Source organism: Peromyscus eremicus, chromosome 2, assembly GCF_949786415.1.
Source record: "Peromyscus eremicus chromosome 2, PerEre_H2_v1, whole genome shotgun sequence".
Classification (NCBI taxonomy): domain Eukaryota; kingdom Metazoa; phylum Chordata; class Mammalia; order Rodentia; family Cricetidae; genus Peromyscus; species Peromyscus eremicus.
The window spans coordinates 159,499,513-159,641,663 of record NC_081417.1 but is presented as its reverse complement, the minus strand read 5'-3'; the positions used below and the strand labels follow the sequence as shown (position 1 = coordinate 159,641,663).

At 47.8% G+C, this 142,151-nt stretch overlaps 4 protein-coding genes and 1 long non-coding RNA gene across 8 annotated transcripts in view; 2 read left to right on the top strand and 3 right to left on the bottom strand.

Annotated features, from left to right (window-relative positions):
• The window catches only part of Uts2 (urotensin 2), a 6,163-nt gene extending 2,638 nt beyond the window's left edge, over positions 1 to 3,525 (bottom strand). Inside the window, exons 1-2 of the mRNA XM_059256291.1 lie at positions 3,423 to 3,525; positions 1,226 to 1,336 (exon numbers count right to left, since the gene is read on the bottom strand). Of these exons, the coding sequence (XP_059112274.1) occupies positions 1,226 to 1,336; positions 3,423 to 3,525 (214 nt within the window). The remainder of the gene's footprint in view (positions 1 to 1,225; positions 1,337 to 3,422) is intronic.
• Positions 3,526 to 42,238: 38,713 nt separating this feature from the next.
• On the bottom strand, positions 42,239 to 57,885 carry Tnfrsf9 (TNF receptor superfamily member 9). 3 transcript variants are annotated; one of them, XM_059256289.1, is made up of 7 exons: positions 57,774 to 57,885; positions 57,112 to 57,216; positions 54,212 to 54,349; positions 53,530 to 53,599; positions 51,624 to 51,742; positions 50,629 to 50,763; positions 42,239 to 42,438 (listed from the first exon to the last, which is right to left on the bottom strand). In XM_059256289.1, the coding sequence occupies exons 1-7, from the start codon at positions 57,883 to 57,885 to the stop codon at positions 42,347 to 42,349; spliced, it is 771 nt and encodes a 256-aa protein (XP_059112272.1). In that variant the 3' UTR covers positions 42,239 to 42,346. The 3 variants fall into 3 exon arrangements, 2 of the variants coding, with proteins under 2 accessions (XP_059112272.1, XP_059112273.1); XM_059256290.1 differs by lacking the exon at positions 50,629 to 50,763 and adding an exon at positions 43,615 to 43,636 and having other exon boundaries at positions 51,640 to 51,742; XR_009377878.1 differs by lacking the exons at positions 42,239 to 42,438; positions 53,530 to 53,599; positions 54,212 to 54,349; positions 57,112 to 57,216; positions 57,774 to 57,885 and adding an exon at positions 53,253 to 53,361 and having other exon boundaries at positions 50,654 to 50,763; positions 51,654 to 51,742.
• A 22,467-nt stretch (positions 57,886 to 80,352) lies between these two features.
• Positions 80,353 to 98,275, top strand: Park7 (Parkinsonism associated deglycase). Its single transcript, XM_059255443.1, has 7 exons — positions 80,353 to 80,464; positions 81,392 to 81,497; positions 83,167 to 83,268; positions 87,127 to 87,186; positions 87,886 to 87,955; positions 93,891 to 93,977; positions 97,949 to 98,275. Exons 2-7 carry the CDS (start codon positions 81,408 to 81,410, stop codon positions 98,107 to 98,109), a joined length of 570 nt encoding a protein of 189 aa, XP_059111426.1. The 5' UTR covers positions 80,353 to 80,464; positions 81,392 to 81,407; the 3' UTR covers positions 98,110 to 98,275.
• Positions 98,276 to 123,935: 25,660 nt separating this feature from the next.
• On the bottom strand, positions 123,936 to 136,473 carry Errfi1 (ERBB receptor feedback inhibitor 1). Of its 2 annotated transcripts, XM_059255441.1 has the most exons (4): positions 136,280 to 136,473; positions 126,657 to 126,851; positions 126,468 to 126,544; positions 123,936 to 125,607 (listed from the first exon to the last, which is right to left on the bottom strand). In XM_059255441.1, exons 2-4 carry the CDS (start codon positions 126,776 to 126,778, stop codon positions 124,424 to 124,426), a joined length of 1,383 nt encoding a protein of 460 aa, XP_059111424.1. In that variant the 5' UTR covers positions 126,779 to 126,851; positions 136,280 to 136,473; the 3' UTR covers positions 123,936 to 124,423. The 2 variants fall into 2 exon arrangements, with proteins under 2 accessions (XP_059111424.1, XP_059111425.1); XM_059255442.1 differs by lacking the exon at positions 136,280 to 136,473 and having other exon boundaries at positions 126,657 to 127,855.
• A 136-nt stretch (positions 136,474 to 136,609) lies between these two features.
• On the top strand, positions 136,610 to 138,680 carry LOC131905316 (uncharacterized). The gene is made up of 3 exons (XR_009377877.1): positions 136,610 to 136,817; positions 137,863 to 137,968; positions 138,577 to 138,680. It is a non-coding gene; the product is annotated as an uncharacterized LOC131905316 (long non-coding RNA).
• The last annotated feature ends 3,471 nt before the right edge of the window (positions 138,681 to 142,151 follow it).

The window sequence follows — 142,151 nt, the reverse complement described above, 5'->3', positions numbered from 1 at the left end:
ATCTAAGGTTCCAAGGCTGGAAAGACAGCTCATAGCTGCACAGGACCCAGATCCCCAGGACCATATAAAAGCAGAGTGAGCATGGAGGCCGCCTTCATCCCTTAACACTCACTCAGAAGGTAGAGAAGGATCCCTGGAACAAACTGGCTTCTAAAAGAGCTGGATTAAGGTGGTCCAGGCTCAGGTAGAGACCTGCCTCAGTAAATAAAGTGAGGAGAGCTGGGGAAAACACCTGCTGTCAACTTTGCCCCCCACACGATCCCATGCCCCCCCACATGCACACCACACGTGCAAAGAAGGAAAAAAATAGAACATCCCTACATGATGTCTAGTTTCCAGTCCCTTCCACGCTGAGGCACTGTGTGCCTGAATGCAGACAGAGATGCCTCACCACTTCTAATTTTCTCATTAACCATTCATAGTTTGTCAAAAATACAGTTGGACTGTCAGCAATGTCTTCTGAAAGACTCTCCATCCTGTACCCAGATGTTCTGAGCACTGTATCAGTGTGTGGAGAAAACAGTCAAATCTGTAATCGTCTCCATCAGTTTGTTGTTTGTTGAGATGGGGTCTCAGGCTGTCCTCAGACTTACAGGCTTACAAGTGGGAGTCACCACGTCCGGTGCTACTCATCTGACCTGCTAAGCATTCTACTTGCTTTTTGGTTTTGTTGTTTTGTTTTGTTTTTGTTTTTGCTGTTGTTGGTTTGGGGGAGAGAGAGAGAGAGAGAGAGAGAGAGAGAGAGAGAGAGAGAGAGAGAGAGAGAGAGAGAGAGAGAGAGAGAATGAGAATTTGTAGCCTAGACTTGCCTCAGACTCACAATCCTGCCTCAAGCCTCTAAGTGCTGAGATTGCATGATGCCTGGCACAGACTGTCCTTACCATTCCTGTGCACTGATTAAGAAACTGAGACACAGAGAGATTAAAAACATTGTAAAGATGTAGTAAGTGGGACACAAAGATTTACGTTTGGCCTCAGTGGCGCTGGGTACCCAGCATTGCCTGCCTTAAACAGTCTGTATAAAAAGAGTTCCGTCTGTCCTGGGGCGCCTGGGCTTGCAGCACTTGCTGAAGCCGGAGGGGTGGACAGAGGGTGGTGTAGGCTAAGAGGGTCTTGGGAGATGTTGTTTCATATAGTTCAGCTTCTAGAGCTTTCTCTGATAGCTAGCATAGAAGGCAACTTTAGTAGCCATGGAAGCCACCCATAAGCCCGAGAATACCTTCACCTGCTTCCCCAAGGCCTTCGCCTGCCTCTGTGCCCATTGCCTGTCGCAGTGTCTGCAGGAGGGCCATCCTTTCCAGCTCCTCCAGAGCCAGGTGAGCATCTTCTTCAAGCACTGTGGGGTAGAGACAGACAAGTAGCCCACCCTGGCCTTCACCTGGCCGCCTCTGGTCCCTGTCTTTGGTGAGTACCAGGACAGGGAGGTGGATCTGGAACTCCAAATGAGGACTTGGTGATCTGTCACAGTGGCATTTAGCAGAAATAAAGGTGCTACACAAGCCAGCAGGAGTCTAAAAGTGGGGAACCCATGGACCACCCCTCCTGCTATTGCAGCCACCTGCCTTGGGCAGGAGAGGGAGGCAGTGCCACGAGACCCCAAATGCCAGTTTGGCTCAGAGAGTCTGATTTGTCTCCCCTTATCCATTGCTACCTGTTGGCCCTTCCTTTTGAGGTGTGTGAGTGGGAGACTGAAGAAAGCATGGTGGCACCCCTACTGTACCTCACAGTGGGGATTCACCTGACCTTCAAATGCCACATTGTGACTTCTGTGTGAAATGTGACTGACACCCAAGGTGTATGGGGTCTGTATGGTAAGTGAGGGAAATGTGGTGCATGCATGTAAGGTATGCATGATAGGTATACTTGGGGTGTGTGCTATGTGCAAGCCATGTATGGTAAGTGTGTGGTGTGAGGTGTAAGTACATGCAGCATGTGTGGCAAATGTGTGTAAAGAGTGATAACAGGTATGAGTTGTGTTCTGCATGCAACGGGTGTATACACTGAGGGCATGCAGGGTGTGTGGTAAATGTACTGGGTGTGTATGCTAAGTGCATGCAAAATGTGTGTGAGCAGTGGAGGCTGACAGTGGGACATGTGTCTTGGGTAGGCACCAGCCTGTTGAGATGCTCTGGGAGTCGGGCTGGAAAGCCACACATGACCCTGGATGCTGCAGGCTGACAAATATTCATCTGTAACCTTAATGGGAAGACAATAGCAAAGTGTTATAAAGGCATCTGAGTGCATTCACAGTATTCCTTGGGAATACTAATGAAAACCTTCCCCTTTGGTAATGCTGAAGGGATTTGTGAGGAGCCAACCTGAGGAACTTCCCTGTGTGGGGTCTGAGTAAGAGGCCATCCTCATTTCAGCTTCTATTGTGGATGTTTAAAGTGGCGTCAGGACCAGAGCATTCCTGGTTTCTTTTTGCAGTGTGTACTGGCCCTTTTAAAAGAACAGAATTGGTTCCTGCCTGGTTTTGACCAACAGGCTAAGTGCCAGTGTGACTCCAGTGACGCCAGCAGCTGATTGGCAGAATGTGAGTGATGCTCAGAAACGAGGAGGATGCTGGCAGGAGACTAGAAAGTGTAACAGCAACGGTGTGGAGGAGAGCCTGCCGGAGAAAATGTCTGAAAGCACCCAGAAACGGGCCGGGAAGCTGGCTCCATAGGGAAGACCCTTGCCACCAAGTCTGCCCACGTGCTAGAGAACCAGCCCCTTCAAGTCTTCCTCTGACCACCACACTGTGTGCATGCACACAGGATAAACATAAAGGAAATTTTGTTTTAAGTAGCCAAGCTAAATATTAAATCCAGTTACATTTTTATGGAATCTAACACACAACCTAAATGCCAAATTAAGGGATTGTGATAAAATTTCTAGTTTTTTTTTTAATTTAATTTGAACTTGAGCATTAAGACAAAAGGAAAACATAAACATACTTGGTGTCTATGAGGCACCCAGCTTCAGCTGCCACTGTGCTTAATTAAGCCTTTTGTTTCATACAACACAGATGACTGCTTTCTAACTCACATGACAAAGTAAGTACCCGACTAGTCTGGAGCTGAAGAAACCACCCCTATACTCAACCAGTCCACTCAAAACTGAAGGTAATGTTCTAATAAGTACCCGACTAGTCTGCAGCTGGAGAAACCACCCCTATACTCAACCAGTCCACTCAAAACTGAAGGTAATGTTCTAAACTCAGTCCAATTTCTATAAACAAAACTGACCACTATGAAAGCTTGAGCTACATTTGCGACATGAAATAAGCAATGCTGCTTGTCTGTGTTTAGAGAAGACACACAGGAAGGGTCCCCTGATCCTCTCCTCAAAGCATGGTTACACCTACAGAAGACCCCCTTTAGCCAGAATCCCTTTCCTACTCCTGAGTGGCACCTAGAACTGATAAAAAGTCACCTCACCTGGAAGCCGAAGAGTCTTTGCACCAGTGTCAGTGACGGGAAGGGACGGGAGTGGGTTCAGGAGTCCGAGGAAGAGCAGGCAGCAGAAGGCCAGCCTATCCATGATGATGGAGAGAAATCCTGCTGGGCTTCTGCTCCGGAGAACTTCCGACTCTCTCCTCATTGAGGGATTGCCCGTTTTATCTATCATCCTGTGACCTCAGATGTCCCCTCCAAAAAAATAAAATGAATTTATTGGCTAGGGAGGCTAAAAGGTAATCACTTTGCATTGATGTAATTTTTCAAAGTAACAATTCATAGACAATAAATCTACTGGCTTGTGGACTGGTGTACAAAGTGAGTATTCTGCAAAGCACTGCAGAGTTTATAAATCTGGCAAAATAAGGAACTCGGCCATAAATCACAAATGAAAGACAGGGTTAGACATGATATGGCCAAGGCAGAAGGACAAAGATTGATGAGTTGAAGAAGAAGTGATGCAGGGTATGACGTGAAATATGTCAGCTTTTTAGAAAATCTTTGAGTTGTGACTAGATGAATTGTCATGTTGTATTAAACCAGTTTGAAATAGTAAAGACAGAGCAAGCATTGCTCAAAACCCAAGTCCAGTGTATGCATGTGGTTTCCTGTAAAATCACAAGCACTCAAGTCTTCAGAGCAAAATATCCTCAGAGCGGGATGACACCCGTCACGGAAGACTGGAGTGGTCTCCACATTGCCCCACCATACCACGCCTGGGCAGTGGCTTCCTGAGACTCACTGCAGCCCAGCAAAGCGCTGCTGTTAGCAGCTAATTCACATCACCTGAGTTCTGTGCTCAGACCTTTTCGAGTACGCGTGTGAGTGTGTGCATGCGTTTATATGTGTGCATGCGCACGTGTGTGTGTGTGTGTGTGTGTGTGTGTGTGTGTGTCTGTGTCTGTGTCTGTGTCTGTGTCTGTGTCAGTGTATCTGTGTGACAACTGTGGTCCAACATACCACAGGCTGAAGCAAGAGGGCCCCGAATTTAAGGCCAGTCTGGGCTACATCCATGAGCCTTCATTCAACCTACAGGTACCAGATTTGAAGCCTAAGACCCCAGTGAGTGTGTAAGTTGGTAGATGATAGAGAGTAACTACAGGAAATGGCAATAGAAGCCAGTCGGCTCAAGACGCGCCGTGTGGGATTGGTGTGGACAAAGCTGAAAGTGGTTGTCTTGGGATAGACTGTCTTTCCTAAGATGCTGTGCCGTAGGCAGGGGATGCAGCTCAGTCGGCGTGCTTGCGTGAAGTCCTGAGTTCAATCTTCAGCATAAACCAGATGTGGTGATACGGTAATGCCAACGCTTGGGTGATGGAAGTTCAAGGTCTGTACATCTTTTTAAAAGTCTATGCTGGGGTCAGGCATGGCAGCCCATGCACTTCATCCCAGTACACAGGAGGCAGAGGCAGGCAGATCTCTGAGTTTGAGACCAGCCTGGCCTACAGAGTGAGTTCCAGGACAGCCAGGGCTACACAGAGAAACCCTGTCTTAAACAAAACAAAACCAGAAGTCTATGATAGATGTGTTTGCATGTATGCAGTGTGTGCACATACACATGTACATCAATCATGTTCTGCCTTTGCCACCAGGTGGGGAATAGGCCAACCAGTCCAGGGGTCTTTGGTGACCCTTGAGGACAGTTGTGGGAGGAAGCAGTGAAGTCACCCTTTTCCCTCCACCAGAGGCTGGTTGCTTGCCAAGCTTTGTCATTCCCTGGTGACTCAGGGGTCCTCCTGACGGTTAGTGACAGTTTTACTGCATGGCCTAATTAAGTTACTATGGAAGGCCTAGACCTCAATGAAAATCAGCATCTTCTTCAACAGGCTGTCAATGACAATGTCACCTTGTCCCAGAAATGCTCTGAGCCTTCAGCCCCCACAGTTGGTGTGTGAAGGTGTATAAAGCACTACTGTAGATGCCACCCTCTGAGCATAGCAGCCATCTTCATCAGAGACCCTGATCCCTCAAGATTAGGCCGCACAGAAAGGGGGTGGGGTGCGAACGGTCCTCAGACCTCACCTGAGATCACAACCACTCCTCCTGTGCTCCCCCCACACCTACCCACAGCTTACTGATTCTGTGCAGCTGTACACGGTCTCAGAAGACACTTATTACCTAGAGCGCAGACAGATAACTGGAGGGAGGACTCCATCTATAGGGAGTGAGTCTTCACTGATGTAGCTGCTTGGGGAGGTCCACGCTCCTGTTTGCCACCCCTCCCTCATCCTCTGTAAGCCCACCAAACTCACCAGTTTGTCAGGTTTAAGGTGTGTGGAAGCACAGCTCCAGTCTGTGGTTGGTGGGAGCAGGTGCTGGCTCAGATGTCCCCAGGGAGAGTTGGAACTCCACTCCAAGAGCTGTGGCTTCACATCTGGGCTGGGACATCTGCGAACAGTGACCACCTCAATGGAATGCCATGTCTTTAGCTGGCTGCAAAGCTCTTGTTAAAACAGAGAGATCCAGGTGTGGTCGTGCGTACCTGTAGTCCCAGCATTTGGGAGATAGAGGCAGGGGGATCTGCCAGCCTGGACTACAAAGCAAGACCTTGTCATAAAACAAAACAAAATCATAGGCTACTGGCACATGAAGAGACTTTTAATATATAACAACTAAGTAAGTCATTGTAGGTTTGTATGTCGGGTAACTGGTTACTGGTTATTCCCTCTACCCAAAATGCTGTTGCCCCAGACAGCTATATAGCTAACTCAGTCCCCCCTACTTTAATGGGCAAACTTTATTTAAACTTGCAAACTGTATTTTCCATCCTTATGTGTGTGTGTGTGTGTGTGTGTGTGTGTGTGTGTGTTGCATGTGCATGCCTGTATATTCACATGTGAAGGGAGCTGTGCACATGTCCCTGAATGAACACAGAGAGGTCAGGGATCAACGTCAGGTGCATATATTCCTCTACAGCTCTTCGGCTTATTTCTGAGGAGCTCAGCAATCAGCTAGACTAACCGACCAGCAAGCTACAGGGATCCTCCTGCTTCCATCACCCCCTAATGGTGATGTGCCCACCGTTAGTTACAGGTGTGGCACCTGCACCCGGGTTTTTTTCATGGGATATGAACCCAGGACCTCACACTTGTCTTGTAAGCACTTTACCCACAGAGCCACCTCTCCAGCCCCAAATCTATATCCTTAATGGGCAAACTTACTTAAATTTGCAGGTTGGCATCTCCCACCCCTGTATTCTCAGCCTCTTTCCTTACATTTTAAGTATGTCATATTCACAGTCCATGTCATGTTTTGTTGATATGTTGTGCTTACTGGGGTTATGATCTACACAGATGAGCTACCCCAGGTGCCTGCCCACTCCTCTCACACAGCAAGTGCCCAAGCACCATTAATGCCTGATCCTTTAGCCTTGAGCACAGTGCTTGGGTTCTGTGTGTGTCCTTTCAAATGAAGCTTGTTGCCTGGTTATCTATCAACCCCTGTGGTGGTTTGGGTGAGAATGGCCCTGTGGGCTCATCATATACTTGAATGTTTAGTCCCCAGCTAGTGGAACTGTTTAGGAAGGATTAGGAGATGTAGCCTTGTTGAAGGAGGTGTGTCACTGGGGCTGGGCTGGGGAGGGCTTGCTTTCAGGTTTCCAAAGTCCATGTCAGGCCCAGACACACACACACACACACACACACACACACACACACACACACACACACACACCTGCAACTTAAGAGACCATATGTGAGCTCTCAGCTACTGCTCTAGCACCATGTCTGCCTGTCTGCCCCCGTGCTCCCCACCATGATGATCATGGACTCACCCTCTGAATCTGAGCAAGCTCCAATTAAATGCTTCCTTTTATAAGCTGCCCTGGTCATGGTGTCTCCTCACAGTGATGGGACAGTGACTAAGATACGCCCTCCCCCAAAGTGTGACTTCAGATAATAGCCTTCATAACTCTGTGGGTTCATAATTCTGGCATTAACCATGGACTGTTGAAAGCCTGTTGCTGGCCTCACTGAGGAAATGACCTCACTGCCCACCTGGAGGCTAGCCCAGGCTAGCCACTGGGCCTGCCTCCCCTTATATCTTATCTCCAGCAGTTTAATCTGGAGAATTCACAAGGCATCTTGAGAAAGACTAAGGACCAAATCAGAAGTTTTGAGGCCAAAGCTCAGAAGCTGCCCAAGTCCCATGCATTCTCTTGGTCCAAGCAAGCCCTCAGGCCAGCCTCAATTCCAGGACTGGTGAACTGGTCTGTCGGGCTGCTCTACCAAAGTCCCACTGATGGGGCCTCAGAGATGGAGGAGGTCAACATATGGTAGCATCTGCTTCCTGGTGTATGCAATGGCTGTCCTCTCTGCTTGTCTCTGTTCTGTTCTGTTCTCTTACATGCATCTGTGTGTGCACATGTGGAGACCAGTGGTCAACCTCTGGTGTCATTCCTTAGGAGCTACCCATGTTATTTTTTGAGACAGTCTCTCGCTGGCCTGGGGCTCACCAATTTGACTAGGTTAGATGGCCAGTGAGCCCTAGAGGTCTGCCTTTGTCCACCTCCCCAGGGCCAAGATAGAAGCACATGCCACTGCATTTGGCTTTTCTACATGCATTCTGGGTAATCAAACTCACTCTCATGCTGTGTTGCAAGCACTTTCCTGGGTCATCTTTCCCCCCTCCCTGGTCTCTTTCTAGACACCCATCAGACTAGAGTAGAGCTCACCCACCATAATGACCTTGGTTTTTACCCAATCACCTCTGTCTCCTTAATCCAGTCACATTCTGGTGTGCTGGGGGTAGGACTTGAGCATGTGAATTTGTGGGGGTCGAAGTCAGTCTCCAACAGGATCTCATCTCTTAAAGGGAAGAACATGAAGCACCACAGGGAAAAGGAGCCTGAGGACCCGGGTACCATCACATCAGTCCCTCCTCTAGACCTCCTCTCCTATCCAACAGACTCCCTTCCCAGGACTTTTCACAGCCCAGAGTCAGGCACCACTATGGAAGTGACAAGCTAACACTTTGGCCTTGGCCTTCCAGACTCTAGAACTGTGAGAAGTCACCTCTGTTGCTTCAACTACCCAGTCCACATAGCTTTGTGACAGCAGGCAGGGCCAGCTCATGAGGGGTGCTGGGTGACTGTCTTATTGCCAGCTTGATAGCAATCAGAGTCATCTAGACCCCCTGAGTGTGTCTGGGTGCCAGACTAACTGAACATGGGACACACATGGCTAGCCTTCCAGTCTCTGAACCGAACTGCTCTGCTCTGCCTCCCTCTGGGATGTGCTGACCCCTCTGAGAACATAAGCAAAATAAGCCCTTCCTCCCTCAGGCTCCTCTGTCAGATGTCTGCTCACAGCAACCCGGAAGTACTTGACACAGATGTATTAAATTATACTAAAAAAAAAAAAAAAAAAAACATTTACAAGATGGTAGCACAAAAGAACCCAACTATACAAAATTTGTCCTTCTTTTCTACATAGCAGTTTCCACAGATAGAAAGGAATTCACAGGTCTCCCAGGGGAGTCCCAGAAGAAATGTGTCCTGCTGCTCTGTGTTCTGGTCTTTTTAGGGAACGACCTCCAGGTTAGCATGCTCCAGAAGTGTGTTCACATCCACTTTCAAATGGGTCAGCAGGGTGCTGTCCACCGTGGTTGCACATGGGGAGGAAGCACATTCAGGAGCATAACTGAGGAAGCTGTGCATCCTGGCTTTGGGCAGGGGGAATGACTGTAAATGCATGTGTGCACACAGGTGTCTATTCTTGTTTTGTGTGTATGTGTGTGCCTGTTTGTCTGTGTGTTGTGTGCCTGTAGAGGCCAGAAGAGGCCATCAGATCCCCTAGGACTGGATTTACAAATGGTTATGAGCTGCCATACGGGTTCTGAGAGCTGAACCCAGGTCCTCTGCAAGAGCAGCAAGTGTTCTTAACCACTGGGCCATCTCTCTAGCCCTACACATCTCCTTATAAAAAAATTTTTTTTAATGAATCTTTTAGGTTTGTAAACAAAATAATGTGTTTCATTATGGCCTCTTCATACATATGTATTGTTGTACTCTGTTCTCATTCCTCTCTCCAATACCCTCCTTTCCATCCCTACCCCTTCCCACAGCATCTTACTGAGCTAGCTAACACTCAGGGACTCAGTTCTGGATGCCAGGCAAGCATAGACATGAGAGAACAAGTTGACAAGGGCATCCTCACAGGACACCCAACTCAAGTCAACCCTTGAGCCCCAGGCTGTCTTCCCAATCCAGTCAGAATGTCCATGTCCCCACCACCCTGTGTGAGTGAAGCAGATGACCTAGGCCACACTCAGGCTTTCTCTCAAAGCTAAGCAGTTTTGGCATCACATACAGGAGGCCCAAGGCTCTGAGCACAGCCTGCATGTCTGTTGAAACTCTAATCCCAGGATGATGGAGGTCACGGGAGAAACAGTGTGAGCTCAGATCAGGAGGGCAGGGTCTTCAGAGTGTGATTGCTGCCCTCTTAAAAAAGAGAGACTTGAGGATTCTGTTCATGTAAAAATATAGTGAGAGAAGTCCACTGTCCACAGAGCAGGACCTGCACCCTCATCAGGACTGAACCACTAGCACTGTGGACATGGTTATGCAGCCTCCAAGACAGGGAAGGCTTGTCTTGTGCAAGTCCCCTCAGGCTATAGTGTCCTTTTCTGGAATATGGAACAGACTACAGCAGTCAACACATGCCTCCAGAGCCTAGGAGTGGGTGCAGAGTGTGATGACATTCCCACTTCTCAAGTGACAGATGCTGGCTCAGGCCGGGCAGGACTATTGGTGGTTTTGCTGTCTTGGGCATGACCTTGACCATATTGGAAGGTGGAAGGTGTGTACTAATCCCTTTTCAAGGGTAGGCCCTGGGCTCAGGGGCCCCTCCACTGCAGGGTATCCAGAAAGAATAACTTCATGCTACTAGACCGTGTAGCTCTGTCCATCACATCAAGAACAGATGAGCACACAGGGAACAGATGGCCACAGCCAGAGCTCTATTCCACAGAGCCTAGTTCACATGCTGAGGTTGCTGTAAACACTCTAGTGCAAACCTCTAGCACACCGTGCCACCATGGGATGCTTCAGGCAGTGTGTGCAGACTGATGCTTCGATTTGGGATGTTGTTTCTTCAGGAGAGGTAGCTACAGCTGTCCTTGTGACCCAGAAGGTCACCTCCCAAGGATCAATGGGCTGCCGAAGGGATGGTGCTGTGTCTGGGTATAATCCAGCATCGATGTGTCACACACCCGCGTGACGGGGACAGGAAGGGTGACGTACAGTAAACATCCGCTCTAGTTATTGATTTGATTCATCCCATTACCCAATGACTCACATGTCACCTCACCAGTGTCGGGACAGCTTCGCCAGTGCATTGTCCTATTATCGATATTAAAGGAGACTGAGAGCCAGCTGTGGAGCGCAACGGAAGTGAAAAAAAATCAAAACACAGCCGTGCCACAAATGACACTGTGAGGAGTGCTGAGGAGCAGCCACCTGCATGATTTTCCTTCATGACTAGTGGGTGGTGTGTGTATAATATGTGTACACACTCAGGTGGGTGTGTGCCCATGTGTTCGCACGCGTTTGGAGGACAGAGGCCAAGGTTAGGCATATTCTGAAGTTGCTTTCACCCCATATTTGCAACGGTCTCTCACTGAACCTGGAGCTCATTGATTTGGCTAGACGATCTGACCCCTGTACTCCAGCTTGTCTCCTCCCCTCCTGCCCCCAGCACTGGGTTCCAGGTGTGTGCCACCCACCATGCCTGGCTTTTTCATGGGTGCTGGAGATCCACACTCAGATCCCATGTTTGCATGACACCCACTTCACCCACTCAGCTTCTCTCTAGCCCCGTTTCATGATATTTACTATTTCCTGTCTGGACTCAATGGGATGGAAGGGGTGGGCTGAGATCTATCCCCTAAAATCCATGTTAAAACCCTAAAGCCCAAACTCTCTGAATAAGACTGTATTTGGAGACAAAGTCTCTGAAGCAGTGATTGAGCTGACGGTGGACTCTGAACTAAGATGGCTAGTGTCCTTGCAGGGAGAGGTCAAGAGGCAGCCAAAGGGACAGCTGTGGAGCACCTGGGGAAGACCCCATCTACAAGCCAAGGAGGCCTTAGAAGGACCCACCCACAGCACCTCACACTTCAGCCTCCAGAAGCTTCTCTCAGTTCCTATGAGAAGACAAATTTGTTGGTAAAGAGGCCCAGCCACTGGAGTAGACTACTTCAGTAGTCTAATGCTAGTTCTACCAGGGGAAGGGGTGATGTGGGAGGGGGCGGGTAGGAGCAGGGCAGGAAGTCCAGAGGACAACTTTGGATATTGTTTCTCAGGTGCTGTCTGACCTGTTTTCTTTGTCTTTCTTTCTCTCTTGGTTTTTCAAGATAGAGTTTCTTTGTGTAACAGCCCTGGCTGTCCTAGAACTTACTCTGTAGATCAGACTGACCTCGAACTCACTGAGATCCACCTGCCTCTGCCTCCCAAGTGCTGAGACTAAAGGCATATGCCACCATACCTGGCTGCAACCTGTCTTCTTGGATTAGGGTCTGTCACTGAATCTGGAACTCAGTGACTAGGCTAGCGTTAAGATTTGAGTATGAAATGTTCCTCATAGGTTCATGTGTTTGAACACTGTCTCCCACCAGGTGGTGCTGTCTGTTTATGAAACTGTTAGGGGGAGCGCTTTGCTGGAGGAAGTATGCCACTGGGGTGGGCCTCAAGGTTGGGGTACCCTGGCCCCACTAAGTGTTCCCTCACTCTGCTCCATGTGTGTGGATAAAATGTGATTTCTGCTTCCTGACTGTGAGGCTGTCTCTGTCCTGAGGCCACCCCATCCTCTAGTATGATGGACTATCCCTCTGAACTGTGATGCTGGAACAATCTTTCTTCCCAGTGATACTGTTGATCATCGTGTTCTCTCAGAGCAACAGAATGCACTGGAACAGCTGGGCTAGCCAGCCAGCATGTCCAGGAGCACTAGGACAGCTGTGTTAGCCAGCCAGCATGCCTGGGAGCCCTGGGACAGCTGGGCTAGCCGGCCAGCATGCCCAGGAGCACTGGGACAGCTGTGCTAGCCGGCCAGCATGCCCAGGAGCACTGGGACAGCTGTGCTAGCCGGCCAGCATGCCCAGGAGCACTGGGACAGCTGTGCTAGCCGGCCAGCATGCCCAGGAGCACTGGGACAGCTGGGCTAGCCGGCCAGCATGCCCGGGAGCTGCTTGTTTCAGCCTCCCAGCACTGGAAGTACAAGTATGTACACCTGCCTGGATGTTTACATGGCCTCTGGGGACCAAACTCAGGTCCCCACATTTACATGGTAAGCACTTAGAACCCAGCTATTTCCCCCACCTGACAATTCTGTTGTATTTCAAATCTCATCCTGATCAGAAAAACGAATCCTGTCCAGCCCACCAGAGCAGCTGACTCATAGTACCCCTCGACTGTCCATAGACTGTTTGGGTGTCTGTTGCTGCGATGAAACACTATGACCAAAGGCAACTTGGGGAGGGAAGAGTTGATTTCACTCACACTTCCATATAACAGTTCATCAAAAGCAGTGAGGGCAGGATCTCAAACAGGGCAGGAACCTGGAGGCAGGCGCTGATGCAGAGGCCATAGAGGGGTGCTGCTTACTGGCTTGCCTACCATGGCTTGCTCAGCCTGCTTTCTTATAGAACCCAGGACCATTAGCCTAGGTGTGGCCCCACCCACAATGGGCTGCCCCTCCCCATCAATCACTAATTAAGAAAATGCCACTACTCCAGCTTCGTGTAGTGGCGCATGCCTTTAGCTCCAGCACATGGAAGGCAGAGGCAGGTAGATCTCTCTGAGTTCAAGGCCAGCCTGGTCTATATGGTGAGTTTCAGGACAGCCAGAGCTATATATAAGACCCTGTCTCAGAAAATTAAAAATAAAAATAAAAGCCACATAGGCCTGCCCACAGCCAATGAGTTGGCTGCGTGGAGGTCAGAGGACAACTTTGTAGGGTCAGTTCTCTCCCGCCACTTTTACACGGGTTCTGAGGATTGAACTCAGTTCCTTGGGCTTGTGTCCTTGGGAGGCAGGCAAGTGCCTCCATCTACTGAGCCGTCTTTTTTTTGTTTGTTTGTTTGTTTTGGTTTTTTTGAGACAGGGTTTCTCTGTGTAGCTTTGGCGCCTTTCCTGGAACTTGTTCTGTAGACCAGGCTGGCCTCAAACTCACAGAGATCCGCCTGCCTCTGCCTCCTGAGTGCTGGGACTAAAGGCATGCGCCACCGCCGCCCGGCTTCCTGAGTCATCTTGCTGGCCACAGTCTTGTTTCCCGCTATCATTCCACACTGCTAGAGCTGCTGAGTTCGACACAGAGAGCTGGCCTGTCTTTCTGTGTCCCACCAAGCGGCTCTAAATCTCGGGGGTTGTCTTTCACAGTGTGGGAAGTGTCCTAGCTAATTTTATGTCAAGTTGGCACAAGCTAGAGTCATCTGAAAGGAAGGAACCTCAATTGAGAAAATGCCTCTGTGGTGCTTTGAAAGAAAATGGCCCCCAAAGGGAGTGGCACTAATGTGTCACCTTGGGGATGGGCTTTGAGGTCTCCTATGCTCCAGCTAAACCCAGTAAGGGAGACCACTACCTGTTGCCTGCAAGCCAAAATGTAGGACACTCGGCTACTTCGCCAGCATCCTGTCTGCCTGAATGCCACCGTGTCTCACCTTGATGATAATGGACTAAACCTGTGAAAATGTAAGCCACCCCAATTAAATGTTTTCCTTTGTAAGAGTTACTGTGGTCATGGTGTCTCTTCACAGCAATGGAAACCCTGACTAAGCCTCTGGAAGATCCACCTGTGGGGCATTTTCTTAATTAGTGATTGATGGGGGAGGCCCAGCCCATTGTGGGTAGTGCTATCCCTGGGCCAGTGGTCCTGGCTTTTATAAACAGGCTGAGAGGGGCCAGGGGAAGCAGGTTGGTAAGCAGCACCCTTCCATGGCCTCTGCATCAGCTCCTGTCTCCAGGTTCCTGCCCTGTTGGAGTTCCTGCCCTGTGGTAATATATTGTATACCCTAATAAACTTGCCTGAGGATCAGAGGACAGAGCCAGCCACTAGATTAGACATAGAGGTCAGATAGTGGTGGCACACACCTTTAATCCTATCACTCAGGAGGCAGAGATCCGTTTGGATCTCTGTGAGTTAAAGTCTGCACTGGGCTACAAGAGATTGATCTAGTATAGGAGAGAAACAGAGCCAGGCAGTGGTGGCACACACCTTTAATCCCAGCACTTGAGATCTCTTACCTTTGTTTGGGGAGCACACACACCTTTAATCCCAGGAAGTGATGTCTGGGCAGAGAAAGGTATATAAGTTGTGAGGAAACAGGAACCCACTCTCTTTAGACTGAGGATGTCGTAGAGGTAAGAACTAGGGGCTGGCTGCTCTGCTTCTCTGACCTTTCACTTTCACCCTGATATCAGGCTCTGGGTTTTTATTAAAAGACCGTCTAAGATTCAGACAACACTGGCCTGACTTCCCTCAGTGATGGACTGTTATCTGGAAGTATAAGCTGAAATAAACCCTTTTCTCCCCAAGTTGCTTTGGTCTTGGTGATTCATCAGAGCAACAGTAACCCTAAGCAGGACAGGAAGCAATCCATCATTATGTCTTCATGTATTTTTCTACACTGTTATAGAATGACTATGACTTCCCAGTGAGAAATCACTCTAGCACTTAGAGATTAATACTGAAAGGCTCTTTAATAATAGTCTGGTTCTGGCTAATGCACAAAAGGGAACCAGCCCTGAACAGAAACCCATCAACTTATACAGTGTCATGGCCCCAACTTACACTTTAACAGAGACAGAAATTCCAAGCTTGGCTATTTGGACAAATGGAGAGATTTATAGTGTAAAATAATGTCACAGCTCTCTCTGGACAGACCAGGACTGCTGTCCCCAGGCAGCCACTAACCAAGACTGTCCTGCCTGGCTGGCAGAACTGTGCTCTTCCTAAGAGGACAACTGGGGCGGGGGGACTTCTTTATCCAAATTCTACTTTGTGTAGCTTAGTGTTTCCTAAGCAAGTCCAGAAGATCCGTTGTAACATCCATTTATTACTCTCCATTTGTCCAGATGAATACTGGTGCCTTTCTCCTTATTTCTGAAACTCTAGTACCAGGTGTTTCATAGTTTGATAGTTTTGGTAATTTCTGATCTGCTTTTCAAGTGAAAACTTTAATTTCGATTCCACTGAGTTGTTGTTGTTTTTTTTTTTTTCCTGTCTTGTCATCATTTCTATCAGGATGTTTCAGATATTGAATTTTCTAGTTATAACATTTCCATTCCTCTTCATTATTTCCATTTTCCGTTAAAAGCCTGGACCTTTCTGTTTGTGGAGCATCTTCTCCTCGCCCTAGAGAGCCACGCTGAGGCCTTTGTCCACATCTAGAGCAGCTGGAGTTGGTATCCATCCATTTTTTCCCTTGAGAATGGCTCACATTTTCCCAGTTCTCCGTGTGTCAAATAACTTTTGATGCTTTGATGTTGTGACTCTGTGGTCTGTAGAGCTCTCTGGCCATCTCTGAGCAGATCCATACAAGTCCCATCTTGTCGTTTCTACCAAGAGTTCCTGTGTCACTTAAGCTGTTACAATTTGTTACAATCTGTCCTCTGCTCCTTTGGATGTAGCCCATGCATGTATCATTTAGAGGTTAGCCTGGGACCCAGTCAGAAGTTTCTGTTAAAACATCAGTTCCTTCAGCCTTCACTGTGCTGCTCTGGATTCGAGCACACACAGCTAAAGGACTGTTAGTGACTCTTTCCACTGCGGTGACAAAAGGCCCAACCACAGCAGTGTTAAGAGAGGAAAAAGGAGCTGGGCGGTAGTGGCACACGCCTTTAATCCCAGCCCTCGGAGGGGGACGGAGGGGGACGGAGGGGGACGGAGGGGGACGGAGGGGGACGGAGGGGGACGGAGGGGGACGGAGGGGGATGGAGGGGGACGGAGGGGGATGGAGGGGAGAGAGGAAAAAGTTTTATAGCTGATGCAGAAGGGCTCAGTCCATCGTGAGGGGAAGTTGTGGTGGCTCACACTGCACCCACAGTCAGGAAGCAGAGGGAGGTGGACAAGGTTTCTCTGCATAGCCCTGGTTATCTTGGAACTCACTCTGTAGACCAGGCTGGCCTAGAACTCACAGGGATCTGCCTGGCTCTGCCTCCCCAGTGCTGGCTCCATGAGCATTATAAATGGTCACCTGTACTTGTAACTGTTGAGGCTGTCTGTTACACAGCCTGGGAACTGGGCTGTGGGTCAGCGATCAGACCAGGACAGTACTACTGTCCTCCAAGGCAGCCCAGGGCTGCTTCCTGTCTACTCTCCACCTTGACACCCTCCTTCACTTTGTTTTATCCCTTTAGCTAGTCATTAAAAACAATGATCAGCCAGGTGTGTAGTCCAAAATTTCAAGGCCAGCTTGGGCGACATAGGAAAATTCTATCTTGAGATAAAGGGTCTAAAGAGATGTCTCAGTGGTTAAGAATATTGACTGCCCTTGAGAACCTGAGTTCAGTTCCCAGCATCCCTGGATGACTCACCCCTTCCTGTAACTCCAGAGGGATCTGATGCCCTCTTCCCGACTCTGTGAGCACTCACACACATGCTTGGCACGATGCCCAAGTTAAGACTGTAACAGGCTCCGGGGGCCTGGATATGGTTCAGTGGTTAGAAGCTCTGCAGTTCTTACAGGGGACCTGGGTTTGGTTCCTAGCGCCCACAGGGCAGCTCACAGCCATCTGTAACTCCAGTTCCAGGGCATCTGACGCCCTCTTCTGCCCTCCACTGGCAGGCATGCATGTGGTGCATAGACATACATGTAGGCAAACACACATATACATAAAATAAATATAAGTAAATAAAATATAAACAAATAAATTGTCCTTAAAGAATATAACAGGCTGTAGGTGGGTGTTGCCCGAGGACTTACGTCATACTGGTTTGGGAAGTAGTTCGAGTGGTTAACCAGGATGGCTTTACACTCTTTCTCCAATTACCAAAAGCCACACCACATCCCAGAGTCTCAGCTTGAAAGACAGTTGGCAGCGAGTGGAGTGGAGGTCTCCAGATGCTCCATCCATGAGGTCCTGGGTTCCATTCCCACAACTGCAGAACTCACCAGAAAGCGCCATCTCTCCTGCTCTCCCGTCTCTCACTCACCCACTCTTCGGCTAGTCCGCGGTCAGCACACCCTGACATGCCTCAGAAACCATCATGTTGCTTTGGGGTTTTATTTGCGGGGGAGAGTCAGAAAGTAATTTGCAAGACAAGAAGCCTCAGGTCCGGCTGTCCTTGTGGGGAGCCTGTTTTCCTTTCTGTCTGCACATTGCCCATTCCTCACTGCCAAGTGGCATGGGGTGGAATTTTGTGGATGTGACAGAGCCGGTATAAAAATTGTCGGGCCGTTTCATTCTAGTCACAAGAGGTTCCAAGGTGGAATTAAGTCACTGGAGGGACCTTTTCCCATCTGGGGTGCCTGGAGGCAGCCTTCCAGACAAGGAACACCTTACAGTGTGGCATCTGTAGGAGCCCTGATGTGACACGTGGAGCCAGTACTTGTGACCTGGGTGCTGAGCAGAACTTTGAGAAGAAGGCGTGGCTCTTCTGCTGGATGGTGAAGCTAACCACTGCGGATCTGTAGCAACAAACACACTGTAAAAAGCACTCTGGGCCTTGGGGCACGGGCTCTGTCGGTGAAGTGCTTGCCTATCATGCATGAGGTCCTGGGTTCCATTCCCACAACTGCAGAGACTGGGTATGGTGGTGCACACCTAAATCCCAGCACTGGGGAGGTGACAGCAGGAAGATCAGAAGTTAAAGGTCATCTCATTGGTCTCTCCTCCCATCCCTGTATGTGCATATGTGTGAGTGAGTGTATGTGAGTGAATGTGTGTGAGTGTGTGAGTGAGTATATGTGAGAGTGAATGTGTGTGAGTGTGTGAGTGAGTGTGTGAGAGAGTGTGAGTGAGTGAGTATGTGTGAGTGTGTGTGTGAGTGAGTGTGTGAGTGTGCGTGCGTGCATGCATGCACCTGAGACTGGAGATGTATCTCAGTAGTAGAGTGCTTGCCTAACATACATAAGGCCCAGCTACACACACACACACACACACACACACACACACACACACACACACACAAGTGCACACATACACCCCTAGAATTTAAAGCAGATTAAAAATGAACTTGGTGCCAGTGATTATTCTTTAAAAACGAAGCCACTTCAGGGCTACAGTGTAAATCTGTCAGGGAACTTGCCTAGCCAAGGAGACTGAGTTCAGTTTCCAGACCCAAAATTGAAGAAAACACATGCTATTAGACGGAGCCATTGTAGAACTGAGCTCCAGGCTCCAAGGGAAGTGTGGTCTCCCTACAGGAGAGCCGGGCCTCTTCCCAAGCCCGGCGTGTGTCTCTGGAGGTATTACCCTGGGCTGCCATAATGCCCTGAGCTCTTCAGGACCAGCAGGAAGTGCTGTGTGGGAGGGTCTCAGAGGCTAAGCGCCAGTCAGCTTTGCATCTGGGCAGAGAGCAGAGTGACCCCAGTCCAGGCAGGGACCCTTCACATCCAGCTGGGTCACCTGACCTGCAAGCCTGACTTCTCCTTCTCCTCTCCCCTCCCCCACCCAAGCTGTTTCCGGCCACACACGATTTTCACCCAGGCACTTCTAAATGCAGCAGCTACAAGGTGGCCTGCTGCCCTGCTGCCCCACCTACCCCAACTCCCCACCTACCCCAACTCCCCACCTACCCCAACTCCCCACCTACCCCAACTCCCCACCTACCCCACCCACCCCAACTCCCCACCTACCCCACCCACCCCAACCCCCCACCTACCCCACCTACCCCACCCACCCCAACCCCCCACCTACCCCACCTACCCCACCCACCCCAACCCCCCACCTACCCCACCTACCCCAACTCCCCACCTACCCCAACTCCCCACCTACCCCACCCACCCCAACTCCCCACCTACCCCAACTCCCCACCCACCCCAACTCCCCACCTACCCCAACTCCCCACCTACCCCAACTCCCCACCCACCCCAACTCCCCACCTACCCCACCCACCCCAACCCCCCACCTACCCCACCTACCCCAACTCCCCACCTACCCCAACTCCCCACCTACCCCACCCACCCCAACTCCCCACCTACCCCAACTCCCCACCTACCCCAACTCCCCACCCACCCCAACTCCCCACCTACCCCACCCACCCCAACTCCCCACCTACCCCACCCACCCCAACTCCCCACCTACCCCACCCACCCCAACCCCCCACCTACCCCACCTACCCCAACTCCCCACCTACCCCAACTCCCCACCTACCCCACCCACCCCAACCCCCCACCTACCCCACCTACCCCAACTCCCCACCTACCCCAACTCCCCACCTACCCCACCCACGCCAACTCCCCACCTACCCCAACTCCCCACCTACCCCACCCACCCCAACCCCCCACCTACCCCACCTACCCCAACTCCCCACCTACCCCAACTCCCCACCTACCCCACCCACCCCAACTCCCCACCTACCCCACCCACCCCAACTCCCCACCTACCCCAACTCCCCACCTACCCCACCCACCCCAACCCCCCACCTACCCCACCCACCCCAACTCTCCACCTACCCCAACTCCCCACCTACCCCACCCACGCCAACTCCCCACCTACCCCAACTCCCCACCTACCCCACCCACCCCAACCCCCCACCTACCCCACCTACCCCAACTCCCCACCTACCCCAACTCCCCACCTACCCCACCCACCCCAACTCCCCACCTACCCCACCTACGCCAACTCCCCACCTACCCCACCCACCCCAACTCCCCACCTACCTCCCCAACCCCCCAATGCCAACTGTGCTGCACCCAGGTTTGGACTCTGCTGCGTCACCAGTGAGTCATGTTCTTGTTCATCCTGTAGCAAGGTTGGCATCCTGGCTTGTACCAGAAGATGCCTGTAGCCTCTCTTCCTTCTTGCTCCTTCTGGGCATCATCCCCATGCCACGATCTCCACCATCGTCAGGAGCCAGCCTGAGGACCTTGTCTCAAACAAACAAAGGAATCTTGATATGATGTAGATGGTACACTAACCGTTCTTCAGATAGTAACAGGCTGGTGAGATGGCTCAGTGGTTAAGGATGCTTGCTGCTCTTGCAGAGGACCCAGGCTCATTGTCCACACCTACACAGCACCTCACACCTCCTGAACTACAGCTCCGTGGGATCCCCTGCCCTCTTCTGGACCCCACAGGCTTTTGTACACATTGTGCACATAAACTCATGCAGGCACACACATATACACAACACACACACACTAAATTTTAAAAATCTTAATAATTGCAGGTCCTGATTTGGATTTGATGATGGCCTCTGAGATTTTATGCTTCTAACTAGTTCTCAAAGTAGAACCCATTTAAATATTAAACAGAATGTATCTTTTTTATTAAAAGATTTGTTTTTATTTACGTGCATGTGTATATGTCTCTGTGTGTATGTCATGCATGTACAGGTGCCCACAGAGACCAGAAAAGGGGTTGAGTCCCCGGGAGCTGGGAATACAGGAAGTTGTGAGCTGCTTGCTATAGGTGGGTTCTCTGCAAGAGCAACCAATGTTCTTAATTTCTGAGCCATCTCTGCAGCCCTGCCTCCTGCTTTAAAAAAGAAAAAAAAAAAAGAGGAGGAGGGTATTGCTATGTAGCCCAGGTTGGCCCCAAACTCACACCCTTCCTGACTTAGCCTCCTGAACGCTGGGATTGCAAGTGAGCACACCATGCTTGGACAGGATGTGTACTCTTGCAGACCCAGATCTTTCCGTGAGTCATCCATGAGGAAAAGCAGGTTGAAAAGAAAGAAACAGGAGCCAAGTCTACAGCCACAGAGACCACAGGAAGAACGCGCTGGTCCCGGAGAGATGGAGGATGAGGAAACATCCCGGGAGTCTGGAAACACTTGAAGGCTTTTCCTGTTTCTCACTTTGGCCTCTTCTCCTTTTTATAAGATATAAAAAGATGATGTCCAACTCATGTTACCTTTGCTAGTATTGCATGAGAGAAATTTGTTCAAATCAGACCAACAGTGACAATAATCTTATTTGTTTTAGGACAAGATTTTCTTTCTTCCTTTGAGACAGGGTTTCTCTGTGTGTAGCCTGATTGTCCTGGAACTCACTCTGTAGATCAGGCTGGCCTTGAACTCACAGAGATCCACCTGTCTCTGCCTCCCAAGTGCTGGGATTAAAGGCGTGCGCCACCACTGCCTTGCTTAAGACAAGATTTTTAAAAATTATATTTCTTTTGTATCTCTGTGTGTGAGCATGTGTAGCTAGAGTTTTCCTGCCTGGCCCACCTCAGGACAAATCTCTCTCACCTGCCAGACCCACAGCCGCTCAGACCCAACCAAGTAAACACAGAGACTTATATCCGTTACAAACTGTATGGCCGTGGCAGGCTTCTTGCTAACTGTTCTTACAGCTTAAATTAATCCATTTCTATAAATCTATACCTTGCCACATGGCTCGTGGCTTACCAGCATCTTCACATGTGGCTTGTCATGGTGGCGGCTGGCAGTGTCTCCCTCACCCAGCTTCCTGTTCTCTCAATTCTCCTCTCTGTTAGTCCCGCCTATACTTCCTGCCTGGCCACTGGCCAATCAGTGATTTATTTATTGACCAATCAGCAACACATTTGACATACAGACCATCCCACAGCAAGCATGTGTGTGAGCATGTGTGTGAACATGTGTGTGAGCATGTGCACACACATGCCATGGTACAAATATAGAGGCCAAAGGACAACTTGCAGGAGTCAGTTCTCTCCTCCTATCATGTGGTTCCTGGGGATCAAATTCAGGTCATCAGTGGCCCGGGCTGGCCTCCAGCTCACTGTGTAGTAGAGGGTGATTCTGAACTGTCCTCTGCCTCTATCTTCTACTGGGCGCTAGGATTACAGGGCTCCTGAGTCTAATGTAGTACCGTGCATGCCAGGCCAGCCCTCAAGCAACTCAGCTGCCTGTCTTCCCCAGGCCTGGACTGAAAATGTGGGGAAGACGTTTCCCTCCCTGAATCCCATCCCCTTGAAGGCATAGGGAAGAGAATGAGTCAGAATTAACCATGGGACAGGAAGCTCAGGGCACACTGTGTCAGAAAATGGAAGGTCCCAGGGGTGCAAGACCTGTTAGAATCAATAACTGGTCAATCATTAATTTGAAGATAACCACCATCTGAGATGATTAAAAATGGGAAAAAGCTCTTGTGATAAGAGACAAGGGGTTGTATTGTCCAATCTGTTTCATTTACAAGAATCACTAGTTTGTTCAGAACTGAAGGACTGGACAGATGGTTCAGCAGCTAAAAGCACTGGCTACTCTTGTAGAAGACCAGGGTTTGGTTCCCAGCACCCACATGACAACTCACAACCACTTGTAACTCTAGCTGCAGGGGATCTGCTGCCCTCTTCTGGCCTCCTCAGACACTGCACACAAGTGCACATGCACAATTATCTATCGTGGCAGTAAATGGGATACTCCCTGCACTTTCCAGGCCTGTGTCTATATCCCATGGAAGTTTGAACACATTGGAATAATCTGTTCTGTGACTGTGAAGGACTATCTGGGTCTCTGAAGTAACTTGACAAGGATTTTTAATTCTACCCAACACCAGTTTTATTTACAATGTCCTATCTTCTTAAGTCTGTTTTGGTGAATTATGCTTTTTCTAAAACATTGGTCATTTTGTCATGGCAGGAATCTCTTCCTTGAAATCGTGTGTGTGTGTGTGTGTGTGTGTGTGTGTGTGTGTGTGTGTGTGTGTGTGTTTACACAGGTATGTGCACACACAGATGCCTGTGGAGGCCAGAGGACAGCCTCAGGTATCATACTTCAGGAGCTATCTGCTTTGATTCTTTGAGGTGAGACCTCTCTTTGGCCTGGTGTACTCACTGAATAGGCTAGGCTGGCTGGGCAGCAAGCACCATGGATCCCCTTGTCTCTGCCCCCACCCTGTGCTGGAATTACACCTGTGCATGCCACATCCAGAGCACCCCTAGTAAAAAACTGCCTGGTTCCAGCTGTCTGATGGCGGGCGAGTTAGTCTTTGAGGATAACAGACCGTGGTCAACAGTGTGATCTCAGTAAGTCACTGACTGTCTGTCATTTCCCCCTTTTGTCCCCAGGACAGGCATGAGTTAGATGATCCAGTTCATCCTGGAGTCTCCTCCTTCCCAGCTAGCCACCCACTCACTGCTGGCGTCTACCGCCCTCTTGTGGTGGAGGGGTTTTTTGTTCTTTCCAGTTTCTCATCTGACAAAAATTCCCAACAGCCAGTGTGGCAGCGTGTGGGTGTCAAATATTTTTATTTGAGCGTCACACTTAGTGACATCAGGGCGAAATGGGGGAGGGGAGGAGGGAGAGAGGAATCCAGAGCCCTCTGGAAACTGAATACATTTGAACAAGATCCAGGAATCGCCAATCAACCTGCCTGTTTCTGCTTGTTGACGATCCCAGGTTCCAAACTGCAAAGAACTGTGTCATCCCCCATGTGAGATGCTCTATGCACGAGGACAAAACAAAACAAATATGGTGCTTGTGACTGTACATTGGGCTTTTCTGGTTTCGTGATTTTTAAAACTTTTGAATCCTAGAATGAATGTCTTCTGATATTTATATTGGAATTTATTTTTCGTCACTTCTGCTACTGTTCAAATGTTACGGCTCTAGTTTTCTTTTAATGTTTTTCTTTTCTTTTCTGGTTTTATTTACATATGTGTGTGCACACAAAAGCACGCCAAATGCATGCAGGTGACTGCAGAAGCCAGAAGGGTGTCAGATCCCCTGGAGCTGGAGTCACAGGCTGAAAAGAACCACCAGACAAGGGTGCTGGGAACTGAACTTGGCTCCTCTGCAAGAGCAGTATACACTCTCAACCAAGAGCCAGCTCTCCAGCCCCTTAAATTTGTTGATTCTAGTGTAAATATTTTAAAATATAGTTATTATTATTATTATTATTATTATTATTATTATTATTTGTAAGATGTTTCAACTGCACATGTGTGTATGCACCAAATTCATGCAGTGCCCAGGGAGACCAGAAGATGGCATCAGATCCCCTGAAACTAGACTTAAGAGACAGTTATGAGCCATGTAGATGCTGGGAATTGGGTCCTCAGCAAGAGCAGCAAGAGCTCTCAATCACTGAATAGTCTCTCCAATCTCTACTGCAAACTGTTATTATGCTAGGTTTTTAAAAATCTTTTTTAGGAGAGTGTGAATGCAACTGCTCACTACCGCAAATTATGCAGCTAAGTTTCCCACATTTGGGGAAATTGCAGGGGTCAGCACATCGGAGGGCAACAGATGAGCTTCACCTGGGAAACCACCTTGCGATCATGGTGTCCTTCCCCCTGTAACCCCCCCCCGTGTCATCCTGTCCCATCTCTCCCCCATTCCCCTTCCCCCCTTCCCCCAGTGCCCCCCCCCCCGTCCCCCATTCCCCATCCCCCTGTCCCCCGTCCCCTGCCAGGAGAGTGTGGTCGTGCTGGTTTTTAACAACTGTGTCTAACATACACAGTAAAGATACATGTGGGTGATTTGTTTTTAACCCTTTGCATTACAGAATAATTCTGATTACTTTTATTTCCTGCTGATTCCTAAATGTGTGTGCCATGCAGTGTTTGTTATTAAAGCATAGAAAAAGTGTAAAGAAGAATCTGCTGGGCTGAGCACAGCTCAACAGCTGAGCACGTCAGCCTAGTGCAGCTCAAACTCCGCTCTAGATGTTGCATGGAGGCATTTTCCAACATGTGGAATGGGGAACTCACCGGGCCCCACTTCCCCCTGAGGACTTACATGCAGTTAATGGTCACTGGGGGCAGGAGAGACCTTTTCCTTGATGGTATAGCTACTGAGAAGACGCACATTCTCCTATAAACATGACTAATGGAGCCCACTGAGTCATGTGCTGCACACACACACAATGACAGAAAAGAATGTAGAGGGACTGGTTGGGACAAGGAGGGGGACTCAAGGGACGGGGATTAGAGTAACGGGTTATGTGAATGTGACAGAAATCTATTAATACACATATAAAGTGGTATAATGAACCCATTATTAGGGATAATTAGTATATCCTAATAAAAACATTACAATAAAATCGTAGGGTGAGGGTCTTATCCAGTCATTCAAAGGTCTCAAGACAGATTCTGCTGAGGGGACTTCTATCAGCTGACCTGTAGACCAGAGGCTGGGACACCAGCTCTTCCCAGGGACACCCGTCTTTTGAGGACAAGGAACACATAGATTGCGGGTTGCAGTTCTGCTAGTCCCCTCCAGGAGGCGGCAATCATCTTTGAACTGAGCTTCACTTCCGGAGTTTCATGATGTGGTGGGTGGGGTCGCACAGGGTGGCCAGTCAACAGCTTCAAGTCAGGGCAGAGTTCTTATCAGGAGAGCCAGAAGCTCGCCCAGTTAGATTTCCAGCTGAGTTGTGATAAGGCCTCTGTTTACCCAGGGGGAGCTTCCCGAGCTCCTGTGGAATTCAGAGAAGCAAATCTGAAACCTGAGTCTTCACTCTGCGGGGGCACTTTCTGTTTTCATAAATTTCGAGGAAGCGTATCGCTGTCAGTTGAATTAGCCACACACAGAACAGGAGGTGGCCACATCAGCTTTTTGAATAGTCCCTGAGTATCTGCCCCTTCCTCAGACCCTTAGGCTTGGTGGCAAGTGTCTTTATCTGCTGACATTTCACCATCCATAGAATTTCCTCGACTTTTTACTACTCCCACAAAGAAGGCACGTGAACATAGAAACTCTTCAAATGTCCCCACCTTAAGCACAGCTTGGACAAAAATACTAAAATAATATCAACATCAGGAACCAAATGCAACACCAATATCAACCCAGCACCAAAACCCTGAATCCAACGCTCATGCCAACCCACACCAACACCCTAAGCCCAATGCCAACCAATACCAACCCACTACCAGCGTAGTGACCCCAGGTTAATATCACTGCCAGTACCAAACAGGGCCAACTGCCTAAGATGCACGGTAGGCATGCACCCAGGTTCCATCCTCAGCACTGCAGAGTAGCACACACCCGGAATCCCAGCACTTTTGAGGTAGAGGGGAAAGGATCAGTAAGTAGTTCAAGGCCATCGTCAGTTATAGCCAGCTGGAGAAATGGCTCAGTGGTTAAAAGCACTGGCTGCTCTTCCAGAGGACCCAGGTTCAACTCCCAGCACCCACATGACAGCTTACACCTGTCTGTAACTCCAGTTCCAGGGGATCCAACACCCTCACTCAAACATACATGCAGTCAAAATACCAAAGAACATACAATAAAAATATAAAAAAAAAAAACACATTATAGCCGAGATACTTTCCAATTCCAGAAGTTAACCTCTTTTTTTTTGTTTTTGTTTTTTGTTTTTTGTTTTTTGTTTTTTCGAGACAGGGTTTCTCTGTGTAGCTTTGCGCCTTTCCTGGAACTCACTCTGTAGCCCAGGCTGGCCTCAAACTCGCAGAGATCCACCTGGCTCTGCCTCCCGAGTGCTGGGATTAAAGGCATGCGCCACCACCGCCCAGCTAGAAGTTAACCTCTTAACTGTCTCCCAACCTGAAATGCTCTGTGTGGATCTTGTGGGGCACCTCAAGTCTCATGCTAACTTGGTCTTTTTCTTCATCCATAACTTGGTTGGAGGGTTACCCAGAATGCTTCAGGAGGAGAAAAACCCATCTGTCTAACCCTTAATCAAATGCCTCACTGGGTCAATAGAGTTCAAATACCCCTGGGTCCTCACAGCCGTGTGCCTGTCTTTGTTCAGACACTCTAGAATAGACATACTATGAGATGGCTGCTGGCAGTCTTCCAAAGTAACTCAAAGCTTAATTCAGGAGCTGCACCTCCTTCCCCTGAAGCGTGTCTGACGTGGCCTTGAGGCTTACCGGTGATATGCACGAATAATCCCAGCACACGGAGCGTCTGTCTCAATGACATAAACAAGAGCAGCAGCAGTGCTCAGCTGGAAGGAAGCTGGTGTGCAATTCCTAATCCCCTTCAGGAATGAGGTTTGTGGGAAAAAGGTCTCAGAGTAGATGGAGTCTCAAGCTGGGAAAGAGCGTCAGACAGAAGCAACATGGTGTCTGAAGAATCAGCAAGGTGGTCTAGAGAGGAGAGGGGTCTCCTTCAGACCTGGAGGGGCTTCATTTAAAGTGGGGAGAGAAGACTGGGGAGATGGTCAGCAGTTCAGAACACTTGTTGCTTCTACAGAGGACCCGGGTTCAGTTCCCAGCACCCATGATTGCTCACAACCATCCATAACTCTAGTTTCGGGGGAACTTATACCCTCCTGTGCAGGCACTAGGCACACACATGGTGGACATACATAAATGCATGCGGGCAAACACTCACACACACGGGGGGAGTGTTGGGTGTTCTGTGCTGTGTGGGAGACTCACTCCAGAATGTAATTGTAGGTTCTCTGTGACCTGAACCTCAATCTCCATTCAGAAGCATATTTATTGATTGATACACAAAGGTTGTGTTTGGGGTACAACAAATTCCTCGTACCAAAGCCCCTTTGACCTATCCTATATGTTCTCTGAAGGAAAACATCACACCCCCGAAATGCTCCAAAGTGGTCTTGTGACCACAGGTATACAGCAAGAAGGCTGCCTGATTCAGGCTGTGGGATCTGACCTGTGTTCTAAAGAGTCTCCAGTTCAAGGCCAGCCTAAGCTACATCTCAAGACCCCATCTAAAAAGAGAAAAAAGGAAAACAAAAAGAATGTCTCTTCTATCTAGCAGCAGCCATAAAATTTTTGAGATGTCAGCAATCTTGGGCACGTATGAAGTGTCCACTGTATACCAAGGATGAGGAAGCCCCATTTCTCACACAAAGGGCTTTAAGGTAATATGAAGGAGGTGGATAAAGAGACCCATGAAGACCAGGAGAGATACCCAAGAGGTCCCTGGGAGGGAAAGATGGGTCCCCTACCCAGGGCAGAGTCACAGGGAGCCACCTTGCACGTGCTGGAAAAGAGCACGGTTTTGGTAAGCTCCAGGGGCTTTGCCTTAGTCTGTTTGGACTGTTTGAAAAAACACTGCAGTGCGGGTTAGGTTCTTGCCAACTTGACGTAGGCTCTGGTCATCTGGGAAGAAGACCCCCACTGAGAAAATGTCTCCATCAGGTTAGCCTGTGGGTGGGTCTGTGGGGCATTTTATTGACTGATGACTGATGTGGGAGGTTCTTCCCTGGGCAGGTGGTCCTGGGTCGTGTAAGAAAGCAGGCTGAGTGAGGCATGGGGAGCGAGCCAGTCAGCAGCTCTCCTGTATTGTTCCTGCCTCTGCTCCTGCTGGAGTTCCTCCTGCCTCGGGTTGATGGTGGCCATACCCTGTAAGTCAAACCCTTCCTTCCCTCAGTTGTTTTTGGTCAGTGTGTTACCACAGCAACAGGAACCAAACTAAGACAGAAATTCATACCAGGTCACAGGGTATCATGGGGACAGACCTGGCCATGTTGTTTTGGGAGAATTTTGGAAGTATATAGAGCTTTGGGTTGAAAAGCCATTGAGTGTTCCACACTGTTTTGTGGGAGCATGGAAGAGAATTTTCAGAGGAAATGCAGGTGATGGAGGCCTGGCTTGTGACGTTTCAGAGGTGAGCAAAGGCTCTACCAGGGCCATTTGTGTGCTCGATTTGAAGTAAGAAGCTGTGGTTTCTGGTCAGCTGGAGCTGAGGGATCAGCTGGGATTAATAAGAAGCCAGCATCATTGAGGTGAACTCTTCGGGAAGTGTTCCCTGAGGGTCAGCACACAGAAGCTGTGCTTCATAGAGGGCCAAGGTTGCATCTCAAGCTGGAAGCGAACTTGGTAATGTGCAAGAGTCTCCTGTGTGGTTTATGATTTGGCGGCATGAAGGGGTCAAGGAGAGTAGCTGAGGCTCAACACCATGTGAGGCCAGGAGCGGTAATTGGTGCTGGTGGTGACTCCGGGTCTGAAGGGGTCAAGGAGAGAAGCTGAGGCACCAGGTGGGTAGTCAGTCCCCAAAGATGTCAGGAGAGGCCACTGGTGAAGTGTTATTCCAGCCTATTGGAGATTCTGAGACTGTGGGACAATCACCAAGGACAGTGGAGGACAGTGGCAGGTGTGGCATGAGCCAGCATGAGCCTATAAGAACAACTATGTATGTTGTGGATGGCAGAGCCAGCAGATCTGGGGGATGGTAGGAGCTCATTTTGAGTTCATAGATGGACACTTGTAGCCATGTCCAAACAAGGTCTTCCATTCGATCCTTTGCAATGGTCCTAATTCCACGCTTGAAAGTTTCGCCCTCAAGATCTATTGGCCTTCTAATGCTACCACTTTGGGATTAGACTGCAGCCTTTGACTTTGGGTAGCGCATAGCAAACCGCCCACAGAGGTGTTTTCAACGGAGCGGGAGCCTACGAGGACATGAGATATTTGCGTTCCTGGATGTTGGCTTTCTGCTTTGGTCTGATATAACTGTGCCCTGCCTCCTCCTTTTTGAAATAATGAAATACATAACTTATTTTTTATTTTACAAGAGCCCACAGTAGCGAGACTTTGGACTTTTTTAAAGAGATGTTGGGTATTTTAAAGAGACTGAATGTTAAAACTGAGTTTATTAAAGACCATGGGACTTTTAAAAATTATACTGAGTTTTATATTGTGTTAGTAACAAGATATTATGGATAAAACAGCCTAGCCTCAAACTTAAAGAGATCTGCCTACCTCTGCCTCCTGAGCTGGGATTAAAGGTGTGTGCCATCGCTTCTGTGGAACATTCTCTCTCTCTCTCCTCTCTCTCTCTCTCTCTCTCTCTCTCTCTCTCTCTCTCCCTCTCCCTCTCCCTCTCCCTCTCCCTCTCCCTCTCCCTCTCTCTCTCTCTCTCTCTCTCTCTCTCTCTCTGTTTTTTTTTTTTTGTGCGTGTGTTTGGTTTTTTTTTTTTTTGGGGGGGGGGAGGGAGTTTTGACACAGGGTTTCTCTGTGTAGCTTTGGAGCCTGTCCTGGAACTCCCGTTGTAGACCAGGCTGGCCTTGAACTCAAAGAGATCCACCTGCCTTAAAGGCTTGTGCCACCACCGCCCAGCTGTGGGACATTCTCTTGATAAATGATTGATGCGGGAGAGCCCAGCCCACTGTGGGTGGTGCCATCCCTGGGCAGGTGGCCCTGGGCTGTGTAAGAAAGTAGACTGAGCAAGCCATGGGGAGTAACTGGTAAAGTGATGGCCAGTTTGACTCTTACACCAGAGACCCCTTCTGCAGGTGTCAGCTGAATGAAGGACAAACCTCACTGTCACTGGGCCACTTGTCCCTTGGTTGTCCTTCCTGCACTCGACCCTAACCACTCTCAGGGGTGTCCGTGACCCACACTGCTCTACTCCCAGCTTATCTCTAGGGCTCCCAATGTCTACCCTCCCAGCCGCCCCAGCCAAGGGGGCATTCTGATTCCCAAAGTCCTGCCCAGCTCCCTCGTCCATCCTCACACTGGGCTCTTGCACTGTCCCCTGGCATCAGAGTCTTGTTTTGACTCTCCTGAATCCATTTTCTTACAGTCAAGGTCATTCTAAACTGTGAATCCGGTCAGATCCCTCCCGGGGCTTCCCAGAGCCACAGGTTAAACCCCAGCTGCTTTAGCGTAGATAATGTGAACACTTGGTCCCTGCTCACATGCTCTCACCTCAGTCTCACCCTCCTTGCCTGGCCCTGTGGTGCTCTGTGACCTCTGACCCCAGCACACCTCCTGACTTTTGCATCCCCAGTAGCCCCTCTGAGCTCCCTCTACTCTTAAGCTGCAGGGACAGGCACAAAGCTACCTGCCAGCATCAGGCTGCCCTAGGCTGGCTCATTGTCTAGTCCCAGTACACAGTAGGGAATCAGGAATACTGTGTGCCAGGAAGGGTCCTCCTAGAGAACTTGTGCCCTGGTGTGGCTCTGGTTCACCTTTTCAGTTCCCCTGACTCAGAGTTCTCAGTCGGGAAAACATTTGTCTCAGTGGCTTTGAGTCTTACGGCAGTGCAGTGTGGGAAGGAGCTGCCTCTGTAGCCCTGACCCAGTGGGGGAATCGTCCAGGTTCATGTCAGCTCTTTCTGTGAACTTGGCAGAATCAGCATTCTTTTATGTTGCTACTAAGTAAGTTATTGGTGGCAAAAGAGTCTAAAAGATGAAGTCATTTTCTGAGGGAAGGTGTGTGCCACCAGTCCTGACGTGACTTTTTTTTTTTTTAACTTTGAATTGGCTGTTTTGATTGGCTTTTCAAGGACAGGTGGCCAAACTTGGCTTTCTGGGTACAGAGTATGACCTCAAGTTTGGGAATGCTGTTGCAATTGTTGCAATGATAATACGAGTTTTTAAACATATGTTGTCTTGGGCTGGAGATACAGCTTAGTCAACTAAAGTGTTTGTGGTACAAGCACGAGAATCTGAGTTTGATTCCCCCTGCCCCGCAGAAAAATCTGGGTACAGCTGCATACCAGAAATCCAGTCCTAGGAAGGTAGAGACAGGGGTTCCTAAAGCTTGCTAGCCACCCAGACTAGCTAGTCACTGAGCTCCAAGTTCAATGAGAGACCCTGTCTCAGAAACAAGGTGGAGAGCCATCCAAGAATACACCCGACATTGAACTGGCCTCCGCATGTACATATATGCACACGGGCTCCCCCATACACAAAAACGTTATCTTTCTAAGCCTCTTATTTTTCTCTAAAGACAATCTCGGCTTTCACGATAGTCTTTTTGTAAAAGCAGCGATAACAATCACTGTTCTGATCTCAGCCCATACAGAACACACGGGGCCACGCTGGCCATGGTCTGTGGTACATCTTACCCACAGTGGAAACATCTGCTCAGCATAAGTGAAGACGCCCACTGGAGTGGCCAGGCACCCCTGAGATCTAAAATTTCCATCAGAGTGACATCTTCCACTAAGAACAAAATCAAAATCTGTTTCAGAAATAATGTGGGCTTCTTTTTAAGAATCTGAAAGCTTAAATAATTTCATTTATTTGGGTCATTGAAGTGTGTATTCGTTCTATTAAAACAAATTATTGGATTTCTGAAACTGCCTTCCAAACAGAACCGTTTTTTCCTTCGTTGATATCTCCTGAGGAAACAGTGACTCATATCCCAAGTTCCTGTGTTTTTCACTTACTCGTAGGTGATGCCAAAATACACTATGACAAAGTGTCATACACTCCAGAAAGTAAACACACTCCGCTATGGTTTGAATCTGGAATGTTCCATACAGGTACATGTTCTGAGCATGTGGCCACAGCTGGCAGTACTGTTTCCATAGATTATGGAACTTTGGGATCTGGAACATAGCTAGGGGGTGTAGCCCATTCAGGACGGGCCTTCGAAGGTTACACAAGCCTCTGGTGCTGTTCTAGCCCCCTCCACACCTAAATGTGAGGAACCATATAACATACTCGTCCCATTGCCAAGAGTGGATCACTCATGCTGCCATGTCATCCCTACCACGACAGCCTGGATTCCTCCGAGACACTGAAATAAAGCAAACCTCCCGTCCACTTAGCTTTCCTGAGGTGCTCTGTCACAGGGATGAGAAAGGTAGCTAACGCAGCCTCCATCCCATAAGCACATGCTGTGTGTTTTCTGTGTTCCTAGTTAGGAGCAAATGAGAGTCTCAGTTACCCCAGACGCACCACACCAGACAGGTCAGAGGGCCCCATTGCATGTGGAGGGTAGCACACACAGACCAAGACACCAAGTGCCCAAAGGCAAGAGATGTCACTTTAGAACTGACAGGGTTTCTGGGTAGGTGATTTATCTGTTGTCCCCACTACTCAGAAAGCCAAGGCAAGAGGATCCTTGATCCCAGCGGTTCCAGCCTGGTAACAAACTGACACTTTGTGTCACAAACAAATTTGTCAAGGAAAATAAGAACTGCCAGGTGGTGGTGCACGCCTTTAAACCCAGCACTCAGGAGGCAGAGGCAGGTGGATCTCTGTGAGTTTGAGGCCAGCCTGGTCTACAGAGCTAGTTCCAAGACAGCCAGGGCTATGGATATGCAGCCTATCTAAAAAAAAAAATATGTTATATATTGTTAGAATTAAGATTTATTTTATTATTTTACTATGTGTAAAATGTATATATATGAGCCAGAAATGGTAGCACACACATGTAATCCCAGCACTTGGGAAGCTGAGGCAGGAGGATCAGGAATTCAACATCATACTTTACTACTTACCAAATTTAAGGCTAGCCTGTGCTATGTGGCCTCCTATTTCCTAAATACCCACCCCTCAAAAAGAAAAAGAATACAAAGATGAAGAAGAAAAATTCTCTGCACAAACCAAGAACAGGAGGGAACTTTCTTAGTCTGATTAGGGAATTTTACATTTTCTCTGTAAAAGAAGAAAAGACTATCATGTTGAATTAAGTCCTATCACTTAAGTCAGGGGTGAGAAATAATGGACTAGAAAGGGAAGAAACTACTGTCATTGTAAACAAATTGATTGCCAATGAGGGAAACAATGTATCCACATATGGTTAGAAATGACAGGAAGGGCTGTCCAAGAGGCAGCTGAGGAGGCCAACCACATCCCTACCTTCAACAACAAAGCAAACCATTCAGAAGTAACAACAAAGCGAAAGTTTTAGAAATTTTCCTAAATTTCCAACATTCTAAAAGGGCTGGAGCAGTCTCAGTGGTTAAGAGTTCTTACTGATCCTGCAGAGGGTCTGGGTTTGGGTGGCTCACAAGCCCCTGCAACTCCACCCCAGGGGTCTGATGTCACCCACAGGCCTCTAAGAGCACCTGAACCCACATGCACATACCTGCACACAGACACAGATATATGCACAGTTTACACATAGAAAAATAATAAAAAAAAATCTTAGTTCTAACAAAAATGTGAGACAAGCAAATCTTCCTAAGGACATTTGACAGCGTGGTATGCACTTTCGAGAATGTTGATTTTTATGTATAAAGTCCTTTTCTTCCTTGAAATAACTTGAACTGCTTGAAACGAACCACTCAGCCATTTGAGCTGGGGGTGCCAGCTCCTTTCTCTTGCCTGGCTGCCTCTGATGGGAAACCACCAGCCGAGAAAACATTTGGCAGACAGCCCAGATGTGTTCAATCTTCCCCTCCACTCTGGGGAACCCTTCACCCCAGCTGTGAGGATCCCTACAGCCGAGCTCAGACTCAGGCTCCAGGCATGGCTGCCCCACAGGCCCTGCATTGGCCTCGGAAGACACACTCCAAGATCAGCTTCTATAAACAGTGGCCCAGCTCTCCTCCCATCAGCCATTTTCACTCACACAGACCTGAGGGAGCACTGGGGGCTCTGCAGAGAGCTAGTGATTGGTACAACAGGAGACCTGTGATTGGCCTTTATGTAAAGCCTCTGATTGGTGGAGCTGTGCAGTGATTGGTGTAAATTACAATGCTTCATTTGCATGCCACACTGGTGCCAAGTCCTTTTTCTAGCTTTTATAACTGGGCTGATGGGTTCATCTTATTTTTCAAATTTATTGCACTTGTTTATTTGCTTCTGTGTGTATGCACATTCAGGCACATGTTTGAACTGTGGGACATATATGGTTATCAGTTCTCTCTTTCGTGTTATTGGGATTGGTGGTGAGAACCTTTATCTGCTGAGCCATCTGACCAGCACTGTTAGAGTGTTTTATTGAAGCAACAGGAAAGGAACTAAGATAATGGCCAATGATTTTGGATTTATTTTTTATTTTTCAAGACTGGGTTTGTCTGTATTGTAGATGCAACCAACCTTCTTATTAAATAAGAAACACAGAACCAATGCAAAGAAGAAAGCCAAGAGGTCAGAGCTAAGAGCTAAAACCTTACCCTTCCTCCTGCAGTGGTCCTACCTCTCAGAACTCACTACCCCTGTGTTAATGTCTTTATATAGTGTTCCTGTTCTGCCTTCTCATTGGTTGTAAACCCAACCACATGACCGCCTCGTCATGGCCTGTCTGTATAGGCCTCCAGGTTTTCCTTGCTTGGTATTGAGATTAAAGGCATGTGTGTCCAATAATGGCTGTATCCCTGAACACACAGAGACTTACCCAGCTCTGCATACCAAGTGCTGGGATTACAAGTATACACCACCACTGCCCTGCTTTCCTATGGCTTGCTAATAGCTCTGACCCCCGGGCAACTTTATTTATTAACATACAAATAACATTTTAATACAAATAAAATATCACCATATTTCCCCTTTTCTATTTTAATAAAAAGGAAAAAAGAAAAAGCTTATAACTAACATAAGAAAAACTATATACAAAAGTACAATAACTATATACAATATATACAAGTAATAAATACCTAAACAATGTCTAGTCCATTTGTATTTGACAAATTCAGAGAAAATAATTCCATTATCTATTCTATTGTATCTAATTCACTTTCTATCCTAATTAATCGTCAACTATAACTAACTAATCTTCAACTCCCTCAGAGACCCAAGAAGGAAATAGTATTAGCTAACAAAAAAAAATAAAAACAGGAAGTATATGCAAGCAACTTCCAAAAACTTGTGAGTTGACAGAAACAGCCAGCTGCCTGGACAATCATCTGAGGTTTCTCCACAGTGTTGGGGCATCATCTTCAGCCTATAGGCTTAGCGTATCTGACAGACTCATTTGTGAAGTAGAATGTACACAAGGTCAACAGTTCAACCTCACATTGGGTGAGAGCAGTCTATATACCAGAAATACCTGAATTCCACTAGTTTCATGTCATGATTCAGGATTTTAAATTCTGGAAATTGTTGATGTTTTTTTAATTCAGCTGTCCATTCTTCTTGGCTATGTGTGTATGTGGCTTCATTTCAGCATCCCGTTCTTCTCCACATCCCTCTATTAAATGCCATTCTTCTGTTGAGAGGTGTGAGCTTAATTACTCTTCAAGAATAACTGTTTCAGCTACCTCCCCATTGCACATCAGAAGCCATCGGCCCACTGCCTGTTCAGCTGCCTTCGAAGAAAAGGGCACTGTACCTTTCCCGGATTACGAAGGCCACTTCAGGGATGGTGCCATATTGTCCTGGCCTCAGAAGATGCCTTTTGATAAAGCCATAACCACACTTGTTTTGACAAGAATCAGTAGTCCTTTGTTTCGTGTCTTGTCTGTCCTGTTCGTCAGCAGTTGATTCGAGGATACTTTGTTGTCCAGTGGCTAACTTTTGCTACAATGAAAGTTAACTCCAATTACAGTTTTTTCAATGCCCATATTTTCTCTGAAGTAGATTGGTACTGTCAGGAGCCGACATGTCTCATAGTCATAACAAAAAAGAAAAATTTTCTAAGTTATTAAAACATTTTAAATGCCATATTCTGTAGATCTCTGAAGGGTTTGAAGATAACCTGTCTATCTAAAATATATCTACTCAATCTTGAAAACATACCTAATATAACTACAAGTTCTATTATAATGTCTAACTACTAACTTTCATTTCTTTATATCCTAATAGTTGGTAATAACAACATTCAAGGATTAGAAAATTGCATTACATTGTTAAATGAACGGTACAATTAGAAATATACATATAGCATTTTCTAATAATATCAATTTCAATATATATAATTTGTATACAATATAAAACAATCCAATCCAATGTAAAGTATTTACATTTTTTTCTTTCTTTCTTTCTCTCTTTTTTTTTTAATAAGAACCTTAAATCTAATCTCCTTTGCTTAGCCCTTTTCCTCACCCTTTACAACAACTTGTAACCAACCCCCCTAATCAATGAAAATTATCCCAGACCCAAAACCCATTAAAAGACCTAAAAGACCAAAAAAACCAACCACCCCACACCACCTCTTTAGGAATGTGGGCGTCGTATTCTTGAAACATCCAGAATGGTTTGAAGGCATCTGGCTCAGACGATACAGCCTCATGGACTATTCCATAATTCTAAAATTTTCTTTGTTTCCCCATAAGATACAGCACCCCCCTCCAGCAGGAAGTAGTAAGAGAAGCTACGCCCAAATTCCCAAATGATATGTAATTTTACTTTGTTAAGGTTAAAAACCTTCCTTTTTGAAAAAAAAAAAGGGGGGGGGGAAGTGCTGTGTGATGTATGGCAAATGTGTTACTGATTAATCAATAAAACACTGATTGGCCGTTGGCTAGGCAGGAAGTGTAGGCGGGGCAAGGAGGAGAATAAAGCTGGGAAGTGGAAGGCTGAGTCAGAGAGACACTGCCAGCCGCCATGATGACAAACAGCATGAGAAGATACCGGTAAGCCACGAGCCATGTGGCAAGGTATAGATTAATGGAAATGGATTAATTTAAGCTATAAGAACAGTTAGCAAGAAGCCTGCCACGGCCATACAGTTTGAAAGCAACATAAGTCTCTGTGTTTACTTGGTCGGGTCTGAGTGGCTGGGGGACTGGCAGGTGAAAGAGATTTGTCCTGACTGTGGGCCAGGCAGGAAAACTCTAGCTACACTGTATAGTGGTAGCTGTCCTGGCACTCACTATGTAGACTAGGCTGGCCTCAAACTCACAGAGATCTGCCTGCCTCAGCCTCCTAGTTCTGGAGTTAAAGGCATGTGCCTCACCATCCAACTTTGGCTTCAGCCAATGTTTGTTGTCTAAAATACGTAAGGGATTTTTATGAGTTGATAAAAAAAAGGCAAGTTATTTTTAATGGGGAAAAATAAAACGAGCAAATGTTTCATTTAAGAAGAATCACAAAGGCAGAGAGATGATTCACTGTTAAAAACACTGACTGCTCTTGCAGAGGACAGGGGTTCTGTTCCCAGCATCCACGTGGGGCAGCTCACAACCACCTATAACTCTAGTTCTGAGGAGATACAGTGCCCTCTTCTGGCCTTTATGGGCATTGACATCCATAGGATGCACATAAACACACAGGCACATACATAAAAATATTTTATTTTATTTTATTTATGTGGCGCAAATTCTAATTGGTCTTAATAATAAAAACCCACAGCCAGATATTGGTTAACTAGTGGCTAGCTCCACACTCTGATCTCCAGGCAAGCTTCATTTGTTAGAGCACAAACAGAATATCACCACATATTTATTTTTAATTTTATTTATTTGACTTTTTTTTTTTGAGACAGGATCTTTCTGTGTGGCCTTAGCTATCCTGGAACTCACTCTGTAGACCAGGCTGGCCTCAAACTCACAGAGATCCACTTGCCTCTGCCGCTGCCTCCCAAGTGCCGGGATTAAAAGCTTGCCTAGCTAAATCTTTCTTTTTTTTAAAATTTATTTTTTTAAGTTTTATTTATTTATTATGTATACAGCATGGATGACTACAGGCCAGAAGAGGGCACCAGATCTCATTACAGATGGTTGTGAGCCACCTTGTGGTTGCTGGGAATTGAACTCAGGACCTCTGGAAGAGCAGTTAGTGCTCTTAACCTCTGAGCCATCTCTCTAGCCCTAAATCTTTCTTTTATAAAAGGATCAAATAGGATATGACTATGTGACAGGTCACTCATCTGTCAAGAAAGAAATACAAAATAAGACCACAGGAAATGCCATTTGAACCACCACACTGACAAGATAAGGGAGTCTGCTGATAGCCAGGGCAGGGAGGTTGTCAAGCAGTCGGATGAAGCAAGAAGGCAGCAGCATGACAGACCAACGCTCAGAAAAGCGTGTGCCGCCACGCCCACCTAGTTACTGTATTTATTGCCTGGCTCAGCTATGTGCCTGGCTGCAAAGGTTAGCATCTAACCAATCATCTATGTCTGAAGTGGCAAACCCCTCTTTGCTGTAGATGCTCAACATTCCAAGTAGAAGCTGCTCCCTCCCCCCAGGTCCTAGAGACAGCTTACAAAGGATGCAGACGTTGTTTGTGGTGTTGTGGAGGCAGAACACGCGCAGACGTTGTTTACGCTGTTGCTAAGACGGACCACCTGAACAGCGAAGTCTGGGGCAGGAAGGGTTTATTTGGCTCCTGGTTTCGGGGGGATTTTGGTCCATTGCAGCAGAGAAGGCATGGTACCAGGGGTATATGGTGGCATTCACAGCAGCAGGAGCAGCCGTGGAAGGCTCCTTCACGCTGAGTGGTTCAGGGAGCCGAGAAAGCAAGCTGGGACCGGGGACACGTAGAACCGTCAAGGGACTGCCCTAAACCTCCTGCCAGCCAGGCTCACCTCCTAAAGCCTCAGCAGCCACCAGCTTGGATCCAAGCTTTCAAAGCTTGTAACAGACAGAGCCACAGCTAGAAGGGGCCTGTGATCACAGTAAGAGATGAGTTTGGCGGATGAAGGAGATGCTCGCCCGGTTAAGCGCTTGCTTAACCCGAGTTCAGTCCTCAGAACCCACATGAAAAAGCCAAGTGTGGTAACGCACACTTGTAATCCCAGCCCTGGGGAAGTAGAGCCTGGGAGAACTCTGGGGCTCCTGGGCCAGCCAGCCGAGCCCTAGATTAGTAAGAGATCTGAAGAACAGCACTCGAGGTGGACGTCCGGTCCCCCCCCCACACACACACACACTCAAAAAGAAATGTCCCTCCATTTCACTGGACTCCACTGGGATGCGGGTGTCACTTATTATTTCTGCATAACGGGGCCCATCCTAACTGATGAAGGCATCTGCCCTGAGGCCCAGCAATTATTCTACTTTCAGTCTGTCTCCCTGGTGACTCTCCCGCCCAGACAACAGTAAGAACTTGGGTAAAACAGTAAAAGAACACAGTGACTGAAGATCCCAAACATAGCTCTGGAGAGGACAGACTGGTCTCTGCAGAAGGGACACCCCTTGGTGCTATGCACAGCACCAGGAGTTATAAATACAGTTCTGATGACTAAAGCAAGCTGCTTCCACACAGCATGATATTAGAATGCTCAAAAACACTCACCACAGTTAGGGGGTACCTAACTACACGATAAGGACTTTTGGAATCGAGAAAAACAGAAAAGAAAAACAAAACAAAACAAAAAAACAAAAACCAGGGCTGGAGAGATGGCTCAGAGGTTAAGAGCAGTGGCTGTTCTTCCAGAAGTCCTGAGTTCAATTCCCAGCAACCACATGATGGCTCACAACCATCTGTAATGAGATCTGGTGCTCTCTTCTGGTATGCAGGCAGAACACTGTATACATAATAAATAAATCTTTAAAAAAAAAAACAAAAACAAAGAAAAAAAAACAGGGAGAGAAAAACAGGCTCAAATTTCACAAGAGCCCAATTTTTATAATTTTGGGTGGCTTTTAAAAATTGAAAGGATAAGCCGGGCGGTGGTGGCGCACGCCTTTAATCCCAGCACTCGGGAGGCAGAGGCAGGTGGATCTCTGTGAGTTCGAGGCCAACCTGGGCTACCAAGTGAGTCCCAGGAAAGGCGCAAAGCTACACAGAGAAACCCTGTCTCGAAAAACCAAAAAAAAAAAAAAAAAATTGAAAGGATAGCTGGGCATGGTGGTGCACAGTTTGAATTCCAGTACTCTGGAGGCAGAGGCAGGTGGATCTCTGTGAGCTCAAGGCCAGTCTGATCTACAGAGTAAGTTCTAGGCCAACCAGGGCTACCCAGTGAGATCTTGTCTCAAATAAATAAATAAATAAATAAATAAATAAATAAATAAATAAGATTTAAAACCATTTTTAGCTCTTAAGCTGTACAGGAGCCACATAAAGGGAAGCAGCAGCCATGTTTGACCATGGCGGGGTTGGGGGGTGAGGGCGGGGGGAGGGGGGTAGGCCTTGCTCCAGTGAGGTCACAGGTGTTCCCTCTTCTCAGTGTTTTGTGCCTTTCCTGGTTGGTATGTTTACTGATGAGCCTGACACAGAGCAGCAGAAGTGTGGGGAGGGAGAGGACACAGGAGAGACACACATGTGAACTCCTCTGTAGCTCCCTCTCAAACTCTGACAGGCCTTTTCCAGACGGGGACACGGGGCCTCCCACCCTCCAGACAGTGGAGGGAGGTGATGTAGTAAGTGAGAAACCTGGGGAAATTTGGGTGGGGAAACATGCTGCTTATTACATAGAGCCATACATGCATTCTATTTACACCTACACCACACACACACACACACACACACACACACACACACACACACACACACACCTACATTGATTTTACAAGGACTTTAACTGGACCACTGGTCCATGTAATCCAACTGAAACTGCCATTTTCTTTAGATTAGGTTGTATATCTTGGAGTTTTTTGTGTGGGGGGATTGGTATTTAGTTGTTTTTTGTTTTGTTTTTTTGAGACAGGGTTTCTCTGTGTAGTTTTGGAGCCTGTCCTGGAACTTGCTCTGTAGACCAGGCTGACCTCCAATTCTGCCTCCAGAGTGCTGAGATTAAAGGCGTGTGCCACCACCACCTGGCTAGTTGTTTGTTTTTTGACACATGGTTTCTCTGTACAGCCCTGGCTGGCCTGGAACTCACAGAGATTCGCCTTCCCCTGACTCCCTAGTGCTGGGATTAAAGGTGTGCACCTTCACACCCAGCATTATATATATCTTATTAAGGAGAATCCAAAAATTGGTCTTTCACCTCCTACTCTTCCCACACTCCTATTAAAAATGTCCAGGGCAGTGCTGGAGAGATGGTTCAGTGGTTAAGACCATTGGCTGCCCTTGCGAAGGACACAGGTTTGGTTCCCAGTACACAACTATCCATAACTTCAATTTCTGTGGATTCAACACCCTCTCTTCTGGCTTCAGCTGGCATCAGGAACTCACATGGTGTGTGTGCATGAGCACACACACACACACACACACACACACACACACACACACACACAGGCAAAACACTCATACACAAAGTTTAAAAATAAAAAATTTAAAAATGGTAAAGACAAATCCATTAGCATTAGAAGAGGCTTGGATGGGGTGAGCACTTGCACATTGTCTAGGATGGTGTTAGGAAAGGACAGTGGGGTTCTTGTGCTGCTCCTCAATTTCCTGAGGACCCCCACATCTCCTGGGATGGCACATCACATCTCATAGCTTCCTCCTTCTTCTTCCTCTGGAAATCGGCAGCTACACGCATCTTCCTCTTGAGCCGTTCGAACGACCATCTTAAATGCTAGGAAACATGGACACAATGTAAGACACTTCCAGTCTCCTGCCTCAGACACAGTTCTGTTCCACAAGTCACACCCACAAACCTCCTCAATCCTAATTTGAGCAAACTTACCTACCAACCAGGTAACAGCATGTATGAGCTTTCTGGAGACGGCTTATTTTATCTTACTGTGTTTTGTTTTACTGTGTTGTGTCTTGTTTGCAGACAGGGTCTCACTCTATTGTCTGGGCTGACTTATAACTCTCTCTGTAGGCCAAGCCGGCCTTGGACATGTAGTAATCTCCTTAGGTCAGCCCCCCAGGTGCTGGCATTATAGGCATGCCTCAACATGTCGGGATTTCCTTCCTTCCTTCCTTCCTTCCTTCCTTCCTTCTTTTCTTTCTTCCTTCTTTTCTTTCTTCCTTCTTTTCTTCCTTCCTTCCTTTCATCCTTCCTTCATCTTTAAAAATCATTTTCTATATTTTATACAGTGGCTTAAAAACAACAATAAACCAAAGTTTGAGCCCAGCTCACAGCACCATAAAGCATGGCTTACATTGCAGGCACAGTTGTGTATTTAATGCAGCAGCGTCCCCGCCCCACCCCACTCACTCTGTAGCCCAGGCTGGCCTCACTCACAGAGATCTGCCTGCCTCTGCCTCGAGTGCTGGGATTAAAGGCGTGCGCCACCACCGCCAGCTGTCCGCAGCCTCTATTTCATTCTTTCAAGTACTTCAGATTGGCTCCTTTTCCATGTGACCCTGTGGCCCAGTTGTGTCCCACAAAGTCTGTCTATGAAAGCAAAGAACTGATCTGCACAGCAGAGGAGGATCTGTTACACGTGGCTGTGACCTCTCCGCCCTTCAGCTGAACAGCCTTCCATCTCTAGTTTCTTTAAACTTAACAAAGCAAAAGGCCCCGTTCCAAGGCCATGTCTTCTATGTCCTAGATCCTATTTTAAAAGGGAGGAGGGGGAGGGGAGGTAAGTTAAGTCAAGACTGAGAAATCCTGATGGGATATCTTTTGAAATTATATCCAAAATTAATCAAAATAGTAGCAATTTGCTTCAGGGAGGAGATGCCATACTTCCCAATATTTGCGGCTCTGTACTGTCTAAAACTCCAGATATAACCTAGGGAACAAGCACAAGATGGTGGGAAGGTAGAGAGGTATAGCTGAAGTTTTTCTGTGTCCCACCTGGCCCGTGGTCAGGACAAATCTCTCTCACCCGCCAGTCCTGCAGCCACTTGGACCCAAGTAAACACACAGAGGCTAATATTAATTAAAACTGTATGGCCTAGTGGCTCAGGCTTCTTGCTAGCTAGATCTTACATCTTAAATTAACCCATTTCTATTAATCTGTACCTTGCCACATGGCTCGTGGCTTACCAGTATCTTTACATCTTGCTTCTCATGGTGGCAGCAGTAGTGGCAGTGGTGGCTGGCAGCATCTCCTGACTCAGCCTTCCACTTCCCAGAATTCTCCTCTCTGCTTATCCTGCCTATACTATACTTCCTTCCTGGCTACTGGCCAATCAGCACTTTATTTATTAACCAAATCAGAGCAATACATTCACAGCATACAGAATGATATCCACAGCAGAGAGGAGAGGGCAGGATGGCCAAGACTCTCAGGGCCTAAGACGCAGCATGGCATTAAGTGGTCTGGGTTTTCCTTCTGCCTCCTGTTCCCAGAGGGGAGCTGGAAGAGCGGGGAGCCTGGGGAATGCCCGCACAGGGGTCAGAAAGTCCTGCCCACTCCAGCTACGAGACCCGGAACAGAACAGCCTAGCAAGATGGGAGGCTTCTAGACAATCAGGGATGGTCACAGCAAAGGCCAGGGCCAGTTCTAGGCCCCCTAGGGAATGGGGCCTGTCACTCTAGCTAGACTGTGTCCAGGTTCACCAGCTCTTCCTCAGAGGAAGCCAGTGGAGAGTCACACTATACTGCCACCCCTGGTGCCACCCTTGAGATCTCAATCCAAGGCCACCTGGACAGCAGTAAGCAAGTGTGATTTGTCATCTAAGCCAGGGTGATGTCAGCTGGGGCCTGGAAGGGTCTGCAGAGAAGGATGACAGCAAGCCCTTCTAGGAAGTTTAGGGCAGAACTTCCTGGGAGTGGCCTCAGGGGAAGTCTGAGAAAACAAAGTTTAAATCAGGCTCTAAGTCTCTTAACAGGATGGGTTTCAATGCAAAATCACTCATGCAACCTGGGAGATCTCGATGTGAGACAACTGAGTCACAGATGCTAGACTATGGATAAGACAGACGTTAGAATAAGAATTCCATAGTTGCCATCATCAACATGTCCAACAAGCAAGTAGGAAGACATCAGAAGCAAATGTGGACTAAAGGCTGGGGAGCCACCTACAGTGAGTGTGCCCAGAGTCTGAGGTAGGAGCATTGCTTGAGGCCAGGAGCTGAAGACTGAAGAATGCCCTGGGGAACACAGTGAGACCAGAGAGAGGACCCAAAGCAACCCAGTAGCTATTTTAAAACTGAAAAATAGTCCGGGTGGCAGTGGCATTTAATACCAGCAGATCTCTGAGTTCAAGGCCAACCTGGTCTACAGAGTGAGTTCCAGGACAGACAAGGCTACACAGAGAAAACCCTGTCTTGAAGAACAAAAACAAAACAAAACACACACAAAAAAAAAAGGAAAGGAAGGAAGAAAGATAGATAGAAAGGAAGAGAGAGAGAGAGAGAGAGAGAGAGAGAGAGAGAGAGAGAGAGAGGAGAGAGGAGAGGGAGAGAGAGAGAGAGAGAGAGAGAGAGAGAGAGAGAGAGAGAGAGAGAGAGAGAGAGAGAGAGAGAACGACTGGAGCTGGAGAGATGGCTCAGGGGTTAAGAGAGCTTGCTGCTCTTACAGAGGACCCAAGTTCAGTTCCCGGCGTCTGTGTCAGGGAGCTCACAACCACTTGTAACTCCAGCTCCAGGGGGTCTGTCTCCCTTTGAGATACACAGTGCACATACACATGGCACTTCCATGGGCATATATACATTAAAAAATAAAAATACAGTTTAAGAAAAGTTTTTTGTTTTGTTTTTAGAGACATGGTCTTTCTATGTAGCCCTAGCTGTCCTGGAACTTGCTCTGTAGACCAGGCTGGCCTCAAACTCATGGAGATCCACCTGCCTCTGCCTCCCGAGTGCTGGGATTAAAGGTGTCCCACCACCACCTGGCCAGGAAAGTATTTTTTTTAAAGGCTGAGGAGGTGGCTCGGTAATTAAAGCATTGGCCACCCACTCATAAAGGCTGGAGTTTGGCTCCCTAGAACCCCACAAACGGGCTAGGTGAGTATAGCAGCCTGGCTGTAATTCCAGCCTTGGGAGGTAGGGAGATGAGACCAGGTCCCCACAGCCAGCTGGCTAGCCAGGCTAGCCATATTGGTGAGCTCCGCGTTTGATTGACAGACCCTGCCTCAATGAATAAGGTGAAAAACCAATCAAAGATGATTCCTAATGTCAACACAGGGCCTCCACATGCAGTCACCCACACAGGTATGCCCACATATGTGCAAAAATTTACAAGCACAGGCACCATAGACACACACACATGAAAATGGTAGGCGGGGCATAAATATTCAGGCCTAAATCTAAAAAAAAAAAAAAGCATATGGGACTCACACTGTAAATTACAAAATAGGTAAGGTAAGAAAAAGCATAAATGGAAAGACACACTACGTTCATGGATTGGGATGGCTAAAGGAGATTTCCTCCCAAGCTGGTCCACAAACTTCCTGCAATCCCTGTCAGGATCCCGGCTGACTTTCTGTGGACACAGATGAGAGTCTCATAAAATTTACATGGAAATAGAAAAGAAACAGAATAAAGAGCTAAAACAAATCTGAAAAAGAAAGATGACGTGGGAGAGTGTGTCCTCCACTCTCTATGCCACTTTGAGACTGGTTTTATAAGACTCCGTGGTGCTGGAATAGACGCAGAGCTGGAACACAAGCACAGCCAACGATTTAGGAGCAGACAGAGCAGGGAAGACAATGTTTCCTCTGATTAACACCAGAGCAACTGGAGACACAGCTCCCACCCCGAGAGAAAAATCTTGACCTTAGTTTCTCACACTTTATCTCTAACTAACACAGCTTTAAATGTCAAGTTCAAACGTGCAAACGGTGAGACCCTAACACTGGGGGGAAGTCTTAACCTTTCGGACCGAGGCTGCAGTGAGGGGGCCTGAGATGGGAGGGGTCTGAGATGGGGGGGTCTGAGATGGGGGCCGGTGAGGAGGCTCGGCAAACAGAGACATGTGCTGCGTGTGATTGACAGCTTGAGTTCCATCCCTGGGACCCACGCGGTAGGAGGAGAGTACCTACTGCCACAGGGACTCCTCTGACCTAAACACACGCGTGCACACACACACACACACACACACACACACACACACACACAGAGAGGCAGATGGAGGGAAGGAAAGACAGAAATGTAAAAAACTATGTTTAAGCCAAATACAGATAATGTGGCACTCCTGTGGCAAGATGGACGGGAGACGGAGACAGGGATGGAGAAGCTGGAGGGTCAGCCAGTCAACCCAGCTTAGCAGAGACAAGAGAGACTGCCTCTGCCAAGTGGAAGGAGAGAATCTACTTCTGCGGGCTGTTTCTGACCTCAACATGCTCACAGTGGCATGGGCACACACACAAAATAAGCAAAAACGAACTTAAAATTTAAAAATTAAAACGCAATACAATTGTGTTTAAGAGACACAAAAAACTCATGTTCACATGAAACCTACACACAAGTATCCATAGATTTTTTTTTTTAACATGGTTAGCGTGAAAAACAAGGGCTGATGAGATGGCTCAGTAGTTAAGAGCACTTGTCGCTCTTGAAAAGGACCCTAGTTCAGTTCCCAGCACCCACAGGCAGCACTCGGAACTGCCTCTAAGTCCAGCTTCGGGGAGCTGGCCTCCATGTGCTCCTGCATGCATGTGAAATACATAAAACTCATGCAAGCAGACATATGTAACATAAATAAATAATAAGTACATTAAAACAAACAGCAACCAGAGGTCGAAAATCAGAAATAGATGAGTGGCTGCCTGAGAAAAGAAAGGACTGAGAAGGGCGAGCGAGCTGACTGAGAAGGGCGAGCGGGGCTGGATCTTGGCTGTGGATAGTTTGGGGTTCTTTTGTTTGCTTGTTGGTTGTTCAGTCATATAACCTATGGCCTTGAACTTGGGAGCCTCCTGCTTCAGTCTCCCACATGCTGGGGCTCCAGGCAAGCACCCCCAACACCCCGCTTTATAAGTTCAGTCTTTCAGTTGCGTTGCTCGGTACTTGGGTCTACAGATCTGACAACGTGGCATACAGCCATGTGTGTTCTGTGCATCGTAGTCCTGGCCTCATTGTGATGTTAGAGTCTTGTGAATGGCACGTGATACTATTCTGCTCCTTGTTTGTAACTCTATGACTGTGTAATTACAAAAAAATGAAAAGGTTTTTTTTTTTTTTTTTTTTTTTTTAATGACTACAAGTCCCTCATTACTGATTAATACCTTTGAAAACATGTTCACAGAAACCCTGTTGCCACTCTGGGTGGGAATATGATGATGGTTCAAGGCAGTACAGAGGTCTCCTCCAGAAATAGAGGCCCAGGATGGAGAGGGAAAGACCACAGAAAACAAACAGACGTCTGCATCTGGGGACAGAGTCCTTTCATTGATTAGGAAAGGACAGGCGGCCCTGTGGGAAGACTTCTCAGAGTAAGAAATCCAAACAGCCAATCAAAGTGAAAGGCATCTAACCTCAGAGATCATCAAGGAAATGCAGATCAAAACCACAGTGAGCCACTGTTCCCCACCCACCAGACAGATAAAAATAGCATTCACACGGAAGTGGAGCAAATGGAGCACTCACACCCCACTGAAGAGGCGTTCGATGTGGTCCCCATTATTTTTGGAAAAGTTTGACCCACCTACTTGGACAGGACCCAAGTTACTCATTCCCACATCTTTTCCCCTAGGTTAAAAAACAAGACCAAAGCTTGGGAAATGGTTCGGAAACTAGTGCTAGCCCTGAGAACATGAGGAGCGGAGTTCAGATCCCCAGCGCCACACACAAGGTCCTGGAGGGTGGTGACCACTGTGACCCTGGAAGACAGACAGGGTCCCTGGGGCAAGCTGGCTAGCTAGATGAGTCTATGATAAGGTTCTGCTGAGAGAGCAAGTGGGGGCACTCTAGGAAGGTGCTGACACCAGCCTTGGTGTCTACACATACACATATGCACACCTACACACAGGCACACATGCACACGTATGCACATGCACACCACACACACAAATACCCAGTTTAAAAAACCTGCAGAACAGAACCTGTACTGCCATTTGAGAAAGAATGTAGAAGACTGGAATGTGGCCACAAGGGACGGAACCCAACCTGTGGGTGAGTCCTTTTTCTCGTCCTTCCTTCCTTCCTTCCTTCCTTCCTTCCTTCCTTCCTTCCTTTCTCTCTCTTTCTTTCCTTCTTTCTTTTCTTCTTTTCCTCCTCCTTCTTTTCTTTCTTTCATATTTTAAGACAGAGTCTCACTATGTAGCCCTGGCTGTCCTAGAAGTCACTCTGTAGACCAAGCTGGCCTCGAACTCACAGAGATCCACTCGCCTCTGCCTCCTGAGTGCTGAGATTAAAGGCATGCGCCACCACTGCCCAACCTCCTCATAGAATCATATTTAGCTTATTAATGGATGAAATCTGCCTTTGAAAATTTTCATTCTCTGTTATAGGCCACCTTACACCCACTTTAACACCATCCGGTTCTCTCCACTTCCTCAAATACAGACCAGAGCTAAGGCCAAGGGTGTTTACTAACACAAGAAGTAACACTGGATCGGGTGATGCTCTGTATGGGGATGTGTGTGTGTGTTCACATGTAAGCAAGTGCACACGTGTGTATAGAGGTCAGAGGTCCACCTTTGTTTGCATGCTTTTTTTATGAGACAGGTGTAGCATGAATCTTACAGAGTCTTATTAATAAAATCAAACCTGAGGCCAGTTATTGGGTGAATGCTGGAAGATCAGAGAAGCAGAACAAGCCACAGCTACCTCAACTTGCCAGTTCCTCAGCTGATCCTGTTTCCTCAGACTGGAAGCTTCTGAGTCCTCATATCAGAATGGCTCTCAGCTGAACTGCTGCTCAAAAGCCTGAATGCTTAACCAGCCAAATGCTTCTAGTTTCTGGTCTTCATGCCTTATATATCTTTCTGTCTTCTACCATCACTCCCTGGGATTAAAGGCTAGCTTTCTGGGATTAAAGGCATGGGTCACCATGCCTGGCTGTTTCCAATGTGGCCTTGAACTCACAGAGATCCAGATGGATCTCTGCCTCTGGAATGCTAGGATTAAAGGCGTGTGCTACCACTGCCTATCCTCTATGTTTAATATTGTGGCTGTTCTGTCTCTGACTCCAGATAAGTTTATTAGGGTGCGCAATATTTTGGGGAACACAATACCACCACAGACAGGGTCTTTCACTGGCCTAGAATTTACCAACTAGGCAAGGCTGAGTGGGTAGCAAGTCCCTGGGGTCTGCCTGTCACTGCCTGTCACCGGCTGTCACCGGCTGTCCTGCATTGGGATCACAAGCACACGCCATTGCATCTTTACATGGACCTGGGTTACCAGCACACACCTTACCTGCTGAGCTACCTCCCAGACTCCTGAGGCAATGTTCTTTTCTGTTCCTCTGTGCCGTGGGCACCGGCTGATGGGGTACCCACACTTACACGTGCACAGTTATCTGGAACCGCCACATATTTGTCCCTTGTCTTCCCCACACTCTGGGTCTTGTTCTGTCTCCATCCCTTCCCTGGTGACATGCAGAGCACAATTCTTGTGGCTAGGGGGCCACCTTGTGCATTGTGGGGGTGGAGAGCCTCCCACCCCCTACTCCAACTATTCCTCCCAACCCCAAGTCACAAGTACCCCCAACTGCCTCCAGACATTTGCCAATACCCTTGTGGGAACAAGCTTGTCCTGTTTTTGCAACCATTGTGTTAGCCAATCTTATGTTCATAACTTAAAAAAAAAAATCTAAGCCTACAAGAGGCTAGGTGAGTAAAGGCACTTGCTGTGCAAGCCTGAGTTCGGTCCCTGAAGCAGGAGAAAACCCACTCTGCAAAGTTGTCCTGACTCCAGACTTGTGTCCTGGCCCCCCATCCTGTTGTGTTGGCCCTGCCCCATCCTGTGTTGTCGGCCTTACGTTGCTTGAATATGTAGGGGAATTTCTTGCCGCTCCATCTGGCCACCAAGAGCCAGAGAATGATGAAGAGCAGGAACAGCACTATGGCGGAGGTCAGCGCCAGGAACACGGTAAGGACCTGCAAGGGGAGCCCTCCTAGAGCAAGGAGAGAAATGCCAAAGTGTTTAGTGAGGACAAGCTGGATTTGAACTCGCCCCCCAAATACATGGGCTCCAGGGAGGCAGCACCCTGAGCACCCCTAACCCATAACTTAACAAGCTTAGATGACTTTACTGTCTTTTGTTTGCTCTGTTTTGTTATTGAGATAAGGTCTCCTGTACCCCAGGCTAGCCTCAAGCTCCATATGTACGTGAGGATGACCTGGAACTCCTGATCCTCCTGCCTCCACCACCAGAGTGGGGATTACATGTATGCACCACCATGCCCAAATTCATACAGTTCTGGGTTCGGAATCCAGGGCCTTTCCGGCATGGAAGACAGGGGCTTTACCCACTGAGTCACATCCCAAGTCCTAAACCTAAGTGACTTTTAAAAATGAACCCAAATTTAATGATTTTTCCCAGAAGCCTACAGAAACTAAGTAGCCTGGACTACTGAGCATAGAGGAAACATGAGGCCCTTCAGCTCCCTGGACTTGGCCCCTGGAATCGCATGTTATCTGTTTGGGATGAGGGTCACCATTAGCGATTACTGATTGAGTAACAACACTCAGGGAAATAAGGCAGGGGCCGAGAGGGTGGTACCTCAGAGCTGCCTGCTGTGGGCAGAGCTGGGAGACCCAGCCGTGCTGAGGACATCCCCTTAGAGGCTAACAGACATGATGCATTTGTTTGGATGAACTTTTTCACGGAGTCTTACTATGTAGCTCAGGCTAGCCTGGAGCTTGCCAACCTCCTGCCTCAGCCTCTATAGAGGAGTGATTCCAGGTGTGTGCCACCATACCCAACCATTCACTTTTATTTAATAGCAATAGAACAACCACCTGGTTTTCTCACCGGGGGCCGGCACGGCGGTGGGGGAGGTACCTGGAGAGAGGCTGGCCAAATCGGGCCCACAGACCACGTCCTTCTCCTTGGTCCCGTTCTCAAGCACAGACTTTCCACCTAGAGAGCAGCTTAGACAGGTCAAGAAAAAGAGTTCAGACGATTAATTTGGGTGCAGAGGAGCACAGAGAAGCACCTGGTATGTGTCACCCCGTGAAGTGACCACGTCATGCTGTAGGTGGGCTCGGGCTCACAAGCAACGGGTAGATCATGTGAGAAAGTTCCACGTGACCCTCTGGCCTCCACCAGTTTCCCTCAGCTTTCAAGGTACCATAGCTTCACCCCACTCCACCCACCCAGCAGGCTCGCCTCTCTCCCCAGGTTGAGGACCCACATGCACTCTGTTTTATTCCATGACAGTGTAGTTCAGTCAACATGTTTTGCCTCATTTGTTGAGAGGCCCTTTCCCCCAAGTTCTTGCTCCTTTGACTGACGTGGGCACAAGTGGAGCATAAATAGAGCCTCCAGCTGCATCACCAGACAGAGCAGGGATGACCCCTGGATCTACCACTTTACAGAGTGACCTTCAGCAAGCTTGTAAAGCTTGGGTAAGCCTTGGTTTGCTCAGAGCTAAAAAGAGGGGCAGCCTGTGCTCCCAAGATTGGGGTTAAAGCAAATGAATGAGTCACAGGGACACAATCTCACATGCTGGACACATTTAATGAATAGCAACTGTTGTTGCCATCACCACCATCATCACCGTCATCACCATCACCATCACCACCATCACCACCATCATCACCATCATCATCATCACCATCACCACCATCACCACCATCACCACCATCATCACCATCATCACCATCACCATCACTATCATCACCATCACCACCATCACCATCACTATCATCACCATCACCATCATCACCATCACCACCATCATCACCATCATCACCATCACCACCATCACCACCATCATCACCATCACCATCATCACCACCATCACCATCACCATCACCATCATCATCACCACCATCACCACCATCATCACCGTCATCACCATCACCATCATCACCATCACCATCGGTATAATCATCATCACTATCATCACTAACATCACCATCACCACCATCACCACCAGCACATAGGCTTTTTCTTTTTCTTTAGAGCCCTGTTCATGTCCCATTTTACACAAACTCACTTGAATATTTTAAATCAATTTAGGTTGAAAGACCTTTTTAAAAAACATTCTAGTCTGTTACTCACCAGGACATTTGTAAAACATTATAAATATGTAACCAAAGTAACAAGAAAACTCGGTTTCTACTAAGGAAATCAAACAGGAAAAGATCACGGGCATTTAAAATGTGATTTTCATCATCAGAGTCAGCTGCCCACAACTGCCAATTTACCTTCACAATCTCTGAGACAGCATGTTCCATGCCCAGACCACTGCTGTCCTGGAACCATCAAACCTCACCTGGACCAGTGCCAACCCTGGAGGCGTGAGCACATTTGGACCCTTGCTACTGGCTGTGTCCCTCCAGTGGCCAGCACACCACATAGGTGTGAATGACATACTGTAGAGACAGATGGCTGTACCCTGCCCTGTCACGCTCGGTGATGACCCTGAGCACTTACTATGGGCCAATCAGTCAGGGAAGGTGACAACCAAGGGATTAGAAACAGAGAGCTGAAGACCCATCAAGGCAGAGGGTGGCAGCTCCACCAGACCGCTCACTGCACACCAACATGTTTTCTGAGGAATGCCCACATTCAGACAAGACTGTGACCTCACAGAGTTCCCCTGTCACCTAGGGGTGTGTCGCTGCGGATCTACACTCCAGTGACAGTGTCCTTCATTTTCAGTTTGTCTCAGGTTCTTTATGTTGTGAGAAAAATGAGAACATATACGTACTTTGTCCAGGGTCGACAGCTGCCACCACCGTTCTGATTATTAAACGTCCCGAAGCCACAGATTTTACAACCTTGAAGAAAAGTTGGGAATCAATAGGAGGCATTTTACCATTTTACAACTTTCCTTGTGATGAACAAGTGGCTTGGTGTCTTTAGGTTAACCTGTGCAAACTGCTTCGTGATTATTTTAATCTTTTATTCACATGTATGTGTGCATGTATCTGTGTGTGCATATGTGCCTGTGAGTGCAGTACCCACAGAATCCAGAAGAGGGCATCAGATCACCTGGAGCTGGAGTTACAGGCCATTGTGAGCAGCCTGCTGTGGGTGCTGGGAACTGAACTTGAGTCTCTGCACAAACAGCAGTCACTCTTGACTGAGCCATCTTTCCAGCCCCTGCTTAATGATTCTTGAATTGAAACCCTGAGATTTCTCATTTTCAATCTAATCATAGAAGGAATATTGTGTATATCTAAAATGTGCAAAAATACATGGCTCTGATGATGAACACAATTTCCTGGTTTCTGGTTATTTCCGTTTATGGAAACACAGTAGAATACATAATGGAATACAATTCAAACACAGTATTAGCACCGCATACTGCATCTCTGTCAAGGTTCTCAAACCATAAGAAACATGTCTCCATCGCAAACTTGAGCCGGGTGGAGACAGAGCACACCTACCCTGCTCTGTCAACTCTTGGCCTGGCTTGCAGTCCTTCTCACACCTGGCACACTTTGGCCCCAAGCAGTGGAGTCCCTCGGTGCATTCACACTCTGCGTCACTGGTCGGGGAGCAAGGCTTCTTGAACCTGAAGTAACCTGCAAAGACCCAGCTCTGTGTTACCCTTGACCTCCAAATCGGGAAACAAATTTTTCTTCTTCAGTTTAAATATATATGTGTATGTGTATGTGTATGTATATATATATATATGTGTGTGTGTGTGTGTGTGTGTGTATGTATGTGTATATATGTGTGTATAGATATGTATATGTGTATATGTGTATAAATATATATATTCATTTCTCTGCTTATAATGTTGGTGCCATTATAACTTTAGAATGTTGTGTTTGCCTAATTATTGTCTTTTTGTGAAATAGGGCCTCATTGTGTAGCCTAGCCTAGGCTTAAACTAAAAATTCTCCTGCCTCAGTCTCCTAGTGCTGGGATTATGTGCCACAATACCTGGCTTATATTGTTCTATTTTCAACCCGCATTAAGATATTTTTACACTTTGCTCACTTTTAAAGCTTTTCTTGGGCTGGGGAGGCAGCTCAGTGGTGGCATGCTTGCCTAGCATGCCAAAGCCCTGGGTCCCATCCCCAGGACCTCATAAACTGTGTGGTGGTGCATGGCCGTAACCTCAGCATTGGGGCAGGAAGAAGAGAAGTTTGAGGCCAGCCTACGCTATGTGAGACCCTATTTCTTAAAAAAAGCCAGGCGTGGTAGTGCACACCTTTAATCTCAGCACTCCAGATGTAGAGGCAGGTAGATCTGAGTTCCAGGCCAGCTTGGCCTATATAGTAAGTTCCAGGTCAGCCAGGGCTACATAATGAGATCCAGTCTCAAAACAAAACACAAACAACAACAAAAACCTTCTCGCCAAAGGAGTATTTCCTCTTTTATTTAAAAAATTTAGCAAAAAGTGATAGCGTGCCAGTGGCCAAGTCAGAGGAGCAGCAGGTGGCAAGTGACTTCAGGGGATCAGTCCACCAGCATGCAAGGCACTGGGAGTGAATCTCAGATAGGCACGGCCCCAAGAGCCTCGGCCCCAGAAAGTCTCTGTTACTGCTGTGTCCTTTACATGTTTGCCACTGCCATTTTTCTCTGGTATCTGGCATGGTGTGAATGGGCGTGGGGGGAAAACCACTGCCCTTAATGTGGTGTGATCATCTCATGGAAATATCCTGTTCTAGTGGGCATTTTTACCTGTGGATTATTATGAAGATGATTTCCTCCTACGCTGTACTGTTTAACTGAAGCAATGATTTTATACAATAATAGTGTTAGTTTAAATAGGATGTTGATGGTTGAGGGTCTTTAATAAATATAGTAAGGGATTATGATAGAGGTTAGCTTACTGGAAAAACTAATATAGGTAAAAGCAAGATATGGTGTTCCCCCCACCCCTGATAAAATGGGGGCTACAGAGGACAGAAAATAAGAACAAGGAAATGTCACACAGCTAGTTTCTCCTGGGGAGCCATAGACTGTGGCTTAGGTTAATGGTTAAGAAAAACAACTGAGTCCCAGAGGCTAGGTTAGCTCAAGTTCTTTTAATCTTAATGTTGAGAGATGTGTTCACAGGTTTCAGTGCGCATCATAGCTGAAACAAAGCTTTAACTATGTCTTAAGGTTAGATTAAGCTGTTTTTGTTAATGGCTTTGAGGTTAAAAAAAATCTTGGAAAACAATTTAAAGGCATACTTCAAATAGCTGAGTGAGGGACCTGTTGAGGTCAGGGAACAAGGACAATGATAGCCTGGCTATTGCTGGCTGACGTACCTTTCTTGCTAGGATGGGCTGGTGATCAAGGGTGATGATTAATTCCTTGTACCCATTTCTGCCCTCGGCTTCCTGATATAAAAACCTGTTGATGAATGGGTATGCAGCCTGAGGATTGAAAGTAGAGCTGACTGATTGTTTTTCATATAGAAAACCTTAGATTTGGGATTCTTCTAAGATTTCCTATAAGATTACTTGTTGAGATAAATAATAAAATGATTGGTTCTTTCTTTGTAACTGAAAAAATGCAGCCTGCCAGTAAAAGAACTGGCTGAGAAAAATACCTTGCCTACACTCTGTTAATTTATAACAAGTTGCTTGGACATCGATGTACGTGGTTTCTTAGGACAACTTGTTTTTCACCTGTAATATGTTAAATGTTTAATCATGTAAGGGAGATGAAAAACATGCTGTTTTTTATGTGTATACATTGTAATCATTCACTTAAAAATAGTGTGTAACCTCACTATAATTTTTATATTGCTTTCAAGATTTTGCTGGGGTACATAAGCTGTAAGGGAAAAAATAAAGTTAGAAGGAAAACATCAAGAGAGACCGAAGACATCTGGATAGAGGTAAGAAAAGAAACAGAGAACAGAGAGAGAAGATGATGGAGAAACCCTAAAGGGGTGTGTGTGTGTGTGTGTGTGTGTGTGTGTGTGTGTGTGTGTGTGTTGTGTGTGTCTGTGTATGTGTGTTTCCTTTTTCACCAGCCCCAGAGAGTTAAGTTTACTCCCTCAGATAGAAAAGTCAAGTTGAATGATTAGTTTGCTGACTTCACTAGATCCCCCAACCCCTGAGCTGCTAGAGGCTGGTCCTCAAGGCAGTGGTAAGAGCTATTCCATGAAATAATTTGCCTACACCTGCTGTGGACGGAGGCATCAGCACCTCTGTGAAGCTTGAGATTTTAAATAGAGACCAATTAGTAAAGAGAGACCAAAGCTGGTCTCTCCTCCTGCAATCCTAAAGACGGAGACACCTCAGTTTAAAGCAGACCTCCAGACTTGGGAGGCTGAAGATCACAAGCATGATCTTGGGCAACAGCAAGATCCTGTCTCTAAACAGACAAGCAGACCTACCTCCACACACTTTGCAGATGTTGCAGTACGGCTGTCCACCCCTGATGGAGTAAGTGCTTGGAGGACAACTGGTACAAACTGGATTGTCTTTCTTGCAGAAGGTACCTGAAAGGCATCATAGGTTTCTGTGTCTGACAATACTCGACCATCACTCAAAGCATTATGAGGAAATCAAAATAAATGCTCCGTCTGTCCTCTAGGAGTCATGGTAATAGACATGTTTATGGATTGGCATTTTAAGACTGTACATTTGCTGAGTGACCCTTAGCATAATCCAGCAACTAGGATTAATAACAACGTATGAATGCTGTAAAAAAGAAATCAAGAGAAGAAAACCCTGAATCTGTTGAGCCTGGGGACAGGAGCCAGGAGAAGAGTACCGCTGCCACCTGCTTGCGCCTTGCTGCAGAGTGCACCCCGTACACAAGGCTAACCTTTACTGGGTGCTGTTCTGAGCCTTTCCCGGGACCTTCCATGCACCCCTGAGACAGCTTCTCTGATTGTACTCAAATGGCAAAGTTGGGGTGCCGAGGTTCAGTGAGCGAGCTGGGTCCCCACAGCCACTCTGTTGTGTCCAGCAAGCCTTTGCTGAGCCTTTGCTAACCAAGCTACCCAAATGGAGTTTTCCAGTCAGAAAAAGCAGCTGTCAGTTTGGTACTCACCAGCCTCACACTTGTCACAGGAATCCCGCAGGGCTCTCGTCCTTTCGGTGCCCACCACCAGCAGCAGCAGCAGCAGCAGCACAGTTACCACCATGTGGCAGCCGTTTCCCATGACAAAGTCTCGCATACATATGACACTAACAAAGAAGATTCCAAAAGAATTTCAGTCAAACGAGCTGCCCTCTCGCTGGCAGTGTGGCTCAATTGGTAGGGTGCTTGCTTAACATGCACTGCTACTTCAGAAACCATAGTGGTGGCCCCTACCTGTAACCCCAGCATTCAAGAGGTGGAGGCAGAAGGATCAAGAGTTCAAGGTCATCCTCAACTGCAAAGTGAGTTCAAGGCCAGCCTGGACTACATGAGACCCTGTCTTTAACAGAGGGGGTAATCTCACAAATGCCATTCTGCAAAATACAAGCAGGGTGGGTTTTTCTTCCAGAACTATCTACATTGCCACCAATACTTAAACAGTTCTGTGGGGCTTTAAGGAGAATTAAGATGGGAATATTGGGGCTGGAGAAATCATGCAGGGGTTGAGAGCACACACACTGCTCTTGTAGAAGACCCAGGTTTGGTTCCCAACACACATGTTGGGTGGCTCACAACTGTCTATAACTACAGCTCCAGGGGACCCTATGCCTCTGGCCGTCTGCACTCAAGTGTGCATACCCACATACACACACAATTTAAAATTTAAAAGTCTATTTTTTAAAAGGCCTGGAATATTAAGGAAACATAGCAAATTCATAGATCGTTCTACAACAGCCATGGATGGACTTGGTACATGTCCACCAAAGCCCGGGTGGAATCTCATGTTCTTCACAAATCCAGGGACAGTGAGAGCAGGAACATTAGGTACTTTCAGGTCCTTGGCATGGACATCCGTATCACAGCCATGCTGCCCTTGAAGCAAAGTCCTGATGATGAATGCCATCTAATGGGTCCCTTCAGTGAGAGGGGAGCCCATGGTTATTGCTCTGTCCTCTTTGACTGGATATTTAATTGTTCCAACTTTGAAAGACCTCTGTTAAATTTCACTGTCAGGGAGTTTCTTAAGCACAGACCTGAACTTGCCAATTTTGAGATTTGAAGCTTGCAAAAAAACAAAAAACAAAAAAAAACAACCAAACAAACAAATAAAAATGGCAGTTAAAAAATTCTGGGGCTAGAGATGAAGCTCCTCAGTTGGGGGAGTGCTTGTCTAGATGCATGCAGCCCTGGGTTCCTCCCCTAGCACTCTGTCAGGCACAGTGGTTCACACCTGTAATCCCAGCACCCAGGAGATGGAAGAAGGAGAATCAGAAATTCAGGGTCATCTTTGGCTATACAGAGAGTTTGAGACTAGACTGGGCTACATGAGAGCCTGTCTTTAAAAAAAAAAAAAAAAAAAAAAGAAAGAAAGAAAAGAAAAGATGGGGGAGGCAACTTCATTTTTCTTGGTCTTTATATAGTTGACTATGAGATAAAAGTCATAAATTACAAGAGAAGAAAAGTCTAGAAACCTGCAGTGAGAACACAGTCCATCCTTACTTCTCTAGCTCCCCAGTCCCATGCAGACAAACCTTGTGATCTCAGGGCAGTGAAGAACCTTCTGCTCCGTCAGAAGCTCAGCGAAGTTCTGCCGCCCCAGAAGACCACAGGTCAAACACAGGACTTGGTGACTCAACTGAGCGCGAGGGGCCTCCTGGGAAATCCCCAACACAGTTCTGGGAGGCCGTTCATCTCCTCGCCACCCTCAAAATCCCCATACCCAGTACCCAGTACTTGATATTGTCACTTTGAAAGGGTTTTGGAATCAGATGTCGACCCTTAGGACATTTCCTAAAGAACTTTAGGGAAAAGATTTGGTCACTTAATGTAGTCCTTTTTCTATGCCAAAGCTTTTGATGTGTCCTTAAAATATTGGAGACTTAGGGGTGGGGCGAAACTAAAGTACACCTGATCTTAGCCAAAAGGCCGAGAAGCGATGGGAAACTAAAGTAAACAGTGCCTTTGCCACAAACCATCTCCTAAACTATCAAAACAGAGGACATGCCTCTTAAGCCCAGGACGGAGCTGTGTGGGGAGAGTGCTTCCCAACCCTCTAAGGGATCCAGGATCAGTCTCATTACTGTTGTTATTAGGATGCCCGTGTGCAAATGAGAAGGCTGTAGATGTGGGGGATCCTCGGGCGGAGGGTGAGCAGGATGTGCTGTGTCAGTGTGCGTAAGACTGGGGAGGAAGGAAAAATGCAGGCAGGGTGGAGAGAGGGAAGCGGGGCGTTCACAGGCACTAGGTGACGTTACTGGGCAAAGTGGGACCCCATGAGGATTTTTAGAGAAACGTTAAATTGAGTGGGGGATAAAAGTAAAGAGGAGGAGGAGGAAGAGAATGGGAGGGAGAAGGGAAGGAGGAGGAAGAGGAATGGAGGAAGTGGTTGCTATGGAAACTGAGATGAACTTGTTCATCAAGTGACTGAAGATGCTCAGGAGAACGTAGCCTGGGGGGGTGGAGAACATGGGGGGGGGGGAGCGGGGATCATAGTGAGAGAGGCTGGACGTAGAGGCACACAGCTATAATTCCAGCACTCGCAAGGCTGAAGCAAGATGATGAGTTCTGAGTTGCAAGTTTGCCTGGGTTACGCAGCAAGACCTTGTCTTTAAAAAGGGCAGTTGTATCTAAAATAGTTGGACTTCCCACCGGAATTCAGATGGCAAGGAAATATTTTTTTCCACAAGAGAAATGGAGACATGTTCTTGGGCTGAGCGTTGAGGGAACAGAGGGAGCTGACATTTAGTAATACACTTATATGCTAAACATGTTCCAGGACTAAACGAGGCCAACCATGTCACTGCCCTCCTTAGAAACTTCCAGTGGAAGAGCTGGGGAGGTGGCTCCGTGGTTACAATTGTGTAGTGTTCTTTCAGAGGATCTGAGTTTAGTTCCCAGCATCCACACTCGGCAGCTGACAATGACCTGGAACTCTAACTCCAGGGGAAATCCAGCGCCCTCTTCTGGAGTCCTTGGGTACTTGCATCCATGCACACATCCACCACATATACGTGATTTAAAAATAAAAGGGGCTGGAGAGGTGTCTCAGTGGTTGAGTACATACTGCTCTTGCAGAGGGCCAAGTTCAACTCTCAGCACCCATAGCAAATGGCTGATAACTGCCGTAGCTCCAGCTCCAGGGGAGTCCAATGCTTTGGGTCTCTGCAGGCACTGGTGCACACATGCACATACCCACACACATGTACATAATTTAAAAAGAGGTAAATAAATCTTGAAAAATAAACTTCCAATGGCTTCTTGTGCCCACATACAAAAGCTGGGACCTATAGTTCACCCTAATAAGGCCCCATGTCCTGTAATGTAAATCCCAACCTTCAAGGTATACAAAGTTCAGAAGATTTTAGTATATTCACTGTGCTATGAAACTATCACCTTTAGTTAATTACATAACATCCCCATCAAAAAGAAATCCCAGGGCTAGAGAGTTGGTTTGGTGGTTAAGAGCACAGGCTGTTCTTGTAGAGAACCTAGGTTTGATTCCCAGCATCCCACATGGCAGCTCACAACTGCCTATAACTCTAGTTTCAGGAAATTTGATGCCCCTTCTGACCTTCTCGGTCACTGCATGCATATGGTGCACATATACTCACACATACACACACACACACACACACACACACACACACACACACACACACACATACACACACATAAGTTTTCCTAGTTTTTCGAGACTCTGTCTCTCTCAGTATGTAGCCTTGGCTGGAACTCACTCTGTAGACCAGGCTGGCCTAGAAACCACAGAGATCCACTTGTACCTGTCTTTACCTTCTGAGTGCTGGGAACTCCCAGAGATCCACATGTGCCACCATGCCCAGCTTTTAAGAAATATTTAAAAACAGGAATCCCTAAAGCTGGTGTGGTGGCGCACACCTGTGATGCCAGCACTCAGGAGGCAGAGACCAGCCTGGTCTACAGAGTGAGTTCTAGGACAGCCAGGGATACACAGAGAAACTCTGTCTCAGGAAACAAACAAGAAAACCAAATTCCCACATATATTGTATCTCCCAGAAGCTTTAATCTTGTCCCTGAGAGAGACTAATCTTGTCTCTGTGTACTGTCTCTTCTAGAAATACATAAAATATAATTAGCCAATCCATGGTTTTCTGACTTGCTTCTTTCACTTTGCATATTTTTAAGGTCCGTTAATGTTGTAGAATGTATTGATACTTCATTCCTTTTCTTGGTGTAGTAATATTCCTTAGAAGGATATATCACATTCTGTTTATCTGTCCAGCAGCTGATGTACATTTGAGTTGCTTCCACTCATGACCTTTATGCTGCCATTCAGGCATGCCATATGCATACCTGAATCATTCTCTTTGGGCTACACTTAAAGGTGGAACTCCTGTGCCAAGTAGTAGTTGAGTTTCGCTCTGGGGTTGTCCACAGCAGCTGCGTCAATTCGCAGCCCTATCGGTAGCCAACAGAGCTTTCAAGTTCTCCACACACTGACAGTGGTGATTTTTTTCCATTAAAGAAAAGTGGTAGGCATCCTGGAGGTGTTGAGGTGGTAACTCACTGAGGATTGATTTTCTGACCTAGGATTCTGACTGCTTGAATTCCGCAAGGGAAGGAGTGGGGGCATGGAGTGATGGTTACAAGCCCACATTTGGCCATCAGTCTGACCAGGATGAATCCAGATGCTGACATTTATGGTCATGTGACCTTAGACAGATGACTTTTTTTTTGTGCCCATAAGTCTCCATTTACCCAATTGGACTTTATAGTATAGCAGTTCTGGTCCATCCTGTGTATTGAGGACCAAAGGAAACAAGCCAATGCTAGTTACATAACTCAGTACCTGGCATGCATGTCCTAAGAAAACAGAACTCTCACAAGATGTGGTTTTGAAATATTTCCACCTCCAGCCTCCCACCACAATCATCAATAAAGCAGCTACAAGCCGGGTGGTGGTGGCCCACGCCTTTACTTCCAGCACTCAGGATGGGCAGAGGCAGGCAGATCCCTGAGTTCGAGACCAGGCTGGTCTACAGGGAGCATTCCAGGACAGGCAGGGCTACACAGAGAAACCCTGTCTCAAAAACCAAACCAAGGGCTGGAGAGATGGCTCAGAGGTTAAGAGCACTGACTGACTGCTCTACCAGAGGTCCTGAGTTCAATTCCCAGCACCCACAAGGTGGCTCACAACCATCTGTAATGGGATCTGGTGCCCTCTTCCAGCCTGCAGGCATACATGCATACCAAAAAAAAAAAAATCTTAAAAAAACAAAACAAAAAACGCAGCTCCAGGAGGGAAACAGAGGGAAGTGACCTTCTAGGAATGTACCCTGTGAGCTTTGCAGAGTCGTCCTGCTCTGACTTTGGTGACAGGAAGTCAGTCTGTCACACCATAAAAAGACACACAACCACACTGCCAATCAGATCACCTCAAGTTTTCAATGTGATGGGCTGACCCAGTGGCCATATCATGTACCACATGCATGTGCTCTGTGCCCCTGCTGCACTGTGACATTTAGCTGAGTGCTGCCCACTCCTGCCATCTGGGTGTTTGTGGGAAGAGCTGTCACCTCCCCTGAAGTGACGTCACTCCTTTTCCAGCACAGTGACATTCACTTGGGCCCCTCCACCTGTGACACATGTCTCCACTGAGCTAAGAGATTCTTGAGATTAGTTTTATCAGCCTGCAGCTGAACCCGACCAACCGATTCAGGAGTGCTTTCATCACGTCCCTGCAGCTGTGCGTGATAAAATCACCATGGCAACAGAGGGTGGATGATAGCAAAGAGCTTAGATGGTCATTTGCTTTATCCATTTTGTCTTTCTGATCTTTCAAATGCAATTTTAAAAAATCACAAAACTACAAAATCTTCCCAGGTTCAGACAGTGAGCATCAGCCCTTGACCGTATCAATAAAACTGCTCCCACTACATTTATGGTCATGTGACCTTAGACAGATGAGCCGGGGCCAGCTCTGTATGGTTTAATTGCCTGTGTGTCTCTGAACAAGTGAGTGTGACTCTGGGGCTGGGCAGCATGAAGTCCCATCTGTCTAAGGAGATAAAGGAGAGGTTTACAAGAAAGACGAAGATGTCGAGCACAGTAGCGCACACCAGCAAACCCAGTACTTGGAGGAGGATCAGGAGCTCAGGGTCATCCTCGCCTACATAGTTTGTTCAGGACCATCCTGGGCTATTTGAGATTCTATAAAAGAGAGAGGCAGGGAGGGAAAGACAGGGAGATGGGGGGAGGCAGTCAGAAGAGAAAAGAAAACTAAAAAAGAAAACAGCCCCTTCCTCTGAAAAATGCTTCTGTCCCCTTGGGAACATTTTAGAGACGTCTAATCCAAGGACTATTACCTGTCCTTGTGACTTTACCCCATACCCTGGACAGTTGTCCAGTAGGTAATCATCAGATAAGACATTCATTCACTTGGAATACCAACAGGAGCTGACCTGGAGGAGAGAAATCAAACAGAACTTGGACAAAGGAAAGTGGACAGAAACCACGGAAAAGAGCCTTCCTGAGGAAGGAGGCAGCATGTGAGGTGAGATGCTGACACCAGCCTGCTGGGCTTCCTCCAGCTTCCGTGCTCTCCCTGGGGGGGGGGGTGTCCACTGCACATTGGTGGCTCATAAATATTTACACCTTACCTCAGACCAACCACACTGCCCCAGCCCTGCACAGTGCACAGAACAGAGTACCTGTGGAAACCCACACATAGTATCCAGATATTTAGAAGAAATCTGTCAGGTAAGACCTGTTAAATAAGAGCTCTCCATCCCAGGCCCACAGACACATAGTTAGCGAGCATCTGTGCCTATGACTGGAACCTGGCAGGTGCCGTCCACCCATCACCATGCTGGGAGGGCTGGTGGCGGGGCTGTCCCTGCCTCCTGGACACAGAGGGTGCAACACACTCCTGTACAACCAACTTCTGTGTAGGAATGTTCAGGAAATCATGATTCCCTCATGTCCTAAGTGTCCATTTTCCTCATCCTACAATGTTCCAACTTGTAGCTCTAGGAGAAAAGCCTTGCGACTCGTAGACTTCGTAACCACTGCAGCAATACTCTGTGACTTTTCACATCCTCAAATATGACATATGGACAACACAACACAAAAATTCCATCTTCGCTGGATCATCCAGAGTGAAAGCGAACTCCAGATTATAGATAAATTGAGTCTTATACAGCCAAAGGTGGTAGCATACCTCTGTAATTCCAGTACTTGGGAGGCAGATCCAGGTGGATCTCTGTGAGTTCAAGGCCACCCTGGTTTGTATAGCAAGTTCCAGGCTACCCAAGCCTGCACGATGAAACTGATTCTTAAAAGAAAAAAAAAGTAGCCAACACAACTTAAGAAAATTTTGAAACATTTAAAAAAAAACTATTTGCTGGGCGGCGGTGGCATACGCTTTTAACCCCAGCACTCGGAAGGCAAAGGCAGGCAGATCTCTGAATTAGAGGCCAGCCTGGGCTATGGAGCTCGTTCCAGGACAGCCAGGGCTACACAGAGAAACCCTGTCTCAATAAATAAAAACAAACAAAAATCCTATATTTAATATTTTAATATATATATTTGTTGTTGTTTTTCAAGACAGTGTTTCTCTTTGTAGCTTTGGAGCCTGTCCTGGAACTCACTGTGTAGACCAGGCTGGGCTCGAACTCAGAGATCCACCTGCTTCTGCCTCCTGAGTGCTGGGACTAAAGGCGTGCACCACCACCACCCAGCTTAAAAATAAATATTTTATTAAATTTTAGTATTTAATAGACGATATCTACTATTCATTATAGTTTATATTTTAATTTTAAAGATAATTTTGCAGACTTTAGAAAAAATATATTTTAAAGTCAAACATGAAATTTAAAATGAATTATTTTAATTGTGTGTCTGTCTGTCTGTCTGTCCATCTGTGTTGAGTATGTATACATAATCCCCAGGAACTGGAGTTAAAGGCAGTTGTGAACTGCCTCTTCTAGATGCTGGCAAATGCTTTTACCAGCTGAGCCATCTCTTTAGTCCCTACCAAGAATTTTAAATACCAATGTGGGATTTATACTGTATGAATTTCTTCATTAACATGTGCCTACCATAATTTAAAATTAATCACAAAAGCAAAGCTGGGGCTGGAGGCACATTGTGGGGATCCCTGCGAATGCTGTGGCCAGCAGAGAAACAGAGAGGGAAGGAGACGACACAGGTCAGCACAGCTTAGTTAGCCAGGTTCAAAGTCAGGCTGGGCCTGGAGTCTGACTCCAAGAACTTTATTGTAAACCTATTAACACAGTACAGTTTGGGGAAAAAAGTTCCTGATGATCCCCAGTGCACAAGGATAAATAATTACATCAAAACTCACTCAAAGTACATGTCATTTCTTCCAAAAAGATGGGTTCTAGTTCACAGATGGCGACCTGTCTTTGCTTAAGGGCCTTTCGAGAAAGTGTCGTGGTCTTAGTCATACAGACAGCATTGAGGTCATTTGGGCTGTTAGCCTTCTCCTGTCCTGCTTGTGGGAGCTTGTGGGAGCCCCTTGATAATACAGATAACGTAAGGGTCATCTAGACTCTTAAGTATCTCTGGCCCTGGTTGTGGGAGCTTGGCCCTTCAGATTACCCAGATCACCAGACTATTAATCGCCTCCAATTCCCAGCCTTCTAAATGGAAGAACAGGTTATACATATTTTCCTTTGAGAAGACAACCCTGCGTGCTTAACATTCCTGGTTCCCCTATTGAACTATGGGAACAAGGACCTCTGTGCTCCCACAGCATGGATATGCATTCTTAGCATTTGGAAGCAAAGGCAAGCTTGAAGACCTGTGTGCAGCATGAACATCTGTCTCACACTGTAGCTCAGGCAGGCATTGGACATGCAGCCATCCTCCTGCCTCAGTGTGATGTGTAAATAAGAACGACCCCCATAGACTCATATATTTGAATGCTTAGTCACCAGGGAGTGGCACTATTTGAAAGGGTTGGAAGGATTATCAGGTCTGGCCTTGTTGGAGGAAGTGTGTCACTGGGGGTAGGCTTTGAGGTTACAAAAGCTTATGCCAAGCCAAGTCTCTCTCTCTCTCTCTCTCTCTCTCTCTCTCTCTCTCTCTCTCTCTCCCTCCCTCCCTCCCTCCCTCCCTCCCTCCCTTCTTGTGGATCAGGATGTTCTCAGCTACTTCTCAAGCACCACACCTGTCTACCACCATGATGATAATGGACAAGGCCTTTGAAACTGTAAAAATCCACCAATTCAATGATTTCTTCTATAAGAGTTGCCTCGGTCATGGTGTCTCTTCGCAGCAACAGAACAGTGACTAAGACGCTCAGCTTCCTGAATGCTGGGATTACAGTCATGAGCTTTTAATTAAGCTCATATCCACTCGGAACTGTGGTTACCATTCTAATGTGGGAGGAAGGGAAGCCTGGTTTATTGCAGGCCAATGCTCCAATCTCTGCTGCCACCTCTTCATCCCCATGACAAGATTCCGAAGTATACAGATGCCACTACAGTGTTTTATGGGCAGGGAGCCTGAGGCATGAGGGGTTAGCAATTTGTTCAGCAATACTCAGACAGCAAGGGACCAGGCTTAGGCCTATCCAGGCTGCCACCAGAGGGAGCAGGGTTTCCAACTACAACCATTCTGCCGGAGTTGAGGAAGAAAGATGCCAGGGATGGAACTCAGGACTTCTCATTCAGAAGTCACCTAAACCTGGGGCAAGAGCGGTGACTAACTCCAGAGCTGCTCGGCAGGTTTTACTGTGAATGAAAAAAAACTGTGTTGACTCAGCAGCCAAGAGTGATACTGTGGACGCAGTGGTTGAGAGCTAAGACAGAAACCACAGCTACGTGAATGACTACCCAGAAACTGACAGTCCACGCCATGCTGGAGACACGACAAAGAGCAGCATCAGGGGTTACATGGGAGCCATGCTTCTAGAAATTGTGATTGGGAGAGAAGGCTGTGTGGTTAAGAGTACTTGCTGATCCTCCAGAGGATCCAATCCCAGTACCCATGTCAGGCAGCTCACAACGGCCTGTAAATCCAGCCAGAGAGGATCTGTGTATTGTGTAGTTGGCATTTTCTTTGGGCCATCAACCAGCTCCCAAATAAAGACACGGAGACTTATTAATTATGAATGCTCAACCCTAGCTTAGGCTTGTCCCACTAGCTCTTTCAACATAATTTAATCTGTTTCTATTCATTTACATTTTGCTTCAGGGGTTTTGACCTTTCTTTTTTTTTTTTTAAATTCAGTTTTTTGGGGTTTTTTTTTTTGGTTTTTCGAGACAGGGTTTCTCTGTGTAGCTTTGCGCCTTTCCTGGGACTCACTTGGTAGCCCAGGCTGGCCTCGAACTCACAGAGATCCGCCTGGCTCTGCCTCCTGAGTGCTGGGATTAAAGGCGTGCGCCACCACCACCCGGCTCTTTTCTTTCATTTTTTATGTCCTACTTTCCTGCTTCCTCTGTGTCTGTCTGTCCCCTGGAGTCTCTCTGTCATCTCTTTTTCTTTCTTCTTCCCCTGAGCCTAAATTCCTCCTCCTACTTTCTCTCCATGCCTGCAAGTCCCACCTATACCTCCTCCCTCGCTGTTGGCCATTCAGCTTTTTATTAGACCAATCAGGTGCCTTAGGCAGGCAAGGTAAAACAGCAACACATCTTCACCTAGTTAAACAAATGCAACACATCTTTGCATAATTAAACAAATATCCCTCAACGGATCTGAAGCCCTCTTTTGGCTTTTGTGGGTACCTGCACACATGTGGTACACATGCGCGCGCGTACACACACACACTGCTTTTTTGCTCAATGGTGGTCCTAGTTCCATTTCTGTTGCTGTAATCAAATATCCTGACAAAAAGCAACTTAGAGGAGAACAGTTTTATCTTGTCTCAGGACTCCAGATTATAGTCCATCCAAGTAGGGCGCTCACAGCAGCATGAGCTGTGACAGCTGGTCACGTCACATCCGCAGTCAAGAGCAGAGAGAAATGAATGCATTCAGGCTTGCTTGCTTGTGCTCAGCTGTTTTTACTCTCATACCGTTTAGGACCCCTGCCTAGGGAATGGTGCTGCCCACAGTGAGCTGGGTCGTCCTCCATCAGTTAACAGATAATCCCCCACAGGCCAGCCTGATCAAGATTGACCCTTATTACAACTCTCTTCCCAGTGATTCTAGGTTGGGTTGACAATTAAAGCTAATACCACAGTGGTGCAGTCTGTACTTACATGTACAAGGAGGCCCAGGGTTCAACTCCCAGAAACAAAATGAAAACATCAAGAGCACATAACCAAAAAGCTATTAAGCAAATAAACATGCTGTGTTTATTTTAGACAGTAGTCTAATGTCACTCAGGAGAAATATATTCTTTGGACTTCGGTGACAATTGCGATCACGGCAGAATCATTCCCAAGCAACATCCAGAGTTGTGTGACTTGGTGTTTCCAGCAAATTCTACCTGTGAAGTGCAGGCTCCCGCTCCCTAATGCTCACCAAAGCACAAGATGCGTGTGAAGGTGTGAGAGAGACAATCCAAAACAATCCCCAAATTCACCTAATTACTTCATACGTTCAGCTTCTGTCCACTAACATTCAATCCTTGCTGCTGTCCAAATGAAGAGCAAGACAATCAGAAGGCCGATTCATCCCAAGTCTCTCTGTTATGATCAATCCACATTAGTCTATTATTTATTAAGATATAAATTGAGGAAATACACTCACAAATATAGAACCAAGTAAACAGATGAAGTCGTCCTCTGTTCTGATCGGGAGCAAATCTACCTGGCAGGCAGCAGGGAGAAGGAACTCATGACCCTTCTCTCTCTCCTCTTAAGAGGTCATGTACAATGGCAGGAAGCACCGCCTCCTTCAGGTCCTATAGCCCAAGGTCATGGGCAGAGCAAATACCACTACATTTCTCCTTTTTGTCTAAACAGGAAAGTTCTAAACTTAATGCAAACTATATACAATAAGAATGATTATCAAGTATTGTCCAGGAAAAACAAAGGATAATAACATAAACAAAAATGGAACTACAACCAATAAGAACAATATCAAACAAGAAAGACATGATGAGTCCAGAAATGTCCAGAACATAGGTAAATGGCAAATTACTGAGATTATTCCAATAGCTGTCCTATCCTAAAGATCCTAATTCTAGTACTTAATATGTTCTAGCTAAGATACAAGAAGACTGGATTCCTTAATACACAAACTGGGAAAATATACTCATGAATACAGAACTGAGGAAACAGCTGAAGTCGTCCTCTGTTCTGACTGGGAGTGAATCCACCTGGCAGGAAGCAGGGAGAAGGGACTCGGTGACCCTTCTCCCTTTCCTTTTAAGAGGTCATGTACAACGGCAGGAAGCACCATCTCCTTCAGGCCATAAAGCCCAAGGTCATGGGTGGAGCAAACACCACTACATCTCTCACTGAATCTGGACTTACCATTGGCGAGACTGGCTGGCCAGAGAGCCCAGAGGATCCTCTCTCCACCATCCCAGTGCTGGGATTAGACACATGCCGCATGCTTGGCTTATTTATTTACTTTGAGTTCTGGGATAAAAATCAGGTCCTTGTGCTTCTGCACAAGCACTGAGCCCCATCCCCAGCCACCCTGAGCCTCTAATAGTGATAGACAACCCAAATAATTCCAGATTATTCTAGTTCTCCCTGTGTGTCCATCTCCTGTTTTCTTGAATTTCTTTTATGATGAAGGATCCATGCATAAACCGTTGGGGTTTTTTTCTTCAGTTAAATGTCACCACACTAAATCAAAGTTCTAAAGTACCTGTGTGCAACTTGTCTACATACATACACACACGCACACACATCTGTTACGTTCAACCTCAAGCAATCTCCAAGACTCATATTACAGTCATTAAGTGCTCTCAGTGTCACTTGGTAGCAAAGTGTGTGCTTAGCATGCATTTGACCAAGTACAAAAATAGACACAGCAAGTGTTTTTCTCAAGTCAGCAATTTCAGTTCACCCAGCATCTGTGGACTGAGTGTCTGCACCTGGTGCTGGCTGTCCACGTCTGCTTAGCACGCCACCATCACTGTTCACCACCTTTCTTGCTTGTCAGCACACCAAGCATACTTCTGTGGCAGGCTGGCCTGTTGGTTGCCGCTCTCTAGTTTGACATGCTCTTCCAGAGCTGTGCTGTTCATACCCCAATCTTATTCACGCTTTCTCCTTGGAGGAAATAAGAGTGTCCCTCGATGTGTTACACATGTACATGCACACGCGCACGCGCACACACACACACACACCCCTGTTCATCCTCTCCTGTCCTTCACAATGTAATACACACTAGAGCCTGACACACACACAGTGATATGCTGCATATAGTAACAGCAGACCACACACACCAGTGTGGTCCCAGATGCTCACTTAAGGACGTTGAAGCTGAGTGTGCATAAGTACATCTGTGATGTCTACACAAAACCAACAATGCAATTCTTAGAACACATCTCCGTCATCAGGTGACACGTGACAGGATTCATCTCTGCTGGTGTTCACTGTCTTCCCCCACCCAACAGAATCTGCTATAGAGCGAGGGAAGTATGGGAGGCCAGCGCCCACCTTTTAAAGGGTTCCTGTGAGGAAGAGAGAGGGATAGGAAACTTTTCGATAGAAAGATAACGAAGAGGAGAAAGACAGAAACACAGAATAGCTTCGGGAGGACCTGGGTCAAAACCCAATGACCTCTTCTGCCTCTTCAAAAGGGCTTTTTATAACAATGCCAAGGGGCGGGGCAAAAGACCTCCCCCTTTAAAGATCAAAGCACACTGCACAGCCAAGTGCAGACCCTTCCAAACTCCTGGTAACCACTCCCGTGGTCAAATCATCCCCTTATGCAGCCCTGCTGGTAAAGCAAGCTCAGGTTCTCGGACCCTGAGTAAGTTCTCACTAGGAAACTTCTGTGGGTCTCTACAGGGAAGGACATCATTTGTCCACCGTTACATCCCTGGCGCAATGAGCATAATAAAAAATCATCATGAACGTCTTCCTGGTTTGTGAGGCATGTACAGACAGACAGCACTGTTCAACTGCTTCACAGCCAGGAGAGGATGAGGCAGCATACATGACACACACTGCCTTATAATGTTGTTGGGACAAAGGACCATGAGACTACAGATTTTTGAGCCACACTGTGGCAAGGGTGGAATGTGGCTGGCCTATCTACTATTGATTTTATGCCTGCATGAGAGTCGCTGCCCCAATCAGTAGATTCAGAGAACTACAAACAGGTACACCATCACCCAACCATTTTGTCTTTGTCCTGGGGGTAACCACTGCTTGCCCTGGAGTACAAGGGAACTATTTATATTTACTGTAACTATTCTCCATCTTGACTCTGTGTCAAAATCTGTTCCCCAGTAAGGTCTGGTCACTTGTCCTCAATAAGCCAATTAAGAGTTGAACTGATAGTGAAAAGCAAAACGGATTTATTCAATGTGGCCACACTGGGGAGAGGGCCAAAGTGATGCAGAGGACTGCCTTCTAAGTCATCTTTATGGTCCTGGAGTTTGATCAAAGTTTTAATAGAGAGACAAGGATATGCACATCTAAGCAGTCCCAGGTCAAGCTGTGGTCCTGCCCACCACTGACCCTTCACTGTCTGGGCTTCGGTCTCATCCTGTAAGGTAGTCTGTCCGGTTGTTAGAACTGTGTGCAATTGGTTACTGGGAAACAAGTCCTGCTCGGGCTGGTTCCTTTTCCTTCCCCTAACATGAGATTCCTGGGGACATTCCCATTTCTTTGGGGCCATTTTAACAGTCTGATAGGTTGAGACACAGCGTCTCTTTATAGTATTTTCATTTCTGCCAGGCCAGTTACAAAACCCTTACTGTGGAAGACTCACTGCCGCTTAAAGAACCAGCTCTCAGTAACTCTGGAGCATGACAGTGTCTTCAAAAATGTCACGACAGCCCTAGCCCCAGGGCTGGGAATTCGCTAAACAGTGTCACTTTCTGCCCAGCCCATTCGCCTCAGTCACCAGCAAGCGCGTCACACCTTCAAGCCACCATCTTCCCCCCGGAAATCCACAGGGTCGCAGCTCTACGTGACCCTAGGACGACCAGGGACCGCAGCAGACGCTGCAAAGAAGAGCTATTCCTGAGGTGTTTCGGCAGCTGCGCAAGCGCACTGAGTCCGGCAGGAGCAGCTCGCGCGCCCGCCCACTGCGGTTAGGTTTAGCCAATCGCCGGCGCCGCTGCTGACGGAAGTGAGTCGTGAGTTTCTGCGGGTCAGCCGACCCATTTCCGGCAGCCGGTGGTCCGGCGGAGGCGTTCCGGGTGGTCCACCCCCGGGAGGCTTTCACACGGTCCGGGCCGAGGCGGCGCGGGTCTCGGCCCCTCGCCGAGTTCCGAGTCAGAATTTCCCTCTTGCGCCAGCGCGGCTTCAAAGGTCAGGGCTCGCCCACTCTCCTGTCGGGCCGCCCTGACCTTTCGTGGGCTTGAGGGGGAAGTTCTCTGCGACATTGGAAACCCGTGTATCAGCTCAGCGTGGAGGCGCAAGCATTTTATCTCCAGTACTCGGGAGTCAGAGTACTCAGTACTCAGTACTCAGGAGCATGACCGTGAGCTCGAGTTCTAGAGGAGACTGAGTTGCAATGTGGAACAGTCTCAAAATAGAAAAAAAAATTTTTTTTCTATTTCGGTAAATGTCCCAAAGGCCTTTCTTCTGCCCAATACCTGCGATTAAATTCAGGGAAGCAAAAAAGATATGAAAACGTTAACTTCACGCCACAAGTGCACGTGTCACAGGCACCGTTTGCTCAAAAGACCTTGATGTGAGAAAGAGATTAAATATGGTGATTGCTTCAACACACCGACTTCCTTGTAACTGGGATAAGTTTAGCTTGTACTTCTTTCCACAGTGCATAATGACTTGTCAAATGTTGAGTGAAAAAGTTCGTGGATAGGATAGGGCTGTTCTGAGTAGCTAAGAGGTGTCTTCATGACCAGCATTACAATAGTATATTTTGGTAAATGGTTGGGTTTTTTGGCTTTGTTCTGTAAATGTGTGGTGAGAAATGTTTGAGTTGTCATGAGTTCCTGGCACTATTAACTAATGTTGGCAGCTTGTATGGTGGGCAGAGTGTGAATTTTGGCATCAGAATATGAGTTTCCCCAAGAATGCAAGACCTTATACTCATTCTCCTCTACCTCAGTCTTCATATCTGTAAAATGAAAATTATGATACTTTATTAGTTACTTTCTCCTTGCTGTGACCAAGGAATGGAGGGATTATTCTTGCTTAGAGTTGGAGGGATGTTGATAAAAGGGAGAGCATAAGCCAGAAGCAGAGACATCTGGGAGAGTCCAGAGTGCACATGACCCTGAGCCATGTGAGCAGAGGGGTGGGGGAAGGGGACCAAAGATAATGCGGGGCAGCCTGCGCCAAGAGACTGACCAAGAGAGTGGCATAGCCAAAGTGGCTGGGTTATATAGGGAAGGGCAGCTGGGAGAAGAGCAGCCCAGACCCTGGGATGGAGAGTTTGGGGTAGAGGGCCAGGTATGCCAGCCATACCCTGTGACAGGTAGAGGCTGAAGTGTAGGCAGACTTTTCTTTCCTGCCCTCCAGTTCCTAAATAACCAACATAGAGATTTAATATGAATTATAAATGCTCAGCCGATAGCTCAGGCTTATTACTAACTAGCTCTTACAACTTACATTAACCCATTTCAGTTAATCTATGTGCTAACCTGAGACTTGGGGCTTTTACCTCTCCTGCATGTCCTGCTTCCTCTACATCTGGCTGGAGACTCCTCAGACTCCACTCTTCTTGTTCCCAGCATCCTCCTAGTCTGGCTCTCCCACCCAATCTCTTCCTGCCCAGCCAGTCAGCTCTTTATTAACCTATGAGAGTAATACATACTTACAGTGTACAAAGATTGTACCACAGCACTGAGGGATGCTAGGAGAACTTGGTGGCCAGGTCTGCTTGGATTTGTTAAATAGGCACCTCAGCCATTTGTCCCAGGGTTTGAGACTTAACATTCATTGGATAAAAATCAGTGTTGTCTCAGCTCCATTTCAGTTCTTGATGGTGGTGTGGAGATGAGTGTGAACTTCTGTGTGTGAACTTCTGTGTGTGTGCCCTCAGACTATTGTCATGGTCATTGCGACTGCCCCACCACCATTGTTTTCTTGAGTTTATTTCATGCCACAGCAGACAACTAACTTTTTGAGCCTGGTGCTAAAAATAAATAAATAAATAAATAAATAAATTTTTAAAAAGGCTTCCTTTTTTTTCCCTTTTAGTACCAGGGTTTGGAACGAGGGAACTCATGCTACACATGCATTCTACCATTTAACTATAACCTCAGCCATATGTTGTTGTTGCTTTGAGACAGGGTCTTGCTAAGTTGCCCAAGCTGGTGTAGAACTTGAGATCCTGCCTCAACTTCTCAGGTGATGCTGTCTAGGGATGCTAGAATGGGTTCATGCTGTGGGATGGTCTGTATGTCAAGTGTGTTGCTGATTGGTCAGTAAATAAATCACTGATTGGCCATTGGCTAGGCAGGAAGTATAGGCGGGACAAGGAGAATTCTGGGAAGTGGAAGGCTGAGAGGGAGACACTGCCAGCCGCCATCAGGACAAGGAAGATGTAAAGTACCGGTAAGCCACAAGCCACGTGGCAAGGTATAGATGAATAGAAATGGATTAATTTAAGAGTGAGAGCTAGACAATGATAGGCCTGAGCTAATGGCCAAGCAGTTTAAATAATGTAAGAGTCTATATGTTTATTTTATAAATGGGCTCTGGGACTGGCGGGACTTGGTGATGGGAGCTGGAGAAAAATTCTCCAGCTACAGGTTCATATTCTCTGCCAATGAAAGATTTAAAAGGCAAGAAGGATGTATTACCACAAATCTTGGGAAATCTCTATTGAGGACTCTTGAGGGTCCAGCCCCTCAATAGCCCTCTCCCAGGGTCCATGGAAGAATCTGCAACCAGCTGATAATCTAATCTTAATGGCGAATGAATCTATGTACACGAAACTCTTTTTAGTTTATTCACTTTATTTTTCTGAGTCAGCTCTCTCTCTACACAGCTTCTGTTCTGCTCTCTTAGCTCCTTTCCCTCTAAGTGCTATCATGTTTCCTTCATCTTAGTTCTGCCCCATCTTGGTCTTTCTCATCTCATTCTTAGCCGCCTAGTTCTTCCCCATCCGGCTCTTCCTCATCTTCCATCTCATCCTAGTTCTCATCCTCCAATCTAGCCCCCCAAGTCTCTGAGGTTTACAGTTATATACCCATGCAATAGCAATGCTCTGGCTAAGGCAAGGTCACCAGGCTTGAATTCTTAAGGGTCATCAAGGCAGATAAGAGTTTTCCTCAGGCAGTGACTGTCAGGCTTTCTTTTACAACCCCAAGTGGGAGTGGTTAAAGGAGGAGGTCAGCTAAGAGCTAAAATCGGTTAATATAAATGAGAATAAGGGAATTTATGTGCTCAAACTACATTCTTAGAAGTGGTTAGGTAAAATGTTAGAAGTCTATAATGTTGGTATAAATCATGAGTAAAATAAAACTGCTTATATTTCTTTAGGGCTTTAACTGTCTCAGTAACTTGGCTGTGTCCTTACTGGCAGAGCGGGGATCTCTAGGCAGCTGTGTCTCAGCTTGATGTATCTGATGTGCAAAAAACCCTTTTCTTCTAAGTTAAATGTCAAAAGGGAAGTTCTAGAGATATTGCTAAGGTTGTAAAGGAGGGTCTGAGCTTAATTTGAACAAGAAACAAAGCTATGTACCTAGGCAGTGTCTCCCTATGGATATTTACCTTAATTCAGGAGATCAACAGTTGGTCTGAAATGCTTATTCTGTCTGCTGTTTGGCCTTGGATGCTTGAGAGATATTTCAGGTAAAATACACTGTTAGTATGAGAGCGCACATGAAATTCATAGCAGGAAACAGCTGATACATTAAAAGCCGAATAATACCAAATACTCCCTGAGATTTGGCTTTTCCTTTGGAAGAATTCCTTGATTCTTCCAGGTATAGCTTTACCACAGTTAGCTGAATTCTTACTACATTCTTGTGGCTCGCAGCAAATCTCTATAGAGCCAGCATATGATCCTGGTGAAATCAGGGTCTCCTCTTCATTACTAAAATAATTTAAAAGTGGATTCAAGCCAGGCGGTAGTGGCACACGCCTTTAATCTCAACACTCGGGAGGCAGAGGCAGGCGGATCTCTGTGAGTTCGAGGCCAGCCTGGTCTCCAAAGCGAGTTCCAGGAAAGGCGCAAAGCTACACAGAGAAACCCTGTCTCAACCCTCCCCCCCCCAAAAAAAGAATGGATTCAAACAGAAAGAAGCTTGAGGATCATGTAGTAGAGTTTAAAAGGAAAATCCCAAGACAGGCAAGCTGTTCATCTCAAAGCAGTCTGGAGAGAGAGAATGGAGAAGATAAGATGGCACAGATGTCAGCGCCTGGCAGACAGCCACACAGTGCAGAGTCAGCTACATGGTGGCAGAGGTCAGCAAATGGCCACAAGTTTCAGCACATGGCCACAGAGGACAGCACATGGATGCAGAGGTAAGCACATGGAGGCAGAGTCAGCACATAGTGGCATGGGTCAGTGCATGGATGCAGAGGTTGGTACATAGAGGCAGGGGTCAGCACGTGGACGCAGAGGTCAGCACATGGAGGCTGGGGTCAGCACATGGAGGCATGGGTCAACGCATGGAGGCATGGGTCAGCGCATGGAGGCATGGGTCAGCGCATGGAGGCAGAGGTCAGCACATGGAGGCAGGGGTCAGTGCATGGATGCAGATGTCAGCACATGGACACAGAAGTCAGCACATGGAGGCATGAGTCAGTGCATGGATGCAGATGTTGGCACATGGATGCAGAGGTTGGCACATGGAGGCAGGGGTCAGTGCATGGATGCAGAGGTCGGCACGTGGAGGCATGGGTCAGTGCATGGATGCAGAGGTGAGCACATAGTGGCATGGGTCAGTGCATGGATGCAGAGGTCAGCACATAGTGGCATGGGTCAGTGCATGGATGCAGAGGTCAGCACATAGTGGCATGGGTCAGTGCATGGATGCAGAGGTCAGCACATAGTGGCATGGGTTAGTGCATGGATGCAGAGGTCGGCACGTGGAGGCATGGGTCAGTGCATGGATGCAGGGGTCAGCACATAGTGGCATGGGTCAGTGCATGGATGCAGAGGTCAGCACATAGTGGCATGGGTCAGTGCATGGATGCAGAGGTCAGCACATAGTGGCATGGGTCAGTGCATGGATCCAGAGGTCGGCACATGGTGGCAGGCAGCCACACAGTGGGGAAGGAGCTTTAGAAAAGAAGAGGCTAAGTGTTAGGTGTTGTGGGATGTTTTGTATGTCAAATGTGTTGCTCTGACTGGTTAATAAATAAAACACTGATTGGCCAGTAACCAGGCAGAAAGTATAGGCGGGACAAGCAGAGAGGAGAATTCTGGGAAGTGGAAGGCTGAGGCATAGAGACACTGCCAGACACTGCCATGACAAGCGAGATGTAAGGTACGGGTAAGCCATGAGCCATGTGGCAACTTATAGACTAATAGAAATGGGTTAATTTAAGATATAAGAACAGATAGCAAGAAGTCTGCTACGGCCATACAGTTTGTAAATAATATAAGCATCTGTGTGTTTATTTTATAAGTGGGCTGTCAGACTGCCGGGGCTTGGCGGGACCCAGAGAGAAAACTCCAGCTACAGTTAGGGAGTTTAAAAGCATAGATTCCGACCAGCATCAGGAAGAGAAACAGAAGAAAAAGGAGCAGTTTTGCCTTTCTGAGTCAGGGACTGCACAAGGAAGCAGGTACTCTGGGATGGAGAAGCACAACTTCTCAAGGTGAAGCTGCCTTCCTGGGGTGTCCCCTAGCCAGGTCCCTGAACTGCCACACGATTCACCCCTAAGTGAAGAGACAAGGGCATGTGTCCATGAAAGGTAGATTTCATTCTTTACAAAAGTACCCGGGCTTACAGGCATAAGCCACATGTCCAGCACCCTCTGGATCTTGAAGCACACCTCTAACAAGTTTCCTGTCCCTGTGTCACTCCAGTTTTCTACACCTTCAAAGCTGAAGGCGCTAGCTCTGCCTTTTCCCTTGGCAGACCGTGAAAAGCCAAGTCATTCTAGAACTCCTAAAACAATTTCTTCTTAAGTCTTTAAACAACGTCAAACATTTGCTCAAGCACAGTGTTGTCTATGTGACTTACCAATTTTAAAAATTAAAAACAAGACAAAACACTCCACTGTCATTGTAAGAATTTCCAGTATGCAAGATTTCCAAAGTGAATCTGTAACGGAGGTCAGCCAATGCATATGGGGTGTTCAGTCTCCGGGGTTTGCACAAAGTACTGAGAGGTGCCAAATGAACTGGCACTTCCCTGTAGGGGGTTGGATGGGGCCAGCTGAGGATGAGTCCTCCCTCCTTTAAGCTGGTAAAGATATTCGTTATAAACTTAGGAGGGGCCAGTGAGAGGGCTTAGCAGGTAAGGTGCTTGCTGCACACCTGACGCCCTGAGTTCCATCCCTGGGATCCATGTGGTGAGGAAAGAGCAGACTCCAGCAAGCAGTCTTCTCTGACCCTCCACCTGCACTCTGTGGCACAGGCTGCGATGTACACACAAGAGATAAATGTAAACCAAAAAGAGACACATGCCCTTGTCTCTTCACTTAGGGGTGAATCGTGTGGCAGTTCAGGGACCTAGCTAGGGGACACCCCAGGAAGGCAGCTTCACCTTGAGAAGTTGTGCTTCTCCATCCCAGAGTACCTGCTTCCTTGTAAAATATATATATAATCTAAATAATCCATTAAAGACGCATTGGCCATGTCAGCCTTGCCCTGCTGAGGGTGCAGCAGGCCTTTTATTTTTCGTGAGTTGGTGCATGTGCGTGCAGTGCCCGTGGGGGCCAGAGGGCATTGGATTCCCCTGGAACTGGGAGTTACAGGCAGTTGTGAGTCTCCCCCCCCATGTGAGTGCTGGGAACCAAACCTGGGTCTTCTGCAAATACAGCAAGAAATCTTAACTCTTGAGCTGCCTCTCCAGCTCCCAGCTGGGCCTTTTAAAAAAACAGTGTTGTGGAAAACCAAAACTCTTGTGACCCCACAGACAGGGTGACCAGGCCGGGGGGAGAGGGACAGGCTTGGGATGACCTGGAACGAAGTACTTGCAGGACAGAGGCAAACAGGAGGTGTCACTGTAAGGGGCAAGAAAGGGAAACAGCGCACAAGAAAAGTGATGTAAAACATCTTCCAAAGATGGCCTTAAACTTCGGCCTCCAACTTGCAAGTACTAGGATTACAAACAAGTGTGGGCAACCATGCTGGGCTTTTATTTTCTCTTCCCTTCGTTCTTCGTCACGCTCTAGCCCAGCCTGGCCTCGAACTCGTGGCCATTCTCATGCCTCGGGCTCTAAGCATGCGCTGTCAGGGTCAAACGCGGCAGGCGCCCGCAGGGGGGGACTGTACCATTGGCTGAGGGGAGATGCACGCGGTCCGCAGTATCCTTCGTGGTCCCCCCGCCCGGGATGGGCCCGACCGGATGTGACGCACCCCGCGGCGGAAGCGAGGAGGCTTGCGCAGCCGCAGCTCAGCGAGTCTGTCCGTGTGACGGGGCCGGGCCGGGGTTGCCGCGGTACTGAGCGAGGCTTCGCGTGGGTGGAGGAGGCGCGGGTGCAGGTCAGCGCCCGGGAGCGGAGAGGCTGGGTTGTCCGCCCGCTGCCCGGGGAGGGTCCCCGCCGGCCGGCCGGGCTGGGGCCGCGGCCGCGGTGCATGCCGGGCCGGAGCTCTGCACGGCACCCGCTAGGTTACAGCTAGCCAACATTTACTGGAAGGCTTTGACTAAAGTTGTGGTGCGTGGCGAGTGTGCAGGGAAAACACGCGCAGAGTGCTTCAGAGAGGCGTCTAGCTGCTCCTGTCCGCGCTCCCGATCGGCCTGGCAGGGTTGACTTCATAAAAGGAATTTCCATCTCTTAATCATTGATAGTGTGGTCAGAGATTGAGCACCAGTGATCTCCCCCAACCTGGCCCTGAGTTTTTAGCAGTTTGTTGGAACAACAACAAAAAAAACCCTCCAAAAATTACAAGTTTCTAGACTGTGCATTTGTTTTTTTGACCCGTGAAATTGATTTTTCTTTTTTTTTCGAAAAATCACAGTAGTTTAAAAAGTCCGCCTTTCTTAAATCAGTGTGTCTGATAGGCAGGGCCCAATATGTGACCTGCCTTTGTAAGAAATTTGGCTTAAGAAAGCGCAGTAAGGGAGAATCCAAACAATACTAACACAAAAGATTGTGTGTGTGTGTGTGTGTGTGTGTGTGTGTGTGTGTGTGTGTGTTTTGCCTGCATGTATATACGTGCAGTGCCAGCAGAGGCCTGAAGAGGGGGCCAGATCCCCTGGAACTGGAATTACAGTTGTGAGCTGCCATGTGAGTGCTGGGATGTAACTGTGTCCTCTGCTCTTAGCTGCTGCCCATCTCTCCAGCCCAGCCACGCAATTTTCATCCCTGAATTAGAGCAATCGAAACTACCATGGGAGCCAGTATTAACCTAAACTGCTTAGATATTACATTGGCAACTCTTTTTAAAGATTTTTTTTTCTTTTTTAAGTCTTTAAGAATTAGAAATGGCTTCCAAAAGAGCTCTGGTCATCCTGGCCAAAGGAGCAGAGGAGATGGAGACAGTCATTCCCGTGGATATCATGCGGCGAGCTGGGGTGAGTCCCCCTCATGGGCTAGCCCTCCCTGTTCTAACATGAGGGGACTCTAGGTCATTTTCACTTGTTTATTATGCATGAGCCTGCATCCTGTGGTGCAGATGTGGAGGTCAGATTGTAGGAGTTGGTCTCTCCTTCCACCATGGGTCCTGGAGTTAAGCTAGGCTTAATTAGGCTTGGTGGCAAGTGCCTTTCCCTGCTAAGCCATCTTGCCAGTCCTACTTTATGAGATATTTCAAGTACAAAACTACAGTGATTACATAATAAAACACTAGTTTGTATGTGGCTCAAGATGGCTTTGAATTCTTGGCCATTCTCCTGCCTCAGCTGCCCAGATGTCTGGCTTACTGTTGACTTTTAAAACTTGTAGCACTTTGCCTTGTTTCCCACAGCCCTGGGCTCAAGCTGTCCTGCTTCAGCCATGGGAGTGGTTGTGATAACAGGCATGCGCCAGCACACCCCTGGCCTGGGCACTTTTGTTTGTTTCTGTTTTTTAAAGCAAATGCTTTCAAGATTGGGGTTTTCCTGAGTCCCCTTTGTAAGTTCCCTCAGCCCTTCCCCCTTCCCCAGACACTTCTGGTCTGTGCTGGCTTCCCGTCCTGTGTGTACATGGAGCAGTCCCGTGTATAACGCGGTGACCAGGGAGTGCACTCATGCTCGCCAGGTTCACTCTCAGCGTTAACTCACACGGACCTGACAAAGGCGCTGAGTTAGCTGTCCCTGCTTGTCGCAAAACCCAGGCAGAGACACTCGGCTGTGCTGCTTTCCTGTTTGAGCAGAACTCAGACCCGGGCAGTCTGTCTATACTCAGCTCTCCAAGATAAAACTCCAGTCCTCTGTCATATTGCTGCACAGTCCTCTGTGCTGTGTGAAGGCCACCGCCTCCCCCTCCGGTTACAGCCTTATGCTACTGGATAGTTAAGATTTTAACTTTCTTCTGTGTATGAATGCTTGCCTGCATGTATGTCTGTACACTCCATGTGTGCCTGGTACCGGAAGAGGCCAAAAGAGGGGGCCTGTTCCCCTGGAGCTAGAGTTATATATAGGTGGTTGTGAGCTGCTATGTGGGTGCTGGGAACCAAATCCAGGTGCTCTTAAGTCTCTGTAATAAATACTCTTGTGGGGTTCATTTGTGCAAATGTAAGGACAGTTTTTCAGGCTCTGCACCTAAACGTGGGATAGCTGGGCCAAGACTGTTGTGGTCAACATCGCTAGATTTTGGTAGCTTGTCTTCAGTGAGCTAACCTGCTGGCCTCTCAGCACTGTGAGAAACGCCAGTGTTTCGGGTACTGCCACCTAATAAAGGTTTGGCAGGATAAAGTATTGTTTAATTGTATGACTTTGACTTCTACTTTTGGAAAAGACCACGAAGTATAAATGACAGCGGTAACCTTGGAAGATGGGTTATTAATAGGGTGACCCTGTAATTCATCTCCCTAACTCAACACTTGTGGGATAGAGGGTGTTCTAGCCAGTCAGAGCTGGGGTAGCCGCTCAGCTACAGATCAGGACTATCCTGGGCAAACCAGAAGAGACCAGATATATATTAAATATATCAGCTTGGTTTTGTGGTATTTCCTGACAAGTTACTTCAAACTACAGGATGGGTATTAAGTGTTGCCCTGTGTCTGTACAGTTTCATGGTCTTGAACATCTGTTCTTTTTCTAGATTAAAGTCACTGTTGCAGGCCTGGCTGGGAAAGACCCTGTGCAGTGTAGCCGTGATGTAGTGATTTGTCCTGATGCCAGTCTTGAAGACGCAAAAAAGCAGGTTTGTTTTGTATACATGGACTTTTCCTTCTTGGGGCTTTTTCGTTTTTATTTAAATGGCTTTTGGCCGTGTCTATGACTGCAGTTAGAACAGACTTACTTTAAGAAAGTGATTCTGGGTCGGGCAGTGAGGGCCTTTAATCCCAGCACTTGGGAGGCAGAGCCAGGTGGATCTCTGAGTTCAAGGCCAGCCTGGTCTACAGAGCAAGTTCCAGGACAGCCAGAGCTACACAGAGAAACCCTGTCTTGAAAAACAAACAAACAGAATTAAAGAAAATGATTCTACCTGGATGGGAATGGCTGGATCCTGCGTCCAGTAAGGGGTGGTGGGTGGAGGGTGCATAGATGGCGGCTGAGCGGGAGCATTGTTCTTCTTTGGTATTCTCTCCCAGAGGCCGGAGGCCTCTACGTTTTCCATTTTCTTCTGTCAGTACTGGTAGTTGAAGCCCAGGCCTTACCCGTCAGGTGAGCTCTCTGCCACCGACCTCCATCCTCATAGTCTCTCCTCCTTGGGAAAGGTTTGTTTTGAGACAGGGTTTTAGAAGGGGAACTTGTGGCTCGGGTAGCCTGGCTTGTGACTCTGTCTCAGCTTCCCGGGTAGCTGGGTGATGAGCCAGGCTCCTCTCCTTTTCTTACGGCAACTTTTGCCTTTCCCCTTGAGTGACAGGTGTAGTTGCGGGGTTCTGTTTATATGGAGTAATGCATACTCAATGAGCGGTTGGATTGAGGGAGAGGTAAGAGCTCTCCTTACACTGTGTTGCTTTCTCCGTAGTTTACGACGACAGGTACTGTTGGTAATCTCTGGAAGGCTGAGGTCACTTCCTCAGAAGCATGCCTGCCCACTGACCCTTAGACACTACCACAGGTCAGATGTCATGGCTCAGGGTGATAAGAGGTGGGCGGGGCCCTGCAGAACAGAGACATGGCCGCAAAGGAGGAAGGGCAGGAGTGCAGTTCCCAAGCTCATTCCCCACGCCGTCCCCATGCAGGGATGCGTGTTTCTCTCTAAGAAGTTTCAGTATTTCCAGGCTGGTGAGGTGGCGCAATGGTTAAGAGCCCTGGCTGCTCTTCTAGAGGTCCTGAGTTCAGTTCCCAGCACCCACATGGTGGCTCACAACCATCTGTAATAAAATCTGGTGCCCTCTTCTGGCGTGCAGGCCTACATGCAGGAGGCACAATGTATATATAATAAATAAATAAACCTTAAAAAAAGAGAAGAAAAGAAAGAAATTTCAGTATTTCCTTGCTAGATTGTAGACGATTTGACTCTTGGTATCTACATGCAAAATCTTAAAAAATTCTAAAAAGTCTGTCTAAGGCAAGAGGTATTTATTCCTTTTTCATTGTTATTTTCTGTCTTGTGTATCTGGGTATTTTAGACAGTGGTTGCCTTTTGAATATGGTTATTTGGTTCATGTCACAAAAGGAGAATGCGATGAGCATGTGGCTCGGTGGGAGAACCCTTGCCCGGCATGTGTGAGGTTGTGGGTTCCAGGCCCGGCACCGCCAAGATGACCTGAATACTGTTAGGACAGCTCTCTCTCTCTCCCCCTCTCTCCCCCTCCCTCCCCCCCCCTCGTTCTTTTTATTTTCAGCAAGCTCTCAGGCACTAGAATACTGTTATTTCTTTCCTCTGGGCAAAGTTTCAGTTTTCATAATGTTAACTTTTTTCTTTGCCTTTTAATATTGTTTTTCTTTTAGATTTAAAATCACTGCATGTGTTCTTGTTGAAGAACAAGCCGTGTGGTGGGGACATTTCCATATGAAGTCTGAGTGCTGGGCACCTCTCTTCCCTGCCATCTTTGTCACGCTGGTCCCTGTCAGCTGCTGGGGTGTCTCTTGTCTGTGAGCATGTAGGGTGCTCATGTGTGTCTGTCCGTTTGTCTGTGTGCGTGAGTGTGGTGGCGCTCCATGTGTTACAAGGTGCAAGGCTCCACACAAGTGCCTGTGCACTGTGCCTCTCCACACGAGTGTGTGTGCACTGTGCCTCTCCACACGAGTGCGTGTGCACTGTGCCTCTCCACACGAGTGCGCGTGCACTGTGCCTCTCCACACGAGTGCCTTTGCACTGTGCCTCTCCACACGAGTGCGCGTGCACTGTGCCTCTCCACACGAGTGCCTTTGCACTGTGCCTCTGCACACAAGTGCATGTGCACTGTGCCTCTCCACACGAGTGCGCGTGCACTGTGCCTCTCCACACGAGTGCGCGTGCACTGTGCCTCTCCACACGAGTGCGCGTGCACTGTGCCTCTCCACACGAGTGCGTGTGCACTGTGCCTCTCCACACGAGTGCCTTTGCACTGTGCCTCTCCACACGAGTGCCTTTGCACTGTGCCTCTCCACACGAGTGCGCGTGCACTGTGCCTCTCCACACGAGTGCGCGTGCACTGCGCCTCTGCACACGAGTGCATGTGCACTGCGCCTCTCCACACGAGTGCGCGTGCACTGCGCCTCTCCACACGAGTGCGCGTGCACTGCGCCTCTCCACACGAGTGCGCGTGCACTGCGCCTCTCCACACGAGTGCGCGTGCACTGCGCCTCTCCACACGAGTGCGCGTGCACTGCGCCTCTCCACACGAGTGCGCGTGCACTGCGCCTCTCCACACGAGTGCGCGTGCACTGCGCCTCTCCACACGAGTGCGCGTGCACTGCGCCTCTCCACACGAGTGCGCGTGCACTGCGCCTCTCCACACGAGTGCGCGTGCACTGCGCCTCTCCACACGAGTGCGCGTGCACTGTGCCTCTCCACACGAGTGCATTTTCACTGTGCCTCTCCCAGGATGTCCTTTCATGGATTTCAGGTTATGAGTTTTTCTACACTTTAAAAAAAGAGATTATGGGGCTGGAGAGATGGCTCAGCGGTTAAGAGCACTTGACTGTTCTTCCAGAGGTCCTGAGTTCAATTCCCAGCACCCACATGGTGGCTCACAACCATCTGTAGTGAGATCAAATTCCTTCTTCTGGTGTGCATGAAGACAGATCACATATATATATATATATACACACACACACAATACATGAATAAATAAATCTTTTAAAAAGAGAGAGAGAGGGGCTGGAGAGATGGCTCAGAGGTTCAGAGCACTGGCTGCTCTTCCAGAGGTCCTGAGTTCAATTCCCAGCACCCACATGGTGGCTCACAACCATATGTAATGAGATCTGGTGCCCTCTTCTGTGTACATAATAAATAAATCTCTAAAGAGAGAGGGAGGGAGGGAAGGAGAGAGAGAGAGAGATTATTTGTGTGTAACTGTGTTTATCTATCTATATAAGTGAATGCTGTGTCTGTGTACCCACAGAGGCCAGAAGAGGGTGTTGGATCCCCTGGAACTAGGGTTACATGGGGTTGTGAGCCGCCATGTGGGTGCTGGAACTGAACTCTAGTCCTCTACAGGAGCAACAGGAGTTCTTCACTGCTGAGCTGTTTCTCCAGTCCTCGTATCTGCATTTTCTTGTTATAATGTTCCACCATAGGGCTATACCTTTGTTTACTTGTTTGATTTTTGGTGGCTTTTTGTTGTTTTGAGACATCGTCTCCTATATACCTGGCTGGCCTCAAACTTAGTAGCTGAGGACAGCCTTAAACTCTCGATCTTCCTGCCTCTACATCCTCTACATCCTCCTTCAGGTGTGCACCGCTATGCCTACCACGTATTATTATTTTTAGTGTTGGAGAATCACACCCAGAGTCTCACTTGTGTTAGAGTGTGCTCTACCAAGAGATGCATGTATATATCCCACCCCCATGGGCATGCTGCTGTTCTTTGGAAGACAGTGCGTCTTCAGATACGAAGCTGTTACTGGGCTGCCATTTAACACAGTAGAACTAAATTGTTCCCTTTTATTTCCCTACTCACAGGGACCATACGACGTGGTGGTTCTTCCAGGAGGCAATCTGGGTGCACAGAACTTATCTGAGGTAAAAACTGCTCAGCCACGCCTCAGTGAAGGGCTTCTGAAGAAAGTCCTGCAGCTTCTGCTCTGTTCTGCTGTGTTGGTTCTGGGGTGCTCAAGGGATAGTGCTGTAGCTGCAGCAGAAACAGCTGAAGTTAGCTGAGTGCTGCCTCCCATTGCAGAGCACAGTTCTAAGAACATTTCCTGCAGAAGTAAACTGAATTGCTGGAGCAGCTGCTGCAAACAGGCTCAGTGCATGTAGACTGGAGTGAGCTGCAAATGTCCCAGCTGCCTGCTCTGTGGTTGGGGTTGAGGGCAGCCACGGGGCCAGAGGCAGTGAAGAATCACACGGAAAGGCAGGAGTAGGGAGTGGGCTGTGAGCAGGTGGGGCCAGGCAGAGGACTGTTCCTGCTGGGGTCTTTCCCCTCTGCCCTCTGAGCTGCTGAACCCTGTGTCCCCTTGCTTCTGCCCTCCCAGAGCACAGGACAGGGCTCTCTGCCCTGGTGACACTGCTTTACCCTGCTCAGCTTTATTGAGGTGGGCCTTCCTCTCAGGGTGAATGCCGCTGCCCGGGCTTGAGAACACAGGCATTAGGGACCTGGCGCTTTCCTGTTTACTGACTAGAAACTTTTTCTGGACACAGCTGGAAGTAAGCTATGCTATGAGGGATGCTCCCAGCTCTCTCTGAGGCTCCGTGGTGACTGGGTGTTTGTGTTCTCTCTAGTCATCTGTGGTGAAGGAGATCCTAAAGGAACAGGAGAGCAGGAAGGGCCTCATAGCTGCCATCTGTGCGGGTAAGTAAGTGTGGCGGACTGTGGAACACGCAGCTGGCCCGGGGGCTGGCCTGCCTGGAAGCTTGACTGCACACAACCTGCCTTCGTGAACCAAAAGGCACCCACCCTGGGTGTTCACTGTGGGTGCCATGAAGGGTCGTTGCAGCACTGAGCGCGATTGTTGAGTCTTCTGTCTCTCTGTGCTCTGGGTCTCTGTCTGTGAAACTCACTGTTTTCCCTGTTTGGTTGACCTGGGGAAAAGGTCTCTGGAATCCAGCAAACAGCTTGACCCAGCAGATCTGGGTGCCAGCCATTGGGCCTGCCAGGAGAGTCAGCAGGAGTCTGTGGTGTGAACACCACAGCTCTAGCCGGGCCTCTCCTGCCTCTGGCTTGCTGAGTCTTTGCTCGCGTACTCTTGAACACCATGGCTTCATGTAAGGTCTTCTGGCGTTTCGCCCGTGTTGTGAGCCTTGAAACTAACCATCGCTTCTTTAAACGCCGTCCCGTGGCTCTAGGATCCGGCGATGTTCTGGCATCGGGATCAGTGCTGCGACTTGGGCCGTGTCTCCCTTGTTGGATGTTTTTACGTGTGTCATACAACAGATGAATCTGTGACGGAACGGATGGACGGTTTTGTCCAGGGACCGAGGGACTCTGTCCTAGCTGTGGGACACAGCAGATCCTGCAGGAGCATCTGTCCCTGTTTCTGTCTGCTGCTTACTGGAATGGCATGAGGCTGTGAATGCCATCCTGCAGGCAAGGCATTGTGCTCTGGTCTCCTGTTGGAAGTGTTCCCAGTTTGGGGATGGCTGTGGAGACTGACCTGTAATCCCAGCACAGGATGTAGAAGTAGGTTCATGAGTTCAAGACCAGCCTGAGTTACATAGCAGGAGCCTCTCTCCAAAGAAGAAAAGAAAAGGGGGAAAGCATAAGTGGGGGAAGTTCTGATGTTCGCAGTTTGGGGCAGAAAGTGTAGCTCAGGTGGAGAGTGTGCCTAGCATGTGTGGGTTCCGTTACCACCCCAGAGACAGACAGGCATGTGTGGGGCCCTGGGTTCCATTACCACCCCCAAAGACAGACAGGCATGTGTGGGGCCCTGGGTTCCGTTAGCACCCCGAAGATAGACAGGCAAAACTGTTCTTAATCCCTGACCTGACATAGCAGTGGATATCGCCCATGTAGAAGTTCAGGGGGTCCCTGCATTGCCTGCTTGAGAGCCATTACAGACCCAGTGGGAGTTCCTAGGCATTGCCCTGGACACCTTGTCCTGGCTCCTGCTGCTCTGATTTCCTGCTCTGCTGAGGCCCGAGGATTTCTGTTGGTTGATGGTCCTGCAGTCCCCGCAGCTTTGAACTGTCCCTCTGTGGGCAGGAAGTCACAGGTGGCTGCTGTTCTTCACTGATCTGGGAGACGGCCTCCTCAGGGTTTTCCTGGGCTTGTTCCTTGTGACTGGGCTGAACCTAAAATGTGGTGTCATTATGTTCTTCCGCGTCACTGAGTAGAACATTGCCAGCCTAGCTGGCTCACTGGCTTCTGCTGAGGCAAGCTGGAATGCCTGGCCCTCCATGAATCAAACAGACATTAAAAAAGAAACAGTGCTCACCGGCAGTGTGCTAATTGCGTTGACTCTCCTGAGCCCTCCTCCTGGAAAAATGAACAGAAGACCAGGGTAGCTCAGGCAGGGAACGGAGCATGGTGAGGGAAGAGGCAGGTGCTTCCCTCAGCCAACAAGATATCAGGGTAGTCTGGTGTTTGGGTCAGGGATTGGGTACTGTGTTTAAACTCCCTTTTTAGCTTCATCCTTGATAGTGCTGAGTAAAGACAAAAGTCATCACGGGAGTCTTTCCTGGGAAGAACATACACGGAGCTTTGCTTTGCTTTGAGTCGGGGACAGAGAAGGAGGCTTGCAGGGTGAGGAGTCCTGTCAGGGTGTCACCAGGAACCAGCGGACCCAAGGCGTTCCAGTCGGCTGGGTGTTCTTTTTCAGGTGTCCACCAGGTGACACTATAGGAAAGAGCTCTGTCAGCTGCTTTCAGCTCCCTGCCAGTTCCTAGCGCTAACTCTTGGCATATCCTTCATCAGAGTCTCGGATAATGGCAGTAATAAGTTTGGCTTGTCTTAATTTTCAAATCAGGCTTTTGACACACACCCCTCCCCCACCCCCAGAAAGCAGTAGTTAGGAGCTTACCATGACAGGGATGGCAGCCGTGCATCCTGGCCCTGATGCATGATGCAACAGTGTTGCTACCTCCAGAGGAGCAGCCTTCAGACCTGACTGACCTGGCCGTGCTCCTCCCTCAAGGTCAGTGGCTGAAGCTTGCTGCCACGTAGAGGATGTCTAGGATTCTCGGTCCAGATCTCTAATAAGAATCTGAGAGGTACATAAGTGAGTGGTAGCCAAGCATGGTGGTACACACCTTTAGTCTCAGATCTTGGGAAGCAGAGTTAGGCATATCTTTGTGAGTCTGAGCCAGCCTGGTCTACATGGTGAGTTCTGGCCAGCCCGGGCTACATAGTGAAACTCATTTGTCTTAAAACAACAAACATGTGAGTGGTAATCATTTTTCTAGACTTTGGAGGTTTTCTGCCATCCACAGCTTTCTTGTGTAGAGAAGACATGCGGTGGAGAAGGAAGGCTGTGTATTTGACGCTTAGACTCAAGAGGTTGCTCTGAGCGTGGTCTGGTTCTGAGGCCTGGACAGTGGTGCTCTGTGCTGGCTTCTGCTGTAGTGGCTGTGGTGAGTGACTGTGGGTCTAGAGCCCCCGTTCCGAGGAAGCTGGAGAGAGAGTCAGCTGCCGAGTAAGAGCTCACAGATGGGTGAGGTCAGGTGCTGTTTTCATCCGGGTGTGACATGGCTTAGAGGGGAAACGCAGCAGAAGCTCTAGGTTTTAAGAGAGTGGCGACAGGAAGACCTTTTTTTAGTCTATGAAGACTATTACACACGGTGTGTACTGTGAGCATCTCTGAAGTTGGCCGTTTTCACTGAAGACGATTACACACGGTGTATACTGTGAGCATCTCTTAAGTCGGCCGTTCTTGTATAATAGTAGAGGGACCAGCCTTAATATTATACATCCCAGGGGCTCAGGAGAGAGAACTACTAACGGCGAGGACTATTTTCAGGAAATAGAATCTCAGCGCGCCGAGCTCTATAGTCCACTTGCTTTAATTGCTCTGGCATAACATCCTTTATACCCAGCTTCAGTTCTTTTCTCATGTCTAGCTCCTTTCTTGGCTGATTTCTCTCTATATTTATCTACTGCTTCCTCTAAGTTCTATCTTAATTCTCTTGTCTTAACTCTGCCTCATCTAGATCTTTTTCATCTTGTTCTTACCCAGCTAGTACTTCCCCATCTGATCTGACTCTTCCTCATCTTCCATCTCATTCCTCTGGTACTCTCTAGCCCTTCACTCTAATTCTTCCCCATCTCAGTTTGTTCCTCTCAAGTTCTTACCCGTCTAGTTCTTCCATTCTCTTTTCTCTTCTCTGTTTCTCCGTGCCCTGGAAGTCCTGGTATATAAAGCCAGGCTCCCAGGGTCAAATGGAGGGGTGATAAGAATCACATCGAGAGGCAATAACCGTTAATTATCATTTGCAACCCCAAAGGGAAGTGACCAATGGGGAAATGAATTAACTAAAGGCTAAATTCGGGTAATATCTAAGAAGAGGGCTCTTATGTGCTCAACTATAATCTTAAAAATGTTAAGAATCTATAAGTTGCTAGGTCAATGGGAGAAAATAAAACTGTCTTCTTTTTTCCTGTGGCTCCTATCTGTCCAAGCTATCTGCTGTTTTTGTGCAGGGTGGGGGAAAGTGTGCTCAGTCACTAGGCAACCTGTGTACAGCTAGATGCCTCTGGTGATAGTTAAAGGGAGATCTGGAACTGGAGGTAAGGTTTGGGAAAGGAGGAAGTAAGGCTTAATTGGCACATCCGCCAGGCCTTCTCAAACAGGTAGCCTGGATTCTCTAAGTCTGTTCTTAGAGAATACAGAGGTATCTCTGATAAAGTATTCTCCTCCATCTGGGGATGGACCTGGCCGGATGCTGCTAATGATGATAATTACAGGGAGACTTGAACTGGGGTTCTGGCTGAGCATAGCTGTCAGCGCAGAAGGTTATCTAAGTATTCCTAGAAGTGGTTTGGTAAGGAGTTAGCGGTCTATAAAGTTAGTAAGGCTGTAAGAAAGGAGGGTCCGAGCTGAATTGTGTAAAGCTGTTACTTAACGTCCACCTGACCTAGGTGGTGTCTTCTTGTGGAATTTACCTTAAATCAGGAGACTTGCATGTGGACTGTTATTACTGCTAGTCCTTGAAAGTGGCCAAGGGAGATATCTGATTCCAGAGAAAGCCTTTCCTGAGGCTGTTCTCCAAATACCTGGAATGTGTATGTCCAGAGAGTGATCAGTCCACACTGTTAGCCCTTCTTGGGGAAAAGTCAATTGGGAAAACTATGAAGGCACACATGACTTTCATAACAGAATACAGCTGATATATAACAAGCCAAGTAACACCAAAAACTCCTTGGGATTTGGCTTCCTCTGGAGGAATTCCCTGATTCCTCCAGGTAGTGACTTTGCTATAACCAGCTGAGTTCTTATGATATATTCCTGCGGCCTGCAGCAGGCCGTTTTCACTGAAGACGATTACACACGGTGTATACTGTGAGCATCTCTGAAGTCGGCTGTTTTCACTGAAGACGATTACACACGGTGTGTACTGTGAGCATCTCTGAAGTCGGCTGTTTTCAGTGAGCACACTGATGATAGACAGGTTGATCCTCATGTTTCAGAGCTCATTGTAAGAGGCGGGGCCTTGGGTATCATAGGCTGACAGTGTGCATGGTTTTTCACATCAGTAGTTTCAAAAAGGACCCAGTGTCTTTGTATCTCAGACTCTAGCCCAGGAATTTCCTGCAGGGCACATCTGGGCCTCCATCTTGATCCTGCCAGCTGCTGTGTTTGTGTGGAGTTGAATGACTTCACTTTACACTTTGAAGTAGAAAAGAACTGTTATGAAACAGCAATAAAATGTGCATGTTTTGGCCCCGATGCCATTGCCACAAAACTAACTCGCTCCTTTCTAGTCAGGCGGGAGCTAGAGAGACAGGCCAGTGGTCAGCAGACAGGCATGATGGCCCACAGGCATGTGGACCTCCAGTCCCTTGCAGCAGAACACCTTTGCACAGAAAAAGAGGAAGGCAAGAGTGTATGTAGCGGGGCAGCCTCTCACCTGGGTGCTCCGGCACAGGGCCCTGTTCCTCAGGCTGTTTGTCTCTTTGCTCTGTGGTATTGAGGGACGTTTTGGGTAAACAGCTGTTGAAGTTTGTGTGCCTCTCCAGATGTGTTCAGCACAGGCTCACCACGGACACGCCTCCTGATTGTGTTTAAGCAGTGCTATTCAGAGTCATGAACTATGTGGTCCTGACTGGCCTGGGACTCACAGAGATCCCCCTGCCTCTGCTTCCCAAGCCCTGGGATCAAAGGCGTGCGTCACCACCATGCCGAGCGGTGCTGCAGGTCGTAAAGCACAGGTTTTCTGTTTTCACCTTTCATCTCTTCGTTTGTTTGTTTGTTTGTTTGGTTTTTCGTCGAGACAGGGTTTCTCCGTGTAGCTTTGGAGCCTTTCCTGGATCTCACTCTGTAGACCAGGCTGGCCTCGAACTCACAGAGATCCGCCTGGCTCTGCCTCCCGAGTGCTGGGATTAAAGGCTTGTGCCACCACCACTGGCTTTTTTTTTTTTTTTTTTTTTCTTTTTTTCTTTTTAAATGTATATTGGTGTTTTTGCCTGTGTGGGAGTGTCGGGTACCCTAGAACTGGAATTAGAGACAGTTGTGAGCTACCATGTGGGTTGCTGGGAATTGAACCCAGGTCCTCTGGAAGAACAGTCAGTACTCTTAACCACTAAGCCATCTCTCCAGCCCCACTTTTCATCTCTTTATTCATCTTATTCCTAGGTCCGACTGCTCTGCTGGCTCATGAAATCGGTTTTGGAAGCAAAGTTACAACACACCCGGGGGCTAAGGACAAAATGATGGATGGAAGTGAGTATGCACAGGAGACCTGAGGGTGTGTGTGTGTGTGGGGGGGGGGGGTGCTGTGACGTGACACGGCGCACGGGAATCCCCTGGCCATGTGTGGCGGCCTTGCCTCTTTTGCGTGTACTTCTCAGCTGGTACTCGCACAGGCTGGTACACGGAGATGCCAGTCTCTGTTTGGAGGCACCAGATCCCCGATTGTCCAAATGGGAAGGATTATGAAATGCCAGTTTAATGATTATTTTTACCGAATGCCTTGACAGCAGCCCAAGTGTAGCTAGAGTTTTCCTGCCTGGCCCACAGTCAGGACAAATCTCTATCACCCGCCAATCCCACAGCCGCTCAGACCCAACCAAGTAAACACGGAGACATATTGCTTACAAACTGTATGGCCGTGGCAGGCTTCTTGCTAACTGTTCTTATATCTTAAATTAATCCATTTCTATAAATCTATACCTTGCCACGTGGCTCGTGGCTTACCGGCATCTTCACATGCTGCTTGTCATGGTGGCGGCTGGCAGTGTCTCTCTGACTCAGCCTTCCACTTCCCAGAATTCTCCTCTCTCCTTGTCCTGCCTATACTTCCTGCCTGGCCACTGGCCAATCAGTGTTTTATTTATACAGAACGATATCCACAGCACCCAAGGGTACAATTTAAACCCTGATGGAAGTTCAACAAACGTCCTTTTACCCACAGGCTGCAGTGAAACAGACCTTCAGAGAATGTCTCAGGTGGAAGACTAGCTTCTTTGGTCACTTGCTTTTCTGAGTATCAGCTAGGCATATTTAATTTTTATTTTGCTTTTTGTTTTGTTTTTCAAGGCAGGGTTTCTCTGTGTAGTGCTGGCTGTTCAGGAACTTGCTCTGTAGACAGGCTGCCTCTGCCTCCTGAGTGTTGGGATTAAAGGCGTGTGCCACCATGCCTGGCACGTTCCTACTTTTATCCCCACAGCTGGGCCCGCCCACATCAGTCACCAAGCAAGAAGATACTCTGTAACATCTTCTCAACCTGTGGGGTTGTGACCCCTTTGGGGTTGAACAACGCTTTCACCAGGGTCGCCTAAGACCCTCAGAAAACACAGATATTTACACTGTTACGATTCGTAACAGTGGCAAAATTACAGTTACGAAGTAGCAATGAAAGTAATGTTATGGTGGGGGTCACCACAACGTGGGGAACTGTGTTAAAGGGTCGCAGCATTAGGAAGGTTGGGAACTGCTGCTCTGCAGCCTCGTCTACAGGCCAGTCTTATGGAGACATTTTCTCAATTGAGAGTCGCTCTTCCCAAGTGACTCTAGCCTGTGTCCAGCTGACAGAGAAGTGGCACAAGGCTTCTTCCGCATGTTCTTAGCTTTGTCACTGAGTGCTGAAACCCTTGACTCAGTTATGAGAAGAAGGAGAATGTCAGTAAAACGGAGTGGACATGAGCGTGTGCTGAAGCTCTGGCTCTTGGGTGTTGTAAATGAGGAGCTGAGTTTGTGCTGAGTTCATGAAATGAGGTGAGGGTGGGAAGAACGGTGGTGGCGGCACTGAGGCCTGTACTGTGTCGGCACACCGTGTTTGGGGACGAGCAGGAAGAGCTGGTCCTGTGTCACCTGAGCTGTGGCTCTTGCATCCCTTTCCTTTTCCTGCTGCTGAAGCACAGCTGTTGAGAGCTCACAGTGTGACCCCGAATTTACACAGTGCCCCCAGCTCGCCTGGAGCCTACAACAGTTCATGGCAAGCCAGGTGGCCTCCTCCTGCCACCCAGGCCACAACACCGAGGCTCAAAGGCCAGCTGACCAGAGTTTCCCCGTCCCCTCCCCTCCCCTCCCCTCACCTCCCCTCCCCTCACCTCCCCTCCCCCCCTTCCCTTTCTGTACTACAAGGCTCCCCTGCCCATAGCTAAGCACGAAGTCTGTAAATCCTGTTTTTAGGACACTATTTGACCTTTGTGTGCCTTGAAAGCATTCTGGAAGGGCTGTAGCGTCCTCCACATGACTGTTCTAGGTGAGGCCTTCTGCTGTTTGACACATTTGACAAACCTGTGTGAATTTTCCCTCTGGAAAGGAGAATGGCTTCCTGGGCATTCCTCGGCATTCTACAGCAGTGGCAATACTCAACTGTGTGTTGGGTGGGTGCCATTCTACTACAAGACTTAGAGAGGTCAGCCCGCTCTGAAGGGCAGACCAGCAGGGACCGGACCCCAGAGCCACTGCACAAGAGCAGGTAGCAAGGACTGGGGCTCTCTGGGCTTCAGGTCTCCATGGTAACTGCCCCACACTGGTGTTCCCCAGCTGTCATAGACAAGGCGGGGGGTAGAGAGTGGCTTTCTGCATATGTCTTCACATGTGCACTACCTCGTCTTCTGCCTCTCCACTTGCCTTTTCTCTGAGATTTTTTTCCAAGTGTCTACGAATTCACCCTAAACTCACAAATCCCAGCTGACCTCATTTCCCAGGCTCCGTAGCAGCCCTGGCGGCAGTAGTGTGCTTTCTGAGGCCGTTCCTCACTGTGGCCACTAGATGGGGCCGTTGACCTTTACATCTAGTCAGGCCCATTTGGGTTTCCAGTTTATCATCTAAAATAAAATGTCCTGGCTGGTTTAGCTGTCAGAGTAGGTCCAGGTAAACCGAAACTTCCCTTCAAGTGATGGCCCCTGTTTTCTGACTGTAGTACAAATGAGGAGCTTCTGATTCACTGCAGCTGCTTATTTCAGAGGATGGGTTGAGTTTTGAATGAGGCAGGAAGCAAGCTCCTCCTCTTATGGCTGGCCCACTTGGAGGAGAAGCGGGCTTCTGAGGGCTCTCAGTGAACTCTGGATGCCCTTTGCTCTTCATCCCAGCAGAAACAGTAGACATGAAGCTATCTATGGCCATGATCAGCATGTGCTCCTGTATGTCTTCCCTCACAGTCAGCTGTGCACCTGCACACTTGATCATTTACAGGAGCCCTTGAAGTCCCCATGTGCATCTCCTCCCTAAGGTTCTGTTCCAAACTTCCCCTTCCTCTCTCTGCCTCTGCTGAGCCCAGAGAGCCTGGCACAGGGTCTCCCATGGGTGCCCGAGAGTGGGCTCCTCTGCACTGTGCAGTCTGGACAGTGCCCTTGGTTCTGAGGGGGATAGAACCACCAGGGGGTGATGTTGGTGCAGAGCCCTCCTTCAGTGGTGGATAGACTGCCATGGGAAACTGAGTCAAGGAACTTTCACCCTGGTCTGAAACCTGCTTCCTGCTCTGGTCAGACAGACTGAGCAGGAGAAGCCCCAAGCACTTTGAACAGCAGATGGTAAACAAAAGAGCAGTTGACAGCTGGTGCTGGAGGGGATGAGGAGGTGCTGGGACAGGGGCAGGCCCTAGTTGTGGGAGGTCAGCAGGCCTGCTCCAGGGCCACACTGAGTCAAGACCCAAGGGCCAGATGACGGGAACACAGCGAGGCTAACTGCAAGGAAGCCCTGGATTGGAGGGCGAGGGTTACAAGATGAGTGAGGATGGCCTGGAGGGCAGGTGTGACAGAGAGCCTGGTCCTGTTGTAGCAGAGACAGATTGGGGGAGGAGAGCTGGGGGTCCTGGTGAGGGTACCCACGTTGTCTTAGTTGCTCAGAATAGCAGGTGGCAGGCAGAGGAAGAGAGCCTGTGGTGCTGGTGTCTGCCTCCCAGCTGCAGTCTTGTGTGGTCTGCAGCCGCAGAGGACGGGGCTCTACCTGTGGGTCAGCCAGTTTCCGTTCTCATCCCTGCACCGCCCTGCCTCTGCTCCCGCACCCTGGCTCGATGCTGAGTCCTTCCTGGTGGCGAAGTTCATCACCAGTGCCCCTCAGAGTTGTCTCCCCCACTGTGCCCATTGCCCCCCTCCACTCACCCTTGCGGTTGCTTTCCCATAGCTTGGAGGGCTTAGCAGCAGGTAGCCACAGCATGCGGCCTTGTGTCATCCACTCTCTAAGACCAGAGTCGGTAGCAGCAGTGAGCGGATGGTGCTGTCTGACAACTGTGTTCCCTGTAGGTCACTACAGCTACTCAGAGAGCCGTGTGGAGAAGGACGGCCTGATCCTCACCAGCCGAGGGCCTGGGACCAGCTTCGAGTTTGCGCTGGCCATCGTGGAGGCGCTCATCGGCAAGGAGATGGCTGACCAAGTCAAGGCACCGCTTGTCCTCAAAGACTAGAGCCCGCGCTCGAGGCAGCCGCTGGAAGCCAGTCCCCAGCCTCGGCCCGCTCGTGTGTCAGAAGCCAGTGAGCCATGGGAAGTAGCTGCCACATGGGATCTCACCCTAAGCCTGGGTCTGTACATTTCTGAACATTGCTAGTAGAATAAACAGTTGACCAACTCTGGTGGCTGCTTTTGTGTCCGGCTTCTTCTGTGATCTGATGGGCTGCATTTGCAGGTGGTCACTGTTGGTGCAGCTGCCCAGAAGGAGCTGCAGAGCCCTTCCCCAGCTGGGAGGGATGCACAGGCAAGGTCCATGAGGCGGGTTTCTCCCATCCCCTGGTGCTCTTTCCTCACATACTGTGAGGTGTCAGTGGAGGTGGGGGACTCCTGTCCCTCTTTTTTACCGTAGAGACATCCTCTGAAGGACACAAGCTTCCTGGGGCTCCTGCATCAACTCTAGGGTGAGATGAGAGCACATGAGCATCCCTAAGTACCACTCGGCTCCCACCTCGGAGGAAGACATGCTGAGGATATGCCTCATCTGCCCTGACCACAGAGCCCAGGCTAGGCCAGTCAGTGGACAGGCTCAGCTTGGATTCTCTCTGTCTCTGTCTCTGTCTCTCTCTGTTGAGGTGGCCAAGAAAAAACATAGAGATAGAGTGCTGACTTGTCACTGTGAGGAAGGAACCACCTGCAGTCTGGAGATGGACTTGGACAACTCCTGGTCTACAAAGCAAGGCTGGAAACTGCACTGTTGTTTTGTTTCAAGACAGAGCCTCACTGTGTAGACCAGGCTGGCCTCAAACTCACAAAGATCCACATGTCTGAACTAGCTTTAGACCAGGCTGGCCTCAAACTCACAAAGATCCACATGCCTGAACTAGCTTTAGACCAGGCTGGCCTCGAGCTCAAAGATCCACATGCCTCTGCTTCCCAAGTGCTGGGACTACATGCGTGTTTTGATAAACACCAGTAAAGATAATGTGGAGAATGCTGAGGAGAAAGAACAGGATACTGTTTACATGCTGGGCTGAGCAGGCCAATGAAATTTATGATATTAAAGACCACACTTAACAGGTTAGGCTGGGTGTGGCAGTCAGTGCACTGGTGTGAGCCTAGTACTAGGAAGGGTGAGGCAGGAGGATCACCACAAGTTCAAAGCTCTCACAGACCAAGCCAAGGCTGCATACAGCAGACCCTTTTGACTCAGCTCCATATCTACCAAAGACTAAAATGTGTCAAGACCTGTCACTGGTAGGCTCTGTCCTTACAGAGCCCAGTGTGGGAGAGGGGCTGATGAGAAGGTACACAGGTGTGTCCTGTGGGGAGAAAAGCAGCTGCCTACCTGCCAGCAAAGGCCTCTCTGGTAAGGGCTCTGAGAGCTGAAGAACAGGCAGGGCTCTCTTGAGAGGCTTCAAGCATAAGACAAAAGGTACAGAGGCCCCGAGGCAGGCGCTTGCTTGGGGTTGGGAAAGAGGGAGGGGGCGCCAGGGGGAGGAGGACTGGGGGAGGGAAAGGGGGCGCAGGATGAGGAGGACTGGGTGAGGTGCCCGAGCCAGTGGAGGAGCCCCGGTTGCTAGGATTGCCACAGGCTGTGCCAGGATTGCCACAGGCTGTGCCGCGGAGCCAGCAGAGTCCCTGGCCACCAGTGCTAAGGCAGGGCTAATGGCAGTGGAGGGTGTTCAGTGACCGAGGGACAGGAAGGGCAGTGAGAAGCAGTTTTCGCATTTTTTTACTTGAACAACAACAAAAAAGTCAATTTACTCTTATGAGCTGGTAAATAAAGGAGATGGCAGGGTCAGGGTGAATTTGAATTTCAGCTGGAATTTGAAGTACCTGTAAAATATACTTCATATGATAAGGAAAACCAAAGCCCAGGGGTGGTGGCCAACACTGTAATTCCAGACCATGAGTTTGAGACCAGCCTGGCTCACACAGTTCCAGGCCAGCCTGGGCTAGAGTGAGGCCCTTGTCTTGGGACCTCCAACCCTATTGTTGATCATGACCATGCTCAGATTCCCAAGTCTTCCACGTTGTGGCCCCTATCTCTGCATGGTTTCCTGGAAAGACCCCCCATCTACAGGGGGATCCTGGGAGAAGTGACACTCATCCGGTCCATGCCCTGGAGCAGCGGCAGGTGACTGGGCAAGCCAGCTCTGAAAGAGGGCTTTGAGAGGAAGATGTATCAGCCTGCACATCTGGAGTGAAGGTTTCTCCCATGGAGTGTGGAGTGGGGGCTCCAGGAAGCTGTCTCATCAGGCCCTCAGGTCTGCCTAGCTGTAGCCTGCTGGCTCTGGGCTTGATAAGATTCTAGCCCTTAGGCTGCTCTGCTTGCCATGCTGGTCCAGCCGGCTCCTCTCCAACAGGTGGCTGGGGACCCGGAACTGAGGGGGTGGGGGTGGGCTGTACATATGGAAGGGTGGCCTGGGGTGAGGATGGGGTGTAGCCAGTTAGTGGGCTGCCTCTTTCTCAGTCTGGAGTCACTCTGAGTGACTCCACCTTGGTGTGTATGTGTGTGTGCAGTTTCTTTTTCTTGTAAAAGTTTATTCATCTCAGAGAGCTGTAGCGGGCACTTTTCAGGCCTGCTCTGAGGGCTGCTGAGGGGCAGGGCAGTGAGGACCAGCCCTTCTTTTCTGGGTGCAAAGTGGTACCCCAAAGGGCTAGGTTCACAGCCCTTCTGTACCCGGCACCTAGCAGTGGCCCCTTCTGTTGGGAGTGCTCTTGGTACTAGTTTCTTCCTCTTGGTTTTGTAGAGATGGCTCACAATGCTCCTGCCTCAGTCTGAGTGCTGGTGTGCCTCGCCATGCTTCATCTTCTTCCATATTTTGCACAGAATAGATACACACAGTTCTGCATTTTCTCTCTGCTTTTTCACTGACTAAAACCCAGAGAGGGGGTTGGGGGCTTAACTCTGTTGGGAGAAAGCTTACCCCTATGCACAAAACCCAGGTTTGATACACAGCACCACAAAAAAATACACAAGGGTGGTGCACACCTCTAACTCCAGGATGGTGCACACCTCTAACCCAGGGTGTCCTCTGCCGTGGTGTGTCTTAAATGCCAAAGGCCTCAGGATGTAACAAAGCACATTTCTGAAAACACTTAAGGTATAGTTAACAGTGTCAGCCTGGGGTCCCCCATTCCATGTTCCATTGACGGTTTACTCAGGAGCAAAGAGAATATAAACTTCTGGAGCTCATTCTGCCAAAGCCTCTGGGTGGTTTTAGGAAGTATCTCATCTTTGCCTGGGTAAGTGGGCAGCAGCGGGGTCTCAGTCCCTGAGGAACAGGAGCTGGCCAGGCTCACACAGCCTGTGGTGTAGGCCAGCTCCTTCCCTTGAACCCCCAAGTGGGACCAGAGTGTGAGGGCCGAGGGCAGAAGCTCAGCTGGGGCCTGCGAACACCTTTGCCGGTCCCCAGTGTGGTCTTGGCACGGAGCCCTGAGGTGTCCTGAACAGTACTGAGCAAGAGCTTCGTGAAACACTGGGAAGGGGGGAAACTCCACCTTCACCACTGTGCTCACGAACTTTTATGTCCACCTGACACAAGCTAGTCATTTTGGAAGAAGGAACTTCAGTTGAGGAAACGTCCCCACCAGACTGGCACCTGTGGACAAGCCTGCGGTGAATTTTCCTGATTGATGACTGATGTAGGAGGTTTCAGCTTGGTGTGGGCGGCACCACCCCTAGGCTGGTGGTCCTGGCTTCTATAAGAAAGCCGGCTGAGCAAGCCAGTAAGCAGCACCTCTCCATGGCCTCTGAATCAGTTCCCACCTCCAGGCCCCTTCCCTGCTTGAGTTCCCCTCCTGACATCCTTCAGTGATGGACTAGGCTGTGGAAGTGTAAGTCAAATAAACCCTCTCCTCCTCAACTTGCTTTTGGTCACGGTATTTTATCACAGCAACAGAAACCCTGACTAAAACAAATTGGTTCCAGGTTGTGGATTATTGCTGTGACAGACTGACTGTGTGTTCGGGGAGGATTGCGGAAGGACTTTGGAACTCCGGCCTGGAAGAGTGCTCAGATCTGTCTCAGCAGGCTGTTCTGTGGGGCTTGGCAGATGAAAGGATTATGCTGAGAGCAGGGCAGACCGTGGAGGCCTGGCTTGTGAAGTTCCAGGGAAGCTTGAGAGTCGCCTCAAGACTGTCTGGGCCACTGCATATTTTGAGTTAAGAATCCGTGGTTCTGGTCAGCTGGGGCTGAAGAATGAGCCACAGTTGACAAGAGACCAGAACCACCGAAGTGAAACGATCGGCACCGATCGGCCGGCGCTGAGGAGTTAGCCGTGGTTAAGAGGATGGTGGAGGATGGTAATCTGGAAGCACTTCCTCAGGTCGGCGCACACAAGCTGTGGTCCAGAGGAGCCCCAGGCTGCAGCTCATGTATCAGCTGAACTCGGTAATGTGTCAAGTCGCCCAGGTGATGCTGGTTTTGGAAGCATGATGGGGTCCTGGGAACAGCTGAGGCTTGGCGCTGTGTGGCAGAGCTGGAGTCCCTGAGAGAACCCAGGAGAGGCTGTTGGTGAAGGTGCAGTCTGGGGGCAAGAGAAGCCCAGCATTAAAGGGATCATGGAGAGAAGTGGAGGCTTGGAACCATGTGGCAGGGTCAGACTTCCTAAGAGAGCCCGGGAGAGGCTGTGGGTGCAGAGATCCCAGTATTTCGGAGATGTTGGTACCGTGGGACAATCACCAAGGACAGCAGCATCCATGGTGTGGAGCCGGCCTGAGCTCAGGACACAAGCTGCGTGACAAGCTCTCTGGAGTCCTGAAAACCGTGAGTACTGTAGTCTGGCATTGGGGCTGACACTGTTGATCCGACTGTCGCTGTACCCTGGCTCGTTCCTCTAGGAGTAAGAAAGTATTTAACTTTTTTGATTTTTCCAGGAGCCCGCAGTTGAGAGACGAGAGTTTCAGAGAGGTTATGGATATTTTAGAAAGACTTACACTTTGAAAGAGACTTTGGATGTTTAAGGAGATTGAACTTCTAAAGTGTTTGAAATTGTAAATCTGGAACTTTTGAAAGTTTGTAGATGAATTTCTAAACAGTCTTATTAAATAAAAAACACAGAGCCAGAAATTGGGGTTAAAGCCTGAGAGAGATCAGAGGAATAACAACAGCCACAGCTAACCTTACCTCACCGATAGATACCTCAGCTTCCAAATGTGAGCTACTCCTGTCTACCCACACCTATATGCCTTGCTGTTCTGCCATCTCTGTCCAGCTACATCACTTCCTGTCTGTCTATACAGACCTACAGACCTCCAAGGTTAACTAGTGTTGGAATTTAAGGCGTGTGCCACCACACCTGGCTCTGTTCCCAATGTGGCCTTGAACTCACAGAGATCCAGACAGATCCCTGCCTGCCAAGTGATAGGATTAAAGGCATGTGCTTACATTGCATGACTTTTGTGTTTACTTATAATGGCTTGGTTTTTCCTCTGATCTCCAGGCAAGCTTTGTTTATTAAATCACAAATAAAATATCACCACAAAAGTTGTTATTTTTTAAGAGTTATTTATTATGTATATAGTGTTTGCCTGCAGGTCATAAGAAGGCACCAGATCTTATTATGGATGGTTGTGAGCCACCCTGTGGTTGCTGGGAATTGAACTCAGGACCTCTGAAAGAGCAGCCAGTGCTCTTAACCTCTGAGCCATCTCTCCAGCCCTGGAAGTTGAGCTGTTTTATATTGTGATATGAAATCTTGGGGATGGAGAAGAATAGAAAATGATGTTTAACAGTGACGCGTTTGTATGACAAGTTGACAAGAAGTCAGTTGAGGAAGCCGTAAGCAGTGTTCTTTCATAGCTTCTGCTACACTCCTGCCTCCAGGTTCCTGTCCTGCTTGAGTTCCTGCCCTGACTTCCCATAGTGATGAACTGTGACGTGGAAGTGTAAGGGAAATAAAACCTTTCTTCCTTGGTCATGGCGTTTCACCACAGCAATAAAAACCCTGACTAGACAACTACCTTTATCACCATCCACGGGCTCCTCCATCAGCATCCCCACTCCTGCAGCTTGCAAGGATGGATTCAGCCTCCCAAACAAGCCTGGTCATGAGGTCAGACGCAGTCTCGAAGGGCTGCCCGCCTGCCTCCCTGCCTGCCTCCCAGGCACGCCTCAGCCAACTTGCTGCTTTGCTTTAACTTTGCAATTTTGCATGTGATCACTTTTTTTTAACATTTTAAAATAATTTATTTATTCTCATTTTATGTTTCATTGGTGTTCTGCCTTCATGTATGTCTGTATGAGGGTGTCAGATCCCCTGGAACTGGAGTTACAGACAGTTGTGAGCTGCCATGTGGGTGCTGGGAATTGAACCCAGGTCCTCTGGAAGAGCAGCCAGTGCTCTTGACCACTAAGTCATCTCTCCAGCCCTGCATGTGATCACCTTTTTTAAAAAGTATTTGGGTCTAGCATGAATGCAAGCTTGTAATCTCAACAGGAAACTGAGACAGGAAGATTGCCGGGAGTTCCAGGACAGCCTGGTCTTCATAAGGTGACCTGGACTCAAACAAGCAAGTTTTTCTTTTTAAATTCAGTTTGCTTGTAGAGGCTTCCAGGTGGCTTAAAATTAAAATGAGAGGCACTGGAGACAAAGCTCAGTACTGGCTGCTCCTGCAGAGGACTGGGTTTAATTCCCAGCACCTACATGTTGGCTCACAACCATCTGTAACTCTAGTTCCTGGGGATCCGACTCCCTCTTCTAGCTTCTGTGAGCACCAGACATGTATGTGGTATATAGGTCATGAATGCAGACAAACACTCATACATGTAAAATTAAAAAATAAACCAAAAAACCCCAAGACATTAGAGGGCCTGGGGATGAAGTGCCACAGTGCATCAGGCTTTGATTTGATCCGGGGCACAGTCACCGTTAGTTTAATTGTCAGGTAAACATTAGAAGTGGCGTCACTGTTTTCAAAAATAAACGTGGCATGGGGGGTGCTGATCAGGTGGACTGCATGCTGACAGAAGGCACTGAGTGTGAAGTTGGAAGGCCAGATCTGCCCTGTTGGAGTCCCATCTTTTCTTGGAAGCTTTTGCGCAGCTAGGCCGTGAATTCCCAACCTTGAAAAGTGCCCTGCTCAGGTCGCTGCCTTCCTAAGCAGAGCCCCAAGGAGAGGGTGTATTGGATTCTGGACCCAGCTGGGATGCGGTTGGTGTTGGTCCTGTGTTCCACAGGGCGGGTTTCTTGAATTGGTGGACCTGCATCCTGAGCTACACTGTGTGGTCGGTTTGCATTTGTGGTGAATGATAAGCCCAAGCAGTTGAGTGGGAGGCTTGGCCCCTTGTATTTGGCTTGCAGGCATCTACCCAAGCGAGAATGGAGTGTGCACAGCTCACAGGCAGAAGATCACCCTGCCGAGTACTTCCTTGTCTAGCAGTTGGCTATGCTTGCACAGCCTTATGCAGGAACCACAGCCACTCGGCACACTTAGGACAATTATCCCTGGTGGTGGATAATATCATGTCGTTAGTCTGTGAGACATCATCTCAGCACTGGCTGGGTCTCAGAGCACTTTAAAATATTTTAATTATACAAATATGTCCATAGCTACTCTGGAGAAAGATCTCAACCATGAAGGCTTCATAAAGCAAGACTTGAAATGTCCCCTTCCTGGCCCGTCTTCCCTCTTCTCCAGGGAAGCCCCACCCTGTGTTCCTTCCAGTCTTTCTATGAACTTAGAAACTGTGTAATGGTACAGGCTTAGACCCACACAATTTGTGCTCTTTTTTACATGTGGACATTTATTTGTAAATATAAACAGTAGGAACCATTGTGTACACTGTGGGGCATTTACCCAACCACCCCCACAGCTCCCCAGAGTTTTCTTGAGTGCGAGCAGCAGGAAATATTAGATAGAAGGATTTATTGCAGAGAATATCGCGGAGATAAACAGATAGAAAATAAAGGATAGCCTCGAGAGGGCCTGGAACCTTTTCCAACGGCCCCGACTGTCTCTACCCCAGGGTTTTTATAGAGACGCCAAGGGGTGGAGTAAAAGACCTCCTCCCCCAGCACAGCCAAGTGCAGACCATCCCAGACACCTGCACTCAGGCCCGTGGTCCTGATCATCCTCTATGTGGACCTGCTGGGTAAAGCCACGAGGAACCCGAGAATGGGCTCCCACAGTACACCGCTTTGCAAACTGGATTGTTTTACAGCTCAGTACCACTTGGAAGTGTGCCTGTGTCCGACTGATTGTGCATGAGAGTGGGGGAGTGTTTCTGTGGGACACCTATGTTGTAATGTAACCATACTTTTATGAATGGATGACCCCCTTAAAATTCAACACACTGATTACAGGATGTGGAGAAATCAAGGTGGACGGACCTGAAAACTCCCTCCTGTTGCCTAGCTTTCACAGCGCAGGCATCTGGGGAAGAAAAGTCATCAGTGATATTACAGCAAGCCCTTCATGCTACAATCCCGACCTGCCAATCAAGATGTGCCCACAGCTGCGCTAGTGCCATGAAGGTTATAGGGGAAACCAAATACCGAGGCCTGCTCCGCAGGAGGCAGTTCATGCTTGGCACTCTAACACTGGCAAAAGCCTATGGCTTCAGAGGTCATAGGCTGTGACCTCTGTGGAGGAAAGTACTGTTGTTCTGCTAAGCTGACATGTAGTCAAACTGCCTTTTAAATATTTATGGTTATGCCCTGTCCTACTTAAGGTTTCTATTGCTGGGACTAAACATCATGGCCTAAAGCCCATGGGGAGGAAAGGGTTTGCTCCATCTTACACTCCCATGTCACACTCCATCACTGAAGGAAAAGAGTGTAGGAACTGAAGCAGAGGTCAGGGAAGATTGCTTACTGGCTTGCTCCTCCTGGCCTGCTCAGCCTACTGTACAGCTCAGAACTGCCTGCCCTGGGGGTTGGCGGTGGGTAGGGAGCAGGCAAGGAGAGGGGTGGGAGAGAAGGGAGGTGAGGTGCAGAGGTCAGAGGAAAGCCTGTAGGAGTGAGTTCTCTCCACCACATGGGTCTGCGGGACTCAGCTCCAGTCATCACCATGACAACCAATGCCTTTGCCCACTGAGTCACCTCACCAGCCAGTGGCTCAAGTTCTTCCTTCCTTCTGACAGGGTCTCACAGATCTCAGGCTGGCCTTGAACTTGCTGTGTAGCCAAGGATAGCCTTGAACCTCTGATCTCCCTGCTTGCTCCTCCCAAATGCTGGGATGCCATTTGCCTGGTTTTATGTGGTACCGGGGTGGAGCCCAGGGCCTGCGTGCTTAGTGCCAGCTAGGCAGCGCTCGACCAGCTAGCTGCTCCCTTCAGAAATTCCTAGTCTTTTTTATTTCTTTTGCTTTTTGAGACAGGGCTTCTCTGTGTAGCCCTGGTGGTCCTGGAACTTGTTCTGTAGACCAGGCTGACCTCGAACTCAGAGATCCGCCTGCCTCTGCCTTCTGAGTGCTGGATTTAGAGGAGTGTGTCACCACACCTGGCTGCCAGAAATTGCTCTTCTTTCCTTTCTGGACCATTTCTGGCTAAAGCTGGATGCTATCTTACTGATTTTGAGATTTTTTTCCCTCTTCTAATGTAAACATTCAAAGCAATATATTATATATCACACATACACAGGGGCACAATTCTGGTTATTTTCAAGTATCTGTAGTCTTCGTTTTGTTTCCCTGCTCTCCCTGTGGTCCGGCCTTTAACTTCAGTGTGACCCTGTCAGAGCTGTGTCTTACCTTTGCAGTGGGTCGTTTTGGTAACTATTCCACATGTGGTGGGGAAGCACCAGTCTTCTCAGTCCTGTCCATCAGCCCTGGGGGCAGGGAGTGGCTGGCCTGCAGGCCGCAGGTGGGAACCATTTGCGGCAGCTGTTTGGCGATACCCGAAAGCGGCAAACAGCATTGAAACAGCAGCAGTGTGTGGCCCACAACCCCCAAAAGACCACATGCAAAAATGTAGTAAGACCAGCTCCACCTCCTGCCGGCTTTGTCCCCTGAAACAGAGGTGACAAGCCCACTGTGGGAAGCAGAGGAAGCCCTGAGTAAGTGTGTAAAGGACGGATGAAGTGAACGTGTCTTGTTGACGTGGGCATAGCCACGTCAAGGACCAATGCTTCAGACCCACGGAAGTGACAAAGCCTTCCTTGGGTCTGACAGTGTGTGCAAGTCCTGAGTGTTTGTGAATGACCGACCAGTGTGTGCAAAGCCAGCAACTGCAGCCTCCTCCTGCCAGAGGTTTACAGCCTGACCGGGCTGCGGACCAGCCCTCGTACTGATGAACTAACCCCGCCCCTTGGGTTGAACATAATAAAAGAGCGGAGGTTCCTGCGCCCACCAGACCCAGGTTTTCTGTCTGTCTGTCCATTCTTCTTTCACTTCTCCCACCCCATCCAAGACTCCAGTATCTAAGCTGTGCAGGATGAGGTAGCCTCCCGCTGCTCTGGTCCTTCTGGCCTCAAGACTTAACAAGTTTATAACAAATGTGGTTCCCCATCTGTGGAAACTGGCTTTGAGCTGCGGTCAGGCCCCATCCCTAGGGAAACCTTGAGAAGGGATTTCACACCCTCCCCTCTTTCCCGGATGTCTCTTCTGCTCTCTCACCTTAAGCTAAGTACACCTGTAATGTTCTGCCCCCTCCCCCCGCCTCACACTCGCCTCTGGTTTTCTGTCCTGTCCTCAGAACGCCTTCAGAATGGCTGACCATGGCCCCCACGGTCCTGCGCCACTCACCCCACCCGGACTAAAGCTCATTGTCTGAAGGGTAGTTTTGTGTCAAGTCCTTTCCCTAGCATCCTTCTCTGTCTCCTCAACAGTCTGCCCCTCTTATCTCTCTAAGGAGAAGAAATTTATTTATTTATTTATTTATTTAGTTTTTTCAAGACAGGGTTTCTCTGTGTAGCTTTGTGCCTTTCCTGGAACTCTCTTGACAAGGGAGGAGAAATGTAAATTGCCATCCTGGTCTACAGACTGAGTTCCAGGACAGCCAGGGCTCCACAGAGAAACCCTGTCCATAAAACAAAAACAAAACAAAACAAAACGAAAGAGGATGGAAAAGCATTTCTGCCTGCTAGACTGTCACAAACAGAACACCAGAGAGGCCAGACTCAGAGTGCTGCCGTGAGACTCCGGAAGAGGACACCAGACCCTGATACAGATGGCTGGGAGCCATCACGTGGGTGCTGGGAATTGAACTCAGGACCTCTGGAAGAGCATCAGCCAGCGCTCTTAACTGCTGAGCCATCCCTCCAGCCCACATTTTTTAAACTGGCGGCAGTTATCAGTTGTCATGATGTTGAGTTTTGTTGTGACCCTCACACGTGCGTACTTTCCCGATGCTTGGATCATGTTCGCCCCACGCTCTCTTGTCCCTCCCATATTGCTCTTACGGTGGCTATAGTGCCCCAGCCCCACTGAGCACAGTGGTAGTTCTATCTTCACAATCTACTTCAAAGTATACCCACCTACCTCCCACCACCCCACCCCACCCCTGAAGCTGAACCTAATTAATCTTATCAATAAAACCAGGAGTCGGATATCAGGGTAATAACCCGAAAGATCAGAGAGGCAGAGGAGCAGCCACTGGTGACTTCTTACTTCTCCATCCTCTGACAGAAAGGGGCAAGCTCCTGTCTCTGCCTTCTGAGTGCTGGCATTAAAGGCGCCCAGCTTCTATGGATAACTAGTGGCTAGTTCTGCCCTCTGAGCTCCAGGCAAGCTTTATTTGTCAGAACACAAAATACCACACAACCCCCCTACACTCTCCCACCCCCCCAGCTCCCCACCCCCACACTGGAATTTTTTTCTCAAGTCCCTTTCAAAACTTTTCTCCCCATAGCCATTCCAGACTCTGGTATTCAATAAATCCCCTAACCACTGCCACAGGGAGCAAAGGGCAGTCTTAAAATCAGGTTGTTCTGGCTGGTGTAGGATTTGACCTGTGTGTATTTGACTCCTTTACTGATTCTTGGTTGGAAGAACTTCCCATCCGTTTCTTCATGGCTGCTGACTTTTCAGCCCGGGCTTGGTCTCTGGTAGAGTAACAGGGCTTCAGGGAAGACTAGAGGAACAGGAGTCGGGGGCAGGGGGGTGTGAGATGGGAGTCTGCTGACCTTGGGGCAGCATCTCAGACTGCTTGGTTAGCCGAGCCGGTTTCTGTTTCTTCCCAGATGACCCAGACAATGAATGACTGCCACCATTCTGGGTTTCCAGACCATGTCCAAAAGGTTTAAGAACTCAATCTTAGTTTTGATTTTTGTTCCCCACTGATTTCTTCATCTACAACTCCACCGGTGGCAAACAAGAAGCAGTAGTCGGTATAAAACTCTTTCCTTGGGCAAGCAGGAGTCCCCTCGGGAAGTGAGCAGTTCAGCCACTTGAGTGGGATTGGCGGAGCACTGGGTCTGTGACTGTGGTTTGCCATTAACTACTAGGCTACCCCTTCCTATCTGTGAACAGTCATGTCCGGGCTGCATAAGGGAGCATCTGCTGGGGCACTGGCAGAATTTAAAGCAGCCACACATGAGAACCTGATAGGGGTCAGTCCAAATAGCAGGGGCAGATAGTGGGTATTCGGGCATTTGAGATCCATTGATGTGGGGGGTCCTCTGAGGATAATTTTTAAACAAAGGGGTCATCCACTGGGTCAAGTCATCTGGAGAGGTAGGCTACTGGCTGTTGCCAGGGTCCCAATTTTTGGGTAAGTACCCTCTTCGCCATTCCCTTTTTCATCTATGTACAAGGAGGAAGGTTTTTCTGTATCTGGCAGGGCCAAGGCAGGGGTAGATACCCAACCTCGGCTAAGCCTCTGACCCCTTGAGTGGCACCAGGGCCACAATTGATCTCCATCCTTCCCCTCTGGTGCTAAAGTTGAAAGCCTCGAACAGGGAAAGTTCAGCCAAGCGTGGAATACGGAGTCTACAGTATGGATTGCCCCCCAAAATTCACAGACTTGCCTTTAGGTCTGGGCAAGATTACTGTATGATCTTCTAAATCCTCTGGTTGGATAGCAGTCTCTTACCTTGGCTTAGTTGGTATCCGAAATGGGTGACCAGTTGTCTGAAAATTTGGGCCTTAGCTGACATTGGTAACCCGGTTTTCCCAGAAGACTCAGGAGGTCAAAGGTGGTGTCTCTACCGGAGTTCCAGGTGATCTGCCCAATAGGCGGCCAGGTCTTTCTTTCCCTAAGGCCTCAATGAACAGAGTGGGTGAAGTTTTGAACCCTTGTGGCAAACAGGTCCAAATCAATTGGCTAGTTTTAGGGTCAGTCCATTCAAAGGTAAAAAGGGGCTGACCAGAGGGTGCAAGCCGTGTGGCAAAGAAGGCAAATGTCCCCTTGGACAGTAGTAGGTAGAAAGTGACAGACAGGCTTGAACAGATACAGATAAGACAAGCAAGCGAGAAATACAAGAAAGGTTAGACAGACTACAAGTGGCCACCACGATTTCGTCAGACACTTAGACAAATCAGTTTATCTAGAGGACCACAGACTAATGGAATGGCCCTTCCGGAAGACTGCTGAGGTGTCTCCAGGGCCTGGAATCTCGGATCCATATCGCTTCCGAACGAAGATTACCAGAAGAGCACGCTCACCAGGAGGAAGATCACGCTCACCAGGAGGAAGATCACGCTCACCAGGAGGAAGATCAGACGGGAGCAGATTCGCCGGCCAAATCCTGGAGCGCTCCCCCTGGACAAGCGCCCAAAAGTTGAAAATGGGGTACTCTCAACCAAGAGAAGGAGGCCAGGATGAGCCCTTAATGAATTTGAGGTTTTTACTGAGCCACACAGACCCAGCACCACTGAAAACCACAAGTTCGGCATTTCCCACTGATGTAGCTGTCGGTAAGTAGAGCAGGTTATTAACTTTTTAATAAGAATAAGGCACAGTTGTGTTGCCACAGTGTCTCTGTTTGACCCGGAAGCAGAAAGCCTTGCGGCTTCGGAAGCCAAATAAGGCAGGTTAGTGAAAGTTCCTGTAAACACGGTCCATGCCCGAGGGCCAGGCTGACCCGTGTTAGTGAGGACCTGTGTTAGCCCGCCCGCCCTCTGCCCGCGGTCAGGCCAGGCTGGTCTGTGTGTGTTAACCCGCGGTCCGGTCGGGCTGACCTGTGTGTGCTAGCCCGCGGTCCGGTTGGGCTGACCTGTGTGTGCTAGCCCGCGGTCTGCCCGCGGTCCGGTCGGGCTGACCTGTGTGTGTTAAACCCGCGGTCCGGTCGGGCTGACCTGTGTGTGCTAGCCCGCGGTCTGCCCGCGGTCCGGTCGGGCTGACCTGTGTGTGCTAGCCCGCGGTCCGGTCGGGCTAACCTGTGTCAGCTCCCGGTCCGTTCGGGCTAACCTGTGTCAGCCCGGTCCGGTCCAGCTGATCTGCCGGGCTGACCTGTGTGTCAGCCCGCAGTCATGTCAGGATTTAGCAAATCTGGTTTTCTAGTGTTAAGTGCTGGTTCCTGAAATTTCCTCACTAGAAAGTTTAAAAACAGGCAAAATTAATTCGCAGCATGTGAAGTGCAGGGTGGACCTAACTGTGGTGGGAGGTAAGCTCAGAGGCCCCTGGGGTTCTGGAAGGCTCTCCTCCCTGGTTGTGTTCATTAAGTCAAGCCTTTTTTTTTTTTTTTTTTTTTTTTTAAAGTTTTTGTGTTCTGTTCTCTATTATATTTTAGTATGGGCTGGAGGGATAGCTCAGCCGTTAACGGCTAGGCTCACAACCAAAAATATATTTTAGTACATCCTTAACAAAAGCATGTACATTCTTTAATTGCTAGGTGCTGCTGCCGTCTATTTATTCATTAAACCGAGCTTGTTAATTCTGCTGCTCAAGTTGGCATCAACTTCTGTCCCTTTTATTACCTGTGGGCTGGTCTGTAAGTTACCAACAAACACATGTTAAATGTTCCCACTGTGGTGCCGGGCAGTGGTGGCCCATGCCTTTAATCCCAGCACTCGAGAGGCAGAGGCAGGCAGATCTCTGAGTTCAAGACCAGCCTGGTCCACAGAGTGAACCTTTCAAAAACAAAAAACAAAACAAAAAAAAAACCGCGTCAAATCCCCTAGGACTGTTCTATGACATGGATCTGCGGGCCCAGGCAACTGGTAGGACCTAGAAATCGTTTATTTCACAAACTTTAGAAAACAGGATTTAGAAATCGCTGTGGATATCAACACCACCCCCTCAAAGCAGCATTTCGGCACTCCTTCTGACCTTTGGGCAACGGCTTGCTTCCTCCTGTCCGCAGATGGGAAGCGCTATTTATGACAACTGAGCATGCGTCTCTGCGGGTGGGCGGTGCTCCCCACGGCATGCATGTCTGCTACAAAAGCTGGTAGTGACCATCCTCTCTTTGCATGTGACACAGATTTGGTTTATGAAGCAAAGCCAGAATCTGTTTACGACTCCGGAGAGAATTTTATCTTACTTAGAAAAGGGGAAAGTGTTGATAGGAGTTAGGAACCAGGCACCCTGACTTTGCAGTTAGGGTTCCGGGCCCAAGGCAAACGTGATGCCTACGTGCCTTGGCAGTGGCAGTTAAAAAGGAACAAAGCCCCAGGCGGCGGCGCACGCCTTTAACCCCAGCACTCGGGAGGCAAAGGCAGGCGGATCTCTGAGTTCAAGGCCAGCCTGGTCTACAGAGTGTGTTCCAGAAAAACCAAATTAAGAAGAGGGAGAGGAGGAAGAAGAGGAAGGAAGAGGAAAAAGAGGGGGAGGAGAAGGAGGAAGAAAAATATTTTGAACTTAAAAATCTTATACTCAGCCAACCTCAGAGAATTATTAATAGTTTTTTGTTTGTTTGTTTGTTTGTTTTAAAGACAGGGTCTCATGTAGCCCAGGATAGCCTTGAACTTCTGATCTTCCTGCTTCCACCTTCCACTGGGATACTGGGTGTACCCTGGGTTTCTATTGATTGTGGGCAGGGTGGTTAATCTGACACATATTTCTCTACCTCTAGAATTTTAAAGTGTACTTAATAGTACCAGCGATGTCCTCAATCATCAAATCTGTCCTTTATTTCTACAGAACCAATGTGTTCTCACTTCGCTCCTGTCCCCTTTCCTCAGATTAATCTGGGGTCTGAGTTTCCTATTGTTTAGCCTCATTCATGCATAAAATTCACTTGACTGTAAGCTGTAATGGCTGCTTTGCTCAGCATTGGCCCTGGACCTCACGTCCCCTGTCCCTTAGATTCTTTTTGTTTGTTCTGCTGGGTTGCAGTTTGTGTTAGTCGGCTTTTCACCCCCGGAAGAAATAACTGAGAGAAGTCCGCTACAAAGGAGTGGATCTTCATTTGAGTTCACAGGTTTGGAGGCTTGGGTCCATTGCTTTTGGCCTGTGGGGAGGTGGCTCATTATTGTAGGGAGTTTAAAGGGGCAGGAAGCCACTTACCTCATGGCTAGGACAAAGGAGGAAAAGACTTGGGTCCCATGACCCTCTTCAGTGGCACAGTCCCCAATGATGAGAAGACTTCCCACTCTGTCCTCCCTCCTAAAACTTCCACCACAGGGGCCTCCTGGCATTCCAGATCCTGAACAGAGTCCGAAAGCGAATTAGCATAAACCCTGGGTGGGGTGTGGCATACCTGGAACCCTGCGGTTGGGAGCCTGAGCTCAGCTCAAAAGACTGTACAAAGTGGGTCAGGGAGACAGTCAGGGCAGAGGGCTCACCTCCGAGATGCACCCCTTGAGTTTGATCCTCAGAAGCCACGTGGTGGAAGGAGAGAAGAGACTCCCAGGAATCGACCTCTGACTTCCATGTGTAAGCTGTGGCATGTGCACCCTCCCCCCAGTACACAAAGTAAGTGAATAACAGTTTAAGAAGAATGAAAAAGGACTAGCGAATGCTCCAAAGCTGGCTGAGTACATGGTTTTGGATTCAGACAAGTTTTTCTGAGAGCCTTGGAGTCAGTGTCCCGGTCTACGCTCCTGCCGCCGCCGCCGCCGCCGCCGCCGCCGCCGCCGCCGCCGCCGCCGCCGCCGCCGCCGCCGCCGCCGCCGCCGCCGCCGCCGCGGCTCTTTCCCTCATTTTGGAAGCTTTACTGCTTTTATCATTGGCGGTGTGGAGTTTTTTGAAAATGTATCTAGGTGTGGTCTCGTTTTCCTGTATCTTCAAATCGGGAAAATTCTATGTTTTATTAATTTATTCTGCAGTACCAGGGATTGAGGCCAGGATTTCACACACGCTCATCAAACACTGTGTCCCTGAACTATAAGCCCAACCCCTTTTCCTGTCTGTTGATTGACCGATTGTGTGAGTGTGGGCACGTGTATGTCCCGTACATGTGTAAAGGTAAACTTTTATGAGCTGGTTCTTAACCTCCCGCCGTGTTGAGGCAAGGTCTCTCTTGTTTCTGTCACTGTACATGGACCACCAGCTGCCTACCTGGCCTGGGAACTTCAGGCAGGTCTGCCTCCCAGCTCACCACAGGATGTCACCTGGCTCTTATGTGTGTTCCGGGGATTGAGCTCAGTAGGGATTAAGCTCAGGTTGTCAGGTTTGTGTGGCAGGTGCTTTTACCTGCTAAGTCACCCCTGCCTGAACCAGTTTTCTATGTTTTTGTTGTTGTTGTTGTTGTTGTTGTTGTTAAAGATTTATTTATTTATTATGTATACAGTGTTTTGTCTACATGTATGCCTGCATGCCAGAAGAGGGCACCAGATCTCATTACAGATGGTTGTGAGCCACCATGTGGTTGCTGGGAATTGAACTCAGGACCTTTGGAAGAGCAAGCAGTGCTCTTAACCTCTGAGCCATCTCTCCAGCCCCGTTTTCTGTGTTTTAATTATTTCCTCTATGCTGCTCTCTAGTCCTCCATCTCAGATTCTATCCCTTGGGGTTTTTACATTACATCCTGTTCGTGTTTCATGAATAGACTATGCTGCTTAATCTCTGAGGATTGCTGTTTTAATATCAGTTTGCCTTGTGTTTTTTGTTTTTGTAGCAGTGTTGGTGATTGAACTTGGGGACTCATGTATGGTAGGCAAGTGCTTATCTTTAGCATTACTTTTGTTTTGAGCCCCACCCCACCCCCGTAAATAAGGTCTCACTCTGCTGAAAGCCCAGGCTGGTCTTGAACTAAAGATGATCTTTTCTCAGCTCCCACAAGTACTGGAGTTATAGGTGTGTACAGCCACGTCCAGCTTTTGTTCTTTTTTCTTTTTCTCTTTCTTTCTTTCTTTCTTTCTTTTTTTTTTTTTTTTTTTTTGAGACAGGGTTTCTGTGTGTATCCCTGACTGTCCTGGAACTCATTCTGTAGACCAGGTTGGCCTTGAACTCATGGAAATCCGCCTGCCTCTGTTTCCCGAGTGCTGGGATTAAAGGCATGCCCCGCCACCACCGCCAGGCCGGTGCACACCTTTAATCCCAGCACTCGGGAGGCAGAGCCAGGCGGATCTCTGTGAGTTCGAGGCCAGCCTGGGCTACCAAGTGAGTTCCAGGAAAGGCACAAAGCTACACAGAGAAACCCTGTCTTGAAAAACCAAAAAAATTAAAAATTAAAAAAAAAAATAAAAAAATAAAGGTGTGCACCACCACAGCCTGGCCTTTGGGCTTTTCTTCTTGATATTAATTTTTCTTATGTGCTTAGTGATTTGAGTTTTATACACACGCTTATGTTTGAAAATGCCTCTTTTCTCGACTGTCGATCAGAGTTCTAATTTCATGTGCCTGTTAGTCATGGCAGTGGTAGGACCATGGAATGGGCAGGGCGTGGGCTTGTGGGAGATGGCTGAGGGCATCACCCACTTGTATGAATTCAAAATGGTCTTATAATAAAAAACCTGCAGCCAGATATTGGGTAAATACTGAAAGATCAGAAAGACAAAGGAACAAGCCACAGCTACCACCTCTTACCTCACCAGCTCCTCAGCCTGACAATCCCTCTAGTTCCTGCCCTTATATACCTTTCTCCACCCAGCCATCACTTCCTGGGATTAAAGGAGTGTGCTTCCCAAGCAAAGGCATGAGATCTCAAGTGCTAGGATTGGGATTAAAGGTGTGTGCCACCACTGCCAGGCTCTGTTTCTCTCCTAGACCGAGTAAATATCATGTAGTTCAGGGTGGCTTTGAATTCAGAGATCCATCTGGATCTCTGCCTCCTGAGTGCTAAGATTAAAGGGGTGTGCCACCACTGCCTGGCCTTTATGTTTAATCTAGTGGCTTGTTCTGTTCTCTGATCTTCAGGCAAAGTTTATTAGGGTACACAATATATCACCACACCCACTGTTTAAAACAAATATTGGGAGGGACGGAACCTGCTGCTGGGGTGGGGGACATCCTTCCTGTTCTGTTTGTAAATGCGATGCATTCTCCTCAGAACTCAGCTTCCTTCACAGACAGCACCTGCTTTCGCTTGAGCCTGCCCTTCCCTTTGGGCTTATTGGTCCACCAAACCCATCTTCCATAGAGTACTGACACCCATAGGCTATTACGAGAAATCCACGTAGTCTGCTTAAAGGGTAAAGAAATTTATTAGGAAGGAAGACTCACTACAGTAAGGGAGATTTATCATAGGGTCCTGGAAGGCCAAGGTACAGTCCCACACTGTACCTGAGTCTATCCCAGCATCCAAGCCCACCAGCGAGAGAAGAGGGCAGAGTAGGTACATAAGTCTCAGGTCTTAAGGGTAGCCCCGGGGGCCATGCCCCAGGGGCAGGTACTTCAAGGTCATAGGTAGGTAGGACAGTTACCTGCTACATCTCTAGGGGCATTGCTTCAAGGTCATATATCAAGAACAGATATCCATTTTACTAGACATAGACCATTCTGATGCCCACAGAATGGCTCTATCATAGCATCTTCTTGCTTTGGGATTTCCATGTTTAGCAGGAGGGCAGGACTCACCAAGCACAATCTTCACCACCCTGTGTTGCCCTGTCCTGGCTAGGAACCCTGAAAGGTTGCTGCTGCTCTAAACCACTTTGAAAATACAATAGTGACTCATTCGGATTCTTGTTTGGTAGGAAAAGATCTCCTGATGTGAGGATTTCTAACCCCAGAAGGAACTACAAAACATCCTCAGAATTAGACTGTCAACTTTTAGTGAAAAACCTTCCCACTAGACCCCAGGCTGGACCCAGTTAGGGAGAGAGGTGAGGTGATAAGCACTCACAGTTTAGACAGATGAGCAACTCAGGCAGCCCTGATCCTCCCAGCACACGTTGGAGTATGCACAACACAGTTTTATGTGCACCTGAGGGTGTGGTGTGTGTTTATGTGTGATTCAGAAAGAATAATATGAGTTTGTGTGGAGGAAGTGGGTATTGGGGTGGGGATGAAGGAAGGATGGAATTATGCGTGCTGGGTGGGCAGCCTGACCTCCTTTTGTCTATAGCAGGACTGTTCATCGAAAGATCTCTATATATAATGTCCCATGGTGTGGTGGTTCACATGCCTGTAATCCCAACACTTGGGAGTCTGAGGTAGGGGGTTCACCACTGAGTTTGAGGCCAGCATGGGTACAGAGTAAATTTAGGTTAGCCTGGGCTACAATGTGGCCCTGTACCAAGTATTACACGAATAGAAGTTCCCCACAAGCTGTGTGTAGTGGCACGTGTCTGTAATCCCAGCACTCAGAAGAATCTCACTGAGTCTGAGGCCAGCCTGGTCTACATAGTGAGTTCTAGGACAGCCGGGGCTATGTAGAGAGACCCCGTCTTAACAACAACAAAGAAGTTTCCCACAGCCTGATACTTCAGGTTTTAGAGGAAAAACCCTGAAATGAGTTTTAGTGCTATAAACTAGTTTCTTTAAAAAAATATTATTTGTGTGTGTGTGTGTGTGTGTGTGTGTGTGTATGTGTGTATGTATGTGTGTATGTGCGTGTGCCCGAGCACATATGTGCAACTGTGCGCACATGTGGAGGTCAAAGGATGACTCTGAGGCATCATTTTCTTCCAGGAAGCAAACTCAGGTTGCTGGGCCTGCCCACCTCACCATCCCTAAATCAGTCTTTGAGATCTTTGTCCGTCTTGTTACCAGACAACAAATGGTAATCTACTGTTGAAGTCTGGTGGATTCTTGCAAGAAGAACAAACAGATTCACCCACAACTAAGTTGGGAAGGAAAAAAGTAGCTTCAAAACTAAAACAGATTTCTGGTTCAACTACACCTTCTTGGTAGTCCACAGCACACCTTGCACGATACGCTGGCTGGCGCTGGCGAGGAGCAGTGTCGGCACTGACGACGGTGACCTTTTGATCCCTTGGTCTCGAGGACCCAGGTCCTCCTCATGAGCAGCACAGCCCCCTACCCCACCCCGCTTCCTTGAGAGGCTGTCTCTTCAGTCCTGGAGTCACCACACAGGATCTGGAGCGCCCAGCGCTTGGCAGACAGTGAGTCCCTGACAACTTTGGGCCGTTCACACTGGGACATCTGCAGGCTAGTCAAATGGGCCAGAGCTCTGCCACATGAGCCACCCCCAAGACAATGCCACATTGTGTGGAAGAGAACACACCACCCTCAGTCTCCTGCCGGGCCAGGTCAGGTTCTGACTGTACTCGGGGCACATGGGAAGGTCTATAGGGAGATGACACAGTGTGGCAGTGGTTTCAGAGACGGCCATGATGAAATTGGAATGCGCGTCCGGACCTCGCTGCTCCAGGGGCCTCTGCACTGGCCTGCAGTGACAGCAGACCTGTGCTTTCTTCCGGGCCTGGGCCCAGGCCACCTGGGCTCCTGCAAACAGCAGACGTGTAATTAGAGGCTCCTGGGCTGGGCTGAGGCGGTAGGCAGGCAAGTCTGGTCCTGTGCGGGCCACCGTGGGTGCTCGTGCTGCGGAGCTGGGCTCCATTACTCAGCCGGCTACAGAAGCTGTCAGCCTGCTGCGGCTCAGCCAAGAATCCTGATCAATGAGGGAGGAGAGACACTGTGTACAAGGACACTGGTTCATCCAAGAACATGAGGCTAGCCAGGAATTCAGAATAACAAAATACAGCTTCCTGTGTGCTGTGCCCGAGGCAGTGCCACGGCTAGGCCAGAGGAAGGCTTGGCGCAGGCCAGAACGACACGACTCATTCTGCCTTACACAAGAGGGGAGTGGACAAGTCATGCTGTCCCAGGGGAAGGCACTGGCTAACCCTCATGATTGTGAAGAAATCCACGGGAGGCCTATGATTAGATGTTTACTGACGTGGATGTCAGTGACTGCCAAGGAATGAAGGTGCTGCCTGGGTCTGTGAAGGGAATGCCGTGCACATTCCTAAGCACAAGTCCTTGGCGATGGCTTCTCCATGTATCAGGAGCAGGAAGGGGGAGGCAGATAGGCTGATCCCTGTGGGCACTTGCTACGGGCTTCTGTGCTTGGAGTTCCTGGTAGGTGTCTGGACCCACAGGGTGAGAGATGACAGCATGCGAGAGGCACGCTAAGCCACTGGCCTGACAGCAGCTCTTTCTAAGACAGGTGCCCACTAGTACTTAGAGCACATTCCTTCTCATCCATTCCCAGCCCCCCACTCCTTCCCCAAACCCCACCTGCTGCCATGGGGCGGCGACTTTGAGTCACAGAGTTGCTCTGATGTAAGCTCAGGTACAGAAAAACACACACAAGCATGTTTGCTGCCCCGAATTCCAAGCAGACAACGCGAGGGCCAAGGGGAGCCTGTTTAAACGTGTGGTAGCAGCAGATTCCTCGTGGCTCAGGTACAAGTATCTCGGAGTTGGATCCATGCAGGTGAAAAGTGAGCAAGCTCACACCCTCACAGTAAACGGCGCCAGGCACGCCTGAACTGTTTGTGTAGTTACAGGGAGTGAGAGGTGAGGCTAACAGCGTAGACAGATAGCAGCTCACCAAATTCCGCTCTCCTCCCCTTCAGCCCTCAGAGCCCCCGAACTGTTAAGAATGGAGTGACTCAGTCAGGGAACAGAGGGGACAGAACATTCTGTCAAATGACCTGCTGCAAAGAAAAGAAGTCCTCAAGTGCATTTTCAGTCTGAAGAAAACTTACAAAAATACCTCCAAGTTTTGGGGCTCAATTGAAAATGAACACGTTTTCCTTTTTCTCCATTTCAGGTGTGGAACCTCAAGGCCCTGGCTGTATGGAGGCTTCAGTAAGTCTTGCCTAGAGCTCAGACATCAGCTCCATCTTCCCAAGTGCAGTGAGCATTCTAGGTCTTTACACTATAGCTTTTTATAAAACACTCAACAGAATGCCCAAGCCAGTTTCTAGTTTTAAAAAGTAGGAACAAGTATTAGATTGTAACTAAATAAAACATTATACAAGTATTATACAGATATCAATTTCCCGATTTTGATAATTACATTAAGATATTATACAGGGCTGTACTTACCGGCTGCTCTTCCAGAGGACCAGGGTTCAGGTCCCAGCACCCACACTGCAGCTCACAGCTGTCTGTAACCACAGTTCCATACTATCTTCTGGCCTCTGTGGGTACCAGGTATTGCGTGCATGTGATGCACAGACATACATACATATGGGCGAAACACCCATACACATAAATGGAAAAAAAAAATTCAACTTGCTTGGTATGATGTCTGGGGATAGGTGGGCAAATGGTTTCTAGAGTGTTCCAAGCAGTGTGCTATCAGCGTGGTAGCTAAGTACATTTCTTTGGCCAGGAAAAAATGTAAAAAGCATATTCCCAGAAGTTCAAAGAAAAAAACAAAAAATAAGGAAGGAAACTAAGTTGGAACTAATGTGAAGCAAGTACCCATGGCTCCCTGTGCCAAGCAACGTTTGCTCAGCACCAGGAAGAGGACAGAGGAGGTCCCAGAGTCCCTGCTTGCAGGAGCCATGGCCTGCTTTGGAAGAAGGGTGGTACATGGACTGTCTCCAATCTGGAGCCTGCCCGTCATTCCCACAACTTTCAAAGCCCTGAGTCTCTCCATTCTGCTGCCACTCTGGTGTCAGTTCTGGGCCGTGGCCTGTAGCTTTTAGTGTTTCTGCTAATTTCACTTCTCTGAAATGTTCTCCACACAACAGCCACCGTCTTCTTTCCTACAACAAATCACATCGTGTTCCTCTCCCACTTAGGGTCCTTTGAGTCGCACTGCCCTTTTCCGTGGCACAGCCCACTCCTGCCTGTGGCCTTCAGCTTCTGGAACATGCCCAGCTTCTTCCTGCTTTCCTGGCCTCACAAACTTGCCTTCATCTGATAACATACCTTCTCAATCACTTACCAACTCTTCCCTTAATTTCGAGGCAGGATGCCCTTCAGTCGCCTTTTGAACGCTTCTGAATCATGTAATTGTGAATTCTGTAAGGGGAGGGAGGGGAAGGCTCTCTTCTTCCCAGATCTGACATGTGGCAGCTGCTACAAGTGTCTGTAATCGAATGAACTCCCAAGCCAGAATGACACCTGACACACAGGGCCACCCAGCTCTGATGAAGGCCCCTAGCACATGGCAGTCTGCAGGGTTCTCTGTGATGCCTGGGCAGTGGAGATTCCTTTAAAGGCTTCCAACAAGCAAGAAGCGAAGCCTCAGAAGGGGCCCAGAGTAATCCAGACTGAGTCCTGAAGCTCACAGTGAGTCAGATCAAGTCTGCCGCCCCCTCCTCACGGTACTGTTTTCACAGTAGCACCGGAATCAAGTTCACTTCGCTGTCCCAGGTGAAAACAGTCACCTTGCTTTGACCACAAACAAACGCTTTGTTTCTTTTCTTTGAGACAGGGACTCATGTGGCCCAGGCTAACCTCAACTGCCATATGTAACCAAAGATGACCTTGAACTCCTGATCCTCCAGCCTCTGCCTCCCAGATGCTGAGCTTATGGGCATGTGCTACCATGCCCAGTTTATGTGCTACTAGGGATCAAATCCAGGGTTTGTGCATGCTAGGCAAGCATTCGAGCAACCGAGCCAAGTCCTCAGCCCCCGTACACATGTATAATACCCAAGTAAGTTGCTCAAATTGTCATTTAGAAATCTATAATAAGTTTCAACATGTATTAACTTCAGAGACTCTTCTGTCATGCTTAAAAATAAGACTAGCAGTTGCTTGAGACATCTTATAAGAGTTTAGACAAGACACATTATTAACGGTGTCATAAATAAGTAATATAACTTTATTAAAATGAAAAGACAATATTCAAAATAATGCAACAAAATGAATAAATCCTTTGTCCAATACTGTACACACAGTGCAGAGATCAGTGCATTTTTCTAAAGCATGTTTTAACCTTCATTTAGTTCATACTAAAATACAGTAAGCTTTAAATAGCTCAAATAATGTCATTCAGCAGTTGAAACTGAACAGCTTGTTGGGACACCGCAGCAGTGGCCCTCTGTTAGCAAGCACCTTCTCTTTGTGCTTATCTGTAGAAGATAAACGCATCAGAGGATATAAAAAACTGAACAAAGCTACGTGTCTCACTGCATCTCAGGGCAGTGAAGCGCCCGCCGCCGTGAGTTTCCAAAGCAGGACGATGCTGAAGTGACCTCTGGCGTTAAGACGTTCTGTGCTATTGGTCAGAAGTGTCTCACTCACAAAGCAAACAACCCCAGGAATACTGACCAGGAACCAGCAACACAAGCCCGCTTGTGCTGTACTTGTTTATTAAGTCTAAAAAACAAAAACAAAACACAAACACACCATCCATCCCCACAGTGACTCTCAATCACATAGCTAACGGCCGCACCTCTAAAACCTGCACCCCCACTACGGCCAGCACGGCTCCGCTGCACTTTCTCGAAAGCCTCTTGCTACAACGGGCCATTTCAGTGGATGGGGAAAAGCAGGAATAGTGTGGAAAAATTATTCACCAATTCTGTCAATTTTCAAGATACGAGACGCACACGGGTGATAACGTGGTCCAGAAACTGCTGTCCTCAACAAGACAACCCCCCAGAGCTGGATGTGTTAGGCCAGAGAATGATTTCAACAAGATGGCAAAGGCCTGGTGTAGAACACGCCCTGTCCTGTATGGAGAAAACTGCGGTGGGGGCGGGGGGAGGGCACACAAACTATACAGCAGGCCCTAACGCCAGGAATCTTTGAACTTAACAAACACACAAATTTATAATTTGATCTAACAATACTGCTTTCTTCCTTTTGCTCAATTTTCACACTATCAGGAGCTGTTCCTCCAGCTTGGTTTTAATTATTCTGAATATATATTACTCTAAGACAGTGACTAATTGGTTATCCTGCAGCTATGGTCTATGGTTACACCACACATTTATACATAGGTATAGAATGTAGTCAAATGTAAAAGGTTTCCCATTCTCCCCTGCACTCGAGCACATCTTTATACTTTTTCTCCAACGCTGATCATGGGGGACTCCCAGCATACAGCGCCTCACGCCTGCTCTGAGCCTTTGTCATTAAGACGGAGTCCGACTGCATTCTGCAGCCTGTTCCAGGAACCTCAAATCGGAAAACTGGAAGCCATCCGCTCCATGTAACTTCCGCTGAGCCATGACCCCCATAGTTATGGAGAAACCACGTAGGATAAGTGTTTGCGCTTCACATGACTACCCACGTCCACTTTCATTCTGGAGGCCAGCTTTTCTGTGGCAGAGGCCATACCACAGGCAGCAGGTAGTGGCTGGATTTGGGTGCTTGGGTTTGTCTCTTCTGCTTCCCTAAAATACTTTTCATATTTGTCTAGGTACGGCGGTCTCTCAGGTAGTAGGTAATAATGCGTTGAACTCACCTTCTTCCCATTTTCAATAATGGGCAAGATGCAGGGAACCTTGCTGGCAGACCCCTCGCTGCTCTGTCTCTGCAGGGCTTTGCTGCTGACATACTTGGGGTCCGGGGCAAAGCTCTGTGTCGGGGGCATGACCCCATTGAGGTAAGACGGAAGGCTTTTAGGACTTGGGGTACGGGAGTTACTCCGTGACAAAGGTTCTCTTGGGGGGACTTTGGGAGGCTTGTCTTCATCACTGTATGTGTTGGAGGTCACTTCTGCTGACCACCTTCTGTAGTCTGGCTTTGCCGGCCTAGGAGGTATGGGAATCCTGGGAGGGACCTCAGGCTTATCTTCATCTGAGCTGGGAGAAGCTCGGTGTGTGTAGCTAGATATCCGGATGGCTGGCTTGTTAAATGACCCAGCTGGTCCTGAGTGAGACCTCCTTAATCTGCGGTGGCTTTGAGGTGGGGGAGGATTTGGATCAGGAACAACTCTGTTCTGGTCAGATGCACAGCTGAGATCTGCTACAGAAACAGTTGGGGTGTCAAAATATGCATAGTTTATCTGTCCGCACCCACGGAAGCTTCGCCTGCCAGGAACATCATACTTGAAATCAGAAGGTGCACAGTCTTCTAGAAGGAAGTCTGTGTCTGAGCTGGTTAGAAATTCGACCTCACAGTCGGCCTCATCCAGAGAGAGGTCTTCAGAGATGGGCAATGGTGGGAGCGGCCGGGAGCTACGATCACACACAACTGCGCAGGGGAACGGGGAAGGGCAGTTCTTGACAGGGGTAAGTGGAGGTGTGGATGTGCATCCCCCATTCACTGAGAGTTTCTTAAAACCACACACAACTTGATCCTCTTCACGCTGTCCCAGGCTGCCACTTGGGGGAATAATAAGAGGGGGCAAGCTTGACTTTGGAGACGGACCACAGTCTGCAAAGAAGTGGCCACCCACTGGAGCAGGCCGCGAAGCACAGCCTGAAAGGAACGGAACAGAGACACCCATCAAAGGCAGTGCTACACTCTCTGTCCTTCACCCCATGAGAGCCCAGGACTGAGCTCCAGCTCTCTACCCACGTCAGGGAAACACCTGACTGCTGTAACCCTGAGGACGCCCATGCAAGCACCACAGGTCTAATTAGAGCCAGAGCAGGGGACCCACGTGATCTGGTTCAAAGAACAAATTATCTCGGCCATCTCCCTTGGACATGTGCTCGGCATACACCCACACGTCCCAGGCAAGTTTTGTGACGTGTGCAAAATTCACAGAAGATGAACAGCGTATAATTTACACGAGTACCATGCTACACCAGGCTTGCCACTTAAGACATGCGACAATACAAGGCATGCTGGGCATGAGGGAGATAAGGCGAGGTGAGGTCCTTCCTGCCAGCATATCGTAATTGAATGAATGGACTCACTTGCAATGCATTCACCTGATAAGAAGCTCTTGACAAAAATCTAAGGAACATAATGTTCACATTAAAATACTGCACAGTTTTCTAAGTCTGATTACCATGTGTACTACTTGCACCTATTGCTTTTAAATGTGCGTTAGTACTAGGAATACACAAGACATAATGTCCAAGGTTGTTTAAAGTTAAGTCTGCATCATCCCTGAGAGCAAATTAATTCTTGATTTAGAAAAATCCCATTTCCACAGTTCTCTTCAGAATCAGTAACTTGGGGTACAGGTAGTGAAGCATCTGCTGTCACTAGGTGTCACTGTTGTTGGAAATCGCCTAGGTGTCCTCCTAGAACACACTGCTTGAGGACAAGGCAAAGCTAATCAGACTGCCTCCCGCTCCATGCACTACTCCGCAGACTTTCATACATACCAAGAGCTGTTAGGTGCTCCTGAGCAGGGGAGTTCAGACTGTAGGCCATGGTTATTGGATCAATGTTTAGAAAGTTACTGAAAGCAAAGGAAAACACCATGGTCATGAGCGAGCACAATCACATCTTCTGTGGCCGTAGCTCAGGAATGCACACACAACATGGATGGGGGCACTACACTCCTGACTTACTTCTCAAACTCACTGCCGCCGCCCCAGCAGCTCCTCCTAGTCCCCAAGGCTTGGCCATTATGCAGAAATCCAGTTTTTAATGGGACTTGAATATCCTGAGCAGCAACTCCTGCTGTTGACATCGTGCCTTACTCTGGGATGTCTTCAAATCTGTGACGCCCAGGGGTTTCTAAGTCAACCAGTAGCTTTCATTCCCTGGGGAAATCAAGAAATAAGAGAACAGTCAAATTAATTTGGAAATAGTATAGTCTACATTGCAGCATAAGTAGGCTAATATTCGAGATGGAGGGGAAGTGGAAAAATTTGGTCATAGACCTTCTAGTTCTTCTCATGAGGATCCTTAAAATGTAGACAGCAAAATAATTTTTATTTTTTCTAAACAATAACCTGACACTTGAAACGTTTTTCACAGAATGAGAAAGAATCCATTTCCAGAAAAGTCAACCCTTGCTACAGAGCTTACCAGGTGCACAGCAAACGACAGTTACTTTCCAAAGCACACAACCTCCTGCAGCCCACTAAACCGACCTTCTACGGCACGGCTGGACCAGGCAGGAAGCACAGTAGATCCCATCCAGCCTTCCCAAGCCAAAAAAGGAAGTTTAAGCCAGGCATGGTGGTGTGCTGCTGTAATCCCAGTGCGTGGGAGACTGAAGCGGGCGGATGGTAGGTTCGAGGCCAGCTTGGACTACATAGCAAGACCTTGCCTTACCCTCCCCGACCCCAAGGGAAAAAAAAAAAGTAATTTTAGAAAGTACTGTTTCACATGCTGAGCTAGCAATCACTAGTGCCCACACTCCAGAGATTCTCCACCTACCTGCCCCACAGCCTAACATTTATTTGGACTCTATTTCAGAGTTGGTCACACAAGACATATTCTCCAGTTATTACTTGCTCAAGAAGACAGTCATATATGAAGATACTAATTTCTATTATCTTGTAAAAATCAAGTTCTGCAAGATTCCCAGCTTCAGTGTCCTGTGGACAGCTTCCTCCCGCCCTTTCAAAGATAAACACTTAAGGGACATTCTTTGTATTCTCCTTTGTGAGATACCCAGTAATTCGTGTTCTGCTCCCCGTAAGGCATGGATTACAAAGGCAAAATACAGTTCTTCACCTCCTCAACTTTAGAACTCCCCCTTATCGGATGTTACAGGCCTGAAGGCCCCATACGTCTATTCCTAGTTTACTTTTTACGGTGCAGTACTTTGCAGATACTAAAAAGCACCAACCTCTGCTGTCTTTGGATAGTCATGTGCACTCAGCAAGCTTGGCTTTTCTCCTTTATAGACAGCAGGATGTTATCTGTCGACTGCCCAGAACACAGGCCCCTTTGAGATCTCCACACATTGTCTACACTATTCTCCATTAAATATTTGCATACCTACCAAGTGCTAACACTGTAGGACTGAGGATGAGACTAGGGAGCATCTGCTGGCTGGAGAGGCATCACAGATGCTTCCTTATTATTATTAGTATTGCTCAGCAACTAAACAGCCATTATTTACAAATCTCAGGCCTAATACTGGGACTTCAGAACAAGTGGCTGTGTGTCCCTACTACCTTATTCACAGGTACCGGGCTCAATAAGTGAATGTTATCAGCTGAATATAAACCATATGGAAGGCATAAGGGTTTTGTTTGTTTTTTTAAGCTAATGATCTAAAAAAAAATACTCCATAGATGTTTACAAAGCTAGTTGTTTCGATGACTGAGGCAGTGATTTTATGACAGGCTTACAATATTATTTCAAAGAGTCAACCTTATTTTTTTTTAAACCAGTCTCTCAAAGACACATGACAAAAAAAAAAAAATGATCTGTCACTCAAAAACCCTCATTTAATGGGAGGTCTTTGAGTCTTGTTTTTAGATTACTGAAATGAAGCAGATGTGTTATTTACTATAAAGTAATAATTTAAAAAACACACTTTTAAAAAGACTAGCCTCTCCCTGTGAGTGCTTAGCCAGGGCTTATCAAGCCTTTTCTAAACAGCACTGACAGACTACAGGGAAAGGGTCTGCGGTGATGTGAAAATGAAAGGCAAGAGGGGAGGAAGAACGTGGTGTTTAAGTAGTTGGAAAGCACACGTCTGAAGACTGTTCATCCTGATCACAGGACAAGGCTGCGGGGTTCTGAAGGCCCAGCCCCCACCTGTGGCAAGCCAACCAGTACTACTAGTAATTACTGTGTCGGCCTCCTAATGCATCTACATCTTAGCTTTCAACAGAATGATTGTGTAACCATTGCCTCTGCTCAAGCTGCCTTGGAATCCTAAACTTACATTTCAGTGGTCACTTAAAATTATTTATATGTTCTAGAAAAAGTTATTTTTTATTCATTGTTTCCATCACCTCCTTGTTAGCTTTCTTAAGGAAAAAAAATTTTTTTAGTATAAAAAGAATTGTGTTCACTAAGCCAGCTCACTTCTGACCACAATAGTGTCTTTGTGTATTCATAGAAGGTGACCTGCCTCTAAATTTCAATGGGGAATTGTGAATGGGCCATGTTATGAAACTATCCGAACTTCCTACTTGCTTGCATGGCAGAAGCAAGGAGAGCAATATAACTGCTGTGTTCTCATCCTTTGGAAAATAACTTCAGGCTGTAAAACCCCAAAGAGCAACATGCCACAGGTTTAAGGTTTAGATACACACACTCTCTCCAGATTTTAAACTAAGGTTAGAAAACCACTTGAAAGAAAGTCTTCTACCTCTCTTAAAAAAACAAAACAAAACAAAACACAAAACCAGTATCAGGCTGTATATTCCTGGTGGGGACAGAAAAATCAACCTGGTCAAATTTAAGCTAATAAACAGAGCAACACATATTGCTCAAGTGAGATTTGACTAATGCTACAATGTTTTAAATTTATTCAAATCCTTCTAACTGCAGAGCTAGCTCTACCTTTCGAACAATGAAGAAAATAACTGCAAAGATATGTATGAATATCAATACCTCAAAGTACAAGATGATATCCTGTTAGGAAATGCAAGAACAGCAAAGTGAATATTGATTCAGGTAGCACAGTACAGACCAGGACCTAAATAACCTTGGGCATGACATAACTTATACAATCATGAAGTAATTTTTAATACTCTTAGTTAGGCAAAATGCAGTTAAATACCAATACCTCATTTCTGTTAGTAGCCTTTTTAAAGATTTTACTCTTAAAATCATTTAATTCATTTCTATGGCTTCAACTCCACAGACAGTTCCTAAACAGGTAAGTGCAACCTGGCTTCAACTTTGCATTTCTTACTGTCTGGTGATTATCTTTCCACTTGGATGGGCCTCTGGCATCTTACAGGCTCTGAACCCAATTCCTTCTCTTAACTCACCCCCCCCCCCCCGCCCCTTTCTGGTGGAGGAGGATCACATTTCCTGAGGTGACACTGTGAGCCTGAGTTTCAACTGCCAACCTCCATACACAGTCTACATTTTCTCAAGCCTCTCTTCCCCTTACTGGCTCCAGCTGGCCTCCAGTCTGAAAATACTTAAAACCACACTACAACCAACAGGATCAGATCAATATTCCTCAACTGCCACCCCAAAAAGAAGCCATAAAAGCCTCTAAAGCCTCCCTCCCTGGCACAAAAGACCCCCACAGAGGCCTTACCTAACCCACCCTTTCCAGCTGTCGCTCGCTCGTCTTCTACCCCTGAGGACTCACTCTTCTGCTGTGCTCCCTCAACAAGCCCGTCCTCCCCCTTTTATTGAAAGCCAGAGCCACGTCTCTCTCTCTCTCTCTCTCTCTCTCTCTCTCTCTCTCTCTCTCTCTCTCTCTCTCTCTCTCTCTCTCTCTCTGTTCCTAGCTATCCTGTGCTATGCCCAGGCTCCCCTCCTACTCTCCAAATCCAAGACTGGTGCCTGACATTCCCCCCTGTAGATCATGGCATATTTACTTAAATATTAAGTGAACACTGAGAAAACAGCCATCTCATACTTTAAAATGTAATTACACGAGATCTTCCCCAGGCTAAAAAGAGGAGCTAAGGGGAAAAGCACAAAAATTTGTTACAGGATCCACTTAGTATTACTAGAGGGTTGAGATGGCCCAATAATAATCTAACACATGTAGAATATCCTAAATTCACTTCCCAAATCCAAAGTGGGCAGTATGTAGGCTGAGTAAAAAGTCTAAGCATCAATGGCGGCTAGCATGGCTCTCCTCTCTAAATGGCTTGTTAGGATGTACTTAAAGCAGTGAAAACAAACTGTACTTTTTTACATTCTATTCCTGTGGGATTGTACTCCATCTACCTTGCTTTTGTTGCTACTCTGTTACTTTCTTTAAAAACAAAACAAAACAGTCACGTTATACCCAAACAGCACATTGCACCGTGGCTTTCTATGAACTCACATGCCTTTATCTTGAAAATATTCACTTTGACACTGCTTTAACACACAAAGCCAGGCTACCTTAAGGCAGTAACCTAGATACGCTTACCTTGCTATGAGATCTCACTAACACATCTCAGGAGCAATCCATGAGAGGAGGAGGGGCACATTTTTGTCTTACAACTCATCCAGTTCTGCCCAGTGCTTCCTTATTTAAGAGTGTGATGTAATTTCCTTCTTTCAATCTGGTTCTAGAACCTGATTTATGTTTCTTCAGAATGATAATTGGTCTTTTCAGCTGCATTTAACAATTACCTACCTAACCAGGGAAGACATAACGTAACTACAAAGCCAAAATTCATCAGAAGAAACTGATTAGAAACTTGGTACATGCTGTGACCTTTGAGCCTCCCCAAATACACCACTGTCTATGCTCGTTTAAAAAAGTCTGATCACCTTTGAGAGAAAATGGAAATCAGTTTTATTGGCTGTTTTGTGGATTTTTATTAATAATCTGAGGAAAACCACTTAACATCTACCTGCATGCTCAGCATTACTGTAGCTATGCAGGAGGATCTAAAATCATAGAATAGGTCACACTTCTGGTCACTTGGTTAAAGAGTGACCATGCGTCTTCCTGGATGTGAAGGAGTTACTAAGGCAACTGTCGAGCCAAGTGGATGCCGCCACCTGCTCTCATTTACTGAAGGCAAAGGGGCAGCAGTCTGCACAGTTACTTCAGTCTGCACAGCTACTTCAGGACACAGGCCTGAAGTAAAAGCCTGTTCGGTTGCATTTCAGAAGCTATGATTTGGGGATAGGGAAAGAAAGGAGGCAAGTTAAGAAAATCTTTGTTATATGCATCCGTGAAAACCAAGCAGAAATGGCCTCTGTATTAGATGCATCAATGACTTTTAAAGTAAAATGAACTATGATACTCATGCATAGAATCAAGTAAAATGTGACAGTTTCAACAAATATGAAAATGCTGTTCAAAAGGATGAAATGAAAATGAAGATTTGTGTGTTTTCAACTGTGTTCCTCAGAGGGCTTTAAATGTACCCCACACACTCTGGCCCACTCGCGCATGGTGAAAATGGAGGCAACAAGGAGAATATTTTATATCCAGAATGTCAAAATAAAAAATCAGAGGCTAGAACTTCTTCAGGAAGTCTGAAAATTCCTAAGTATTTTAAGAAACAGTAAGCTAACCGCCCCCCCCCCCCATTCGTTCATCCACCACAATCAATAGCTGTAATTTGGTCTGTCTGTCTGTCAGCAATGCACTGTTTTGTCATCGGTACTTTTCCTACAGAGCACAACAATCAACAGTCATCCACAAACAGGTGAGCACACAGGATGGAAGGCTATTCCTTTGACACAAGCAATATACCATACCTGTGAAAGACCTGTGGAGTCTGTTGTAATCTTAATGACAATGAGCACAATAGTCTAATGATGGGAAGTGAGCCTTTAAAACTTCAAGTTTATTTAACAAGCATTTAAGTCACCCAATGGGCAACTCCAGATTGTTAAAACTAACACATAGGTGTTAATAATAAGTAACATTCATAGGACACTGTCTGACAGGAAGCCTTTTCAGGGTTTTGTCCTTGCACCAACCCTGTAAGGTACCGGTGGGTTACCATTACTACTCTCAATTACAGTTGAGGAGCCACAGTAAGGCCAAGGCTTACTCCAGGAAACCTGGCCTCAACGTTCAGTCTCTTGATCATACCACAGCCTCTCTTCTAGTCTGCCAGGCTCTTCAACTGATGGGCTAAAGTGCTTAAGATACACAGTAGATTTCTATGGGTAAGGCGGATACATTTTCGGAGGGATTATATTTGGTAACTATTTCCTTGGGTAACTAACCTGTAGCCTGTGAATGTTCCCATTTCACTTCCTCAAATTTCCCTACTAAAAAGTCACCAATTATCTATTTGGCCTAGATATCTAAACTGGACAGATCAAGGCATAAATTAAGCTTCTGACCACTTGAAATACTTCTTTTGATGGTCTTTATCTTTACTGTTACAATGATGCCCCACAATGGCTCTGTCATACATAGTATCTGATGTGACGTGTATTTGTCCTTACTTGTAAAAGGGTTACTACATGTATCCAATAGGCTTCCTTTTAATACTCTCATAGCATGGATCCCAATATAACTTGGTTCTATCATAAAACCTGGAATTCAGTAACAGAATTCTTTTATCTGTAAAGCACTCTACAAATTACAAAGCACTTTCTTACACATTATCTCACTTGATCCCTACAACATCCCTCTAAGAAGAGGCAGGGATTATAATCTCCACTCTGCTAATGAGGAATGCAGTTGAGTGAAACATCCTGCTCTGAGCAAAAAGGCCATCTGGGCTGTTCTGGGCTGTAAGCTAGCCAGCATTTTCCTCACCACACTTCCACCACCTCTCCCTTCTGTGGTATCATCACTTTAGGCAGCAGCCTTGCTTCTTCTAACACCCTTGCTTACCTAAAGGGATGATACCATACAAAGGAGGGATAGTTAAGACCTCTGTGTTAGCTAACTGCAAAGACAGGAACGGGTCCTCAACTTTCTCCAGGTCAGATTTTTAAGAGAACAAACATTATTTTCACAAATGCATATTGAATGCTTCTGCTGGACTAGATACTACTTTAGATGAAGAAAAATGGCTGCTGCCTGATGAAACCCTCTAATGAGGAGGGGGATAATAAATTTCAGAGGGCGATATCTTGTGACAGGATAAGGAGGCAGGGAACTATTTACACAGGTGGTCAGAGGAGGCCTCACTAGACAGGTGACTTCAGAACTGATGTCTTAAAGGACAGGGAAGGGACAACCATGGAATGATGAGATAGGAGAAGCACCTTCCATGTGGAGTAAAACTCTATAACTAGCGAAGTTTCTTCTTGTCTATGGGTTGTTAATAAGAGCTTTCGAACAGTAACTTCTAGTCCTTACTACCATTCTATTTAAAACTGAAAAGACCTCTAATTTCAGATTTTAAAGGTATTTATTATTCACTGAGGCCTGAAAGACTAGCCATTTTGCAATACCCCTGCCCCCCAACTGTGTATTATAAAATGGACTAAACTATCAATGAAGACTACAAATCTCACTTCTTGCAGTTTGAATCCCACACTAACTTTTCTCAACACCAATCTTGTTAAGTTACTAACTTACATTTTGGACTCTGAAGTTCACCAGTTTTATCCACATTTATCAAGTTTAAACTGTGTGAGTAATGTCAGAATGCCACAGTTGAATTGTACTTATCTAGTGAGTTATTATTCATTAGCTTTCCTAAAGCACGGCCAACACCTGCAAAGGATGTTATGTGCATCCTGACGATGAGGTACCAGTTCATATTTATGGAGATTAAGAGTGGGGCTGTTTCTCTGTAGAGGGAGCCAACGACAATTCAAATTCCAGGAATTATCCTGGGCACCACCTTTCCCCTCCTCTGCTCTCTTCTAAAGCAACTTGATGGTATGCTGACAATCAGGTCAGCTGCAAGCATGTTAGATTGCACCTGTAATTTAGGGAACTTGCTTTTAAAAGCTACAATTAGTATGAGCAGAAAGGCAGTATTATCTAGTACAACTTCGGAGAAGTGGCAATAAAGAGTTTCATTAAAACAAAACAAAAAAACTACAACATAATTAAGTCACACAAATGGCTCAAAAGTATCTATTGTGAACTCAAAGTACGAAATCCAACTCGTTAAAAATCAGTAATTCTACCTCTCAAAAATAGGAGTAATTCAGATATTTTGTAACAGCCATTAAAAAAGAACAACAGATTTTCTTTCCAAACCTGATCAGTGCCTCGGTCAATCCTGATGAGCCTTCATGCATTTATTTATCAACATCAACTATGTGCAAGGCTGTGTAAAATAAAAGCTATTCAAGGCAGAGTGCCTGCCCTTAAAGAGTTTATCATCTAATTTATTTGCCAAGATAGAAACCTACAGTTCAAGATTTTTACCACTTATTAGCAAATGTCCACCAGAACACAGGTGAGGACGTGGAGGCCATGATAAAGTGTCCAGTCCCTGTTAAAAAAAAAAATCTTCATGTATTTCCTTTCAAACCTCCTAATATCCAGAAAGGGATGGACTGATAAGAATCAGCCATAATTAACAGGTTAGTAAGAAACCAGCTTATTATTTTTGTCTTTATAAAATTTGCCCTTTTGCTGATATAGGTATTCAGACTACCTCTGGTCTCTTACTTAAGCAAAATTTTTCTTAAAACTCCGTAATTGCATACATGTTTTAAGAAAGGTTTTTAAAAAGCAAGAGCAGTGAACTCCGACATTCCAGTCTCAGCAGATGCAGACCCACTACACCAGTATAGACAGACTTAAGGAAGTTTAAAACTGTAGAACCCCCCCCCCCTTTTTTTTTTCAAGAGGTTTAAAAAAAAGAAAAAAGGCAATTTATACCTCACCTTTCTTCACCCCTGACAGTTGCCTGGAAACCAGTCCGGCCCTACCTGTGTTGCAGGTGTGCCTCCCGTCACATCTCTTTTAAAGCTACAGTCTCTATTCTTACTACACTTAAGTTTATGACTAACAATCTATTCACATTTTTATCAGGTAGGAGACCGGTTTCTTTCAAGCAATGATGAAATCCTAATAAAGACTGAGGAAGCACCCATCCAGCACCACCAATCACGGCTAATCTGAACAAAGATACGACATACATATAAATACACGATATTGCCAAGGAGCCTTTGCGATTGAACAGTTCATTCTGCAGTTTCATTCCTTCTGTAAAATTTAATTCATTTAAGGCAAAGAATCACGTTCCTGGGGAGGAAAAGGCCACGGAAGAACTCGGATGAATTAAAAAAAAAGGCAATGACCTTCGTCGCCGAGTCGGACTGCGACTCAGAACTGGTACCAACCAGGGACTAGCAATCTCCGAGCCCGCAGCAGCTTCTCGCTGGAGCTTTCTGGGCCGGACTGACGGGTGCGCGGGTTGAGAGGGAAGATGGAGGGGGTCCCAGCCTCCCCGCAGCATCGCCCGGCCGCAGCAGACCCTGCAGCCGCCGCTCCGGAGCCCCGGGCTGTGGAGACGTGTCGTGTGCGCGCCGGTGCATGGCCCCGGCGGGAAGCCGAGAGCGCCCACGGCCCGCGGCTCCTCACTCACGCGCCCCGGCCCATCCCGCGCACCTCCCCTGGAAGCAGCGCCGCCGCCGCCGCCGGTCCAGCCCGCCCGTCCGCTCGCCCTCACCCCGTGTCCCGCGGCTCCCCGACACCCGCCAGGCCCCTTACCCCAGGGGAGCGGGGCCCCGCGGCGCCCTCCCGCGCATGTCCGTTCCGGCTGGCTCAGCGCCGCGGGCTCAGGGGCCCGAGCATCGCGCAGGCGCCTCGCCGCTCTCTCGCCTTCTCTCTCTCTCTCTCTATCTCTCTCTTTGCTCACTCGTAGGCTTGCTAGTGCTTTCGCTCGCCCGTGCTTTCGCCCGCCCGCTCGCTCGCTCGCACACTCCACAGCTCACACTCCCCGCCTTGCACTCGGCCGCCGCCGGGCCGTCGCCCGTATATATAGGATGAGCCGACAGCGTGACGTCGACGCTCACTGCCCCGCCTCCCCCGGGCGGCCAATCCGGGCGGCCGGCTGCTTAAAGGGGCAATGCCGCGACGAAAGCGTTCGTGTGGGGCCCGCCAGGCGTCGCTGGCCGCCTCGTCTCCCGAGGGGACGTTTCTGACTGGGCTGCGGCTGTGCGAGCCGCGGAGCCCCAAGGCCTGAGCCTTCCTCAGAAGGCTGTGAGCAGCCCTGTTTCCTGCCCCTGGGGAAGGAAGTGGCGCTGAGGTGCGCTCGGGCCGAGGAAGACCCCGGGGTGGGGAGGGGCGTGGGACGGAGGGGGGGGGGGTGCAGTGAGGGAGAGGTGAGGGATGGCAGGGAGAGAGATGAGGACTGGAGAGGGACGAGGGGCAGTGAGGGATGGCGGTACGTCCACCCGCGTCCTGCAGGGGATGGAGTATGGGACTGCAGCCCGCAGACAGGGCCTGGCCGAGGACACCGAGGGATGGAGGGGCAGGGGCGAGCAGGGCGAGCCACTGCAGAGCACTGTGACGATTAATGTGGGCAATTAAAGGGCAGTGTGGGAGAGTGAGGGACAGCATAGGAAGGCGAGAGACAGCACGACAGGGAGAGACTGCCGGGGCGGTCGGCCACGCTCTGTGGGCAGGATCAGGGAGGCCTCCCTCCAGACTCCCCTGCCCCTGGCCTGGGGCAAAGCTAGGCTGATCCTGGGCGCCTCCCTCACAGCTGCCCCCAGCCCTCTTGGTTTACCTGGCCAGCTCGTACTGTTCTCCGTGCCTCTTGGCCCCAGGGTGGCCGCTGATGCCCAAGGACAAAACGCCATCAAGTCTGGAGGGAGGAGGTTTCTTGGGGCAGAAATCCGGTGATGCAACTTAGGTTTATAATTTAACCGTAAAATAAATAATACAACGATAAACCAAGAGTAGTTAAAGAAAAAAGGCAAACAGACTGAAGCCCTCCAGTTTGAACTAGTACAAATTTCCCTAATGGTGTTCCCGAGAGTAGAGGCCACAGACCCGTGGCTGACCTCTGGTCTGCACAGGGCCCTTCTTGCACTTCAGCAAGAATGCCTGATAGTTATATGCTCAGCACTACCTAATTGGGCCAGTTTAACATATGGAATGAGGCTCTGGCCTCGTTATCTGGTTAACTATTAACTTCGTGCCCCGTGAAATGATTTGCCTTTTCCAGTGTTGACTTGTATTCTTTTTAATTTAACTCAAAAGCCTAATTTTAAATTCAAGGCCTCAAACACCAGATTTTAAGAAAGAAAAGAAAAATCTCAAGTGTTCCTTTGCCTGTTTATTCTCAGGGGCAGGCTGACCGAATGCTAGAAGTCTACTTCTCCTCCTACTGGTCTACAGGGGCTGGTGGGTCTACAAGTCCGATTCTCCCATCTTTTTATTGCCTTTCACATAGTAAGTATTTTAACCTTATGGATATTAGTCATTGCCAAATTAACTAGATATTTATTATTTACTTGCTTATTTAGTTTTTGGTGGGTTTTGAGACAGTTTACTCTGTAGCCCAAGCTGGCCTAGAACTCACTGTATAGCTCAGGTTAACCTCAAATGCCGTGATCCTTCAGCCTCCAGAGTGTTGAGATTTACAGGTAGCAGAAAGTCACTACACGCAGCTTGACTAGGCTTTGAAAGTCACACATGCCCCTCACCTTTCATATTCAGGGTTTACCCATATGCTCTGTGCTCCTCTCCTACTCTCTCTCCTTCCCTCTCCCCTCACCCCTCTGTCTCTCTCTCTCTCTCTCTCTCTCTCTCTCTCTCTCTCTCTCTCTCTCTCTCTCTCTCTCTCTCTGTGTGTGTGTGTGTGTGTGTGTGTTTAAAAGATCTACCTGAGAACAGCTTTTCAGGCCTCCCAGTGCAGCGTTTACTGAATGGGGACTTTAGTGAGGTCCAGTTTCCTCCAAAAAGAGCCCTAGCTACTCTATTTCTGGTGACCACAATACAGTTGTAATTTGTGCTCTAGCCTTATTGGTGTGCTTTTATATCCCCTATTCATAAAACAGTGATAATCACCAGAGCAACCCCGGAACACACCCCTTCTGTGGAGAAAGACGGCCAACAGGATACTCATCTACCCTTGTGAGCTGTGGGATGTGCTAGTGTTTTGGTAAATTATATTTAAAAAAATCACAAAATAGTTTTATGATTTATCTGGTTTTTCTCTTCAGATTTACTTTAAGCTTGCAAAATAAACATTTAGCTTACACGGGGTTTTTTTGGGAAAGTAATTAGAACTTCTGTTTCACTGACTTTAGATCATAATTACTCATATTAATGGAGTTTTCTCAGCTGTGGAGGAATTATGTGAGGGAACTTATGCTCTACAGGCTGCTTAATAATAGTTTAGAATAGCGTTGATATGCCAAACCATGTAGACTAGTGTGAGAAGAGGTGAAAACACTGAGCCACGTGGAGTTATTCTGGTCTGCGGATCACTTGCTGTTCATTGACTTTAGCAGTTCAGACACCAGAGTAGAGAGTTAGAGGAAATATTCTTTTCTAACTTGTTTTAAATTGCCTCTACCCAGAAATTGCAAGTTTTTTATTTTTTAAAGTCTTTCAAAGTTGGTTTAGCTTTGAGGCCATTTCCCGAGGAATTTTTATTAGCTGATTTCTTTAAAAGCAGAAGTGAAATACCATGTCTTAAAACATTAGTCTTCTGTCATGTTGACCCGGTTTGTCATTTCGCACCACTCTGTTTTAACCGCCTCTGGAGGAAGAGCGAGGTTGAGGTTCTGGCTCAGAAACCTGAGACTTACAGTGGTACTTTTCCTCTGCTCTCTTAAAGCGATCCCACATGTCATGTCTAAGCATCGATGTGCCACACAGGGCCCTTGCAAACCTATAAAAGACTACACACATTTCCGTGTTTATTCTTCATTATAAGTGTTCTGTATGCTTCATTTAAAAAGAAATACTTAAAAGAGAAACACATTTTGCTTTACCTTATTAATCTTAGGGCCTTTGTTTTTCTCAGTACATAAGATGTAGTAGTCTGTAGATGAGTGCAATAAAAATACATGAACAGTGGAAACTATTATTTCTTAGAGGCCTTTTGTTTACTGTACTACACTGTTGGAAATAGCCCCCCCATATCTGCAGCAAACTGTGGGTTACTTCAAAGCCCGCCTGAGAACCTGAGACTCAGACTGTCCAGACGGCTCACCTGAGTTCCATCTCTGGGACTCACATGATGGAAGGAGAGAGCCAAGTCCTGCAAGTTGCCCTCTGACCTCTACACACGCACTCACACCTAAATGACTAAATGTTATTTTTGAAAAGTTTAAGAGGGCCTGGGAAGGAGCTGAAAGGGAGGGAGCAGGGGTGGACTTGATCAAAGTACACTACAGCCATGTCTGAACTTCTCAAACAGTAAAAAGAGTATGAACCCTGGGATTCATTCACAAGGAGTGCTGCATGACAGCAGAGGCGTCCCCAGAACTTTGAACTTCAGCTGCCATAGGAAAAGTAGCAGGCGCACGTGCAAAACAATTGTTCGCAACATTTCTGTTTTTCCTTCTGTAATTCCGGATATTGCTGTCCTTTTCTAGATTTTCTCTTTAAAAGGACACACCACACACACACACACACACACACACACACACACACACACACACGCACACGCACACACGCCACAGAGGTTGGGAGTGATTTGTAGCCTGTGAGAAGATTGTGTGTGCTAATTGTATTAGAATTTCCTAGTCTGTTGTTTGGAGTGTTGTAGGGAAGGAATTGACTTCTTTTCCTCAGAATGAAGACAGACTCCATCTTTTTTGGGGGGGTGGGGGTGGGGGGTTGTTTGTTTGGTTTGTTTTTTGTTTTTTGTTTTTTCGAGACAAGGTTTCTCGGGTAGTTTTGGTGCCTGTCCTGGAGCTCGCTCTGTAGACCAGGCTGGCCTCGAACTCACAGAGATCCTCCTGGCTCTACCTCCCGAGTGCTGGGATTAAAGGCGTGCGCCACCACCGCCCGGCCCATTTGTTTTGAATTGAGTTGTCTTTTATGTACGTAAGGCTCCCTTAACAAGCATTGTATTTCCAATTCTACCCACATCTCTAGAACTTATAACTTTAAGACATTTTTAACATCCTATGGATTAATTTATTTAGATATATAAGCTAGATGTTTTTGAGATAGTTTTTTTTTCAAGCTTCTTTTAAGTATTTCACATTTAAAAATTTTGTCTAAAGTACGTACTGTATTTCCTATTAGCTGGCCAGTAGGGTGTGCTCTAGTCCCTTGCCAAATTAATTAATTAAAATATTAATGTAAACTCTGCATTAAGAGATTTCAGAAACTTAATTTGCTTCTTTATGACTACCAGTACGTGTAGGGTGTGTTTCTATAGATACATGTTACTCATGTATACATAGTACATATGGAAAGTTAAATTATGTCATTAAATAAGGAAAGCTTGATCAGCTTACTTCTTTGGCTTAGCCCTAAAATAATTTGGTATTTTCTTTTATTCTGAGTAAAGAAGAATAAGAAAGTGGTACAACAGCCAGGCGTGATGGTGCGTGCTTGTTATCCCAGCAACCAGAAGGCTGAGGCAAAAGGATCGAAAGTCCAAAGTGTCCTGGGCTGCACAGTGAGACTCTGTCTCAAACAAACACACACACAAGCAAAGACAAGCAGCAGCGGAGAGCAGAGTCTGGAATCTGAGCATTTGTGTTTGAGCCTTGCTTGGCCTCAGAAGCATTAACTGTATGTCTTCTAGCCAGGTATTTCGGCTCTAGTGTCCAGTAACCTGGAAATAAGAGCGGTTCTTCCGGCAGGGCTATTTGACAAACAGGTTAGCATGGGAAAGCATGTAGAACACTGCCCGGGGCCAACTGGGGTTCCAGAAATGTTACTTTTGTACTATTGGTCGTATTGTTATCCTCACTGTTATTGTTATATATTCTTTTTTTTTTTGTTTTGTTTTGTTTTGTTTTGGTTTTTCGAGACAGGGTTTCTCTGTGTAGCTTTGTGCCTTTCCTGGGACTCACTTGGTAGCCCAGGCTGGCCTCGAACTCACAGAGATTCGCCTGGCTCTGCCTCCCAAGTGCTGGGATTAAAGGCGTGCGCCACCACCGCCCGGCTTGTTATATATTCTTTGAGAGATGTTTAAACACCTTTTGCTGTAAATGCCCCAATTTTAGATTGTTATCTCTACCTGATACAGTCTCCAGAGGTGGAGGTGGTGATTTCATCGCCTCCAAAGAGCATACATGATTCATGGAATGCCCTTCGTGACTGCAGTACCCCCCTTCGAGGCTGTGAAACCTTAGACAGAGAAAAGGCTGCATAGAAGTGAAGTGCCGGGCTGGAGAGACGGCTCAGAGGTTAAGAGCACTGACTGCTCTTCCAGAGGTCCTGAGTTCAATTCCCAGCAACCACATGGTGGCTCACAACCATCTGTAATGAGATCTGGCGCCCTCTTCTGGCCTGCAGACATACATGCACGCAGAACATTGTATACATAATAAATAAATAAATCTTAAAAAAAAAAAAAAAAGAAGTGAAGTGCCAGGTCCCAGATTCTCCGTGGCCTGAAGGCAAGGTGGGAAGTGGCTGCTAAGACTGTGGCACTTAGTTC

Excerpts from the sequence above, each read along its gene's own strand:
- Tnfrsf9 (XM_059256289.1), bottom strand. The coding sequence starts at position 57,885 with ATGGGAAACGGCTGCCACATGGTGGTAACTGTGCTGCTGCTGCTGCTG. Across the intron at positions 50,764-51,623 it reads CACCGCCGTGCCGGCCCCCG|GAGGGCTCCCCTTGCAGGTC; the intron begins GTGAGAAAACCA and ends TCCTTGCTCTAG. Across the intron at positions 42,439-50,628 it reads CCCCTACATATTCAAGCAAC|CATTTAAGATGGTCGTTCGA; the intron begins GTAAGGCCGACA and ends CATGTTTCCTAG.
- Park7 (XM_059255443.1), top strand. The coding sequence starts at position 81,408 with ATGGCTTCCAAAAGAGCTCTGGTCATCCTGGCCAAAGGAGCAGAGGAG. Across the intron at positions 83,269-87,126 it reads TTGAAGACGCAAAAAAGCAG|GGACCATACGACGTGGTGGT; the intron begins GTTTGTTTTGTA and ends CCCTACTCACAG. Across the intron at positions 93,978-97,948 it reads GGACAAAATGATGGATGGAA|GTCACTACAGCTACTCAGAG; the intron begins GTGAGTATGCAC and ends TGTTCCCTGTAG.
- Errfi1 (XM_059255441.1), bottom strand. The coding sequence starts at position 126,778 with ATGTCAACAGCAGGAGTTGCTGCTCAGGATATTCAAGTCCCATTAAAA. Across the intron at positions 126,545-126,656 it reads GGCGGCAGTGAGTTTGAGAA|TAACTTTCTAAACATTGATC; the intron begins GTAAGTCAGGAG and ends CTTTGCTTTCAG. Across the intron at positions 125,608-126,467 it reads GGAGCACCTAACAGCTCTTG|GCTGTGCTTCGCGGCCTGCT; the intron begins GTATGTATGAAA and ends CGTTCCTTTCAG.